Source organism: Peromyscus eremicus, chromosome 1 (assembly GCF_949786415.1).
Source record: "Peromyscus eremicus chromosome 1, PerEre_H2_v1, whole genome shotgun sequence".
NCBI lineage: Eukaryota > Metazoa > Chordata > Mammalia > Rodentia > Cricetidae > Peromyscus > Peromyscus eremicus.
The window spans coordinates 149255958-149395276 of NC_081416.1; the positions used below are offsets into that span (position 1 = coordinate 149255958).

Below are 139319 nucleotides of genomic sequence, written 5' to 3' on the forward strand. Positions count from 1 at the left end.
TTGGAAGAGAAAATTAGCCCATGCCCAAGCCCTGCACCATGTCAGCTTCACAGAAGCTTCTGGCTCAGTCACCTCCAGACTGGCATTGTGGTCCCTGACAACACCTGGGCATCGCTGTGATTCAGCAGGTTCCCTCAGCAGAGAAAAATGGGCCTTGCTGGAGAGAAAAGTTACGCAATGAAAGTTGGATGGGCCCGGGTAAAGAAAGGGCATACATTCATTCATTTCTTCAGCAAGTGCTCATCAAGTTGGTGATGAATTAGTGAGCAGTGTACTAGCCAAGATTTCTGGCGATGTCCTAGAATGTCAGGGTGCTTCAGAAGTTAACATTTGGTGGGCTCCATCCTCTTCTGCGAGTCACTGTGGAGTACGGCCCTTGGGAAAGGAGGAAAAGAGGAGAAGGGGAGGGAGAGGAGATGGAGAAGATAAGTAAATGGATGGTAGCAGTAAGAAAGACACAGGCTATGCCTGGAATAACACAGCCTGTTTCTAGAGATGGTGGAAGACTAATCACACCAGGGAGGACTTCAGAGAAGCGGTGTCTTCTGGACATGATAGGACCTCTGCACTCAAACTCAGCAGCTGTGGCTGCCTGTACAAGATCGAGCCATTCAGCATTCTAACAAGGGGTGGGGGTGGGGACTCATGAGCTCCCAACTGAGGAGCCTTGGGAGAGGGAGAGGGAGTTTTCTTTAAGGGTGTGGCCTCTGGTAGGTTGGCCACTCCAGTGAATGTCCCCACACCCAGAGTATATGGACTCTAGAAACTGGAACCCATGTTATTTTTTTTCAAAGGATCAAAGGTGAAGGGGAGGGACATGGGAGTGGGTAGATCTGAGAGGAGTTAAGGGGAGGAGGGGGAGGAATATGAGCAAAATACATTGTATGAAATTCTCAATAAAAATATTTTAAAAATATAAACGGCGGTGATGTGAGCAAAGTCCTGGTGGTGGAGCAGACAAGGAGGAACCGCCCAATGGAGAGCTTCAGAGATCAGCATGTGTGCATGGTGGGGAGTTGAGCTGAGCTGATGGCGAGCATTATGCAGGCCTAGCTGGCCATGTCCTCAAACATGCCCTGTGCACAGTCCAGCCTTAGACTGCAGCTTGGAAGCATTACCTATCCAGAAGTACTGCTGCCCACCTGTCTGAGGGAATCCCATGGTTAGGTACTAGGAATATTAGAAAGGAGGCAGCCTGAGGAGTGGGAATCGCCCCATCGCCAGGGCAGACAGCCTCCTTTGCTGGCGCGTATCAAACAGTGCACCTGTTTCCATGGTGTGGGATCAAGTTAATGTCTAAACGTTTCACATACCTGAATCCATGTAACCCTTACTATAGCCCTCAGGCTGCCGCAGTCGCGATCATGTTTTACCAGCCAGGAAACTGAGGCTGAGAGAAGGCAGGGATACCTACTCATGATCTTAGACTCCTAGCTAAGGTTGAAATAGGGTTCAAACTCTGTGTAGAGCCTATGTTCTCACTTTCCCACTGAAAGGACCAAGCAGATGCCAAAACAGGCTGCTCAGTCTTCTCTCAGAGATCAGGCCTCAATTTCAGTTTCCTGAGACTTGAGCAAGCAGTTTCTGGGAGGGCCATGAACAAAAGACAGTCCTTGCAGTAGCTCCCTTTCTGCACATACTCTGACTGCTCAAAGTTCAGCCAGATGTTTACTCTCTGGGGCCCCTCACCAACTTAGTTACGTGCAGTACGTGCCTGGCCAGCCAGCCCTCATGGTGGCTCAAGGACAAAGCCTGGGACTTGTGCTGGACTGCCCCCAAAGTAATAAATTGTAACCACCAACCAGTAAATTCAAAGGTTACATACCCTCACCCAATTAAAAGAGAACAGAGATAAAAATAAACCAATCCGAGTTGCACCCGTGCAAAACTCCCCCAACCCCCCTGAAGGGCTTGTGGATTTTGCCTTTAAAAAGCTAGCCACGCAAAGAAAAAGCAAGTTCCTCCTGGCCTCACAACTACGAGTGAGTGCTTTGGATCGTGAGTGCTTTGGATCGAGCTTCCCTGCCCGCGGCTTGTAAACAAACAGAAATAAACCATGCTGTTGCATTCTGAACCTAAGGTCTGTGGTGAAGTCTTTGGGGTCCCTATCTGGGCATAACACCCACTTTAACGCCCCTAGTAGGGGGTGGGGCTTGGCTCCATTTGACTTCAACAGTGCACATCTACCTATCAGGAAAGTTGTTCCCTGAGCCTTCTGTAATAGGGACCTAGAGGTCTGAGCCTAGCCTGCACTAGCCGCCTCCGCCGCCAGAGGGCGCTGCGGCAAGTCGCGCTCAACCTTGCCGTTGCGCATGCGTCCACGCTGCCGCGGTCGGGAGAGGTGCCCGGCTTCTCGCCCCACCCGGTCGGCCCACGTGACCCGGAAGCGCTCTCCCGCCGGCGCACGACCGGCGTCTAGGTTGCTCCGTGACTACCGCGCGCCCGCGCTCGCTCCCGGCTCCGGTGCCGCGCTGTGCGGCCGCGCGCTTGGTCGGCGGCCATGTGTTCGCTGGAGGCGGGGAACGGTGGGTCCCTGGCGTGGGCGGCGGGGCGTGGGCGGGCGGACGGGCGGGCGGGCTCGGGTCCCGGTGCTGACAGTGTGCCCCGCAGGCCAAGGCGCCGAGCTGGGGCCGGAGCCCCCGGAGCTGTCGGACAGCGGAGACGACGCCGGCTGGGAGGACGAGGACGCTGAGCCCGCGCACGGCCGGCAGCACACGCCCTGCCTGTTCTGTGACAGGTTCGTGCCCGCGTGGGAAGCGCGCCGTGGAGCTAGCGAGCACGTGGCCGGCCGGAGGCCGTGGTCCACGCGTGGCCGCTGATTGACAGGGGCCGCTCACGTGGCCCGGGGGGCGGAGCGGAAGCCGCTCTGGGTTTGTCTCTGCAGCCTAGTCAACCACCCCCCACCCCAACACACACACCACCCCACCCCCGCTTCCCGACCCAGATCCTAAACCGGGTCTGGCATACCATCACCCTGGAGGCTGAGGCAGGAGAATGGTCACGAATCCCAGGCCAACCTGAGCTACTTAGCTAGACCTCCCTCTCAAACCAAAACACCAGAACTCCACACTTGAATCTTAAATCATGAAGACACAGTATGGGTAGTTTTAATCTGTTTTACTTGGTAACAGATTTTCGGAGTGTGTAGTGTGGAAGAGCGCTTCTGTTTCTACCATCCTATAATGATTGAGGGAGAAATTGCTGCCTTTTGTTCTTAGGGGAAATGAAGCTACACAGCCACCAACTTGTTCAAGGTCACGAAGCTGCGTTTTGTATTCGCAGAACACACCTTCTTTTCACTTAAAATCCTGCATCTTAGTTTCAAGAAAGTGACTTTGGGTGTGTGGGCATGAAAAGGGGGGTGTTTGATCAGTGCTGCTGGGCTCCCAGCATCGGGGGCGTGGAGCAGACTGGTGACATATTAGTGTTCCTAGGTGGCACCTCATTGGAGAGGAGGAATAGCTGCACACTCATATTTATTGAGCATCCGTGGTGCAGTGCCCTGTGATAGGTTGTGAGGACGATTCAAATGACCTATCTTGGCAAACACGGGTTGAGAGTTACCTGTGTGCTAGGCGTACAGAAGGGTGCAGAGTCTGTCTGTATATTCTTGTCGTTCCTGCCCTTCCGTGTTGGAGGTTACATACAAAGAGGTGTGATTCTTCACCTTGCAGTGCAGGTGCTGTGGGACATCCAAGGTCGCTTGAATTCTCTGCCCGCTGGACAGCTGTGTGCTGTGTGTCTAAAAGCATGTGCTGTGCCGGTTCACGGGGAGGAGAAAGAGAATCAAGTAGGGAACTTCAGTGACTTGAGAAACACAAAATGCATCAGAGAAAGCTGTGTTACCCAGAAGCCTTTGGGAGGTTTTAGGGTGGTCGGCATTTTGACTTCCCCGCAGACTGTCTCATGAGGCTATTGCTTGTCTCTTCAGGTTGTTTGCATCCGCTGAGGAAACATTTTCACACTGTAAGTTGGAGCATCAATTTAATATTGATAGTATGGTCCATAAACATGGTGAGTATCTCTTAGAATAAAGACAGTTTTACTTGGGAAGTTTAGGCTCAAATTTTTACCATTTTCCAGACCCTTCATTTTCTTTGTGTGTGCTTCCCCAAAGTGGATGTCAGGTGACTTCCTGAGTTGTGCTCCACTTCCTGGAATTGAGGCAGGGTCTCTCACTTGAACCCTGAGCTTGCTGACGTGGCTGGTCCGGCTAGCCAGCTTGTTCGAATGATCCCTGGTCTCTGCCTCCCAAGCACTGACATTATAAGAGGCCACCACTCTGCCTGGTGTTTTGTGTGGTGCTGGGAATTCGAACTCACGTCCTCTTGCTTGTCATGTAAGTGGGCTTACCCATTTAGCTACACAAGTCTAACAGCCTGAGTTTGCTCCCTAGAACTAACACAAAGGTGGAGGAAGACAGCCAGTACACCTGTCACCCCCTCCCTGACACTCATACCATACCCCCACATCGTACATTACAATAATAAACAAAAAATGCAAGGAAAGCACTTTAAAACTTGGTAAATACGGCTGTTCCTCAGATAAGATATTTACAAGTATCAAAATTATAATTTCTAATTCTTAATACAAATTTCCAAATACAAGTGGTACTTTAGAGGTCAGAATTATCTCATTGGAGGAGCATTTAGTATCAGTTAAAACAAGTATATTGTATTAAAATCAGTGAATTGTTTTTTCTTCTCCTGTTTAGGACTTGAATTTTATGGATACATTAAACTAATAAATTTTATTAGACTTAAGGTAAGTTGGAAATGTAATACTTTTAGGAATTTATGAAGTTCACAGAGGCTGCCATGCCCCTGGGCTGATTATTAATGGATGATGAGTGGTTGTTTCAGATTTGGCATTTTTCATATTGTGAGAGTTGTGGACATGAGGGAAGAGTGCGGGGTGAAGCTCCAGGTGGGGGTGACCCCTGCTTACTGCTGTCATGCTTAACTGTATTGAGTCAGTACTGTGCAAAAAGCAATTGTCAGGTAAAAGGAAAACTCAGTTTTTCTGTGAAATCAAGTAATTTCTAGTCTGATTCCAGGTACTTTGGATGTACTTTTTTGTTTTATTTTTTTCACAGCTTATTCTCTTCTTTAAAATTTCTATTTTATTTTATGTGTATGAATGTTTTTGCCTGCATTCCTGGTACCTGCAGAAGCCAGAAGAGGAGGACGTTGGATTCTCCGGAACTTGAGTTACAGACGGCTGTGAGCCACCGTGTGGGTGCTGGGATTTGAACCCAGCTCCTCTGCAAGAACAGCCACTGCTTTTAACCTCTGAGCCATCTCTCCATCCTACATTGTTTAATTTTTTTTCAAACATTTTGTTCTTTGACTTATTTAAATGAATGTTTGAGCTGGGGTCACTTTGCCTGCATCAGACAATATAAGAATACGCTCCAGCCATTTAAAGTGGCTGGTAAACACAGATGTACCAGTCTTGTGCAGAATTGAGTGTTTTTTTTTTGTTTTTTTGTTTTTTTTTTTTTTGCTTCAGTTCCCCGCTCTTTTTTAGGGAGCTTTGTCGTTACATGCAATGAATACAGTGTGCTTTCACTTCATACCCAGAATCCTACGGTCGAATATATGAATTCCATATACAATCCTGTGCCTTGGGAGAAAGATGAGTACCTGAAGCCAGTATTGGAAGATGACCTTTTGCTTCAGTTTGGTAAGGTGAACCTTCTTTATATACTTTAGCCAGCCTCAGGCCATTTGTTACACTAGATGAAAGCAAAGTGCTTTGTGAAAATGGACCTTAATTGTCACCCCCATCCCTGCCACCACCACCCCTCAAGTGATTTTTTCTTCTTTCCATTGTTTTACCTGGTCGATTAAACTGGATAATTTTTTTTTTTTTTTAAACAAATCCACTTTTATTTATTTACTTTCATTAGTTTAAATCCGGGAAGGATACAGCATCACACGGATTCTGTGTCCAATGGCCTTTGCAGGAAGCTTGCTTCCGAATTTGGCACGAACCACGCCACTGTTTCCATGGGCCCGAGTTGCTTTTCCCCAGATCACTTTGGTTTGTTTGCTTTGCCTCCAGGTGTCACTGTGTTGTTTTTTGCTTTATACACATGAGCACATCTCTTGCCCAAGTAGAATTCAGTTTCATCGCAAGCATAAACACCTTCAATTTTAAGAAGAGCTGTGTGCTCTCTCTAGTTCCGGAGACCTCGCTTATAGCCAGCAAAAATGCCCTTGCACCAAAGCCTTCCAGACATACTTGCCTTTTAGAAGTCCTATTCCCAGCAGGCCCCAGGAATCTGCCCGCAAAGTTCCGCGGCGGGGACCTCCATCACCTTCACCGGTGCCAAGATGGCGGAAAGAAAAAATGGATAATTCTTAAAGTAACCAGTTTGGAAGTTTTAAGTTAGCTGCTGTTTGGGGAGGCATATACTGTGCCAGCCTGCTCTCTCTCTTCCTGGCCTGCACTTCCTGGTTTTGTTCAGTGTATCCACACTGTGTATGCCACTCACTCTTTAGTTGTAGATATAGGATTGACTATTGTAGTACCACAGTGCTCATGTTCAAGGAATCCTTTCAGGAGACTATATTCATACACTTTCTACTTGTTATATTTGTTATTAATTGTTAATTTATTTCTGTGTCTTATTTATTGACTAAACTTTATGGTGGATATGCAGTATGATAAGGAAAACATAGTTCATAGAAGGTTCAGTTCCAGGCATCCACTGTAGATCCACCCTCCATGGATAATGGATTCATTTCAAAGGACCTCAGCAGGCTGTCAGTTTTCACAGGTCTGGGGATGTAGCTGAGCCAATGAGTGCTTGCCTGTCATATCCTGGGTTTGACCGCAAAGCACTCCCAGCCTCAACAAGACTGCATTCTTCCTCCCGATCATTGTGTTACTGATTTACTCTCTTGTTCCACATAGACACACACAGAAGTTTTTATTGCAGCATTGTAGCTTATTTCAGAATATGGAAAGAAACTAAATGCCCCCTCAAAAGAGAGTGGCCGAGTAACTTGTGGGCAGCCACACTTGGAGCAATATATCCTTAAAAGAGAACAGGCATCCCTATGAAATTTATAGAGTTCTGCACCCCACAGAGCTCAGTGCTTCATGCAGTAGGGCCACGCCTTCCAGGGCTGCCACTGTTTACTGCTTCTCTTTCCCTCCAGTTTGTAAGATTAGCATCACTGAACGGTGCTGCATATTAATGTTAAATTATGGCTTTTTTTATTGTAGCTGAAGTAAAACCAAGTTTGCCAAACAGCTTGAATTTGGAAATAGAATACAAAGTAAGGATTTGTATTAGTTTTGTAGTTGATGGTCAAGAGATGCAATTGGAGGAGGAAGAGCTTATTCTGGCTGACCATTTAAGAGGACCATTCCACACTGCAGGGAAGGCATTGTGGAAGCAGCTGGTCACGTTGGGTCTACGTCAGAAAATCTAGAGTGGATAGGATGTGGGGTTTAGGTTGGGGTTGGAGAGATGGCACAGGAGTTAAGAACGTACACTGCCCCTTTGGTTCCCAGCATCCACATGGAAGGTTACAACCTAGTATAACTTCAGTTCCAAGGGATATGACACCCTCTTCTGGAGGCTTCTGTGAGCACCTGCATGTGTATATATATACAGACTAGCAGGTAAACATACACATAAATACAAATAAATAAAACTTAAAAGCTTATTGTCCTCTCCCAATAACCCACTTCCTGTAGTGAGTTCTACCTCCTAAAGGTTCTACAACTTTCTGAACATGACCACCTGGGGACTGAGTGTTCCAAACACATGAGATGACTGTTCTCTGAATTGAGGTCAGTGGTGCGGCATTGTGTGTGTGTGTGGAGGGGGGAGGGGGTTCAGCTTGGACTCTAGACTCCTGGAGCAGCAGTGTGTCCTGGTTAGCTTAGCTGCTGGGTCCCAACACTGAAGAAATGTCTTCATAAGTATCACAGCAGAACCCCGAGTTGAGGTGGAGTACTGTCCTCAGTCCTGCATGGAGGACAGTGTCAGCAGTGTTTGTTGCTATAGGTAGACCTGAAAGTTAATGAAGTCTCCTGCTGGTTCTGGGGTTTCTTAAGCCTCACTGGCTCCATCTCTACAGGGTTATTTCTACACTAGATGTTAATGATGGAATTAAGAGTAAATCAGGATTTTGTTTGTTTTGCTTTGGTTTTTCAAGACAAGGTTTCTTTGTGTAGCCCTGGCTGTCCTGGAACTCACTCTGTAGAACAGGCTAGGCTCAAACTCACAGATCCACCTGCCTCTGCCTCCAGAGTGCTGGGATTAAAGGCAGCACCACCACTTCCCGACAAGATATTTTTTTTTTTTTTTGCCTAAGATTTTGGTTGCTTCATAATATCAGTAATAAAATATTAGTGTCTTGCCTGGGATGGGAAGGATTTGGATATATAGCAGTCCTTATCTGTACTCCATCCTTAAAGAATGACCTATCTTCCTCATTTGATGAAGGTGTGATTGAATGTCATCTTCGGGGATGCACAGTTGTGATCCTGTGAACATAGACGTTATGAAATGGCTGTTGCAGTCAAGCAAATTAGCATCCAGCATTGTACCCACCATTTTTATGTATGATGGGAACACTTAAGCTGTGCTGTATTGGCACATTTCACAGGTACACCAAGACTTCAGCTGTAGTCACATGGGTGAGATGTCCTGAATGTATTCATCTGAAGTGAAATCTCACAGTCCTAGCCCATGGTGGCCCAGCTCTCTCCTCTGCCTCAGTAGGCTGTGTTTTAAATGCACTTCTGAGTGAGATTTTGTGTTTGCCCTTTGGTATCGGCATGTTTTCCTTCACACACCGCCCTCTAGGCTAATTTTTGTTGCACCCAGCAGGATTACCTGTGTCTGCATGTGCTATCTGCCGTACTGAGGCGAAGGACACAGGCTGAGAGGTGGCTTTGTTAGGGTCAAGAACCTGGGCTGGTAAGGCAGGTGTTGAGTTTTCTCTTCTCCAATGAATAACTGTATGACTTTTGAGTGGTCACTAAGCTTTTTCGAAATTTATTTTCTCTGTATCTGAAGTAGGAATAACTGTTTGCATTTCAGATTGTTTGAGAGTGAGATGTGATGTAATGTGTGCACATTTGAAAGCTTACTGGTGAACACTGGAGTCTCCCGCCTGTGTTTGGTTCAGTGTATCCATGCATACACATGTTCAGTTTAGCTAGCTAATGAAAAGCAGACTATCATACTCCATGAGGTCAAATCAGAGCTTGGATGACAAGGGTGTGAAAACTGCTTTTAATCATTTTTCTCACTTGACTGTGGTAGGCACTTAGGCCTGTTTGTCCCCACTGCTGCTGTGAGGTGGCCTGATAATGATGTCCGTTTACCTTTTAGATGTAGAAGATCTTTATGAGCCAGTGTCGACTCCCTTCTCATACCCCAATGGACTCAGTGAAAGTACATCCATTGTGGAGAAATTGAAGCACATGGAGGCGCGGGCGCTGTCTGCTGAGGCTGCATTGGCTCGGGCGCGCGAGGATCTGCAGAAGATGAAGTAACTCCCTGTCCAACCAAATGCTGCTTTAGATGTAGGGTAGTTACCTGCAAGAACACTTGGGGTGCTAGACACTCAGTGCATATACTTACTTTAGGAGCATTAAAGACTCGCAGCGTTTCATGGCGTGTGAATATAGATCACTGTAGCATTGCATTTTTATGTACTTGTACATACCTCATAATTATTTTGCATGTGTGGCTGTTCTAATTTCCTCTTGAATATGCTTTTAATATTTCCTGCCTTTCAAGTCTTTTGTTTGTTTGTTTCTAGTTGGTTTCGCCTCTTTGATTATCATATCCTAGTTTTTCAGAAATGGAAGAATTATTATTATTATTATTATATTTAGGTATTGGGAAAATACAGTGTTGAAATGTTGTTTTTAAAAAACCAAAATGTGACAGTAGTATAGAATTTAACCAAAGAACCAGATAGACGGGGGCAGTTTTTCCTCGCCGAGTTGGCATTCTCCAGGAGTCCTGCATCTCTTGGGGGAACTTGTTAGTCTAGAGGTGGGCACAGGCCTTCACGTGTGCATCCATAGCTTGTCCACCTCCCAGCTTCTCCCTTCTGGATCTGTAAGCTGGTCGCTAGTACCTGAGTTCCTATTTGATGACTGGCCAGAATGTCTGGGGCAGGGAGAGCAGAGTCCCTTCAAGTTCCTAGTCCTTGTTTCTGACTGTCATGCTTGGGAACGTAGTCAGCCGGCACCAGCTCAACCTTCTGCCCTTTTGTCCTCCTCACTCTGTGTAGTTTGTAGCTCACTAAGACGTCACCACCTGAATGAGATCAGTGTATTGACAGGTTACCCAGATATTGCTTCAGATCCAGCAGGGGGCGCTGTTGGGGCTTCAGCTAGAAAAGGATTTAAGATGCTGGGCACACTGTCCTCCTCCCCCTCCCCCTCCTCCCCCTCCAGCCTTGCCTTTTCTCATGGTCCAGTAAACCTGTCTCAGGGGTATATTTCAAATTGATTACAGACAATTTGCTCAGGACTTTGTGATGAACGTAGATGTCAGAACCTGCTCCTCCACGACTGCCGTTGCAGACCTGCAGGAGGATGAGGATGGTGTCTACTTCAGCTCCTACGGGCATTATGGGATACATGAAGAAATGCTAAAGGTTGGACAGAGTTCATGTGTGTCAGATCCTCCAAGGGAGAACCCTATGAACAGGCCTTAATACCCGAGCGAGTGTGCATGTGTGTGTGTGTGTGTGTGTGTGTGTGTGTGTGTGTGTGTGTGTATGTATGTATCTCTGGTGCTTAGATAACTGTTCCTCAGATGAAAAGATTACAGAGGTGTCAAGTCCCAGTGAATCCTATTTAAATTAATATTCATCTTTTCTTTATGAAGCCACTTTTTGCTTGAAATTGAACATTGGAAAAAAAACCTGCTTGATGGTTCTGGTCTTCCCAGGAATATCTACTGTGTGAAGTAGGAATTAAATGACATGTTTGTTTTTTAACATGGAAAAGAAACAATTTTAGTTTTTAAAATAGCAATGCTGACTTGGTTTGGGCAAGTAATTATCTTAAATTTATAATAGTTCTCACAGTATTCATGGTGTGACTGACTTATAACACACAAAATCATTGATAATATAGAAATGTTTCCTAATGTGGTCAGACCTGGTATTTGAATCTCTTCAGTTTTAATAGTCATAGTGGTAATGTCCATATAAGATAGAAGTAGTTTCCAACTTTATATACTGACAGTACATTTTATCCAATATTGTAGATTACAATAGTAAGTTTTAACTCAGCAAAACTGAATCTACCTGACTAGCATAAAATGGAACAAATTTTGGATTGTAAAATTTTTAGATGTTTATCTCTAGGAATTTTAGATGTTACATTCTCTTTTCCTAAAATCAGTCAATAAAAAATTCTTCCTACAGCCTCCCTCTAGATTATTCTATTTAAAGTTGACCCAAGGACTTTAAAGCAGTGTCATGCAATTACTAATGCCATATATCAGTTGCTGTCACCTGGGTAATGATGGCATAGCATTGCAGACAGTAGATATCTTATAAATGAGTGAATTTATGTAAAGTAAATTGGCATGCTGTTATTTTTATCTAAGTTGTTCTGTTACCAGTAAAGACTCAGGAGTCAGATATTGGGGTTAAAAACCTGATAGATCAAAGAAGTGGAGGGGGGGGGGGCGGGAGCAGCAGCAGCAGCGACCAGCTGACCTTCCCTTTTTTCCCCAGAGACCTAGCAAGTGCACCTCTCTCCTCTCTCCAGACCAAAAAGGACTGTACATCTCTAAGCCTCTCCCTACTCCTTCATGTGTCTTTTCTGTCCGTCTCCCTGGGTCCTCTGTATTCTCTATGACTAATTCTTGTCAACTAGTTGCTGGCTCTGACCTGATCCAAGGTTAATTTTATTAACACAGTCTTAAAGTTGCACAGTGTGGTCAGATATCCCAAAACAGCATGCTTCATATTCGGGGTAGACTATTTTCTGTAAAGATGATAAGCTGTCATTTAAGCGCAATTGGTTGTTTTAGATCTGTCCACTTAGTGCTTCATGCCCTTTGTGTCTTTAGTGTGGAACTTGTGTCGCCTTTTCCAGACAGGTCATGGTCACTGCAAGTCCTGTGGATGGAAGTGTTTCCACTGCAGTGATCAGAGGAGGCTGCTTTGCATGAAACAGAGCTCTGCCTAGGACTCATGTGCCTGCGTGTCAGCAGTTAGAGACTGTGACATGTGACCAATGCCAGACTCCTGGATGAACTCGGAGACTCCAGCTGGAAGGTTCTTTACTTTTAGAGAACCACTTAGGTGCTGTCTCTGCCTCAGTTTAACTTCCTGTGGTACAGAATTACTCTTGGAGATGTTGATGGGTTTGATATTGGCTAAGTTAAGGAGTAGCATGCCCTGGACCAGGTTGTATTTCCTGATTTTCACCAGAACAGCTCTCAGCACAAATAAACTGTTCCATGGTGTCTTGCTACGGAAAACCTACCTAGTTCCGACAAGTCATTTCAGAGTGGAAGCACTTAGTGTAAGGCATTTAAAGACTGACTGGCGGGTTTTCTTGTTTGGTCGCAGACATTTTATCGTAATTGCAATCTCATTTCTAGGCTTTGGATGGATGTAGTTGTTCAAAGTTTAAAGACAGAGTTGACAGAGGTGTGGGTTAAATGAACTTCAGAGAGCCCTTGCTACTTTGGGCCTTTGAAGAAGGGCTGTTGACTGTAATGCAGATCTCAGCTGCACCCCAGTCTGCCTGTGTTTGCTGTGGCAGTCGCTGTCTGGGTATGCAGGTGTTCTGTCACATGCTGTTGAGATAGTGAAATGTGGGTGCTTATTATGTTGTCTCCTTGCACCTGCAGCTGACTGGGGCTTTGTGTTCCCTTCCTACGCCAGGGCACCTTGATGGGTTGTGTATGGATGTAAAATTGTCTCCATGGCTTCTCTGCCTGAGGCTCAGCTGCAGTGGTTTGTTTAGAGGGATGGAGCTGAGCTCCAGTCACCTCCACACAGCCTCCTGTGTATCAGAGCTCTGATTTTGTCCTTTGCATCTGGTTGATGAGAAAGACGCCTTCCAAGTTTTATTCTGTACTCTTGTTAGTCTTTTGTTAGAGTAAGTCTTCAGAACTTTTGTTCTATTTTGAGGATTTTCTTTGTTGTTTGTTTGAGACAGGGTCTCCTGTAGCTTAGGCTGGCCTGAGACTCTGTGTGTAGCCAAGGATGACCTTGAACTCTTGACCTTTCAGCCCCCACTGCCACATGCTGCAGGGTCACAGGCCTACACTGCCATCCTGGTGTGGAAGCAGTTTTTAAGGGGAGTTCTTTAGTAGCTTTCCTATTCAGGATTGTGGGCTTTTTTTTTTAGCAAAACATCAGTTATTGAGCCGAGACTGTGTGTGATGAGCTTAGGAACAGGGCAGATGATGGGAGAGACCACGGGAGGAACATAGCCAGGTAGCAGTGCGGTTAGGACAGCAGCTGGGATGCTGTGGATTTAGTTGGAGTGTGGAGAGGCAGGGTGATGGGCAAGATCCTTGCAAGCTGCTGCCCCTGTGACTGATGCACACTTTGAGTTAGTTCTGTTGTGTCAGCAGAAAATGTACAAATGGTGTGCATTTAAAGGGGCATTTTATTTTTATGTTTTCTTTATTCTTGAAAAAAGCATAATCCTACCCACCCTTTCCCCCTCCTCCCCAATTTGCCCCACACCCAGCACTAATTGGACCAAGTGGACTGTCCCTCTTCCCCTCAACAAAAAGAGAAAATTAATTTTAAAATAGGTCTGTTTGAAGGATTTTGGAGGAATTGTCTTTGTGATGTAAATTTCCTGTTTATTTTGTGAGGAAATGAGAAGACAGGTCACTGTGGTGTAAATTATTTAGGGAAAGATAACAAGGTCGAGTGGGCTCAGGACAGATTTGGTTATTTGTCTGAATCCTTAAAAGTGACACACACAGGTAACAGAGGGTCGACTATTTTTATTTATTTACTTAATTTACCTATTTATTTATTTATTTATTTGAGACAAGGTTTCTCTGTGTAGCCCTGGCTGTCATGGAACTTGCTCTATAGACCAGGCTGGCCTCAAACTCACAGAGATCCGCCTGCCTCTGCTTCCTGAATGCTGGGATTAAGGTGTGCACCACTGCTGCCCAACAGACTGTTGTTATTTTTTATGTGAAACCCAAAGCTGGGATTTCTCCCTTGGTGACACCTATCTTCACCATACTCATTTTTCCTTGCTGGCTGTAGAGCTCTTCCTCTCCTCATCTGCAGGCCGTGTGTGTCTGACGTGGGGATGCAGCCAGGTCACCAGCCAGCAGGAATGTGAGGATGCTGCAGGCCTGCATGGTAACAGCTTATGAGGAACTCCTGAGCATGGAGTCTGGTAATGGATACTGCAGGCTTCACATGAGTTCCTTCTAGGCCTACAGGCTTTGAAGCATTATTTCCTACTGCAGACATTTCTAGAAACAAAATAGTACTATAAATCAGATGCTGATGTGGCTTTCTTAGAAAAACTTCATCAGTGAGAATTCATGATCCCTGTACCTCACCTTTTCATGTATCTATTTTATTTTTTCTGTTCCTGATTTTCACGTAGCTTCAGTGCCGGGAGCCAGGCTCAGCTTAAAGGGTGCCTTCTCTTACTATTTATTACCACTTAAGTCTGACAGTGACCGTGTGTGAAAAGAGAAAGACATGCACATTTCAAACTAATGGCTAGATCTAACTTTCACTGATACTTTTCATATAAAAATTTTTATATGTTGCTATTTTTCTTCTTTATTGTTTTCTTTTAGAAAGAAAAAAAAATTAAATAGCTCAGTTTTCCAGGCAGAACGTAGCTGTGGAAGCTAGCAGTGTGTAATACAGTAGCCATAAGTTCATAGAAGAATTCATCTGCTCAGACTGTCCCTGTAAACACAGTGCTTTGCTCTCTACTCTAGGACAAAGTCCGCACAGAAAGCTACAGAGATTTCATATACCAAAACCCACACATCTTCAAAGATAAGGTGAGTGAGTGTCTTGAACCGTCCGTCCTGGATGATTGACTCAGGCTTTGCTTCCCAGGGGCCTTTGATGCACTGCTGTGTGGTGCCGTAGTCTGACGTCTAAGATGCTGATGGGGCTGCCATTCAGGGGGTCTTTTGTAAAGCTGAAAGTCTTTCATTACAAAAATAGAACCTAGTCAAACTTCACCTATCCAATAATCTATAGGTTATAGTTTTTGGTTTATGGTGATTGTGTGCTTGGAATGTATCAGATAAACTCCATGGCAAAGCACACTTTTAATTATTATTCTATTGTGTTGTATAGTTAAAAATTCATAATGTTGACTAGAGTGAAATATAAGAGCTAGAATTTTTTTTCTGTAAGGTTTAGTCCTTTGTGAGTTAAATGCTTTATGGGACATCTTGTAATCATTTTTAATACTGTCTAACTTATTTAAAGACGTTAGTACATTTTACTTATTTATTCTTCTCTCTCTCTTCTTTACATGTATGTATTGTGTATGGTGGAGTGGGCATATGCGTACCACAGAGTGCGTGTGGCAGACAGAGGATGGTTCTGTGCTTCTACAATACAGGTTCCAGGTTGTCAGACTTGGCAGCAAGTGCCCTTATCTACTGAGCCATCTCGCCAGTCCTGGTGTGTGTGTGTGTGTGTGTGTGTGTGTGTGTGTGTGTGTGTGTGTGTGTGTGTGTGTATGAGTGTATGAGCACAGATGGAGTTCAGGGACAACTTGCCAGAATCCATTCTCCTTTCTTTGTAGCCTTGGAGCCTGTCCTGGACTAGCTCTGTAGCCCAGGCTGGCCTTGAACTCACAGAGATCCACCTGCCTCTGCCTCCCAAGTGCTGGGATTAAAGCACTCCGCCTGGCTCTCCTTTCTCTATGTGGTTCCCAGGGATCAGACCCAAGCTTACCTGATGAGCCATCTTGACAGCCATGTTGTTTATAAAATGATGATCATATACTTTATGTGTGTGTCTCTCTCTCTGTGTCTTGGTGTGCATTTGTCTCTCTTTCTGTGTGTGTGTGTGTGTGTGTGTGTGTGTGTGTGTGTGTGTGTGTGTATGTGTGTAGTAATCCTTCCTCACAAGTTCTCACATTTTCTTCTCTCCACTCTGTCCTTTCCTTCCCTTTCTACATTGGCATGTTGCCTAAAGCATCATGTTTCTGTTTGTCTTTGTTAGAAGTCACCCCAATTTGGTCAGGAGTTACCAGTTCTGCCATCGGAATACCTTTCTTGGAGTTCCCTCCATGATTCTTCTTTCAGAGGTGTTTTTAGTTCTTTAAGCTCCTGTAGATTATTTCCTGGGCTTTTGTCTTGGAGGAGCAGAGAGTGGAGACCTTCGTTGGAAGAGCCGCTTCTGTTCACACACTGGGGCGTGTCTGGAATGGCTTTCTATATTTTTCTATTTCTATTTTTCTTTTTTTTTTCTGTGTACATGTGTATACCTTCTTGTCTGTATGTGTGCCATGTGCATGCAGGTGCCTGTAGATGGGATCGGCCCATGAACATGTCACTTTATAGTTCTAGTTTGGTTATTTGCAGGTTGTTATTTATTTTTACTTTATTCTTAACCTAGTAAGCTGTGTAGAAGTGAAGCGGTCCTTGTCTGGCCAGGCAGGAGCCAGCTGTAGGATCCGGGCACGTGGGGAATTGCTGTGTGCCTCACCTGCAGACTGAGTTTTCAGGTCCTTCCTCATTGATGATTGCTGTTGTCAGAGCGCCCTCCTGTCTTTGAGGCATCTTCTCATTGCTTTGTGATGTGAGTGCTGTAGGAACTGAAGCGGTGATTTAGAAGTTGTTCTCTCATGCACTGTGGAGTAGAAGGGATCAAATACTAGTTACTAGAGGATTTAGTCTTTTGAAATAAGTTATTTGTTACTAGGAAGAGTTCTTACTAAGTTCATGAACCTGCACACAGTGACTTTTGCTCATAGTTTCTTTGTTGCAATGCTGTGTGTGTGTGTGTGTGTGTGTGTGTGTGTGTGTGTATGTTTGTGTGTATGCTTGTGTGTGTGTATGTATGAGTGTGCATGTTTGTGTGTGTTTATGTATGTTTGTGTGTGTGTATTTGTGTGTGTGTGTGTGTGTGTATGTTTGTGGGTGTGTGTGTCTGTGCTGGGGATATGGATCAGTGCTAAAGCACTCGATGCACAAGCGAGTTCACATTCCCATCATCCATGTAGTTACCAAGTGCTGAGATCCAGGTGCAGTGGAGGCACAGATGGGTTTCCTGCAGCAAGCTGGCTAGTTAGAAAAGCTGAGTCATTGGCCCTGGGCTCAAGTGGTGGAGAGTGGTAGAATAAGGCACCCCAAGTCAGTCTCTGGCCTCTATGTACAAACATACATACATGTAAATGTACATCTGAACACACGTGCACGTACATATGCACACACACACAGAACAACAATCAAACAAAACATGGTACTTTTGCCTCATCAACAAACCATGGCAAACTGTGGAGTCGGTTTATGATATTCCACTTCTCTTATTGAGAGAGCCTGTCCAGGGAAGGAAACGGCAGGCTATGTGAGCACCTCCTTGCTGCTTTGCCCAAGGTCTTAGCCATTAACTTTATCAGTGTGATGAATTTTGCTTGGCGTTTGTTGTTTCTCAAAAGTCACTGTAACGTGAACTATTTTAGCTTCTTAAAGCACATTAAGGACACACGTTTTTGTGATTAGGGACATTAAATAGCCTACAGCTTTTTATCTCCTCTTGCACTGTGGCTGTGGCTATGGCTGTAGAGGATGCAGTACCATGTATTTAAGTGCATCTGACAATGCATAGGTCACTGTGTAACACTATGGAACTAGATGTCATTTGTCTGCTTTACCTGTGGTTTGTCTTAAGTTTACTTTCAAACAGGGAGGTTAATTGATGTCTTCAAACAACAGAACTGAAAAAAAAAAAAAAACCACCCTAGGCTTTGTGTTCTAGTGTAGTGCTTACAAGCCTTATTCTTTGCACTGAGAAGCAGTGTGTCAGTGTAAAAGAGATGGTAGTTAGGGTGGGACTTGTTAGTTACCTTGTGGCTATTAACACACATACGTATGTGGTTGTTGCTGTGTGGCATGGTCATGTAAGTTTTTATATGTCGTTGTTTTAAAAGTCCATGAAGTTCATTTTTTCCTGCATTTTATTACTATGTTTCCCCTTTTATGTATTTATATGTCATTGTTTTTTTTTTTTGGTTTTTTCGAGACAGGGTTTCTCTTGTGTAGCTTTGCGCCTTTCCTGGAACTCGCTTTGGAGACCAGGCTGGCCTCGAACTCACAGAGATCCACCTGGCTCTGCCTCCCGAGTGCTGGGATTAAAGGCGTGCGCCACCACCGCCCGGCTATATGTCATTGTTTTAAAAGTCCATGAAGTATATTTTTTCCTGCATTTTATTACAATGTTTCCTCTTTTATGTATTAAGTAAACTTCATGTTACAACACTGGCTTCTATATCATACTGTACAGTGCATAGTAGAGATATGTTTCTCAAAGTATTGTTATAGGACGGGGATGGCTGAGTGGTTATACATGCAAGCATGAGGACCCAGTGAGTTTGTATCTCCATAGCCCATATAGAGCTAGATGCAGTTGCAGGTCTGTAACCCAAGAGCCCCTTGGGCAAAGGGAGGCAGTGCCAGGAGACTCCCAGGAGCTCTGGACAGCTTGCCTGGGACACACAGCAGGAGATAACAGAGATGTTGTTCCAAACTAGCAGAAGGCAAGGATGGCACCCGAGGTTGTCCTCTGACCTCCACAGCATCCTGTGGCACCACATCTTCACAAACACACAGGGCACGGTTGTTGTGTTTTTAAGGTGGCTGTAATTAAAAGTGGTCTTTTTCTTCTTTTCCGTTCCCTCCCTATCTTCTCTCCTTTCTTAATATTGTTTCAATTCTCAAAATTCCTGTGGAGACCATATGGTAGCTCAATTAATTTAACTTTGGGTGACATTTAATCATCCTCTCCCATGCTCATAATTAATTTGTTTGGAGTCCATTGAAGAGATTCCCAGTCAGGTGCCTTTTTTATGCTGCTGGCTTCTGCCTACAGTTAAGGTTTGTTAATTCGCTTTATTTATTTATTTTAGAAAAAAGGAAATCAACTTCCTTTATCATTTTATATAGTAGCTCCAACTTATTTTGTTATTTTTACTACTTTTTCTGAGTCTGTCAAGTTTTGCCTGTCTGATCATTCATTTATCAGCTAGATGTAATTAACTACTAAAGTTCAACGGAGAGTATAATTAGGCCCTGGAAGCAACTTGACCTCTATTAGAAGCCAGTCACATGATTCACCAGCTGTGGGGTCCTGGACCTGCTTCTTCCTCTTTGGAATTTACTTTGATCGTTTGAAAAATGAGGATTAAATAAGAGTGAGAGGGTGTGTGTGTGTGTGTGTGTGTGTGTGTGTGTGTGTGTGTGTGAGATCTGTGTGGTATGTCCCTGTTAGCACAGGCCCCAAGGCCAGTAGAGGGCATTAAGTATCTTCCTGTATCACGTCCCCCTCACCCCAGTCCCCTGAGTCACATTCCCTGGGGCTCCCATTTTATTGGCTAGGATGGAAGCCAGCAAGCCCCAGAAATCCTCCAGTCTTTATCCCACTCAGAGATGTGGTTGCAGGCATGCCTGCAATACTGGGCTTGTTGGATGGGTGCTGGAATCTGAACTCCAGTCCTCAGGATTGCCTAGCAAGCACTCTTAACCACCGAACTCTCTCTCCAGCCTGAAAACACATTCTTAATTGAACTATGCTTGTATATCCTAAATCTTTTTGTGCAGTTATTCTTTATAGAAATTATCCCTTATTAATATTTCTTCTTCCATTTTCCAGTGTGATTAAATAATAGACCAATTTTTCCTCTTAGTCATTTTAAGTGTACAGTTGAGTGGTATTCGGTACAGTCCAAATGCTGTGGCCCATCACACCATCCATCTCTAGAGCTGTGTTCATCTTACAAAGCTGAAACTCTACATTGGTGACTCCCCACTTCCCCTCCCTTTGGCTTCTGTACATCACTATTTTTCTTACTTACTGCTGTGACTATTCTAAGCGTCTTATGTAAGTAGAAGCATGTGCTCTCTGTCTCACATAACAGTGGCTCCCAAGACTTCATATTGGAGCATATCTCAGAATTCCCTTCCTTTTTAAGGCTGGGTAAACTGATGACACTTAAATATGCCCTGGTATCCATCCATCAGTCTGTGGGTGGTCAGTTTACTTCCATACTGCACTCTGTTGTGGATATTGTTGCTGTTAATGTGGATGTTGAGATGCCCTCTGAGAGCCTACCCTCTTTGTTTGGAGATGTGCCCAGAAGTGGAATTGTCTTGAAGGCTGCCACATAGTTTTTTAAAGTGGGTTTTCTCTCTTCCATTCCCAGCCATGCACAAGGCTTCTGAGTTCTTGCTAACTTTAGTTTGTTTTCTGTCTTGTAGCTAACGTGTCTGAGAGGTTCTTATAATTCAGATGTGCATTTCCCGAATGACTAGCAGTGTGGACTATCTTTCCCTGATACATTATAATTGTTTATATATCCAGTGTCCTTAGACACCTTTGCCAGTGCAGCATATGATCAAGCTTCTCAGGCCCTTTCCAACCTTTTATTTCTAATTTACAAATTGTATTTTAATGAGCATTTTGGGAGATGCTATGGATTCTGTCCTCACCACAAAAATGAACTTTTTGGGGAGCTTTTGCCACACTGTCATGCTGCGTGTAGCCACCATGTACATTTGTACCATGTGTTCTACTGCTTTCTCTCTGTTTTGGTGTATTTTATTTGGAACTTGACAGAATTATTTTGTTTTCAATGATATTAAAAGAAAATTCTTAGAGATTGCTCATGTTGCCTCATGGGAGGAAGAGGTCCAGAGGGTCATTGGGCTCTCACTGAGATTCCAGCCTCCCCTTCCTGCATCATCTTGCCATGGTCTGGGGAGGTGCTAGAGTATGTAGAGGGAAGATTAGCTGAAGGGGGACTCCATCTGTGCAGCTGTGGGGAAATTGTAAGTAAGTCCCATGAACTGGCTTTCCAAGTTGGATTTCTGAGCCATGGTTTGTCAAGGAGGGGTTAGATATCATTTCTATCCCTCAGAGAAAGTGTTCCACAGCAGCTGAGTCACATTATAAATAATCTCTTAACTTCTAAAGAATCGCTTGTTTTATTTCTGTTGCAAGAAATTCAACCCTGTGCTGGGTGTGTGCACAACTCTCCCACTGAACTACATCCCCATTCCTCAGAACACTGATGTAAGGTTACATTGGAAAGAAGAAAGTTAGCAACTCAATAGAAAGAATGAGAAACAATATTCTTATATAGTTCACATATAAATACAGAGGATACTATTTGTGCTTGTCCTATTGGTACACGCCCTGGGTGTTTGTTCCAGTCTTACCTCATAGTAGACTGGCCCTGTGGATGTCGCCTTGGTTATGTGTAGGCATGGTTTTTTGTCATGACCACCGACTCCCCAAATAACTACACAGAGACTTATTATTAATTATAGTTGCTCAGCCAATAGCTTAGGCTTGTTACTAACTAGCTCTTAAAACTTAACCCATATTTCTTATCTACACTCTACCATTTTTTAGCATGTTCATCTGCTTTCTCTGTGTTTGGCTGGTGTCTCTGCTCTCTTTTTGTCCATAAGTCCCGCCTAACTTCTACCTGCCTAGCTATTGGCCACTTAGCCTTTTGTGAAATGGATCAGAAGGTGCCTTGGCAAAGACACATTTTTCACAGGGTACAAAAAGATTATTCCACAGCAGTTATGTACCTAGATCTTTGCATAACACAGTCCTGTTAAGACTTGGTTCTCTAACCATATGAATCAGAGGTGTTCTCCAACCTATTTAAAACTTAAAAGGAGTATATTCCTTTCTCCATGCTCTAATATTTTTCCAGTTTGTATTACATCACTGCTTGGCATTATTTTATATTCTTTTATTCATATTGTTCATTTCTCTAAAACAACTGTATTAAGACAAAGACTTGGGGAGCTAGGCATCGTTGTACACTCCTATAATCCCAGCATTTAGGAGACTGAGGCAGGAGAATTGCAAGTTCAAGGTCAGGCTGGGCTACAGTGACATCCAGTCTCAAAACTACAAAGATAGGGTTTTGGCTTGTTTGGTGAACTCCTCACCAAGATCAGAACCTGGCGCTTAAAGTAGATGGGCCCTGGAATGGTACTTATTTGGGACAAATTATAGCATTGTGGACGTGTCACTGACAATGAAAGATCTAAAGCCTGGCAGTTTACTCCAGGTATTTCTTAGGTTAGCATAGAAGGCATTAGGTACTGCTGTGACATTCTCAAGCAAAGTGTTGGGCAGATTCCCTCCCTACTCATGTCCCTAGCCCTTCCTTCTGGTTACCTCCCTCATGTCCAGTGTGTCCTTTTGCCTTTGTAACTGTTTCTAAATTGTATGGGATCTACTTTAATTCCTTTGCTCAAACTTGAAAAGCTTGTTTCTACCCAAATTTAGAACCACTGAGCCTCAGTTAGACTCTAGCAATTAGCAGGGTAAAGCACCTTTACGTTGGCAATGGAGTTACTCAGTTTGTGCAAAATGTCTTTTAATTTAGCACTGTTGGCCTAATTGTAGAAGACTGTGGCCAACTGCACCATTATTGCTTTAAAATAACCCATAATATGTTGTTTCTGCACATAGATTACCATGTTTGATCAATAAAGTTAAACTTTTTAATCAAAAGATAATCCTATCCCAAATGCTCTCACATTTTGTGCAGTTGGAAATAGAGGCCGTCCTCAATGTAGCTATTTTATTTTCCAGGTTGTTCTGGACGTTGGGTGTGGAACTGGAATTCTCTCCATGTTTGCTGCCAAAGCTGGGGCAAAGAAAGTGATTGCAGTTGACCAATCTGAAATCCTCTACCAGGCTATGGATATCATAAGGTAGGTGTGCATTTAACACTCAATTTATAATTAATTTTGGACTTGAAAATTTACACATTTCCTAATTTTTAGTAAATGTCTAGTAAAAGATAGTCAAGATACTTGTCTTTTTGCAGAAATCCACCAGCACAATAAAATCTTAAGTTGTGTTGAGCTGGAGCTACATGCCAAATCATCCTGACAGTTGTTATGGAATTGTTTTTATGCTATTTTGACCCAGAGGATACTGATTATAATATAAAACCAGAAACTATCATAGGATGATATTAACACAAGACACCCCAGAGCAAATCTGTCAGTGATACTTTCTTTAGGACTCAGCAGTTATATTAAAGTTATTTATATGATGCACAGTTAAGTAGTCACTGTCACTCTAGGGGTCATCTAGCAGGTATCTCAGTTGCTTGTACAAACAAACATGAGAGACACCATCCCAAGGAAAAGCTATTTTAGAACAATTAACAAAAACTCACTGTTGGTAGTATGTAACGGCAACGCAGGGGTAGTATGTAACGGCAACGCCCCCGTTACCGATACACGTCACCATGTCCGAGCGAGGGGCTGCAGATTAAAAAATAGAGGCAAGAGACAGCGAGTCATTCGCCACGGCATTCAGCCGAATGCCAGCCGCATGTCGTTTATTGAAAGAGGGAGGAAACCTTAAATGTAGGCTTACAGCACAATGGTGGATCCCTGGAGGGCAGAAGTTCGCCACATTCTTGCATCTAAGCTGTTTACACCAAACGCAGGATACAGGAACAAAGACCCTCGGGTAGAATGTTAGGTGAGAAGGAAACCGGCAGGGAATCTGAATAGGGAGGACATCTGGTCAAGGTCGGCAAGCAAGGCCGCAGCCTCTCACAGTGGGGGGCCAGGGCCCACAGTAGTAAGATTATAGGAAGGTACTTTTGCCAGAAGTTCAATGTGCAAGACCCTGCTTCTTTATGCGCTAGTTTGATCCTGCAGGACTGGACCACCTGTGCTTTCAATTGAATTTTGTGTTTTATTAAAGTGATGGAAAAGGATAGTTTGCTTCAGTTCCCAAGAGTTTTAGATACATGTTTGTACATGATCATGTTCACATTCATTGTATCTGAACTGTAGAACTCAAGTGTATAGTGTTCAAGTTTACAAACACGTTTAAAACTTTTTTTTTTAGTTTAAAGGAAAATTGGATGTGTTTGGCCTGTGTGTATGTATATATGTGTCCCGTGCACATGCCTGGTGCCTGCAGAAGCCAGAACAGGACATTGAAGCCTCTGAAACTGTAGTTCTGGGACAGTTGTGAACCACCGCGTGCATGCTGAGAACTGAGCCCAGGGCCTCTGGAAGAGCAGCCAGTGCTCTTACCTGCTGAGCCATTGCTCCAGCCCGAATTTATGTGTACGTGTTCAGGTTTCAGTTCCATGATGAGCTCTGTTCTGCAGGAAAGCTTAATTCATAACAACACAAATCCAGCTGACCTGTTTCAGAGGTCGTGGCTCAAGATCAGCTGGATTTGTGTTGTTATGCTGGAGTTGAGGCAGAATACTGCTGTGGGATAATGCTAAAACCTTCTGACTACAGAATACTGTGTTAGAAGGGTGTGGAGGAAAACTCACTTGATGGTATGGGTCAGGGGAAACCCAGGGGGCAAGGTCTCATCTTCAAGGTATGGTTCTTTCTTCCAGCTAGTCCCCGCTCCTTAGTCCCATGTCCCTGTGACATCATGAGGTGGACTTACCTACCCACTGATGAAGGCTGTGCCTTCATTACCCATGCACTTCCCCAAAGCCCCACCAGCTGGTAACACAGCCTTGGCACCACTGCAGGAAGGAAGGTGTCTGTGGTACACAGGGCAGCTGCTTTTTAGTCTCTTTTCCTTTGTGGTCATCTTAACACTTTGTCATGACCTGTCACTCATGGAGGGTGACAGTGACATCTCAAGCAAGCAGTAGATTTTAGAGTGTGGTGCCCCGCACATGCTTTTCTTGCATCTGTGTGGTGGGAGCAGGGAGGTAGGTGGACATCCAGGCCGAGGAAGTAACTTCCTGTCACAGTTCTTAGTGCTGTGGCAGGCCACTGCCTCTGGCTGCTTGTTCAGTGAATACCTTGTCACTTTAGGTTTTTTGTGTTTTTTTAAGGATGGATATTTTCAGAGGCAATAGTTGTATCCTAATACTGATGTTTCTATAGTCTTTATCTCACTGTGCTAGGTGGTCTTGCTTAAGTTACAATGTGGACATTTGCCACAGAGGAAATCAGGCATGTTTTGCTAAAACTTACATTTTAATTTTCTTCCAACTGTTAGATAGGTGTGTAGCCTAATCCACTGTTTCAGCCATACATGATACATGGATCATGATGCCCAGCTGCAGCAGTTCTGACTATGTTCTTGTCTATCACAGCCCATCCTGTTACTTATCCTGTTATTTATTTTTGTGGGAGAATTTTAACATTATCTAATACACCATATCAGTAAGTGGATTATCAATCATGTATTGAATCTTAGTTCAAATTAATTACTAGTAACTTATCAACAGTGCTCAAACTATATGTTCTCCCACTTACTAATAAACTACTAACATTTCTTTAGTTCTTTCTATTGAATTTAGAGTGAGATACACTTTAGTTATTTAATTTGAGTCAGTGTGTTAAAGTTTAAAAATAGTTTGACTACCTGTTCTGAGGTTGCCTGTATGAAAAATATACTTAGGATTTCTGAGGTGTTAGTATAGCAAATAAAACTAAAACATGGAAGAGAAAGGAATTACTTTCCTGCTATTATGTTTTTAACTGTGCAGAGAGTAATCATTTCAGAAACATAAACTTACATGAGGATAGCAAAGCTATTCAACCGCCAGACAGTTACATACCGCGTTCACTCTCAGATCTCTGCTGGTTGTATTTTGCCATTTCTCTGGTTTCTCCCTGACTCAGCCATGGATGGCTAGCTCATCATTCAGACTTTGACGCAGCTAGAGAGTTTTCATGGGAAAGCTGATCTATCTCATGTTCACAGTGTGGTACTTTCAGCCCCGGTGTGAAATGGAAGGCGCAGTCTTTCATGTTGCCTCTGTCTAGTGTATTAAACAAGATAAGAAAAGCCTGGTGAGGTGTGTAGCTCAGCGGCCGAGCATCTGCCTAGCATATGTGAGGCCTGGGCTTGACCCTAACACCACAAACAGAGTAAAGAGAATAACTGAGGCCTGTTTTGACCTGCTGTCCTGTTTATATAAGTGTCCTCTAGACTCTCATCTTTTCTTCCCTAACACCTGCAAAACAAAATGATGGTGGACACTTAGCAACACTTTGAATAGAACTGACATAGGCTTCCTGAAATGCCAGCTCCTCTGCTTCGGCAGGGACATGAGGGGCTCCAGTGGACACCTGTCTGGTGAGTGAGTAGATTAATGAATTTTCAACACCTAGGACATCACAGGTTCAAAGCCAGTTAAGTCGCCCTCCTCGGGTCTGGAGCCTCCTGTCTGCTTGAATCTGATGGTTGTTTTCAGTGCTGCTTTTTACTGCAGTAGAGGTTGAGTTATTGTATTGTGACTTGTGCCGACGGATGCACTGGGAGTGGAAAACTCAAGCAGTGGCCTTGTCCTGGTCCACTTCTGAGGTGTGTGTTGTGAAGAATGGCTTTATCCAGTCTGCTGTGCACTTACTTGAGTGCTGGGTTCTGCATAGGTTTGCCTGATTTGGTTTTTCTCTCCCACCAAATAACCAGAGTATTTTGTTTTCTGATATCCTCTTATAAAAACCTCTGTTTTTATTATTACATTTTAAATTGTCATTTCAATATGTTTGGGCAACAAAAGATGAAGAAATAATGTGGTTTTGGTTCACTGAACTGAAAGCTCATCAGTGCTATACCTATTAGAGTATTCTCACCTCCTATCACTCACTTTCAACTTTTGTTGACACACCTGTGTACTTTTCTGTGCATTTTAGGACCATCTCTCACCACTTTTAAATGTTATTCATTTGATTGTGAATTCTCCTGATGCTCTGCTTTTTACTTGTGTATTTTCTTATGTTTCTTAAAACCATGTCTGTATATCAAAATCACTGGGCAAAAGTGGATAGCAAACTTAATGCTACACTGCTTATTCTAAAGATACATACATGGTTCTTCATTGTCTTAAGGAAATATGACTCCGTCAGCCTTACCTTTCATTCTTGGTGTGACCCCTGCCTCTTCCATGTGGTACACTACTAGCTCTTTTCTCCCTGGGGCCTCTCCCAGCACCAGCTCCACCATGGAGATCCATGGCACCCTGTGCTGCTCATCATCCTCTTCCCGCTCTGACCTTCTCCATAGGGCACTGGTGTATGTCAGCTCTCTTGACACCTCCTCCAGTATCTTAATGAAGTAGATGAGGTTGCTGCTCTGCAGACAGGAAATAAGTGGAGAGGGGTTTGCTCTAGTGTAGTTTCCATGCTGGAACAAATCGATAATTCCGTGCTTATTGGATTAGTTGAGAGCTGCTTAAAGGGTTTCTTATTATAGAGAAATATTCCCACAAGTTGAAGCTTTACTAGTTTTACAGCAGATTTTGCTAAAGTGATTCATTTAGAACACTTTTAGGCTCAAAGTAAGACTGGGGTGCACTTGGGTTTCTAAGTTCAGTCTGTAGATTTTTCCTTAATGGGAGAAGTCAGCTGGTGCTGAAAACTGTGTGGAGCAATCTAAATCCACCTGGGGGTCCTGGGAACATTGGAACTTTGTCTCTTCTGTGTAGCCTTGAATTATCTTCTCTGCATCCATATCTGAGCAGGTGATTGCTGGTGCTAGCAGCATTGTGAGTTGTGGCAAGATCGTAAATTGCCCAAGCAGACAGTTGTTCACAGAGCAGGCCTTGTCTCCACACAGCCTTCCTGAGATGTGGCTGCATGGGTGGGTGGGTGGATGGGGTGCTGCTCCTTTCAGAAGCATGAAGTATTTATAATTGCTAGAGCCTTAGTGTTGTAGAAAATAGCAAGCAGCTATATATAGTGTTTTCAAAGTATTCCTTGGAGAAATTCAAAACTAAGCAATTTTTCCTTTTTTGTTTTTTTCATGAAATACAACATAGATATGAACAAATACAGAAACATAAGTGAGCAGGAAAATGCATAAGTATTCAAATATCTCAGAGGAAAATAAACATACAGTAACCATCACCCAGGATGAGAGTCTGAGTCTGCCTTATCCTCTGCCCTTCCCCCATGAGACAGGCTTCCATGACTGCCCTGCTACAGTTACCTTCCACATGTGCCCTCACACGTGTCAGTGGGATATGAATCTACAAACAGAACGAGAGTCATCTGGATAGACATACCTGCTGACTTCCTGGGCACTGCTGGCCATCCTCTAAAGTCTGTTTTGGCATCAGTCATACTTACACGTTCTCATTTGAATTATCTGCAGCGTTGTTAATAAGTCTTTGTAGGGCCCACGTAATTCTCCTTGACACCCCCCTTCCCGTGTGTGTTGGTTTTTTTGAGACAGGATTTCTCTGTGTAGTCTGGCTGTCCTGGGACATGCTGTGTAGCTCAGGCTGGCCTTGAACTCACAGAGATCTGCCTACTTTTACCTCATGAGTGCTGGGGTTAAAGGCGTGTGCCACCACCGCCCAGCAATACCCTTGCTTCCTTTTTTTTGGTGTTTTTTTTTTAAGTCATCTAAACAGCCCCTCTTGGTAAGCTATTTATTGCTTTGCTCATCCTTTCTTTTCTTCCATAGAATTTTTTTAAGGTAGCCATGATATTACAGTTTGAATTTAACTGTAAGTGAGCAGGGGCCTCCAGAGAACCTAACTCATAAGTGGAAAGCTCTCTTATCCTCACACCTACCCACAGGCCTACTAAAGAAGCCAGTCAGGGAAGTATGTGTGTGTTTCCTATGATTCCCTTAGTATGAGTCTGCAGACTAGAAATTTCCTAAGTGGTGAAAGAAAGAAAGCTGCCAGGAGTTCAAGACCAGGCTCAGTTACATAGTGAGTTCAAGATGGTCTGAGAATTAGCAAGCATAGTCCTTCACATATTGTTGATCATGGTCACCCAAGTATAAGTGTTTCAGCAAAATACACTTTAAAATGAATGCTTTAACGTACAGTAATGCCTTGATGTTAGGGCGAGTCTCTTCAGCACAGGAAAAACTTCCATGTAATTAAAATGCATGTTCTCTAATTGAGAACGTGGTTTAATTAGATAGCAACTTAATCTACAGCTTGCTTCCTGAGATGGTCATTTTAATTCTATCATCTTAAATTGCAGAAAAGGAGGGATTGAAAAATACATGCTCGTCATCAAGCATATAGTAGTACGAGTACCTTTGGGCAAGGTTACAAGACATTTTCTTTTTCTTCTGGTGGCTTTGTGTTTTGTTTGTTTGGTTGATTTTCTTTGTTTGTTGTTTTGTAGCCTAAGTCAATCCTGAACTTGTGGCAATTCTCCTATCTCAGCCTCATGAGTATTGTGATAACAAACACCTAACACTATGCCTGGTCTGAAAATAGTATGTGATTGGGATAGGTCCTCAGTTCCTCTGCACAGTAATGACTTTGCTGTTCTGTGCCATGTTTGAGGTGTGTCCATGGTGTTCACCAATTTGTGGTCCCACAGGAGCCTGTGCAGTGCAGTGAACAGGCCAGGTGCTATCGCTGTCTCTTACCATGAGTTCCACTAGGCAGGGAGGTTAGCAGGTTCTCTGAGAGTGGGCAGCTAGAGTAGGGGAGGGCGTTGTGGGCCCCTGCTTCCAGCTTTCTTATTGCTGTCACTCACTAGTTCTGGGAACCTTGCCTTTGTTGTCCTTGTTGCTGTTTCCACTCTTGCTATTTGTTTCTAAAGATACTCTGGAGCAGAGTGTTCTTCATAAATGCAGATTTCTTTTCAGGCTGAAGTATTGTTGTTAGTTCATTGTTACTGCCTTGTTAACCAGAGATGTTTTGGGGCACTCATCACTAACACAATACCCAGGCAAAGGGACTTTAAGCAGGCTCTTTGTTCAACAAACAGTGTGAGCATTCTGGAAAAAAAATATCATGTCATTTAATCAGCTTCTAGAGTCTGTTTAACAAACTAGAACAATAGGGTCAGCAAGAACTTCCTGAATAGAATTTTCATGGCATGGGAGCTAGTCCCTGATGTCAGCAGACAGGACTACATGAAATTAAACAGCCTTTGCATAGCAAAGGAGACCATCAGCCAAGCACACAGACAGCCCACAGCATGGAAGACAAGCTTTGCTAGCTGTGCTTCAGGCAGGGGCTAATGTCTAGAATTTACAAAGAAATGCAGAAACTAAACACCAAAGCAATAAAACTTCCAGCCAACAAATGGGCTGATGAAACAGTTCTCAAAAGGAGAAACACAACTGACCAGTGATTACTTTAAAAACTGTCCATATCCCCAGGCATCAAAGAAACGCAAATTAAAACTAGTTTTCGATACCACCTCACCCTAGTCTAGCTGTCATTAAGAAATCTGACAACAAATACTGGAGAGGATGTGGGGAAAGATAAGCCCTTATTTGTTGCTGGTGGGGGTACAAATTAGTACAGCCATTAAGAAAATCAGTTTGGAGAGACCTCAAAAACCTAAAGCTAGAACTATGTATGACCTAGCCATTCACATCCAAGCACTTGCCTACCACAGAGATATTTGCACATCCATTTTTATTGCTGCTCTGGTCAACTGTCTGCAAGGAGATGGAACCAGCCTAGATGCCCATCAGCAGATGAATGGAGAATGAAATGTGGTACATGTACAGAATGGAATATTATTCAGCTTAAAAATTAAATCATGAAATGTACAGGAAAATGCATGAGAAATATATTAAGCTAGGTGACACAAATTCATGAAAAACCTCATGTTCTATTTCATATGCAGATCCTAGCCTATAATGTGTAGTGTATATATGTAAACAGGTGTAAGTGTGGTATAGTATACCACTTAGAAAGGAAACCAAGAGAAGCTAATGTTAGGTGATGAGGAGAGAGAATGCAGGCAAGAGGGCATGAGTCCTGGAAAAGGACATTCAGATGATTTTTTTTCCTAGTTTGAACTCCATAGTTGTTGGTTTTTTTTTTTTTCCTCTCTTTCTATGGTATGAATGCATACAAATTTAATTGATTGTAGATGTGTAAAACCTTAAGTGATGCTTCATGGCTTCAGAATGGCCATTCTAACTGCAGAAGTTCGCTGAGATCCATAGTTTAGGACTGGACAAGTGTTGGAGTGGCTACAGTAATCTAGCTGTGCAGTGTGTTATCTGAGTTAAGTAAAATATGGTGGTTTTTTTTTTATACAGTTTGTAAATAAACAAAATATTTAACAGGCTGATCTAATTCATTATAACTTTCAGACTAAATAAACTTGAAGATACCATTATACTAATTAAAGGAAAGATTGAAGAAGTGAGTCTTCCTGTAGAAAAGGTGGATGTTATTATATCAGAGTGGATGGTAAGTAAAGTTTAAAAAATTTTCTTTTAAATGAACTTGGTAGCAGTTTTATTCATTATATTTGGTAAATGATGATGGTGGCAGCTGTTTAATGGTGCTGACTTTGTGGCCTCTGTAGATGTTGCCAATGTCTAGGTTTGTAGAGACAACTCCAAGGGCTAAGAAGGATAGGCTAGGGCTGTGCCTTCCAAGTGTCTCCATCCTGCTCTCTGGCCTCTCTGGCCCTCTGTGCTGTGCCATCAGTGGCCTTTCACACACTGTGGAGTTCACTGACTTGTGTTATGTAGCGTTATAGATTGTGTTAAAAGCTTGAGTCAAGGCAGAATATTTAAGTATATAATTAAGTGATGGTATTTACCAATGGATTAGAATTATTGATGCAACTTGATGAAATCTTTTCAGTGACAGATTTCCTGTATGGAAATTTGAAGATTTTTTTTTAAAAAGTTCTGTATGTTAAACTATATTTTCATGTAATAAATTTATTAAAAACAATTTAAGCTGCAGTTTCCTATAATTCTTTTATGGACATAGTGACAATCCAGCAATATAGCAGTAACTTTTGGGAGCTTTCAGAGTGTGAGGGTTTAATAGTTGGTGTCTAGTTCAGAGCGAATATCACCTGGGTGTGGACAGCATAGCCTTAAAGTTTATGTTTCAGTTCCTTCTTTCTTGCAGGTAGGTTTTCAGGACTTGGTTCAGCCTGGTGTATCATTCCAAGAGGCGGGCCCTGCAGCCCTATGGTCTCTCATGCTGCTGGGTGTTGTGTTTCGGGTCAGCTGGCCTGCCAGTGAAGCCCTTGCAGCTGGCACTATAAGGATGGGCACGCTTTCCTGATCTCCTCTGCTTTAAGGGAGAGAAACTCATATATGCATTATTATTGGGAAATTTTTAAGTAATATAAAATTGAGTGTTAAGCAAATACCATTTTATTTACCACAGTGTTTTCTGAGGTAATTACTCTCACCTAGCTGTAGCAGTGGCTCAAGATGAGGAAAGATAAAAACCAATTTCCTTCAGTGGACACTGCTTTTTTTTCTTTACATTTCTTACTCCTCTGTTTCTTCATTTGTGGAAGTGTTTTACCTTGGACGTCTGCTGACGGTTTCTGCTTGGCTGTCTGCTCCTTAAAGACGTGTGCAGTTTGTTCCTGTGTAAACTCTTTCTCCATTTTATTTTATACTATTTGTATAAATGTTATTGCGATAATATAATTATATCATTACCCCATTTCCTTACCTCCCCAGCCCCTTCGGGGGGTGTGTGTGTGTGTGTGTGTGTGTGTGTGTGTGTGTGTGTGTCTTCCTAGATACATATATATGCTCAGTCCATGTAATGGTACTTGTGTGCATATGTTTTCAGGGCTGACCTCGTGGTTACCTTTTGCACTTCAATTGAAGCTTCTGTCACAGCTGTCACAGCTTATGTTGTTATAGACCATTGTTATTAAGCCTTTTCTCCAGAGGATGAACAACAACTCACTTGGTACTGGCAGATTCCATTACAAGTCTTGGTGTAGATAAATAATGATGGACTCTCTTTGCAAGAGAACTTGTCCTGACAGAAGTTCACTGGCCCCGACGCAGCTGTATTTGTGAATTTCTGTATAAGTACGAAGGCAGATGGTCTATGGCAGGTTGAGGATGTTGCTGGGAGTCAGACTGCCTGAGCTCAGCCTCATTTCATTACCTCTGGGGCTTGTGCTGGAACCTCTCTCTGCCTCGGTTTCCTGCTCTGTAAAATGCAGAAACAGTAGCACTCATTTCATGGGCTTTTGTGAGGATCAGATGAGCTGCTGCTTACAGATGTCTCAAGATGGTTCTGGTGTATCCTAACATCTCAGGAAACAGCTGTTCAGTTTCGGACAGTAGCACAAGTGAGTGAATGAGTCACTAGACTGGGTTGTGAAGCATAGAATGGCTGAGTAACTGCCCAGATGGCTCTCCTGGACAGCAGGCCTGGCCCTGCAGAGACGGTGCCAGGATTCATCCTGTTCTCCCTTCTTTTGGACATGACATTTAGGGTCATTCTGGGTTTGTCTGTTCTTAGCAACCCCTTTCAGTTCTGGAGAACAGCTGTGACCTTGATTCCCTGGATGAGGAGGACAGTGGCACCTACTCCGTGTTTCCCATCTTCACAGCTGATAAGTCATCCTGTGGACGTTATGATGGGATTTTAGTGTTTGTTTCTTAACCACTGTTCACTGTCAGAATGCTGGCACCAACTCTCCTTTGACTGTGGCCTCTCCATCCTTCACTTCCCATTCATCTCTTCAGCATGACTGCAGTCCCGAGTTCTCGTTCATGTGCTCTTAAGTCCTGTATCCCTGATTTAATGGCTGTGAGTGTCTGCTCTGGCCTTAGCTGCTAGACAGTTTCCTGGACCATGCTGTTTCCCACAGAACCTTTTCCATGTCTTGGAGAGAATTGGTTTCAGGCTGATTTCTTTCCCCTGCAGGTGTTTTGTTTTCATGTAGGAATGACTGAAGATTCCTTAGATACGTGTCTGGATGTGGAGAGCCTGGGTCTAGTGTCCCTGGAGGCCATGTTCTTCTGGCTGCAGTTGTCTGATTCTTCATTTAGGATATGTCTTCGATGCATCTCCTCTGTCACAGCCTCTGCTTCAGGACCTCGTGTGTTGAGTGTCTGGTCTCCCGAGAAGATGTTTTTTTCCGTCTCTAGTCCTTGCCCTGTGTTAGATTTTCCTCCAGTCCTTCCTGATCATTGGTGCTTTTGTCTTATGTAGTGATTGCTAAGTCTTTCCTTGGTTCACTTTCCTGGTTTTCAGCATCTCATCTTGTTTTACTTTCTCGTCTTTGAATTCCGTTCCTGTTTTATGCTGAGTAATGTCCAAGTGTTCCATAAGTTGTGCTCGTTACCAGGCTGAAATCTATATCTTTTGCTCATTATCCTCTCACATTTATTGTGTGGAATGATGGAAAGGAACTGCCATGGAGTGTTGTGTATCTGTTTTGCTTCGCTTTGGTTTTTTCCTCCTTCTGCAAATGCATGGGCTCTGTGCAGATTTGCCTAACATTAACATTCACAGAATGTTTTGTCACATAGAGGTAGGTAATAAATGGCTGTTCAGGGCCTGATACTTATTGTGTACCCTTATAAACTTACCTGGGGATCAGAGGAGAGTCCACAACCAGGAGAGAAGAAGTGAAAAATCCAGCCATCTGGATCCAGCTGGTTAGGGACTCTGGCCCACATGGGATGGAGACTCTGGTCCTGTGCAACTCAGGACTGAGCTGGGGCCTGCAAGATCACAGGCAAGGGGCTTTTTCATGAATTTGTGCCACACATGTTGGGCTCCAAATGTAGCACGACTCTTAAAAGATCTTATAATAAAAAATCCAGTGCCAGATATTGGGGTGAAAGCTGAAAGATCAGAGAAGCAGAACAGCCAGCCACTAGCTTACCTCTACGAAATCCTCAGCCTCAAGAGAGCAAGTTCCTGTTTTCTCGCACCTTATATACCTTTCTGTGTCCTGCCATATTACTTCCTGGGATTAAAGGTGTGTGTCACCACTGCCTGGTTCTGTTTCTCTCATGTAGCCCAGTGTGGTCTTCAACTCACAGAGATCCAGATGGATCTCTGCCTCCCGAGTGATAGGATTAAAGGTGTGTGCCACCATTGCCTGACCTCTAGCTCTAATTTAGTGGCTGGCTCTGTCCTCTGATCCCCAGGTAAGCTTTTTTGGGGTATACAATATATCACCACAGATACTGGCCTAAGATAACTTGGCTCTGGACCTGCAGCATTCCAACCTTCCACATTCTTGGAGTTCAGTCAGTCAGCCTTTATAGATACATCTTCTTGGGAACTTTCACTCACACAGAGGAACAAAGCCCCTTGTCAACTTGAAATACAGGAAGTACACAAGGAATTTACCTTATTGACTTTGGCAGGATTTTAGATTACTGGCTTTGGCTCAGTTCTTTGAGCCACATCAAGCATTAAATTAGGACTTTATTCCCTGAGGCTGATTTGTGCTTGAAAGTCCTTCAAAGTGGGGTAGAGTGAGTAGGAAACAGTACCAAGCTGTTTGGGTGGGTTACGGAATTCATTGTGTTTGGCCAGCCTTGTTATATGGGGCAGTGTCTTGCAATCTCACCTGAGCTGCACCTCTTGCTGCTTCACCAGGTTTAGCAAATACCATTGGGAGAGAAGCTTACCATGCATCTAACAAGATGGTCTTTTCTTATTATACATTTGCTGTATTTGGAAGATTGAGGTCTTGTTATTTTAATTCTCCAATCATACTGCTAGTTATCATTTCCTATAGCCTTGACATCGTGTGTGTGTGTGTGTGTGTGTGTGTGTGTGTGTGTGTGTGTTACGGAGTCACTCTTAGTGTTTATGGTACTATAGCAAAGTACTTAAGGCTGGGTAATTTGTAGATATAGACAATAAAAATTTCCAAAAATTCACAGTTTGCAAAGCTGTAAGTCCAAAGTCAAGGTTCTGACAGGTTCTGTGTCTGGTCAAGGTCTGGTGTCAGCTGCCAAGACAGTATGTTTTTGTTGTGTACCCTAGAGGGCTGGACACTGTCTTCACATACACAAGGATAGAAGGGGGCAAGCCTACTACCTCAAATGTGAGCAGCTTCTCCCTCACAGCTCAATTCCCATGTAAAAGTCTCTAGTTCTATTCTTTTGAGACAGGGTCTTCCAGGCTGACGTCACATATAGCCCTGGCTAGCCCTGAACTCACTGTGTTCCTGCTTCAGTCTCCTCAGTGTGGGATTATAGGCATGCTCCACCATGGCTAGCTTTCCTTCCATCTCCCGTGTTTCTAGTCAACTTTTAGTTAGCATACAATATAAAGTGCTTTATTATAACATTTTCACATATGTATGTCATTGTATGTTGCTCATAATCCCCCACTGGCCTGCCTTCCCCTTCCCTGCTCTCCCTACATGGCTTGCCTCCTCTACATGTCATTCTTTCATGTCATTCTTATATGTAAATGTGTGTGTATAAATCAAGTTGACTCACAAGAGAAAACATGATTCTTCCCATTCTTCCCCTGTTGCCCCCTTAGTCCCCCTTTTTTAGACTCCTTTATGTTCCCTTATCTATTTTCTTGTCCTATATATGAATTTTTTTAAATACAAAGTCTGCATATGAGAGAAAAATAGGTTTGCCTTCCTTATTTTCCGTTATACCAGTACATTGTTGGTTCAGTTTTAATACATGAATTTGGGGAGACACATTGAGATCATAGCACACTCAGTTGTGTATCTCTTTAATATGACTGTCTTTGCTAAAGGTGCCAGCTAATACTTTGGTTGTTCTCATAAGTGTGGACTTCCCGTTTATAATTAATGATTCCCCTGATTTGATGCGGGGACTCTTGCTTTAGAAATGCATTACATTCTTCAGCCGTGAGAGCTGAGTCTGGAGTAAGGGTGTGTGTGTTCTGATCTTGAGATGCTGTTGTTCCCTTTTGAATTGTCCTAAAACACTGCCACAGTGCAAGAGTGAGGGTCTTACACTGATCAGATCAGGGTGCCATCTAGTGGAAGAAAGGTTTTAAACGTCAGCATTTTCCAGTCTGAGAAGAGCAAGTAGAGGAAGGGGCTCTTGCTCTCCACATGTCCATGGCACTAGAGAGTAAGCAGTGTGTGGTCAGGGGTTGGTGGGAGGACCGTGGTGTTGCAGGGCAGTGGCTGGCACATAGATGCCTAGCAGGAGCAGCCTCTGCTGAGGTTCATGTTCACTCTTCTTCACACAGAAGGCAGTTGTCAGATGAGATACTAGCAAACAGCTCCGTTGACCAATGTTTGTTTTACACATATGCAGTTGTACCATCTTTTGACTACACACTAATGTAAAAGTACTAGAAAATGTATGCTTCATCTTTCCTGTCTCTTAGGACTCATCCCCCTCTTCCACTAGAATCTGTGATTGCCCTCTTGAAGTGTGTGCGTCTCCATCCCCAGCATGCTCATTCCTTGACATCCTATGTGTGGCAGAATAAAGTGCAGGGCACCGTGTGTTCCAGCCCCACACTTACGTTCATGGACACTTACATTACTGGACGTTTTCAGTATTTATATTAGGATGTCATGTATATTTCTGCCATTTCCCATTTTATTTCACTTTTGTTCTTGTGGCAATTGAACCCAGAGTCTTGTGTATATACTAGGCAAGTCCTTGACCTCTGAACCACACCCCCAGTCCTTCCCTTTAGCCTGTTTCTGTATTTAAGTGGATTTCTTATATAACAAATACAGATGGTCCCTAACGTAAGATATCCCAGGTTACAATTTGTCAGCTTTATGTTTAAAATCCTCTGGTGTTTGCCCAGCAGTGGCATAGCTGGGTCCTACTGTGGATATGGTTCAGTTTTTTGAGGCTCTCTGCACTGATTTTCATAACAGCTGCACTAGATTACACTCCTATTGTTTGAATAAGTGTGCCCTGTGTCTCTGTGCCTTTTGATGAGGTCTGAGTTTTGATGTCAAAGTCCTTGGTCTTTTCTCGCAAGAAGGTGAAAATATTTTTCATAAACTTTATCCCTTTCCCTCTTACACTTGGTCTTGAATCCACTCTTGGGCTTTCTACAAGGCAGTTTGATGATACTGACCGCAGTGTTGACTGTGCTCGAACAGAAATTTTGGTAGACATGTTAGATGTTGTAGGTGTGTTATAGGTTAGATCTTACAGTCTTGTTATTGAGTACAAGCAATCTTTTTTTTTTCCCTATAAATTATTTTAGATGACTGTTTGTTGACAGTCTTTCTCCAGAGTAACTTTATTTTTAACTATCTCTTAACTTGGTTTTTCCCTAAGGGTGTTTTAGTCATTTGGTTATTTGAAATTAGGAAAGAGGCTGGTACTCAAAGTATCTGCCTTTATTTAGTCGCCAATGAACCTGTACCAGGAAGATATGAGCATGTTCGGAGCAGGCTTCTGTTTTCACGAATGTGAGTCTACATCCCTGTGTTCCATGTGTTCTTTCGTGGCTCTTAAGATTTGAAGGACAAATGCAGTATTTAATTTTATAAAGTAAATGTCAGTCTTGAAAGAAGAATGCCCCATGAGCATCATAGGAGGCAATATCAGGTATAATCCTTCCAGATGGTGCCCTACAGGTGAGGCAGCAGCCTGTGAAATTGTACTCTGAATTGCACCACAGATGATTGGGGCGTTAGGTGCAAAGCTTTCTGCTATCAGTAATAAATGACTTGATTCAGAACCAAGGACAGTTCCCAGCAAGTTAAAGGCTGTTTAGTCATATTGGAAGTCTAGTAGAATGAAGTCAGCAAACTGGAAAGTTAAGAAGGACACTAGCTGTTAACAGTTCATACACCGTCTTCACCTACTTTTTTTTTTATTTTTCTCTCATATATTACATCCTGACTTCAGTTTCTCCTTCCTCCTCTCATCCCAGCCCCAAGCCTCTCCCTTCGCCCCCATGTCCACTCTGTTTACCTTCAGAAAAGGGCAGGCCTCCCAGGGATATCCACCAAACACAGCATAACAAGCTACAATAAGACTAGGCACAAACCCTCATATTAAGGCTGGATGAGGCAACTTAGTAGGAGGGAAAAGGTCCCAAACGCAGGCGAAAGAGTCAGAGAAAGCCCCATCTCACTGTTAGGAGTCCCACAGGAACAACCATAATACATATACAGAGGACCTAGCTCAGACCCAAACAGGCTCCCTGATTGTTGATTCAGTCTCTGTGAGCCCCTGTGAGCCCTGGTTAGTCACCCACTTACTTTTAATGAGATGTATTAATTAATTTTTCTCAGTGTCATGTGTTAATTCTACATATAATCTACATGTCATGTAATCTTTCACGCTAGTGTTTCAGTTGCTCACTAAGATGCCACTCTGAAGTATTCTGATTCACATGGTTTAAAATTCTGATCCCATTGAACATGTTCTGTGGGAACTTTTTCATTTCAGAATCCCTGAATCCTGCAGTACCCATGTCATCCTAATACAAATATGTAATCTTCCAGTCAAGCAAATCAAATAGAAATTCAGACCGTGGCTTCTGTCATCAGACCAGGTTCATCACATTCTGCTTTAGTTCAGTCACTGTTTGTGTGACTGGATTTTTTTTTAGGCTTAAGCTTATTTCTAAGCCTTGGTTTCTTCATGAGGTGATGGCAGTGACAAGTGTATTCTGTGAGATAATTAAATGACATTCTCTATAAAGCACAGTCAGCACCATTCTTAGTACTCAGCAGTTTTAGTTTTAACAAAGAAACTATCACTTTAAATAACTAACTTTATTTTGTACCATTTTTAAAGCAAGTCTCCTTCATTTTATCAGTGTGGATACACACTTGTTACATGTTGTTGCTCATTCAGAACTTGCTGTTCCAGACAGTGTGGGCCATGTGCTTGAACTTCTTGGAGTTTACGTTGTAGGGCCATTTATGATTGGCTGAGACAAAATAGTCAAGGAAATAGATGTGGATGAACGACAAAGAAGAGAGCATACTTAGTGACATTGGAAAAATCTAATTAAATGGATTAACAATTGAGCAATTACCTGAATAGCAGGAAAACCAGTTACCAGTGAACTTGTCAAGCTGAGTCTTCAGTAGTGTACCAAAGCTCCCAGCTGTGACGTGTATGATTTGTTGTTTGAGGGGATGTTTTCCCATTGACTGGCTGGTGCCTCTGTTTTTTGTTTGGTTATTGTTGTTGTTTTTTTTTGTGTGTCGGGGGGTGGTGGTGGTGTCTCTATGTATTCCTGGCTGTCCTGGAACTCATTGTGTATACCAAGATGGTCTCAAACTTACAGAGATCCTCCTGAGTGCTGGAATTAAAGGTGCATTCCACCATACCCAGCCAACTCCCCTGTTCTGTAACTTAGGGTTTACCAAGGACTTTGATATAATAGAAGCTTATGTGGGGGCAGAATCTTGCATTAGAATGGAAACCCTGATCAGAGAGAGCCATGAAGAGAGGAGCGGAGGAGGAAATGGGAAGAACTGACTTACTGTAGCTGTCTCTCTCTGTCCCTGCATCCCTTATCAAAGCCTATCACCACTGAGTCTGTGTCAGACATGTTGGTCTCCATGAGTGCCAGGTACTATGCCTAGTCCTGCATATGAACTGATGGAATTCTTCGTTGCTTTTGGCAATCTCTGACCAGTAACATCTGGGTGGAAACTGGGGAGCAGAGATCCAGCATCTATGGAGGGTGTTTATGCATGAGTAGTTACATCCCTTGGTTACTCTACGGGAGATCCTCAGAGTTGAAATTGGAACTGATTTGGATAGCTTGAGCAAATCATTTTTATTGTGCTTAAAATTGTATTTCTTAGTTATAAATTATAAAGACATTTTGAGAGGTTTTATATTTTCTCGTTTAGTTTAATTAAATGAATAATTCAAAAAAACGTATTGAGGGTATTAGCTGGTTTTATGTCAACTTGACACAGTCCTTTTACAAGAAGGCACCTAGACTGAGAAAATGATCCCACCAAATTGGCCTGTGGGCAAGCCTGTGAGGCATTTTCTTAGTTTATAATTGATTTGGAAGGACCAATCCATTGTGAGTAGTGTTACCCATAGGCAGGCTTTGTGTATGAATTTTTTGCCTGAATGTATGTCTCGACTTCTGTTGACCTGTGCAGATCTTGTCTGCTGAACCTGGCATCTGAGGACCTGAAAGAATGGGGTGGGCTACAGTCTAATGCTGTAGATAACCTCACTTCAGTTTCAGTATACTTTTATACACGAATGTAACAAAAAAAGCAGTGATCCAAGGAAGGTTGTTTGAGTTTAGAAAAATATGTAATCAATGTCAGTAAGCACATAATAAACATGAACAGAGCAGCTCTTTCCCAGAGCTTTCTCAGCACAGACCAATTTAAGCACAGTTGTCTGGTACATAGTATAGATTATATGTAGGAAAGCAGGAAAGCAAAGCAGAGGCTGTATCCAGATTCAGCATATAATGACCAGGTTGGGTTCTATAGCTATGATCTGACATCCAACAAAAATAAACATGTCTTATGAGTTGAATGTAAATGTCACAGGAGACATGAAATCACATCCAAGAACAGTCCAGGGAACACAATGCACCTGAGATAAAAGGCCCTCTGCCTCTTTTCCTGGAGCCTCTCACAGTTCCCCAAGGCTCTGTTCACCATGGGTCATTCTTTTGATCATGTTCTGACCATATGTCTGTGCCTCACATGCGTGACTGGTGCCAGAAGAGGGCATTGGATCCCCCTGAAACTGAAGTTACAGATGGTTGTGAGCAACCATGTAGGTGCTGGGAACCAAGCCCAGTACTCTGGAAGAACAGCCAGTGCTCTTAACTGCTAAGTCATCTTTCCAAGCTCTAGGCCTTCAGTTTTTTGTTTTTTTTTTTAATTTTCTTTCTTTTTTAATTTTTAAAATTATTTTGATTTTGGTTTTTCAAGACATTGTTTCTCTGCATAGGCCTGGCTGTCCTGTAACTTACTCTGTAGACCAGACTGACCTTGAACTAAGAGGCCCACCTGCCTCTGCCTTCCTAGTGCTGGGATTAAAGGCATTTGCCACCCATGCCCGACTTCAGGTGATCTTTCTATTCCTGGGCTAACCCACTTTTAATAATTCCTTGACACAAATTATGATTCACTTTACTCAATGCAAAGATGCCCATTTACAAGCATTTCTGTGTGTAGATCTGTATGAACTGGTAAATATTCATTGGTGGAATTCTACACATCCCCTGTTCCTGAGACACACAGGGCATATTAAAAGATGCTATTGTGTAATGTTTAGCATATGATGGACATACTTGTTCAGGAATTTCACCTGAGCCTTAGTTTCCATGGTGTAAACACATCTGCAACTCAGCATGGGTGCCTGGACAGTTACTTATCAGTGAGTTTGTCGGGAGGAGGTTGATCCAAGGCAGAGGCAGTCATCAGACCTGTTTCTGTGAGTTCAGGTGGGTCACTCACCTGTGAGAACAGTTCCGGGTTTGCTGCCTTTTTGTTCCATTTGTTCACGTGTTTATCCCACCAGAAAATAATATGTGCACAGAACCAAGGAACAGCTGAGAAAACAGCTTCAGCTGGAGCGCTGATGTGAAGGTGTAGCTCACACTCTCCCTGATACTGAGGGATATGGCTGTCTGCATAGTACATACTGTGCAGTGTGTTAATAGAATATGGCCTTTTTAGGACCCCCAAGAGTGTCTCCTTTCCCTGTGTATTCCATTACCCTTTCCCTGGGAAGGATTCACCGCCATTCCCTGGTTACACTAGGGTCCTGCTCCTTGAGCTAGTGCATGGCAGGTAGCAGACAAACTCCAGTGGAAAAGTGTGACACTTGCTCAGAGTATGGGCATCAGCCCTATTTTCTCCAGAACTTTTAGTGTGTGAGTGTGCCCTGTGAACCTCTTGGATGAATGAATGTTCCTCCTGCTTCTTGATTTTTTAAAAAAATTCTGGGCAGTACATAGCTACAATCTGTTTAGACATATCTACCCCTCTGACATCCTTCCCAGTCTCTGGCTCCCCCTCCTCCCTTTTTAGTGACCCACTGAGTCCAGTTAGTGCTGTCTATATGCACACCAAAGAATGCTCTCTAGACAGTGCTTTGGGAGATGGCACTTTATGCCCAGGTTCTCTGCCTTAGTCACTGGTCAGGTGGCACTTCCGTGGTGGGCTGTCATGTGCATGGCAGGATGTGTAACATGTCGTGGCTCTGCTCAGTGGACACCAATGGTGTTTCCACCCTCACCCACGATGTGATACTGAAGGTGTCCAGTGTGACAGATCCCCACAGAAGACAAAATCTATCAGGACCATTACTCCCAATTAATCTTGCAACATTCCATGGAGTTGCAGGGCTGATAAAAAGTTTCTGCCTGAAGTTTCCCTTCCACTGGGGAAGAAACAGTAGACTGAAAAGTGATTGCAGATGCAGATTTTGTACGTGCTCCTGATCGAACCCGCTATGTCTACCTCACACCCAGGCCTGGCCTTCCAGTGCTTACTGTATAAAAAATACAATGACTGGCAGAGTTGCATGACAAGGAAGAAAGTACTTGGTGACAGGGCCATCGGGGGCCACTGGGTCTCTTGCAACTGTGCCCATTCCTGATGCTCATTGTTTCCTTTCTGCACAGGGCTATTTTCTTCTTTTCGAGTCGATGTTGGATTCTGTCCTTTATGCAAAGAGCAAATACTTGGCAAAAGGAGGATCAGGTAAGTAGGACATTTCAGTTTTAATCTGATTTCAGTGTGGTGCAACCAAATGAACTTCTGAATTTCAAGCACACTGTGCATACCTGAGAGAGTTTCAGTAGAAATGAGAGATGTTCCCGTTGGAAGGAGCCTTGGTTACTTAAGATATGGGGACTCCAAGGCCATGGTTTCTTAGGACATCTTTTACTAGGTTTTTATTGTTTGTTAGCTTGCTTGTTTAATAGAAAAATAAGGACTAGGTGTGGGAAGCTTTTAGTATGCAAATGGGTCAGAAGCATCTTTGCATTTTTAATCCTTATGTCATTTGGTTCCTGTTTTTCACACTTAATCTTAGCCAGAGACCAATAGCATGTTTCATACTAGGTTGGAGACTATTGGGCTTTAATAGCAAATTTCCCTTACCTCACTAACTTAAAAGCTCCTTCACTCTGTAGTTTAGTTCTGGTGGCTAGAAAGGTGAATCTATGCTAAGCAGATCCATCTCAACTTTGTTCCATGTCTGTGGGAAAGTAGTGTTCTGGTTGCATCCTCGGGCAGAAGTGCACTTCCCAGCCTTGTGCTTGGATGCCTGGTGTCCATAAGAACAGGGAGTATGCTCTTGCTCAGGCCTCCTGCCCACAGTACCCTGCAGCTGTATAGACTGTTACAGCACAGTTGAAAGTCCTCAGGCCAAACCAGGAGAGCCAGGACAGGTCCTCCAGACAGTGGAGCACTCTAGTAGCACTGTGTGTATTCCTTCCTTCTCAAGGGGCACTTGTCATATGGTCCCTGCATTCACTTTAAAGTAGTTCTTGATCTCTGCTATGAACCTGGCTAGAATTTTAGATGTCTTACCCTGAAACAATCTCTGCATCTTTGATTATTGTGGGCTTTTTAGTGACTGAAGGAAATAATATCACTGGATGATTCTCTAGTGGTCGTCACTATCACCCTTGCTTTTGTCATATATAATCTTTACCACAGCCCTTTGAGATTTGGGGAACAGTATCAAAGGTGTCCAGGAAGACGACACCATTTAGGCAGCCAAGCCTGCATTTCTTTTTCTTGTTTTTAAACTCATATCTGCCTGACCTAATCAATGTTCATGTTCTTTTCACTAAACCTTGATTTCCCTATTAAAATGCATTTAAAGCAGCTGACTCTTGCTGTGGGGTTCTAGGGAACCCCACCCCCTCCCTCTTCATACCTCCCCAGTGGTGTCCATTGATCTCACTGAAGAACTGACAGCAGCTAATGCATTTAAATCGAGTGCTCAGTGAGATGCATTAGGCCCACAGCCATGGGACTGTGGCAGCTGGAGGGATAAACGGGAGGTTAATGATTCTAGCTCAGTCCATATTTTCATAGAACTGATTAACATTAGGATCATCTGGGGGCATAGTCAGAAGAATCGGCATTTAGCCGCCTGAGCAGTGCTGTGGAATGCTATTTGTTAATATAATTAGGAGAAAAATAAGTAAAATATAAGCAACATGAAATGAACAAATATTGCCATCAAATGCTCGTGTGTATTGTGAAGTGTTACTTTATGTTTTTCTTAAGGGAATCCTTACGAAGCAATCGTAATGGAAGAACTTTAGAAAGAATGATTGCATTGTGGAATGGGGTGTCAGTATTATGGGTCCATGATGTGAGTGTAAGTTCATCTGTCTCCTCCTCTCTCCCATGAAGAAGACCTAAATCAATGTAAAGAAGTACTAAGTTCTTGGTTAAAGAGAATTCATTCCGGAAGATGTCAGTTCGCCCAAACTTACTGCAGACTATGATGAAATCCAAAACTACTAACAATTGTTAAAATTATAGATGAGAATTATGTATATTTTCCCCTTTTTTGATGTTAAAAATTATATAGTAGCATTTCTAAGTTTGTACTGCTGTCCCAACCAACAGGTTTGTCTTTAATTTAAGCCGATTATGAAATTGGTGTGGAAAAGTAAACAGGAATGGCAAGAAACCACCAAATTAGCAAGACCCTGGGGTAGTAGAGACAGGAGGAACAGCCCTGCCATATATGAAAGTGTACCCTGAAGTCTAGACAATAAAAGCAGCTGTTGCTGCTTCCTATGTGGAAGACAAGCTGAAGAAAATTGAAAATCTGGTTAGAACCACATATGTGACTAGTACCTCTTACAATGTGGGAAATTGTTTTTAATAGAAAATTAAAATAAAATTTATTTGAAAATAAAACAAAGCCAAGCATGGTGGCTTACACCTGTAATCCCAGCACTTGTGAGATGGAAGCAGGAAGATCAGGAGTTCAAGGCCAGCTTCAGCTGTTCATTGAGTTGGAGGCTGTCCTGGGCAACATAAACCCTTGCCTTAAAGGAAAAAAAAGATCAAATAAAGTAAGGTTCAGCTGGGCTCAGTGGTACATTCTTGTAGTTCCAGCACTTAGGAGGCTGAGGCATGAAGAATGCTCAGGCCCAGAAGCTCAAGACTAGCCTGGGCAACATAGTAAACCCTTCAGACAATCCTTCTTCAAACAGCTTAATCCAGACAGTAGTTGACCGTTGTAATTTTCCAGTGAGTCAGATAGAATGCAGACACATTAAGCTTGAGGGAAGAGTTTTCTAAGAACTTAAATTTGGAAGCCCTGATAGATGCTTTATGAAGTTGACTGTAAATTGTCACGTGACAGACTCTACTAAAGCAGAGTCACAAGGACTGAAGTGGGGAATCCACCCAGCTCCTACCGGAAGTGTAGTTTCTAACATTGGTGGAGCCTCCAGTAAGTAGTCAGCAAAGCCAGAGGAGCACTGGACAGAGTTGAATGACAGCTCCCAGAAAGGGATGGGGACAGCTGAAAGGTGCCGCCTCTGTCCTGTTGCACGCATGTCTCAGTGGAGGACACACTACTTGAGGTCACACAGGATCTTTTAACTTCCTCCTGGAAGTTTTAGTGTTTTGATTGAGTTCATGATTCACTTCAGGATCAGAACAAGAGAGACAGAAAGCAGGGGGTGGAAAGGGGAAGGGTGAGAGGAAATGGGAACATGAAGGCCAGATCTCGATGTGGAGCATCTTCGCAGTTTCTCTCCCATGCTTTTTGAGACAGGGTTTCTCATTCCTTTCACCTCCACATTGCTTTAAAAAGACTTGAAATTAAAATGATGTCTAATGAATAGGAAAGTTAGAAAATAACCAGCCTCTTTGCATTGAGCCCCCTGTGAGTTTACAATGCTGTCCTTGCAGGGGCAAAGCTCTGTACTGTTTTTCAGTTGCCTGCCTGTGGCATAGAACATAGAAATGCTTTGCTTTATTAAGCTTATGTCCTATAGTATTGCTGAGCTTGGTGGTTATTTCTAAAAGGATTTCCTGTGTAAACAATCCAGTCGTTTGCAAAGAGTTTTAATGCTACCCTTCTGTACCTATGCTTCATTTTCTTACCTATAACCCTGATTAAAAACAAGAAATGGAATGTCCTTTCAAATACAAATGACAAATAAATAACCACAACTTGAAGAATGAGATGTTTACCTGCTTTCAAAGATCTTCCGTAAAATGTCTACTAATTACAGCAGGGCAAAGCCAGTCAGTTCCAGTGTGAAAGCCCAGCCACCACTGAGAAATCAAAGCTGACATGCTCAGGAGCGGAAGAGATTGAAATTGCATCTGCTAATAACATGGAGAAGTAATTCACTCAAAATCAGCAAGAGTTTCTAAAATCATTTTTTGCAGGATAAAGTTGAGAAGCTATTGATCTTCCTCTATCAGGAAGGAATTGTTTTTGCTGTTTGTCATTATACTGTCTTGGACTGTGAAAGCAGGTCCCCTCATGCTAAGATCCCAGCTGCATTTTGGGCTCTTTCAGGCTTTTATTCACTTCCAAGTAGGAGGGCTAGCAGCCTGTTCCAGCTCACCGCCTCTGATTCATTTTACAAGGACCAACACAGTCAGGAGGGGCTTTTCGTTAAAACAGAGATGCTCGGGCTTCGAGGAGGAGGCTTTTGAACACAATCAGAGGCAGAGTTTTTTTTTTTTTCAGTGCTTCTTCTCTTTATAGCAAATGTGGTGAGAGGACTTGTTGCAGAAAACAGAAATCCACCCCAGTCAGTGGAAAAAGGATTTACTAAAGGGCAGGAATGCTACAAAGTGTGAAAACTGGGAAATGATGCAGCCAGAAACTGTTGCTTTGCAAGGCCTGTGGGCTTCAGAATGGAGGCTCCTACCTGTGACTGACACATTATGCTGTGTAGGTGCCCTGGAGATGACACTGTCTCTGTACCCCTTTACCAGAGCCTCCCTCCCCTACCAGCCTGGCCTCCTTTAGACTGAAGAAAGCGCTTCTGCCATGTAGGAACACAGCCAGCAGCCTTAGCCCTGCCCTGGACCTGTGCACACCAGAAGCTACCTCCCGAGCATCCTTCCCTTGATGCCTCCTGTTCTCGTAGCCTCTGGGCTGTTTGCTCTTCCCCTCTCTCTCTGTCCTGTCACCAGCCACTCAGCAGAGTGAGCAAGCCCATACATCTTTGCTTTGCTCACTTAGCTTTATTAATAGTTACAATGTACTTGCTCCTTCTCCTTTGCCTTCTACCAAGTGCTCATTTGCTTTAGAAGGGTGGAGTTCTAGCATTTGAAGAGCAAGGCAGTGGGCGGGCATACAGTGGGAAGTCCGTGGTGTCTGTGGGCAGACCTCAAGACTTGCGTGTCAGCTGCCTGGTTGTCTTCTTAGCTAATGAAGACTGCTTCTCCTGGCGTCACTTACCTCCGTCCCTTCAGTCTCCTGTTTTGTAAAAGCCCAGCTATAGACAGTCCTCACTAAGTCTGGTTTTTCATTATGTATTACATCTCCTGTATTCTTGCTGGAAACAAGAGCAGCATTGGCTTGTGCCTTAGTGGTGAAATGGGTTTGAACATGGCACCTTTGTCCAGCACATTGAGTGTCATACTTGTACATAGATGACATCACACAGAAGCCATGGAGGTTGATTTCTGGGACTCAGTGTTTCCTGTGCTGTTTCTGTATTTTACAGTTTTTTGCCACCTTTGTTATTTTGTTTTTTTTTTCCCTAGAAATATCTTGATAATGTTGTTTACTTTTTTCAGTGCATAGTTTTTCAAAGCATATTCCATCTACATATTAAGTCTACCTAACTTTAATGGAGCTGGTCACTATTTATAAGGTACTATGGAGGAATAGGTCTAGTTCCCAAATGAATATTTAATTTCTAAGTTACTCGTGCTCTGTGAATTGGTGAGTATTTGCAGTGCTTTGACTCCTGTGTGCCAGTGTTTTGTGGGAATTGTATTCTCATATGCCTCAGTCTCAGCCTTTAGGGCCCAGAAGTTTGTGAGGTCTTCCCTAGGGATGAAGGAGTTCCCATCTTGGTCTGCTCACCTCGTGAGCCGTCCCAGTGAAAGATGAATTCTGGGCAGTGAATCGAGAAGGACACAGATGTCAGAGCCATGGATTTATAAATGGTCTGGTAACTGGCTGCTTTTGTCCAATCAGCACTTGGCCGATTTCACCTACAAGCAAGCATAATTATTCAATTATAGCTTCTATCTGACAAAAAAAAGTGACAAATGTGTGAGACTGTGAAGGTAAAGGGTTAGTGGAGTTCTGGCAGGTGGCCCAAGATTTAGGCAGCTGTGCCAAGGTGGATGCTGAACCCCATTGACCTCTAGCACTGATTACAAACCTTTATGAATATTCATGTCTTTCTGAGAGATGAAAAATCATTTCTGAGTTCAAAAATAAAAACCGGGAATTTTATATCTTTGAAATATAATTAGCTTAAAAACTATGCCTCAACACTTGGAGAAGAAGAACCATTCTGCTCTTGATTTTTTTTCTCTAAACCTGGCTTGCAGTCAGCCACAGTTTTCCTTACGAAGGGGCCATCTTTGTTCTCCATGGTGTCCTAGCACACCACACAGCTTGTAGGGTGGCAGATCAGCGGCTTTTGGCCGGGGTCCAGGTTGCATTGTCAGTGTGATCGGCCACATCCCTGCCCTCTCTCCAGCTCTGGCACAGTAGCACAGTGCAGCTGTGGATGATGGGTAAGCAGGCTAGTGCAGAGGGCTTACAGTGGGTTTACAGACCCGTGCAGCAGACTGGATTGATGCATGGCCTGTGGTTTGCCAAACTCAATGATGGCATTAAAAACAAACACCAGACTCAGTGAGGATTTTTAATCATGTTCTGAACTGCCCGTGAACTGCAGTACGTCATATGACTGACTGTCCCTGTCCTATACAATGCTGCAGTACATTTAGTTCCCGTGAACTACAGGAGCAGTGGTACTCCTAATAGTAACAGTAAACCACTGTGGTAAATCTTACCATCATTGTCTTCCCTCTTTTCTCTGGCAGGGTCTCTGAGTCTGAACCACTGCCTGTCTTATGGACAAGGCTTTATTGAACACAGCCGTTCTGCTTTCATAGTAACCTCAGAAAGTGGTCATTTCAACAAAAAACAAATGACTTCCAAAACCCAAAGTGTTGACTTTACAAAAGATGTCTGCTGGCCTAACTGCCTTACTGTGTTCCTCAGGCCATATGCAGAAAGCTGCAGCTGTGGCACAGATATTATAAAGGGTAGAGGAAGCTACTGAGATACCCAGTACTGCCCCACTGTGCTGCCTCAAGATCAGTTCTTGTCTTTGTGTCGCATGTTAAGGATGTGGCTCAGAGAACTGACTGTAGTGCCTATGGCGGGTCTGTTGTTAGTCAGCATCCCAGGAACAAATTTGCATTCCTCAGACTAGAACCAGCCAGAGAGCTTGGCATGCTACTGGAGGAGGAGAGCATGACCCTGAGCCCTGGGCACTGGGTAGCCAGCACACTCTTGTACATGGCTCTTAGGGATGACTGCAGAGGCTGAACTGTGAGGCAGCATTAGGGCCCGTGTCCTGCTTTGATGCAGATCTTATCCTGGCCTTTATTTTAAAGGTAACTTAGAGCTTTGACTAATACAGTTTCTAAAGGTGAAATAGAGGGTGATCTGAGTCTGAAGATTGGCTGATGACCAGGGACCATTTCTGTGGTTATTTTTTGGTTGTCATTTGATATGGGAACATATAACTGACTCTTTTTTTTTTTTTTTTTTGATTCATGAATTCTCTAAAAATTGATGCTTGAGATATTCACAGGAAAAGTTCATTTCCACGTTAGTCACCAGAAAGGAGCTATGTGCTGTGTCATAACAACCTTTACTGTCCCACAGCATTTTTTTCTATTTCTTCTAAACCATTTCCCACCACCCCTCAGTGCCCTCTTGGCTCTCTTCCTTCTCTGTCCCCTCTCAGCCCCTTTTGCTACTTCTCCTGTACCATAAATTCTGGTGCTGGTACATAGCTGGTGCTGGGTCTTAGAGGCTTCTGCTGTGTATGTTTCTGTTTACATGTTCATAGTCTTCAGTTTGTATCTTAGACCCGGATAATTCCACACCTTAGATTTCATTCATTGACGTTTTCATCAGTGCCGGAAGCAATGCACTCATTCCTCCTGGATCTGTTCCTATCGATGCCCTTTTACAGTTGACAGTCTGCTCAGCTGCTAAAGCCGAGCACTGTTCCCGATTCCTCCTCATCTCGGCCGGTCTTTCCCGAGTTCTACCTCCCATCTGTCTGTCAGATCCATTTCTTCTTCATGCTGTAGCCACTGGCCTGGTTTTCACCACCTACTCATTACATGTTTCTGAACTTGTCTGTTTTCCTCCTAGTCATTCTTCACATAGCACTTCAAATGGTTGTTCTAAACCAGATCAGATCACTGAAATCTGATCACAGTGCTACCCTAGGTAAAATTTTCACTGAGTTACCATTCTTAAAATAAAGTCCAGTTCACTGCAGTGGTTTACAGAGACCCCATTGAGCCTTGTGTCTTTCTGCCTGTCTAGTTAGAATACAAGTGCCACTCCTTAGTGGTGACTGCTACACACTCTCACTCTGCTAGAACACTCTTTCTCTCCCCACTTTTGAGCTGGTTTTTATCCTTAGATGGTAGCCTGCTTCCCCTGCTGCAGCCTCTTCTGATTTGGCTGCTTTTGCTGAGTGATCCACAATGCTTTGTGCTTTCTCTTTTGACGACAGCCTGGGCTACAGGAGATCCGGTTTCAAAATAAATAGATAAATACAAGTTTCTCTCTGAGGTTAGAAATTTGTATCCACAGTCTTTATTTAGACTGTCATATACTTAACAATCATTTTATATTAAATAAGAGTACAGTATGAGCTGGCCTCTACCTGCCAGGAAAACTCCAGTGTGATATCCACCCCACCATGGCGCTAAATACTTTGCCAGATAGTTTGTCTCTTTATGTGTACTTTGGAGGAAGATACGAAATAACAGTTTTTCAAGTTGTCATATTTTAAGTTTTAATATTAATTTTTTTTTTTTTTTTTTTTTTGAGACAGGGTTTCTCTGTGTAGCTTTGAGCCTTTCCTGAAACTCACTCTGTAGACCAGGCTGGCCTCAAACTCACAGAGATCCGCCTGCCTCTGCCTCCCAAGTGCTGGGATTAAAGGCGTGTGCCAGCATTGCCCGGCAGGATGCTGATTTTACCATCATGATTATAGGCACTCGGGGTACTTGGTTGTCTCCTCGTCTCTGTCTTCATCCATCTCTCCTTGCTAGTGATCTGTGCAGATAGGTTTGGTATTTATATTTAGCCATTTAAAACCTTCCTCTAAGTGAAGAGAAGATGCTACATATAGGAGCATTTTTTTTTTTTTATTCCAGTCTACCCTGACATTTGCACCATCAGCCTAGTGGCCGTGAGTGATGTGAGCAAGCATGCTGATAGAATTGCCTTCTGGGATGATGTCTATGGCTTCAACATGTCCTGCATGAAGAGGGCGGTTATTCCAGAAGCTGTTGTGGAAGTTGTAGATCACCAGACTCTTATTTCAGACCCTTGTGGTATCAAGGTAGGTGTGTACATTCCCTCTGTGTCTGTGAGGCTTGATGCTAGGACTCCTTGCACATGTCACAATCCATACATGTGCAGAATATCCTTAGGCAAGATGAGGAAGTGTCTGCATGTGGCCTGCACGCATCCTGTCATACACTTTAAATTACCACTTACTTCACTTATACTTACTGCAAAGTGAGTGCTGTATAAGTAGTAGGCCATCTTGTTTAGGGCATTTGAGAAGGTCGATGCCTGCACATGCTCAGTACGGGTGAAAACAAGGTAATACTTTCAGTCCACAGTTGCCTGAATCCAAGGATATGGCTGCTTACTGACTTTCCATGTGGGCTTCCTCTGATTTTAGTTTAGTCTAAAATGGGATCAAACTTGCTTCTGGGCCATCATTGCTTAGAATCACTTCTCATTATTCCATTTATCAGCCTTCAGATCCAAGTCCTGGAGCTGGTTGAGTCACTTATACGTAGTTTGACCTCCTGAAGGCAGAGGCCTGCTTCTGCAGTGCTGGCATCTGCCTTGGGACCACCTGACATCACACTGGCTCCCACAGAGCATTATTCCTATCTTATGCGTCACAGTTTAACTTTTTACTCAGACTTCTTCTAGCTTCGTTAGATTAATTACCATGCACTTACCTGAAACTGCAGGGCGACTGTGTGGAAAAGTCCTTATGAAGTCCTTTTGTGTTTTATTTTTGTCCATGTTAACCTATGGGTTTGCTGTGACTCTCGATTTTACATGAGTTCACCATGGCTTGGCAGTGAGGAGTCACATTGAGTTTCTTAGCACATTGGTTGTCTAAGTAGATAATGGAGCGTGTGAAGATTTCAGCTGTGGGTTTAGGGCAGTGTCTCCTTCCGGTAAATGACTTTTGTAATATGTAACTATTCTCTGCACAAAGGAGACTCCTCAGCAAGCAAGCTTGATTAACTGTGGGGATGCTGGGTGCCCTGGTGCACTGATGGCCACTACAGGCCTGCTCCATGCTCTGCTGCCCTGGTACCCTGGTAGGAAGGTGTGTGGAGCTGTTTGAGTCAGAGCAGAGGGGAACAGTTACTGCCACCTTGGCCGTGTTGCAGATTAGGGGAGCTTGGGAGAGGGAGTGCTGAGTGCTCTCCTGCTGCCCTTTTGCTTGGTCTTCAAACTACTGTGAATAGTTGATGTAGCTGGTTTAGGACTGAATCTCCAGGGTATTTAGTAGATGCTCTGTGACATCACACTTGCCTGTTCAGCATCATTTGTGTTCCCCCATTCTTCCTATACCTAAAAGCCCTCACACTGTAACTTGCTTTAAAACTTTTTTTCAACTATCTTAAAGAGAGTGATGTCCCCAGGCTGTGGTTATAAATTCTATTACTTGTCAACCCTTCCCAAAGTGACCTGGAGAGCTTGAGCCAGGGCAGAAGACAAAGGAATGGGCTGTTTCTTTCCGAGATGAATCCTAATTTCTGCTGTTTGAATTATTATGGCTTTTCCTACTACCTAACAAGCATATTTAAATACATTGAGAGAAGAATTTTCCTGGCAATCTTTCCCTTCACCAGCATGTGTTTTCAACTTGCCCTTTCTTCTAGAAGATTAATTTCATAACCTGGAGCATAGCAGATATGGGTGGTGTGCAAGATGATCTCAGTGGAGAAAAGAACACTAGGTTTTAAATTTGAAGTCTTCAGTGTATCAGCAAGACTAGCAGACAGATCAGTGTGTGACTTTGTAGATATTATTGCTTACAGGAAGTCAAAGTAGAAGATACCAACTTGATTTAAAGAAACATTAACTAACTGTTAATATTCCTTAGTTTGGAAAGAATCCTCAGAATGGCTTGTGATTAGAAGTTAGGAAACACTGATTTGCAGTTGTTGTGTATTAGCTAGGCTTTGTTATTCATGTTTACTGATCTTTTTCTTTCTCCTTTCTGATGGGAAGCATATAGATTGCCACACTACATCTATCTCAGACTTGGAGTTTTCTTCAGATTTTACCCTGAAAATCACAAAGACAACCATGTGCACGGTAAGCCACCCTTTCCTACTTCCACAGATCTCACTGGCAGTGCAGTTGATTGGCAGAGTAATGAATTAATTAACAGGCTTGTGATAAATGAAAACGGCTATTGCCATTGACAGTCTGTCTTTGCCTTTGCTATCACTGGACAGATCTGCTTAATAGATGAGTAGACTTCAGAAAGTCCCTGCAGCTGGGCGTGGTGATGAGTGCCCGTAATCTCAGCCCTCAGAAGATGAAGGATGGCCGCAGCTATAACACCCTGTCTCCGACAGTTAGTTTAGTTAGTAGACTGTAGTAGGCAATCTTAGTTTTTATTTTCTTTCCTTTTTTGGTTATTATCTATCATACTCAATGAAGAACATTCAACTTTATCTTCAAAAACAAAAGTTCTTATCCTGTGCCTCCCTGTAGGTCCCCACACATAATTTAGATGTGTTTAAGGACTCAACTCTGGCACAGGAGAAAAGATACGGCCTTTGAAATGGTAGGCAGATCCAAATACACATTTGTGGGTCTGTCTCCCTACAGAGACAGAGTCTCACTGTGTAGCCTAATTCTATCTGCATGGACAACATGCTTGCGTAGAGGAATCCAGGCCACATTAAGCCCAAACTGTCAGGGAATTGTGGTAAGTTTTAGCTGAGAAGCAGATATTCCCATGTAGTACTGAATGTTAACATTTGTGAGAGTTTTCTTTCACATAATTTTAAAGTAAAGTACATCTTCCTCTGATGACAGGAAGAGTGCACATGTGCACTGGGTAGCATTCTGTCACTCAGTTTTCATAATCATTTAGATTGACTTGGTCTGGGAGGTTGCATTGTACTGATGAGGAGTAGAAACTCTTGTCATGTTTTACTCATGTACCAAATGCCCTACATTTTCCCTGACCCCTAAAAAGCCTTGTTAGTGGGATTGTATGAGTCACCAAAGAACACAAGGAAGCCTGAACAAATAAGACAGTACAGATGTGCAATCAGCCAGTCTACACACCTGAAATAAGTGTGAAATGTGTTCCATTATCGACATGGGAGCCAGTAGTCTAGCAGCTGTTGATGGAGAAGAGGATGGATATGTTTGAATCCTCGTGCAGTCCAAACAGAGACAGAGTTAGATTTAGCTGAGGAAGTAGGCCATGCATCCCTCCTTTGCAGCAAATACAAAGTAAATCCTGGGCTAGAGAGAGATGGCTTAGGTGGTAAAGGGTTCAGTCCTCAGGTCTTACATAAAAGTGAAAGGTGAGAATGTGAGAATTGATTTCACAAGTTGTCCCCTGACCTGCACACATATAATAATAAGGAAGTCTTATAAAGAAAAAAGAACAGTAGATCTTTGAGTTTTTAAACCCTGTCTCTTGGAGAGGACTGATGTTTGGTGAAGCATCTGCATTTCCACCAAACCCCTTCCTTCCCGTGCTTACTTGACCAGGAGTCTGACATGAGTAGGATGCTTCCATCTAATGCTTCTAATAAGCTTCGTCATCTGAAGCCTGGCTCACCCCTTTGGCTCTGCTTCACCTCTCTTTGGTCTGGAGCAGTTGTGCAAATATGGTCTCTGAGGCTGCTCCTGAATAGATAGCCTCTCTGTTCATGAAGAATAATCCAGCATAGACATATTTCAGGATAGGTGTCTGAGTAGAACTGCTCTCCTGCTATTTTGGGCAGAGCTAGTGAAGGGCAGTGCTACTGATGGGCAGAGCCAGTGACAGGCAGACGTGGTGACAAGCAGAGCAGGTGGCGGGCAGTACCAGTGATGGGCAGACCTAGTGATGGTGGAGGTGGAGGGCTGAGGGGCAGCCTGGGGAGTGAGAGGAATTTGTTGTGTGAAAGTAGAGGGAACAAAGTCTGTGGATTTGTACTCGGAAGAGTAAGCTTCAGAAAAGCTAAATGCCTTTCTCATTGTGAAACTAGAATACATAGTGACAAGATGAACAATTTCTAAGGAGTTAAGCATGTTTAAATATATGCATAGCCAATTTTCTCCTGATAAGAGTCCAAATTTGTGGCCTAATTAAAAAACTAGAGAAAATGGAAGTTTTCAAAATAACAAGAACACCCTTTGCAAAGATTTAATTTCCACAGCATGTGTGCTGCGGGCTGATAGGCTTCTGTAGAGCCTCTCAAGGTGGTTAGACCCTTCTATGCATAAACACTTTTTCTGTACACAACTGTACAACCCCCCTCGCTTGCCCACACATGTACACACAGCATGGACATTTCGAAGCAATTTTAATTTGTAAGAGTTTGTTGACTCTAAAACTAAAACAAATAGCTTCATCTTGTGAATTCTAGGTTTGTTGTTGTTGTTGTTTGTTTTTTATTCTCTATGGATGATGGGTGTATATGTGCATGCCAGAGAAGAACATTGGGTGTCTTCCTCAGCCTCCTGCCTCCCTGTTGCCTGGAGACAAAGTGTCTCACTATTAGCAGAAACTCAAATTGTAAGCTAGGGTGAAGCCAAGAGAGAGGGAGGCACTTGCCTCTGCCCCGAAGTTCTACTGCAGAAGGCACACAGCCATGTTCGGGTCTCTTCTTGATGCTAGGGCTTCCTTCCCCTCAGGTCTCAGTTGCACAGGAAGTGCTCTTCCCTGCTGAGCAGCTCCTCAGCCCCATCTGGATCTCTCCTTTGTCTTTGCTTTTGTTCTGTAACTGTATGGTTTCTTACTGTGCCAAGCACCTTTACAGAGCGGCTTCTGAACCCCTCTCCAGGAGAGGAAGTCATCTCTGCTGGGCATGGTCGAGTGTGCCTCTGAGACCAGCCCCCCTGTGCCATGAGATCTGTCTCAAAAACAAACAAACAATAAACTTTTTGGGGGACGGGGAGTTTTTTCAAGAACTCACGCTGTAGATCAGGCTGGCCTTGAACTCAGAGAGCCACCTGTCTGTGCCTCCCTACTACTGGGATCAAAGGCCTGTGCCACCACCGCCACTGGCCAAAAGGAAAAAATAAATTTTTTTAAAGCACCAGTTTTAGAAGTTTTTTTCCCCCTCTCTTTAACTACATTTACAATCATTTTTAAGGTCTGTATTTGCTGCCTCCCTGAGCCAACCCTAACTATGTTTCTCTTGCTTAACTTCTTCTAATTATGAGTTTTCCAATTTATTTTCATACTACATATAATTACCAACTGATTAGAAAAGATTACTTACTGCTCTTACAGAGGACTCAAGTTCTGTTCCCAGCACTTAAATGGCAGCTCACAACTACGTGTAACTCCAGTTCCAGGAGATTCAACACCCTCTTCTGGTACCCACACACATCTGTACATCCCCCCCACACAGACACATACACATACAGAAAAGCCATGGTAGTCATTATGTAATAGGATAATTCAGACTAACGTTCGTAGTATTCCTGTCGAAGGTCATTCTGGAGGCGGTAGTTGGGGAGAGGACTGAGTGCCATGGTGCTTGCTCTCCAGTGTCTCGAGAATGGAATCAGGCTGGCCTCTGTCCAGCTTCCTGGGGAATTCAGCAAAATAAGGCCAGGTTCATAGTTTGCTGCAGGAAGAGAACAGTGCCCTGACAAGCACCCTCAGAGGGAAGCAGAGTCAGTGTGTGCAGAGCGTTCGTTCCACTGGTGAGGTCAGATCGAGAGGAAGTCCCCATCAGGTCCTGGACTGTTGAAGAGTTGATAGGCAGCTAAGTGGTGGGTTTCAAGTTGTTCCACGAACACTTAATGCTATTTGAGTTACCTGTTTCTTACTCTGCTCTTGCTCACTCAGTCACTTTTTCTTGAGTCAAGTTCTCACGAAGAGCCCAAGCTGGCCTTGAGCTTACAGTTGTCCTGTGTCATCTTCTCAAGTACCAGGACTACAGGAGTTTGTGAGCACACAAAGCAGCCTTCTGTTCTGGAGAAGGTTTTCACTGCCTTAGTTGACCAGCCTGTCGCTCATAAATAGGCTCTTCCGAGGCACCTAAAACAAATGTCTGTCTTGGAAGAGCGTGTGGGACACGGAGAGCCTCCTGTCGGTGACACACTGTTACGGTGACAGTGAACTGTGGGACACACCCACACAACTTCACCCTGCAGTCACCTGACAGTGACAACAAGAACTCTGCCCTTGGGCTTCTCTCCATTGCCCCAGAGCCCCAGGCCCGGGCTCATGTCTCACTGTGCCCCAGCATTTGTCCTCAGCTCCAGAAGCCTCTGTTGGTCCGAGTCTATGTGATATAGAAACACCCCTTTTTAGCATTCAAGGCTCCTTCCTAGTTTTTCCATTAGTTTGTTTGAGACGTATCTAATATGCCACATAAATTCATTTTTTAACACGTGTTTTGTGTTCATTAAATGGCCAAACTAAAACATCCTTACACGGTTGGTGTCTTACTCCAAGAGCCAGAGTTAAAGTTCAAGGTTATCATTACTGGCATCAGCCACTGCTTCCCACTGTAAATGGCTTGTGCTTTGCCTTCTCATAGCAGCGCTGAGGGGTTCACAGGCTTGTGGCCCCAGAGGCTTGGGCCCAGCAGGTAAGGGAGGCTGCCTAGAGGAAATGCTGCCCTGGACTCTCCTGTCTGTGATCTTCATGAAAGCTGACTGGTCTGTGTGGCTAGACAGTATCCTGAGGCCTAAAGAGAAAGTGTCTGCCTAAGAAATCTGGGCCTTCCTATCTAGGGTTTTGAAGAGGTAAAAGTAAATGAAAGAACATGAAGCAGGAGCTGAAAGTCATATTGCCTCTCAGTTTAGTTCTGCCTCACGTCATGATGTGCCTGATGAGTAGCGGAAGCGATTTTGAGAGCACAGGTCTTGACCTTGTACAGAGTCAAGACAGGCCTTCAAGCTATTCAGTCTTTAAGGCAAATGGCACTGCTATGAGAATAAACTTTAGAATGTTTACAATCGAACCTCAGTGATTCCTTAGTCATAGTACTTTATTTTGTTTTATTTTTTAATCAAGCTTTACATTTTTCTAATGGCTTAAGAAAGGAGCCCGTTTCTTTGCAACTGTTCTTCAAATCTTCTTTTAGAGCTCTTTGACAGATCTGATGGTGGTAACCAGCTCATTCCAAACTCATTCCCGGGTAGTAAATCAGCACTTGGCACTCCTTGGTGCAGTTTGACCTAATTTTGACCTTGCAAAGCTAATCAGCTAAACAAACTAATTATTAAAACACATCTGTGCTGCTTAGAAATGGTCAGATTTGTCTTGAACTTGCGTCATAGATTTCAGTGAGACAGCTGGCAGATGTTGTAATAGGCTGCCTTCAGGAAGGTTTATGTTGTGGGGGAGAGTGGTTCTCACTGACTTCTCTGTAGCTGGTGTTAGGTCTCCCTGTCAGGATGATCATGCCATCTCGACCTGAGCCTGACCCGTCTCTGCTGCTCTGTGTCCCAGGCATCACCAGGTACTAACTGGCCTGTGCTCAGAGCTGGAGGCATTGGGGTATGTGTAGTAAGCTGACAGGTAGTTCTGTGTCCACAGTCAGTACTGGGAGACTCAGATATCCACTTTACACCATGGATATTAGCTAGCACCAAAGAGTGACTGAGAAGTTGGTAGACCGTGATAAGAGCACTCTCATTACTTAATAAAGCCTGTTTAGAGAGGCATGTTGTGGGGTACTTGCTTCAGAATAGTTAAGCACAAAGAGAGAAGAGTTAAGGTGGAAGTAACTTGCCAGATACTGTTGGTATTGGGTAGTGGGCGCTGGAAGGCTCTATACAGTATTTGTGTTTGAAAGTCTGTAGCAGGGTACATTCTCAAGTGTCACTGAGCTGTGCCTGGCAGCATCTGAGAAACATGGGATGGCAAAGCAAAGGCAGGGGCAGCTATTTGGTTTTTCATTGGTTTTTATCATATTTATCTCTAGTTTTACAAGAGGTCCGAGAACAACTGTAGAAGTTGACTCTCTTTCCACCATGAGGTTTCTGGGGATTGGAGTCAGGTCATCAGACTTGACGAAAAGTACCATTGCCCTCTGAGCTACTTCACCATCCCAAAGAGGTCTGTTTCTATAAACTCAGCAACCTTCTCAGCCACAGAAGTTGCATAGGTCACAACAGAAGTGCGTTCATATGCGTGTGTGAGAATATTTATTCCAGCCTTCTTGTTGCCCCAAACTGCAGAGAATCCAAGCACTTAACAGAGCAAACAGGGTATTTAAATGTGGTATTTAACATTGACAGGAATTAACAGGGTAAATCAATGTGATGAGAAATAGCAATGAAGAAAGCATGCGTGGCCGCAATATGCATGAGTCTTGTGAGTGTAAAGTTCACCTCAGAACCAAGGGAACACAGAGGAGAAAGTTTCATTATATGAAGTTTAGGCTAAATTAACATGATTTTTAACACCAGGGGACGTGGTGGAAGGGGAAGGGGAGAGAAGTTCCCAGTCAGGGAGTGGGTCATTTGATCAGCGCATGCTATATGCATATACAGAAGTAGCTTCTGCTCAGCCCCATTGGTATGAACAGGTAACGTGTTCATCTTTAGGAAAGAAGTCTAGCTTGGCTAGAACATGTAGACCGTAGCGTTTGCAGAGGTGGAGAGCCTTCCCGATCATCTGCTGCCTTGTGCTTTCCTCTTAACACAACGAGAAGTGAGTAAGATGCTTTGTCAGCCCAGTGATGTGGTGAGAGCAGCACTTGGAAAAGAGCTTTGCTGGATAGAGAGCTAAATGGACCAGAGTGGGTGCAGATGCTTGGTAGGTAGGCTAGCCCAGTATAGCCAAGAAATGACCATGATTGATGTGGGCGCTTGAGAAAGGTGATGATGGGAAAGTGAACACAGATGGGAACTAACTAGAGATGAAACCAAGAGAATGAAATCAGTAAAGGGGATGAGAGAGGGTGACATAAATCCACAGGACCAGAAGTCATAAAGTCACAGAGACGGATCCTCGGGTGAAGCGTGAAGTACTGCAGCACTGAGACACGGAGAGAGAATAGACTGAGGCAGGGATCCGATGCTCAGCTGCTGATAGGTGGTGCCCTTTGCCTGGGTAAGTGCTCTTGGGTGGCCTGCCAAGTAGGGCTTGCATCTCTTCTGGTCCCAATAACCATTTTGCGTCATGACATTTTGAAAATGTTTCTCAAATGATATTGACACTGTTTGACAAAGCTTATAAAAATTGCTGTTAACAAGTGTGGTTTTGTTCTGTTGTGTTGTTTTTTGTTTGTTTTTTGCTTTTTCGAGACAAGGTTTCTCTGTGTAGCTCTAGCCGTCCTGGAATTCATTTTGTAGACCAGGCTGGTTTCAAACTCTGCTTCCTGTGCTGGGATTAAAGATGTGGGCTACCACCGCTGGCTAACAAGTGATTTTAACCTATGCTGTTTTCTAAGTTTGGGGATTCTGAAAGCTTCTTATTGGCAAGTCTAGTAAGGCAGCATCATGTACAAATATAATGCAACAGGTTGACCAACTGAACATTCATAGAAGCAGTGTCCCCAGGAGCAGGAACTACCCCAGTGTAGATGATTCTACTGTCCCAAGCAAGCCTGGCTAGTGGCCATTTTCCATTCCTTATCCCCTCATATGCTTCTCTATCAGAGCATCTTGCTAAACTGCATGTGCTTGTGGTCTTCAGAAGGAGCCAGGAGAGTGGTGTCATTTGTGATCCCAACACTCTAGCAGCTACTGAGTACCCAACGTGATATGTGTTCTTTGATTAGAATGTTGAGAATGGCCCTCAGTGTTTAAATTGCTGTTCATACATCGTCAGAGAGAATGTGATGGTCTACAAAACAGGTAGCTCTGGAGCTGAGAGTGACTTGTCTATGGAGTCGGTAGTTCTGAAAGTCAGGCTATGGGTGGAGCCTCAGATTTGCAGACTTGAAAAACTGGTAACCCTTGACTCCAGAAGCTCCAGACAGAATTGTACTGTAGAGGCATCATAACATCATTTGTTCTGAAACAACCTGTGTGGAACCAGAGATTCATAAGCTTTGCTGGACTACTAGGACACTAGTAGGAGGTAGGACAGGGGTGTCTAGGTGGGGCAGTGTCATGCTGGGACTCAGCAGTGTCCGAGTAGTTACACAGCCTCAAGCACAGTGTAAGAGTAGAATATTTATTAAATAAGGAACAGTAGGTTCTGTCTTAATGCTGTCAAAAGGCCTGTCCCCTGCCCTGCCTCCCAGGCCATCTATGGGCATTGTTGGGTTGTGATGATAAGGGAGTTGACTAGGTATTTCCCTGGAGTGATGACCTCTGAGGAAATCTTACCCGTTTAGGTCTTTTTGACAGAAATCACTATGAATACTGGCCCTCAAATAGGAAAAGGCTAACATACCCAGTGTTTCCAGACCTCTCATGTATGCGGGCATTGAAAGGAGCATCAGTCTTCATGGAAAGACGAGTCAAGAATTGAAAACTAAATTTCTGTTGCATAAACTAGAAAAGTCACTGTGTCGTTTATAATGTTCACAGAAGTGAGTCAGTCCATCTTTTTCTTCTCAACAGCGAAGGAACAGGGACACTTGGGTCCTTGTTCAGCTTTAGACCCATTTAGGGCCCATTTGGAGGTAACACCACTAAAACCCCTTCCTAGGCATTATTTTGTTATAATACATGCACACACGTTCTACTGTGCTTGGCACATGAATATGTATATGTACTAATCTGTCCAAGACTCACAAAAAGAAAATCCAAAAAGGGGGCTAGGTATGTAGCTCAGTTGGTAGAGTGCCTGCCTAGCATATGAGGAGGCCAGGATTCGATCCCTGGGACTGCATGAACCAGCCTGTTTTCCCAGCACTTTGGAGGTGGAGACAGAAGAATCAGAAGTCCTCCTCAACTGCACAGTGAGTCTGAGGCCATCCTAGGGTATGTGGGACCCTGTCAGAGAGAGGGAGGGAAGGAAGACACAAGGAAGTTAGACAGACGTGTGGCGGCTGCTGCCCTGCAGGCACTGCCACTCAGGAAGCGGCTGACGGCTTCGTGTTGCCCCTTTGGGAGCTTCCCATCCTAGCAAATTGAACAGCGTGCTTGTCTTCCTAAGAATTTGCAGTGGGAATCCTGAATGACTGACATCCAGAACAGGGCAGCGCAGAGACCAGAGAACTGCCATGACTACATGACCCAGGGGATCTAGAACCCAGCAGTGTCATACAATGACTCTGGGTTGCTAGTTCCCGGGGCATTTCAAAAATAAATTCAAAAATCTTTCCACAAGATTATTGTTATAAGCCTAAAATTGTTTCTACTGGCAATTTAAAAAATTCAGTGTATAGGACATAATCAAAGGCTATCAGTGATTTTGAGAGAAGACAACATGGAACAAGAACCAGATGAAACAGGAGGGGATCAGATCAGGTCTAGCTGCTGTAGCTATTAGTTAGTCCAAAATAGACATCCAATCAACTAGACTTGATATGTTCGGGAGGAAAGGACTTAAAACATTTTGAAAAATAAGGTACCCAATGTGAAAAAGAAGCAAACATTCTGAAACTCAATATGAGTACAGATTAGCAGCAGATCTTCATAGTGTTAAAAGAGTCTGTGAGCTGGGCTTCACACCAAAATAACTCAGGAGATGCAAGGACAAGGATGAGACATGTCCTCACTACCATTCCTATTGCTGTGATGAAATAACCCTGACAGACAGATACCCAAGGAGAGAGGATTTGTTGTGGCTCTCAGTTTATGGTACCATTAACAGCAGTTATTCTCAGGAACTAAAATGCAGAAGGATGAATAACAAATTGAGATACATTCAGGAAAATGCTGGAGAAAGCTAGGGTTAGGGCACACCTATAATCTTCATGGATCTGGAGATCAAGGCTATTCTTGGCTACATAGAGAGTTCAGGGCTACTCTGAGCTAGAGGGGACTCTTGTCTCAAGATACGAAGATTGAAAAATGAAGAAATGATGAACTGCAGATAAAACCTGCAGCATTGTGCTTAGGGACGGAGACCGGGTACAGCATGGCGTGTTGTGTGAATCCTTCATGTGGATGATTCAGAACAGGCAAATGTAGACATGGACTGGTGTAGTATGTACTAGGGCTGTGATGCTACATAGCTCTGGCTGCATTGAAGAACATGACTTCATGATTATTTAAATGGGTAGCTTTTATGGTATGTGAATTCTGTCTCAATTAAAAGGGAAGAAGAAACCCTAGACCCATTCTGAAAAAAAATTCATAATCCAAGGAGAGAATTTTAAAAACAGTTTAGTGGTAGTAGGTTTTCTGACTCCTGGTAATAGGTTTCTCTGCTGACACAGTAAGCCAGATCAAGCTGAATTGAAAACGTATAATAATAGGTTTATTTGAGCAAAGTAACTCCTGGGCAGGTTCTCCAGTCTCAGAGATGAGGCCCGAGAAGCTGTGCCCACAAACAAAAGCAGGGAGACTTTATAGGTTGTGGGCGAGGCATGATGATGTGTCCTCCACAAGCTTGGGTTTGTGCCCAACTATGGTCAAAAGATGAGCATTTTAGGCATGACTTGGGCAGCTGGCAACTTTAGGGGAGGAAGCTGCAGTTGCTTTTTGGCACCTTTCCTTTGTCCTTAGACTCTCTGAATGGGTGGGGTTTGGAGAGACAGAGACAGAGGAATGGGGCTTTCCGGATCATGCAGGAGTGAGCTGGAGGTTCCAGCCAAACAAGTGGGGCCTGGTGGGACATGGGGTCTGTGCCTAAAGCCAGCAAGTAGACTTCTCAATGGCAATGATAGAACCCAGAAAGAATATCCCAGCACTTGGGAAGCTGAGGCAGGAGGATTTTGACTTTCAGGTCAGCCTGGGTTACAAAGCCTAGCCTAAAAAAAGGGGGGGGGGGGTTAAAAGGCACTCCAACAAATATTATACCACTGTATAATACTAAAAGAGAGTAAACCAACCCTAAGCTCTGCTCCAGTAAAGTTTCAAGGATTAAACAAAGTGCCGTATGCCTCTAATCTTGTATGCCTCTAGCCTCTAATCTTTTTTTTTTTTTTTTTTTTTTTTTTTTGGTTTTGGTTTTTATAAAACAGTTTCTCTGTGTAGCTTTGGCTGTCCTAGAACTCCCTCTGTAGACCAGGCTGACCTTGAACTCACAGAGATTCCCTCTGCCTCCCAAGTGCTTGGATTAAAGGTGTGCACTACCACACCCAGCTGCTTTCTGTTTCTTAATTTGAGTTTGAATTTCACAACTAAAGTTGGTTTGAAAGCTCACTGAATTTTGCACTCAAGTGCATTTTTCTACATGCACATAATCCATTGAGAGAATAGTGACTTAAGCCTTTTAGCACAGAACTTGGGAGATGGGAGGATCAGCAGTGGAGTGAGTTTGAGGCCAGCCTGGCCTATATGAGACCCTGTTTCCAAAGAGCCAAGTAGGAGTAATACTATTAACATTTTAAAGGTAAAAATACTAACTACATAAAATAATAGCTTATACATGACAGATGAAATGTACAATAGATGTGTTAAGGTAACAATGTACAAAATGGCAGATGCTTGTTTTAGGTGAGGACAGTTGTACATGTCTTTAGACATAGCTACTCAGGAGTCTGAACCAGAGCCCACTTTAGGTAATATAACGTGATTCTTAATTTTTTTTTTTAAAGCAAACTCTACTGTAGACTCTGAAAAGATGATTCAGTTTGCTCCTAAAATCATGTTAATAAGCAACGTGAAATAATAAAAGGATGTGATCTAAACCTGAAAAGCCGATATCTGGGGATAAGTTAGCATTGTGGTGAGATTTTGCAGAAACAGGTCTTTTTAGGCATTTTGTGTGTTTTGTTGTCTCCCATGTTGTTCAGTCTTTTTCCAAACACCACGCAGGCTGGCATTGCCCCTCGGGAGTTGCACGGCACTTAGCATGCATTGTCCCCTAGAGGGATCACAACAGCAAACAGAAACGCAAATTCACTCTTGGGGTAAAACAGAAATTAATTGAAGAAGACAGAGTCTATAATTTAAGGCATAGTTAGCCTTGGGAGGAAGCTGTAGCTTTCACATTGGCTGATCTCTGTGCCAGTCATCACAGCACTGCGGTCTGCTCAGCAGCCGTGTCGACGTTGTGGTTGTGTTTTCGTGCGTTTCTGTATTATGATATAAGCCCTGAACCTTCCCCTGCTTGCTTCAGACCCTTCCATTTGTTGGCGTTTAAAGTCAGTGTTGAGATTTTGAAAGAAATACTCCACAGCAGATGAATTGTGCTTTTGCTGCAGAGATCCTGCCACATGGATTACAAGCTCTGTTTCTCCATGCTTGAATAAACTCCATCAAAAGCACATTATCCTCCACGGCTGTGGCCAGCTGCCTAATTGTATCTGCTGTAACCACGCGCTGGTGGAACATGATACCAAAGAGGAACAGAAATGATGAATTACCCCCTGCAGGTGATAGTGATCATGATGATTTTTAATTTCCTTCCTCCTCATACAGTCCAGAGTCTAGACAGATTTCATTTCATTGGCTGCCATCATCATCTTCCATGCACACATGGGTGTCCCCTTTGTAAGAAGACCCATCGCACTGACACACATGAAAAAGTCATTTGTTTGATCTACCTCATTATTCTCCAAATGCATGGGTGCAGAATGAACTGCTTACTTTTATGCATACAAAGTAAAACAAGCAAAAATGTGGCTTAAAAGAGACTTAAAATGATTCTGTTTATAACTGCTTAGTGTTATTTTCTTCTGTGACACCCACAAGAGACATGAGCAGTTTCCTCTGGAACAGTGTTCTCCACAATAAAGCTACATACTGACTACTTCCTCATGTGCCTCAAATGTCAGAATTAAAAGATTCTCAGCAATGTCCAGAGTGGTCACCTGTCCTAGAAATCACTGTCCACCAATCTCTCCTTTCATACTCTCCTCTGTCATCATTATCCATCTCACTTTTTACCATGGCGTTGATGGCTGCCCATTCCCCCTCTTGGCCTCAGAGCCTTGAAGCTAAAGCCTGTGACTGATAAAGCTGAGTGTACTGTGTGTGTGTGTCTGGGGGGGGGGGGGGTTAGTATTTAATTATCACTCTGACTTTGTAGATTAACCAGCTACTTTTGATACCTCTTTCTCCCAAGCAGTCCCTACTGCTGCTGACGAGGTATCTAAGGGAAGCTAACAGAAATGTGCTCTGGGCCTACCTTCTGGGCCACCTGCTCTCCCTCAGCTCAGCTCCAGTCATTCACTGCTGTTACCTAGGTGTCTCCATTTCCAGATTTTTGTGTTGGAGTGACTTCAGGGGGAGCATATAGGTCATTGAAACTATCACCTGGAGCCAGGTGTGCCGGTGCTTGTCTTTAATCCCAGCACTCAGGAGGCAGAGGCAGGCCTAGGCTACACAGAGAAACACTGTGTCAAAAAACAAACAAAAACGAAAGTAGGAAGTTAGTGCTTGGAGGACCTAAGACAGCCTGCCACAGTGATAGCAACAGGATGGTGGGACTGTAATTGAAAAGCAGTAGCACCTTATGTTCTCTGGATGGAATAGTTTTGTTCTCAAACCAGCTGACGTTTGATTGAAAACAGCACTCTGCCCAGTGGCTCTGTAGAAGTACGAGCTCCAGCCGTAGTTCAGCTGGCTTCCACAACTGCATTTGAGATTGAGTCTTCTTCCTGTTCTAAGAACCGCTTATCTCATAGCCCCCTGAGTGCCTGAAATCATGGACAGTACCCACACCAATGTATCTCATGTACTAGCCAACACATACATGAATGTCTCCAGTAAAGTTTACCATACATCCAAAGCACAGTGCACAGTGAAAGGGTAACAGTATTAAAAGAGAACAATTATAACATAATACTATAGTAAATTACTTTAAATTTGTGACTGTTTCTAGAATTGATTTACTGTTTTTAGAATACAGTTGTCCTTGAGTAACTGAAATTAAAATAAATCGAGCAAGCACAGATAAGGACAGATTACTAACTAGCCACACGAAGGGAGAAGGAGAAGACTGAGGCATGGTAAAGCTTGCTCTATCTAAGAACAAAATATAGTCCCAGCACTTGGACTGAGTCAGGAGGAGCATGTGTTTAGGGCCAACCTGGGCTACACAGTGAGACCTTGTCTCAAACGAGTCCAGAAACTGCCCCTTTGGCTTTCCAGAGCCAGTGTGTTCTGTATTTTTGGTCCTGGGAAAGCACACTGAAGAGCAGGCTGTCTGCAGATACTGCTCAACGTTTCCTAAGTCCCCTCGGTTTTCTGGGGTCTGGGTCTCCAGATGCCATTGTGACGACAGGCCTGACTGAGGAAGCAGAGGCAGATGCATGTCCAGAGAGGGGTGTAGGTCAGGAGGGTTCCAGATGCTGGTCACCAAAACAAAAGAAGCACTGAAACCTTTCTTCCTTCCTTCTTTTCTTCCTTTCTTCCTTTCTTCCTCCCTTCCTTCCTTCCTTCCTTCCTTCCTTCCTTCCTTCCTTCCTTCCTTCCAGTTCATCAATATTTCTTTCACTGTTTGTGGTGTGAGTGGGCAGATCAGCTTCATCTTTGATTTTTTTTTTAGCTGAAATTCATAGGTAGTTGTTTGGGGTTAGAAGACAGCTCTAAGGTATCTTTGTACTTTGAACTCCCTCTTCAGACTGGTGTTCTGTCATCATTCTGACTGTCCTGCCAGGTGATTGATTGATACTCTACTTTTTATAAAAAGCAGAATTAGAGAAGTAGTTCTCTCTCTCTCTCTCTCTCTCTCTCTCTCTCTCTCTCTCTCTCTCTCTCTCTCTGTGTGTATGTTTTAATGCATCTCAGATTTGAGAAATGTCTTTCATATCGTCTACACTTTCTCTTGTCTCTTTCTGCTCTCTCTTCATTGGAAAGTGTTGTTATTATGGTGTTGTTAATTAGGGAAGAGGTGACTCCTCCCAGGTCAGTCAGTTCTTATTGCATGTGAAACAGTTTTGGCCCAGTCTTTGGGGGAGCTGAGATAGGGATGGTGGTTGAAGTGTATGTCTGTGTAATGTTATAGGTAAAAAGAAGTAGTAGTCACAGTTACCTATTCCCCATAAGCTGTTGTTTCTGTTAGAAATATCAATGCAGACAGATACAGCAAACACAAATAATTCAAAGTTGTCACCTGCCCTCCCTTGGTGAGTGTCTTCACAGGTGCATTGTGGTCACACATGCACACACCAGGTTTGCCTGCCACTTAATAGTGTGCTCTGACTGTTTCACCATTCCGCAGTCACCTACAGAAAACCATTTCACTGCCTACACACTGAATACCAAATGTCTGAGTTTCCACCAACCTTCCTATTGTCAGACACCTGCTAGATGTCCTATGATTTCATTTCTGAACTACTTGGTTTATTTAGTGCAGATTCCATGCGTTAAGGTCTCGGCCTGAATAGCCCCACATTTCATTCACCAGGGGTAGATTGCCACATCACCTACACTTCTATCGAGCTGGGCTGCAGATCCCTACCCTCCTTGGTTTTAAGCAGTTTGCTTTTTCCAGTGTCTTATGATAGACACAAGAGCAGGTCTGGAAGTTCCCAGCACTGGAGTTGCCCTTGCCACAAAGGCACTGTGAGCCACTGTTCTAGCACATAAATGCATCCACCAGTCTGAATGTTCCCTGAATCTCCTTCTTAGGGGTTTTTAATGAAGATTCTATTGTGTGGGCATGGTTGATTAAATCTTTAGCCATTAGTACTTGACTCAGTTCCTGGTCCTCGCTCTCTTCCCAGAGGAAGATTGTACCCGGTCATTCTCCTTCTTTTCTAAATAAGCCAGTCTTAAAAACACACAACAACAAAACAGAAACAAAAAGACATAGTAATAAAACATTAGATTCTTACCAGTTTTCTTTATTTCTATTCATTTCTGTGGTGAATCATCAATGTACAAAGTACAGTGATTTAGTTATCCTAACTTCATAAGGCTAGCTGTGTTTAAAAGGCAGAGAACTTAAAATGTGTTTAATAATGTTTGAGAGCTACATAAAATGATGCTGGGTGAGAAGTCTAGAAATTTGAGCCATGCCTCAGCCCTGCTCTTAAGCAGACTGCAGCCTGATAGGGCAGAGTGTGATCAGTGTGGTGAGTGGTGTACTCAAGTTGTGTCTACTCAGCACCATCCAGCAAATCTTTATTGCATGCAGTGGGACAGGCACCAGGAATGTAGTGGTGAACAAGGCAAGCACCCAAGAGTATACTTACAAAAGCAGCTCCCTCATCTGTAAAGGTGCTGTGTAGGTATTTGAGACACAGGGATGTGTTATAGAAGCTCACGATAGCCTCATGGCTCTCTAGGATAGTCTGTGTTGAGAACCTCTGCTTGTGATTCTGTTTGGCAGAAGTATCAACAGCATTTCCATTCCCTCTTGGTGTCTAAAATGTAATGAACTTCAAGGTTAAGTATTGGATTTGCTTCGGACTCAATGTGAATTAGCCCTCCAAGATCAATAAAACTTCACATTCTTTGCAAAAGAAGCAGAGCACACAAATTGGCCTGATGGTGAATTTTCAATAATCAATGCCTTGTTTTTAACACTTTGTGAGCTTAATTTAATGCTAGCTTTGAAAACAGATTAAGTCCACCTAATCCATTATGAAAGAAAAGGGAATGGTAACATTTAAGTTTTAAACAAACAAAGGTAGAATTGGGCTACAGAGATGCCTTGGTGGTCAATAGCTCATGCTGGTCTTGCCCAGGACCCAGGTTCAGTTCCCAACACCCACATTCCAAAGCTCACAACCCCTGTAACTCCAGTTTGGGGGACCTTTGCCCTCTTCTGGTTGCCACAGATGTCAGATACACATTGAAATGACTAAGTAAGGCCATTCTGGTCTGACTCCATTTTGTGTTTGCTTTGACAGTTCTCAGCCCTCTACCTCCTGCCCCCCACCATTCCTCCTTCTGCCTTGGCCACACATTTGAAATTGCTATGGCCTTGATGGTCCAAGTATATTAGCCAAAATAATTGGCAAGTTATGTCTAAAGTAACTACTATCCTCTGCCAGGAATGAACATTTCAAGGTTACTCTGACCCTTGTTGAATTCTGATGTACCGTTGTGGTTTTTGCCTGTAAAATGCTGTATCCCTGAGCATGAGCACCAACTTTTCAGAGGCTCAAGCCCACCTTAATCTGGCCATCAGTGAGAAACTTAAACTTTCAATTTTGGATTATTCATCATATTTATCAATAATTATCTCATGTGAATCATTACCATATGGTGCCCATACCTACAAGTAAGCATACATACACATAAAATAAAAATAAATCTTTTTTCAAATGTGAAATATATATTAATCTGAATGTGCTAATTTTTTTCTGGAGACTTCCTTGTATTGTCCTAATAACCTTTAGAGTTAATTTTAATGTTTTTCCTCATATATATGTTTTCCACATATATTTTGTCAAAACCATATATGTTTATAATATTTTTGTAAGAGCAATATTATTTGAGTACTGTGATTTATGCTCATTATATTTTTATAATAAGTAGTTACATTTAAAAATTACATCTACTAATCCCATCACAAAGCTATTATAATTTGCTTTAAAGTTTGGTGAACTAGATGAAAAGAAATTAAGTGAGTTGCGTAAGAGAGCTTTTCTTGTAACCCAAACCAAACTGTAGCCATGATCTCATAGACCATGTTTTTGTGGATCACAGTCTGGGTTGAGCTCTGGCATTCTGGCCTTTCCTAACCTGCCCTCCGCTGCAGATGTCTGAAGTCTGAGGAGAGCTGGAGGGTGCAGGGTGGCTGCCCTTGCTGTCTGCCAGCTTTTCACCTGAAGTCTCTTCAGGCAGCCTAGCTGGGCCTCTCTTCCTAGCCTCTTACGTTAGGCAGTCTTGCTTGACTATTTCTCTGAGAAGCCATTTATTGATTGTTTGATTAGCCTTGTTACCCTTATTATCACACTGTTCTATGGGGAAAAGCTAATTATAGTCTTCATTTTATTTACATCTTTTCCTGGAAAGATAGTGACAAATAAATAAGTTTGTGAGGTGTCTAGTCTTTGAGATGGTTTCTAATTTGTCAAGTCTTAAAAGGCTGAATAGTTAATGATTGCATCATGTAATTAGTTTAATAATCAATCATATTCTTTTTTAAAATCACAGGCAGTTGCTGGGTACTTTGATATATATTTTGAGAAGAATTGCCACAACAGGGTAAGTATCATGAGTTATTCATAAGGATTAATTATGTGGAATACTCTGTTTGATTTGTGCCCCAAGGTGTTTGATCAGAAGCATTTTGCTGTTGTAAGCAGTCACAGCTTGTATTTGATGTAGTAGATTAATGTACCATGATATTAAAAATCATGTACTTCATCAGATACTTCTGAACTTTACCAATGCAGGTCGTGTTCTCTACGGGCCCTCAGAGCACCAAAACACACTGGAAACAGACAGTGTTTCTGCTGGAAAAACCATTTCCAGTTAAAGCAGGTGAGTAACATTGCCTTCATTCTGGGGGAATGGTGGTCACTCATTAGAAGAACATAACAGATGCTGAGGTGGGAAGTCTTAGAGCTGCCCACCTATGTGTGGTTAAAGTACTTTAGTATTGATTTACATTGATTCTAAATGTATTTTAAGGAGTGAAGAGATGGCTCAGTTGTGAATAGCATTTGCTGCTCTTCCAGTGGACCCAGCTTCATATTCTAGCACCCATATCTGGTGACTCACAACCACCTATAACTCCAACACCAGGGAATCCAGTGTTCTCTTCCAGCCTCGGCAGATACCCACACATACATAGTATACCAGTACACACACACTCAATAAATAAATAAGTTTAAAAAATCTGTATTTTAAGAAAAGTTTCCAATTTTAAGTCTCCGGTTTGTTGCGTGTTTGTTTTTTTGTTTTGCTCTGTGTTTAGGAGCTAGGGATTAAACCTATAGTTTCACACATGCTAGGCAAGCATTCAGCCATTAAGTAACATGGTCAACCCTTAAGTCTAATTTTTACCTTCTAAAATAAAGAATATTATGTACCTCAAAGCTAGCAGATAATTCAGAAAAAAAATTAAAATTTATTTTATGCATGTGATACTTTGTTTGCATGTATATATGGGTACTGCATACATACATATGCCTGTGGAGATAAGAAGAGGCCTTTGGAGCCCCTGGAACTGGAGTTACAGGTGGTTGGGAGCCACCCTATGGTGCTGGGACCCAGGTCCTCTGCAAGAACAGCAAATGCTCTTAACTGCTGAGCCATCTCTCTAGCCTCCAGAAAGTGTTTCTTTAGGCAGTAACTAGTAAGTGATAGCATGCATATATGACTAAAAGAAAATGTTTTATTTCCTAAGTGATTAAGCCACTATCAGCAATAGAATGTTTAAGACTCACTCAGTGGTTACTGGACTGGGGCAGCTTTGTATAGAGAATTTCAGTAGAGGAAGGAAGGAAGTGTCTACGCTGAAGCTGCTTGCTTCAACTTTCTCCATATGCGTATGCAAATAGTTACACTCATAAAACTGCATGTAAGTGGGGTATTGGAAGAGTCTTTCACTGCCTCGGTTTCTCTCATTTGGTTTGTGAATGATATTTACACACAGCATTATTTATCTGACCCACATTTGTTACTTTTTTTTTTTTTTTTTTTTTTTTGATTTTTCGAGACAGGGTTTCTCAGTGTAGTTTTGGTGCCTTAACTGGAGACCAGGCTGGCCTTGAACTCACAGAGATCCGCCTGCCTCTGCCTCCGAGTGCTGGCATTAAAGGTGTGCTGACCTTTGTTACTATTTTTGAGGCAAGCTCTCATTCTGGAGCCCAGGCTGGCCTCAAGCTCAGAGCAATCCTTCTGTCTCAGCTCCCTGCATGCTGGCTGTTCTACCTCTTCTTCCATGTAGCTGCCAGATTTACTTACTCCTCTTTTCTCTGCCATCATTCAGCTTTTCTCATTTCTACAAAGAACTGTAAAGATTTCTGTGACCATGTGCTGAGAGACTGTTGAAAACACACCCAGGGAAGGTGTGGGGAGGAGACATCGAGACTTGGTAGTGTCCAGCAGCAGGAGCATGAGTTCTGTTGTGATAGATGGGAATGGCTCCAGACAGTTGTTCAGACTTAGCAGGCTGCAAAGGGGTTCAATGTCAGAGATACTTACTGCTACTTTTAAAACTGAAGAATCTGTGTTCCAGTGTTAGGATTTGATGAAGCCAAGCAGGGACTGCATGCTGCCATTATGCTAAGCTCTGTATCCTATTTCCTGACCCTCTGAGATGGCTTTGATTTCATGGTTGCTGCATAAATAGAGTGTAGGTACAGATGCGGCCATTGGAGGAAAGCTGTATGTCCTGGCCCCTCTCACTTCAGGTTTCAGTGCTGTCTGGGGGAATGAGACCTTGATAGTCTCCGAAGCATACATAGCCCAGCTGACCTAAGACTAACAGAGACGAGGACTTTGGATGCAGCTTGCTTTCATTTTTGCAGCTCCTGTTAGCCTTGCATGAAAACTTGAAAGTCTTTCTTGTGGTAAGCTTGTCATCTTAACTCTAGGATGTTAAAAGCAGGCCCACCCACCTCTTGTGTTTTAGACTTGAGGGAGATGGAAGATAGCCCTTAAGCTTGCTTCTCCGGTCTCCTTCCTAATTTCAAAGAAATACTTGATAACTGGTAAGAATCTGAAATTCTACCTACTCTTGTAGTTACCCTTCAGATGACTGGTGCATGCTTCACCTCCAGGCTTTTCCTAGTGTTAGGAAGCATGTGTGTGATGCTAAGGCTGCCCTCTAGCCTCACCAACTTAACACCCTTTAATGAATAGAGGCTAGAAGTTTGTTGGAGGGCAGAGGTCTAAAGAGGACAAGCAGATGAGACAAGAACTCTAATGCTGCATAGAAGGCTGATGAGAGAGCACATCGGATATGAGCACAAGGGCAGACAGACAAACCCAAACACTGCAGTCCACCAGGACTCCGGCGGTTCTCAGAGGTTGCCCAAATGCTGCTTTTACCAACTGTATTCCTTCAGTAGGGACTCAAGAAAGCCCATCCCTTTGTGGTGGGAATGTGTCATTCCCGTTACCGGCATGCACCCAGCAAAGCTTTGAAATGAGCCTCAGGGAACTAAAGTGCAAGAAGCACCGTGACCATAAAGGAAATGATGAAACCTGCTACTCCCCGTGAAGTCCTTGATAGCAGCATTTGGTCAGACACCAAATGCAGGAAAATGGGAGCTCATAAAGACCCAGCAATGACAGGATTAGCAGAGAAGCACATTGAAATAAGTCTCTTTTCTACATGAAATGAGTGTGTGAGAAGACATTACACCCGAATGTCACTCTCTAGGTGGACAGAGGTATCTTAGTGGAAGACTAAGTGAGATTAGTAGCAGGACAGGTCATTAAACTTGATAGTCCATGAAAGTGCTCTGAAAATGACCTGGGTACTGGCAAATGCCTAAGGTAGAGGTGTGAGTGATTAGGGTCATCCCCTACTTCATAGTCAGTTCAAAGCCAGCCTGAGCTATCTGAGACCCTGCCTTGAAAAAAGCATCTCTCAGGTAGATAAATAGATGGATAATAGAGAGATAGATGCTTGAGTGATAAAGATAATAGATTGATAGATATAGATGATTGGTAGATGTCAAAATGAGGGGGAGATTTAACAACAAGCATTGAGTTTCTCACTGTGTAGGGAAATTCTAAATGCCCTGCCCTCAGTATAGTATACACTTAATGGATTGTAGATGCCATCTGTTTTTGTCAACAAAAACTTGTATTACATTTTATTTATTTGTATATATAGGTGCACATGTGGAAGTCAGAGGATAGCTTAGGGAGTTGGTTCCCTCTGTCCACAATGTGGGTCCCAGGGATTGAATTCAAGTCCTCACTCAGGCTTGGTGGCAATGCCTTTACCTGCTGAACCAACACCAGACCTAGACACATAAATTTAAAGGCTTTAACTATAAAGCACATGGTCAGTAGATCATCTTTTGAGACTTTTTGGAGTGGCAGGCTTATGAAAGGGAATGTTGGCAAGACTCTGAACTGTAAGTGCCATCTAAATTTTAAACTCCCTGGTTGGACAGTTTCATCCAGATAAAATTCAGACTTTCCCAAAGCTGTTTATAAAGAATTTTTGTCTTTCATCCTTTCCGGCTGCACTCTTTCAGGGCCCCCAGACTAACTGACTCATGTTCCAGCTACATTTTCTGGTTGGGGGTTTTCTGGTGCTTGGGAATCAAACCCAGGGCTTCACAGATGCCTTGGCAAACACTCTACCACTGAGCTGCATCTCTGCAACTCCTAGATTGGTCATTTCTTATTAGCTCATCGTCCTATTTTCTTAAGAACTTCCTTGGATTTAGTCAAGATAGTCTTCTACATAGCAGCAGCTGTGACTTTTCTGTGTGAGTTTCACTTCAGCTCTGCTCACTTTGGAGAGTCTTACTGGTTGTCCTCAATCAATGGCTCCCTACTCTCTTCTCCAGGTCAACTTGTACATACATCTGCTGCTGCATCCCTTAGGCTGTGCTGAGTTCTATTGGCATGAGTCCTTAGCCTTTCGATTTTATCTGTTAGTGTTAGGCATATCAATATTGCTGTGTTGAGGGACTACAGTAAGAGAATAATCACTCGCTTAAGTCTAGTTCTTCTGACACTTAGAGTGGCACAATGCCAGGGCACTTAACTCGCTGCTATGTGGCCATCTTGCCAGCTCCATTGTGCTTGGGGTCCTTACTGTGTTGCTGGACTTGAACAGGTTGTTTGGATTTTATCTTGCATGGCTGAAAAGAATTTTCTGTGTGTGGTTTTATGCATGGCAGGTTTTTAGGTAGAGTTCAAGCCAAGAGTCTTTTATTTTGGAAATTTTACACCATAAGAATTTTGGTATCCATGATGTAACATGCAAGCTATTTGTTTGAAGCAGGGTCTCAAGTAGCCCAATCTGGCCTTGAACTCACTGTGTACTTGAGGATAACTGAACTTCTGATCCTTTTGCCTCCTCTTGAATGCTGACATTATAGGTGTGCACCACCATACACTCATGTAACACGTTGTAAGTATAGCCATGCAGTTATTCTTCCTAGATGGTTTATGTGTGCATATATCTGTGTCTGTGCTTTTATCTTCAACAATGGCCAGTGTTGTTTGGTAAACTAGATTCACTCCCTGTGAGGTAGACTGAATACCTAGAAAGCAGGCAGATAGATGGCTGGACCCCATAGTTTACACTAGGGAAGCAGAGGCAGGTAGATCTCTTGAGTTCAAAGCTAGCGTGATCTACATAGAGAGTTCCAGGCCAATCAGGGCTATACAGTGAGACTCTGTCTCCAATTTTAAAAGAAAAAAGAAATAAAAAGAAAAGGAAAATAACAAGGGGGAAAAATGTGAATAAAGAATTTCTCCAATTAAAAGCATGTCTGAAATAAGAATTCAGCCAGAATCCATTTGGATTGGAGCAAAACTCACTAGGTTTTTGTTTGTTTTATTTGCAGACTAGTTCTAAAAATAATTGTAAAGAAATGGCTGACTTCAGAATTTGGGGGTGCTCCAGCTTGATGGGGGGGCCTGTCTCCAGAATGGAGGGTTTAGTTGCAGAAGACTTCCTATTAATGTATGGTGTTTCTTTGCATCTGAAAATAATACGTGCTTTTTTACACAGCTTGCACAAAAATTTTGTATTAAAAAATCCTGATCTGTTCCATGTTTATATTTGAAAATATGATTGTGATCAGGCTGTTTACACACACAGTGCATTTGCTTGATATTCACACATACAGTGAGCTTACTCAGGTTGTTTACACAAGCTTGCTCAAGCTTTTTCTCTATATACAGCAAGAGCTTGCCTACACACTCCTAGCAGCATCGGTTATTTATATCTGCCTGACACTGACTAATGACTCTTATCTAGCCTGCAGTGACAGCCACTGCCTTGGCACTTTAGTTAGGTATGGACAGTTGAAGGGGGCTCAGCAGTATGAATTATGTGTTTACCACTGTAACCCTTCACACCATTTAATTAACTTCAGTAAGTGTATTGCACCCTAATCTTTGAAATTATTGCTGTGGAAGAGAGGTCTTTTGTTTTATCTTCAAACATGGGAACAGCAGCAATATCCACTTCATATTTAAGGCAGTTCATGTTTAATGTTCCTACCAGTGCTGTGACTTCTTGCCACGGTTTGTTTCAAATACAGTCGGTTATTTTAGCAATTCTGTTGGGTGCATAATTTTATCTGTACTTTCTTTGTTGTCTTTGTGTCTCTGAGACAGCCTCACTCTGTGGTCCAGTATCTCCTGCTTCAGCCTCCTGAGTGTTGGGATTATGGCTGGGTCACTGCCCAGACTTGTGTTTGTATATGTAATTTGCATTTGTCTGATTACTAATGACATCATCATTTTTCATCTGTTATTGGAATCTGTGTGTCTTTTGTAGGGATTTTTGAGACAGTCTATGTATCCTTGCCTGGCTTGACCAGGCTGGCTTTGAACTTGCTATCCTCCTCCTGCTGCCTTTGCCTCTGAAGTTCTGGGCAGTAGTCATGCGCTACCACATCCTGCCCTTTTGCCCAGTTTTCAGGTGTGTTATTTGTTGTCATTTAGTTGTGAGAATTAATTGTTTGCATAAATGGAAACAAGGTCTTTATCAGACAGGGGCATTGAGAATATCTTCATCCCAATTCCTGCCATGTCTTTCCAAAGAATAGAACATGAGTTTTACTAGGTCAGTCACTGATAGCATGTGCCTTTTGTGCTGATTCTAAAACTTCAGCTGATTCCAACAAGGATGTCGTGTTTCTTCTGGAACGTTCAGGCTTACTCTCAACATTTAGGTCTATAATCTATTTCGTGTTCATTTTAAGAATTAGTGATTCATCTTCTCAGTTGTTCCATCTTCATTTCTTGACAGAACTGTCCTTTTCCCATTTAATTACCTTGGCTCCTTTGTCAAAAATTAATGGGCCATATGCATATGGGCCTCTTTCTGACCGCACACTTTGTTCTCTTGATCTATGTGTCTGTCCTTAAGCCAGGAGGACACCATCTTTATAACTGTTGAGTCCTCTTGCTTCTTCACACTATTTAGGCTCTTTCAGATTCCGTTGACATAAACTTTAAAGGCATCTGAATTTCTGCCTTAAGCCCTTGCACTGGGGTGCTGATGAGGATGCACTGAGTTCACAGACAGTGGTCCACACATCATATTTGATGTTGATACATGGCATAAGTTCCATCTCTCTGTTATATACCAAAACAAGTTCATTTAATTCAGTAAGTGGCATCTCCTTCCCAGTTTCACAGTCAGTAAACGATAAATTCAGACCAAGTTTGTTGGTATAAAATAAAAGTTTAAAACTACAAAAGGATATGGCTCAATTGGTAAAGTGCCCGCCCTTCAAGCATGGGGACTAGAGTTCAAATCCCCAGCACCCATATAAAGAGCCACATGTTCCATAATCCCAGTGCTGAAGAAGCCAAGACAGCTTGATCCCTGAAGCTCACTGGCTAGTCTAACCCAGTTGTGAGCTCTAGGTGTAGTGAGAGGCATCCTCTCTCCAAGAAATAGTAAAGTTGGGCCAGGAGTGATGGCACATACTTTTAATCCTAACATTTGGAAGGGGACCAGAAAAAGGTGGTCTCTATGACTTCAAGGTCACTGAAGGATACATAGTATAAAACCCTGTCTCAGAAAACAAAAAATAACATAAAGTAGACCCAGCTAAGGAGCTATTGGCAACTCACAGTTTCTGGGAGAGAAGCAGTCAGTTTTCTTTGTAGCCCCTGGTAAGTCCGTATAAGGCCACACAGACATCTAAGAATATATAAGCAGCACATATTAGACTTGGTGGAGTTTTTTTGTTTTTTTTTTTTTTTTGTTGTTGTTGTTTTTTGTTTTTAAAGCTGTGCACTATGGAGCATGGCTTTAATCCCAGCACTTGGGAGGCAGAGTCAGGGGAATCACTGAGTTCGAGGCCAGCCTGGTCTACAGAGTGAGTTCCAGGAGCAGTCTTAAAAATAACAACAAAAGCTGGGCGGTGGTGGCGCACGCCTTTAATCCCAGCACTCGGGAGGCAGAGCCAGGCGGATCTCTGTGAGTTCAAGGCCAGCCTGGGCTACCAAGTGAGTTCCAGGAAAGGCGCAAAGCTACACAGAGAAACCCTGTCTCAAAAAAAAAAAAAAAAAAAAAAAAAACAACAACAACAAAAAAGACACAAAGCTAGGTGGGAAGGGAAGGAGAATGGATCTGGGAGGAGCTGGTGGAATAAGGGTGAGTATGATCAAAACATACTGTATGCAACTCCTAAGAATTAATAAGAAATTAAATTAAAAAATTTTAAATGGGAAGCAGTTGAGGAAGACACCCAACCAAGGTTGACCTCTGGTCTCCATACACACAAGTACATTATGAAATATATATGTATAATGGATTTTCAAGACAGGGTTTCTCTGTGTAGCCCTGGCTGTTCTGGAATTTGCTTTTTAGACCAGGCTGGCCTCAGACTCACAGAGATCTGCCTGCCTCTGCCTCCTAAGTGCTGGATTAAAGGCATATGCGTGACTGAATATATATATTTTTAAAGGATTGGTAAGAAAAATCATTATTATGTATTTTAAATTGCAGTTATCTTAAGATTTAGTAAAAATATTAATGCCATTGTTTCTTCTCTTAAGTTAATGCCATAATAGATAAGTATATTATAATTTATTAGAATTGCATAATTTAGACACTAATGCCATTACAGGAAGATGTGGCTGGGTAGTGAAACTGAGGGTGTTTGATGTCCTTGTTAGCATATTTATTTGGCTGTAACAACTGTTTTCAGATAGATGGGAGACATAGCTATACAGCAGAAGGACACAGACTTGAGAATCAAATGACCTCTTTTATTAAATCCTGGTGCTTGGGGCAGGGTAGGCAGCTCAGTGGTAAGCACTGGCTTAGCACGTGCAAAGCTCAGGGTTAGTCTTAGCACCAGAAATACAAACAACAACTTTTTCCCACTCGGACCATTTGACTAGGAACTAGGAATGGTGGTCCTGCTGCTGTTGGTGAGCATGCCGACTTGAGATAGTTTATCTCATTTTCTTACTGAGACAGAGAAAAGACTAGGTGTGTTAGCTCACACCTGCATGGCCAGCCTTGGCTGCATAGTGAGATCCCCGTCAGCCCTGGGCTATAGAGTGAGATCCTGTCTCAAATAATAATCACAACCTAGAGGAATATTCTAGCTATCAGAGCCACAGGCACACAGAACTTTTTTTGTTTTTTGTTTTAGTTTTGGTTTTGGTTTTTCAAGACAGGGTTTCTCTGTGCAGCTTTGCGCCTTTCCTGGAACTCACTTTGTAGACCAGGCTGGCCTCGAACTCACAAAGATCCGCCTGCCTCTGCCTCCCAAGTGCTGGGATTAAAGGCGTGCACCACCACCACCGCCCGGCTCAGGCACACATAACTTACACATCAACATATAAGTCACTTTTAGATTTTGCTGAATGGATTGTGTCCTGGCCACACTGTTTCTTCCATTGCTCTACCCGTGAGTCTTGCCTCATTGCAAAGACAAGTGGAGTATGTGAGTAATGAAATCATCATATCCCAACAATTGCTGTCTATTTTAGTCCATATTGGAGTGGGGGAAATTAGTGCCGGACTTTCGTTTTTAAATGTGGCATATGTCATATGTTCAGTATTCAGACAGTTACACACACACACACACACACACACACACACACACACACACACACACCTATCATCATTCTTCCCCCTATATTGTGCCCATCCGCAGTGTGAAGCTGTGCCTAGGGCTGTGGTGTGGTCTTACTAAAGCAGGGAATGCTAAGGATACCACCGTCAGCCTTGCTTTGTTGCTTTGAGTGACTCTGCAAAGAGATGGGGAAAGTTAAATGAGAAGGTTTCGTACTAGAAGGCACACAGCCATTCCTTTTAGTCTTTAGGAAAACCTGGCTTTGCCCTGTAACAGGTGTCGTTTGGTGGAACTGGTTTGTGTTCACTGTTGGACCTATGTTGGTTCTTCCTATTTGCATTGGCAGGACACGGAAGGCCAGCAGCCATGTCTTGTGGATGTTATGTTCACAACAGCCTGTTCTCACTCTGTGCTTTGCCTTTCTTTGTAGGTGAAGCCTTGAAAGGAAAGATCACAGTTCACAAGAATAAGAAGGATCCTCGTTCCCTCATTGTGACCCTGACCTTGAACAACTCAACTCAGACTTATGGTCTCCAGTGACTGTCATGGTCTCCAGCTGCCCCAAAGCCTGAAGCACACATGACCCGCATCTTTAAAGTGGGGTCGGATGGTCAGTGGGACGGGCAGGCTCCCAGGGCTGCAGCTCCTGGGTAGTAAGCGTAGATAGAGTAGGGAGCTCAGTGGAGTATGGTGCCCTCCCACCTCTGCTGTGGGGATCCTAGCCGCAGAAGCTTGCTTGGAAGATTAGCTGAAGGTAGTCCCTCTTCTGCTAAACTGAGAGTCATTTAAATTGGCTTACTTTTGGAACAGTAATAGTCCTGGATTTATATATATATATAAGTTTCTTACTGTAAATTTTGTTTTTAATAACGAGCAGCACAGAGCAGTGTTTTGTTGTAGATTTCCTTTCTGGAGGAACAGTTTTTAGTTACACTCTTGGCTGCAATATCAGGGTATCTCAAGACTAGGGGGCCAGTGGCCCGGAGAGCAGCGGCTCCTGCAGATCCTGCAGATCCTGCAGATCCTCTTTGCAGAAGCTGAGCCAGTTCTCTCCGGCCACCTGCAGCTCTCAGCTGTCTCTCCTCAGCATTCTCTAGCCATAGATAGCACTGCTGGAGGGGCTGACTTCAGTACTTAGCCTAGGTGCCGTAGACTCCTCTTAAGGCTGAGGTAGATGTATGCCTCTCAAAAATGCTGCCTTTCAGACCAGGTTTGTGTGCCAAGGTCACACATCTCCTAAGATTATTAAATCATGTTATTCGGGTCGAAAGAACAAAAATATTCAATAAAATATATAACTATTGGAAAATTGGAAGCGTCTTTACACTGATTCCTGTTGTGAGGTCATAAGCATTTAACAAGTCAAGGAAGGAGTCAATTTCAAGAAAATAGTGACTTCAGCAGGCCAGCCAGGCATGATCTTTGTCTAAACTAGACATCAGCAGGAACTCAGGCTAGTCCTGAAGTAGGTGGGTTCCCATGAAGCTGCAGATCTCAGTGTAGTCGTAGTCTCTGTCCTTAGCCCAACTGCCCTTCACGAGATGCCGGTTACGTTAGTACAATTCAGGTGTTCAGGTCAGGACCTCAGTAAGTGGAGGTGACAGTATTGTCACCAGGACCACAGTGAATGACCTGGCTCCTACCCAGCTCAAGAAGGGTAAGAAGATTACAAAAGAAAAGAACTGGACTGTCAGCGGAGAGGAGATTGCCCATCAGGTTTTTTTTTGTTGTATTTTGTTTTGCAGTATTAGAATTTTGCCCTGGACCTCACCCATAATAGGGAAACACTGAGCAATGCCCCAGCCTTCTCTTCCTTTTTTTTTCTCTTTCCTTTCAGTGAATAAATATTTTCTACTATTTAAAAAAGTATTTCTCAAAAATCATCCCTCTTGCCAAGCATGGTGGTGCACACCTTTAATCCCAGCTCTCGGGAGGCAGAGGCAGGTGGATCTCTGTGAGTTCGAGGTCAGCCTGGTTCCATAGTGAGGATGACTTCAAGCAGGGGTTTTGTGGCAAAAACAGGGAAGGGAGGGGATTTGATTAGGGACAGAACAGGGGAGTTCGCTGTTTTCCTTAGACAAGCTTGTTTCGGAACTGGAGTCTTGTCTCTGCAACCACTGGGTGTCTGGGGTTGGGCAGCCACTTTTCCACATAGCTAGTTTCTGGGAGCTTTGTGCTTAGTTATGTCCTTGGCTTTTGGGGTGTATTGGGGAGTGTTCCTTAGGGGAAGGTTGTCTGGTTTTTTGTTTTGTTTTTTATTTGAATCTCATGTAGCCCAAGCTGACTTTCAACTTGCTTCGTAGCCAAGGATGATATTGGACTTTGAACCTCTTACATTCACCTCCTAAGTAATCTGTTTCTTTTCTTTTTCTCTTTCTTTCTCTTTTTTTTTTTTTTTTTTCTTCGAGGGTGGTGGTGGTGGTGGTTTGAGACAAGGTTTCTCTGTGTAGTTTTGGTGTCTGTCCTGGATCTCTCTCTTTAGACCAGGCTGGCCTCGAACTCACAGAGATCCGCCTGCCTCTGCCTCCCGAGTGCTGGCATTAAAGGCGTGCGCCACCACCGCCCGGCGTGTTTCTTTTCTTACCACCTTCTTGGAATTAACCGATGTGCCCCACTTGTACCTGCCCCTTAGGGTGGAAGAACCGGGATCTCATGTGAAGTTCGGTCTCAGGGCTCCGTACCGCCTCTTTCTGCCGGAAGTGGTGGTACACTACTGCTAAGAGCTTTTAGCCAGAGAAATAGCAAGGCATGTGAGCCATCCCACACTATCACGGAGACCAGGAGGTCATTTGTAAAGACTGAAACTGTAGCTCACAGAGCCGCAGATTTCACCTGGACCTGCTTTCTTCTCATAGGGAGACCAGTTTGTGATGAGAGGTAAGGTCAAGGATTGCCTAGTGCACACTAAGTGCCACCATTTTGGTTAGTGCTCTGAGGACTGCCGCCTTCTTTATTTGAATTTCCTACAGATGCTCTTGCACCGCCATGTCAGATGTGGCTCCCACAGCTAATGGTACTTCCCTGCTCCCAACTACAGTAGGGTTCCCCAGCTCCTCTCAGGCGCCATAGTTGGTTGTGGGCTTTCCACTCTCCTGAGAATAACAGGGTAGCTCAACGATAGTGTTTAGAGACCATGTTTCCTCAGCTGAGACTGAGGTAAAATCTGGGTGAAGTAGAAAAACTACTTAGGAAAGGAATAAATGTATTTTAGTGACAGCCGTGAGTAAACAGCTCCCTCCTAGGACTCATGACTGGTCACGGCAGAGAAGGCAGGCACAGCAGGACAGGGGTTACAAGGACTTTGCTTTGGAAAATCAAAAACATGGAGCGAGTGAAGCAATTGGAGGTCCATCTGTGCGGATGGAGGGTTGAGTAGAAGGTAATTTTTCCATTTGTCTGTGTTAACCATGTCTAAACAGTTACAGTTACTGCTCAGTTTAAAGAAATTTAGGAAACTGCAACTTTGTAGCTCCTTATCCCTCCAGTTAGAACGCTCCAGCAGACTGGGTAGGCAAGAGCCAAGCACAGTACTCATTGGTAATCCTCATACTCAGAAACTAAGGCAGGAGGATTGCAAGTTTAAGGCCAGCCTGGGCTATGTGACGGTACGGTTTGATGTGCTTCCCAAGGCTGGTGCTGGTCTCTGGTCCCAGCTGGTAGTGCTACTTTTCAGAGTTGTGGGGACTGGAGGTGACTGGACCTGGAAGTAGGTCTCTGAGGCCAGGTCCTTGCAGAGAGCTTATCCAGCCTCCTTCCTTGGGGCCAGGTCCTTGCAGAGAGCTTATCCAGCCTCCTTCCTTGGGGCCAGGTCCTTGCAGAGAGCTTATCCAGCCTCCTTCCTTGGTTGGAGCCAGGTCCTTGCAGAGAGCTTATCCAGCCTCCTTCCTTGGTTGGGGCCAGGTCCTTGCATAGACTCCCTACAAGCACACAGGGCCAAGTGAGTACGTGCTGATCCTTTGAAACAGTGAACCAAAAAAAACAATTTCCAGGCCAAGCGTAGTGGCTCACGCCTTTAATTTCAGCACTCAGGTGGGAGCAGAGGCAGGCAGATCTCTGAATTCCAAACCAGCTTGGTCTCCATAGTAAGTTCCAGGCCAGCCAGGGCTGCCAAGAGACCCTGTCTCAAAAGAGAAAAACACCAGCAGCAAAATGTAATTCCTCCGATTTTGATCGGAAGAATGAGAAAAGTTACTACACATAACCAGACCATCTCAACAAACCAAACAGAAATGTGTCACCAGAAGTATTAAAAGTTGTGGTTATCACAGCGCTACCATAAACTCTGAAGTGACTCAGCAAATGAATGGCTTCAGAGTCTTAAGGAACTTTCAGGAGTCTGGCTGACCTCCAGATCTCTAAGAGGGGCTGGGGAACTTATGTCATGTCAGCAGTGTTGCCCATCCTGCTAGGCTGTTTCCTGACACCTCCGACCCTGAGGCAGGATATTTAGTGCGCCCTTGCCCACCTGCCAGCAGGGCATTGTTGCCTTGAAGGCTCATCTGGTTTTTAACCTTGTCATGATTTCAAGTGTCTCCTTCCTAAAGTGAAACTTTCCAAGCAGAATGATAAATAAGCAGTTTCAAAATATCTTTACAACTCACTTGACCTTCCTAATACATTTTTCATATATTGTCTGAGCATCTTGGCTGATAGAAAGTAATTCATATTCCTCTAGGTCCAGATTGTAGCTGAATAATACATAAAAACGTTGTCACTGAATTCATGTGATTATTGAGAGTTAACAGTGAAGAAAGGAAGGCAACTAAGTCCCAGTGTGTTCTCTGCATGGAATATGCAGTCAGTAAAAACCAGGTCTCCATGACAATGTGAACCTTGCCGTGGGAATGTTGAACCAAAAGGTAACTTTGGATGAGCCCAATTCATTTATTTCTTCATTCAAGATTTTTATTTATTCATTGTATGTATGGGTATTTTCCTGTATGTATTTCTGTGTACCACGTGAATATGTGGTACCTGGGGGGCTAGAAGGAGGGCACCAGATCCCCTGGAAATGGAGTTATAGATGTTTGTGAGCCACCATGTTTTTGCTAGAAAAATGAACCTGAGTCCCCTGGCAGAGCAGTCAGTGCTCTTAACTGCTGGCCCATCTCTCCAGCCCCTAGCCCAAATTTTTAAAAGGCTACCTATGCCAGAACATTAAAAAAGAAAACATTACTTGTTCAAGTGTTTGCATCATGCTTGATTCTTCATAGCCTCACTTTCTGTGGAGTAATAGAAATTTGATCAATTTTTAAAATTCTCAAAATAAACTGAGTAGCTGTTGTGTGGACTTTTCCAGGGGCAGAAGAGAAACATTAATCACTCCAGCTCAGGCTCCAACAGCAGACCAAAAAGCAAGTCCACCACTGAATCAAGACTGGTGAAATGATGAGTTTCATTTGGGTTACCTGCAGGAGCATGGGCGACTTAGAAGTGGCTACAATCCCTAACAAAATCTCTTCCCTCTGCCACCAATAACTACCTGTATGTCCTGTGGGTGGAGAGGCCCAACGGTGTCGGTTGATGGGTCTGGGCTGTGCACGTGATCACTGAAGCCGAGAGTTCATGAGGGTAGAATTCCAAAATGGTAGCATTTGAGATCATGTTGCCTAGTGTTGATAGTAGCAGTGAATCCAAACATACCAGTCACCCATCAGCTGGAATGTGGAGGTCCAAGAACTCACCTAGAAAGATCACTGATTCTCAAAATTTACTAAACACACTCCCTAAACCTTGCAGGCCATGCAGAAGAACAGAGCTATTGCTGACAGTGAGAGGATAATTGCCCTTTATCCTGTTCACAGCTGCACTGATGGCACAGGGCAACCGTGGGGAAGTCACAGGCCCCCAGAGAAAGGCTGTTTACATTTTGTGATCTCTTTAACTATATATGAAGTATTGTATGAAGTATTGACATCTTTTTTATCACTTTTGTGTGATGGAGTGGGGAGATGAATGCCACACACAGCACACGTGGAAATCGGAGGACAATTTCTACCTGGTCTCTGTATATATTCTGAGCTGGGCATGGTGGCACATGCCTATAATCCTAGGGTTTAGGATCCAGAGGCTGGTGGATCTCTGTGAGTTCAAGGCCAGCCTGCTACAGAGTTCCAGCCTAACCAGCGCAGCCCAGTTGAGACCCTGTCGAAAAAACCAACACACACACACACACACACACTGGGCATGGTACTAACACAGTGCCTTTGCCACATGCCATAGTACAGTATTCGTCTCCAGGGAAACCACCTGTACCATGGCATTGTGAACCCGTCTATCTTTGGAATACATCATCATTTTTACTTGAGAGAATGACTCACAAGCTGTGACAAGTAAAACAGAAGGAAGAGTTCCTTACTAACGAATAGTAAGACTCAAGAAGCTAAAATTAGAATTTTGGAAAATAAGTATCCCTCCTGCGAGCTCCAGGCGTCCCCGTGATTGTCTTGTGCAGGTAACCACAGCTGTAGTGAGTGCCACGGCGCAGTGGCTGTGGTGTCCAGAAGACACTGCTGGGCAGCACTTGGGGTCCCTGCTAGGCCACTCACTTCCAGGCCCATCCTCTGCTCTTCCCATGGTTCTGATAGCTGTCCGCTGTTATCTTACCAGTCTCTCTCACTTCCTCCAATAGAGTAAGAGCCCCAGGAAGGGGCGGGGGTCCGTTTTGAGATTTAGTGGTAATATTGACATGATTTTAGTACTGAATAATAAACTATACCAGCACTGAAAGGTCTACATAGCTCAGTGAACTACTAACACACACACACACACACTGGTAATGTTACAAATGCCTTTTCAAAGGGCACAGTAAACCTTGAAGTTTCATGTTACAAGCCAGACGTTTGTTGGTGCAGTTTAAGATTCCACACTGTGAGTGACCTGTAAGATACTGTTGTGTGTTAGCTTTAATGAGGCCATTTTTCATAGACCCAACCAGAACGGCTTGCCCTTAACTGTTCTGTGAGATTTGTAGCCAAGACAGGCACTTCTCACTGGATGGTGGGTTTGAAAAGTAAAGCTGCTTTCATAACTATTCTTTCTGTTCCTATCTATGTGCTTATCATTTTAATTAGTAAGCACAAAATGTTCTATCAGCAAACAAAACGACTCACACCACAAGGGCCTGAGCTTGCAATCAGGCTGGAGGGTCCTGTAGTCTGATATGCACCTGTAATACAAGACTGGCAACAGCGGATCCTGCCAGAGGAAGCTGGTTGCCCAGATACGAAGCTTTCCTTAAAAGATCTGATTATTTCTAATTAAAACGTTTAAAAAGCTGGATGTGTTGGCCAATACCTGTAACCCCAGGAGGCTGAAGAGGACAGATAGAGAAGTTGAGGCCAGCCTGTGTTCTATAGCAAGATCTTGTCTTCAAATAACAACACTGATTTGTTCACTTAAAATTAGCAGGTAAATAAAAGGGTGCAATCATGAATGACTCAGCAAAATCTCCACGTACTGCATAGACAGTTCTAATAATTAGAAACATTTCAATACAGTTCTGAGCAGGTCATGGGAATTGTTTGAAGTGGTTATCTCCCCATCTCTGTTCAGAGTTTTCAAAAGAACAAACGGCTTGTGTAGGCTGGGAGTGTGTTAAACATGAGGTCTTCATTAGCATGCGTCTCCATGTAGCCCTGCTGAGATCTCTAATAGGATTCTTCCCACGAACCTTCGCTGTGGGCTCCTCTGCAGTTCTCCAGGCTGTGGCTTAATGATCCTGCTTTTCCTTAAATAGACACAGGTGTGGCTGAGGCATTCAGAATTCTGCGGTATGTCCTGCCGTTTTGTTAGACTTTGACGGCATCTGGAATATGCTGAGCCAGGAAGGTCACAGTAGCCACCTAGCCTGGGAAGCGTGGGCAGGGCTGATCCATTCTCACCACCTGGAAGCCTAGTAAAGTGGAAAGGGTGAGAACATTCTGGAAACTAGGAAACCCCAAACTGCTTCTTACTAAGTGAGATCTTGAGACAATTCTAGTGCTTAGGAACTAAGGAATTTAAGTATGGTGTCATTTAAATTTATGTATATTTGCTTTTGTTTTCCTTTTATTGACTGAGGCAGAGGCTTGCTATGTAGCCAAGCCTAGCCTCAATTCAAATCAGTCCTCTGGTTCAGCCTCCTGGTTGCAGGTGCACAGCTCCATGCCTTGCTTTGTTTTATTTTGCTTTTTATGTTGGTTTTTATTTTGAGACAGGGTTTCACTGTGTAGCCCAGGCTAGTCTTGCAGTGATCCTCCTGCCTCAGCCTCCCACATGCTAGGATTGTAAGTCACCATCCTTAATTCATATAGAAAATGTTTTAACCAATAGTTAAGACATAGCAAGTGCAAGGCCCTTGGTTTGACTCCCAGTACCGTAAAATAATAATCAGTTATGGAGTGAGCATAGTAATGAATACTAGGAAGGACAGGGTAGAATAAATACATTTAATTCTCTTCTATCATAAGAAAAATAGTCATAGGTCCCATTTAAAATGATGTGTCAGAGAAAGGGGCTATTTAGGAGGTGTAAGAAATGAACACAGAAAGGTTAAACACATTATTTGTAAGGTTGGTTCTGGGAGAGGAGTGGGGTTGGAGAGGACTGAGGCACAGGCATTTTTGTGAGGAAGGCTTCAGGCTATAGTCTAGGTTGACCTGGAACTCACTGTGTAGCTCAAGCTAGTGTCAAACTCCCAGCATTTGTTCTGCCTCAGCCTCCGGAGTGCAGGGTTACAGACGTGAGCCACCATACCCCATGAGGGTGTCTGTGTGATGATCAGTTTTTGTTTTGTGTTCTTGCTGATTAGAACCAGCCTGTGTACTTCATAGGTAATAACAGCAAAGCATTTCAAACGGAACCATAGCTAGCTAGACCTGACCTGCCTATCAGTAAGCTGGGCTAGATGGACAAGGGGAGCCTGATGGGACACATGTGACTCTGGTCTGGTAGAGTCCCAGCTTTGGCTGTTGGCCTTGTTGAGACAAGAATGATGGCAGGGAAGCGCAGCCTCCAGCTGTTTGAGTGTGTGGCCTTTCTTTGAAGATTTGTGTGCCATACCAGAACTCTGACAGAACCTTATAAAGTGGGGCTTTATAGCGGACATTTTATCCTCTGGATGGCCTGGGAAATGGCTCTGTTCTGGCTAAGTTACCGGTGGAGGACTATGGGCACCTGTCTCTGCTGCAGCCCTGTGTTCCCGAGAGCCTCTTGGCCACTGCCTGTACAGTACATCCTAGGAGGCCACCCCTGTTTGTTTTCTCAGACGGGATCTCACTTGGTAGCTGTGGCTGTTCTGGAACTCATTTTGTTGACCATGCTGGCCTTGAACTTGTGGCAGTCCCACCTCATCCTCCTGAGTCCTGGGAATACTGGTGTGTGCCACCATGCCTGGCTAATATTTTATTTCTGTGGGTTTGGTTTTGTTCTGAGATTATGGGTGTGCCATTATACCCAGATTCTAAGTTGTTTCTTTAAAACCCATAGTTGAGACCCTTCCTAAGAAGTGCTGAGTATAGGGATCTGTTCCTGTCATCCCTTGTTCCTGTTGTCATGTGATAGCGGTCAGCGTCTTGCAGCTTCGGTATTCCTCAGGATCCAGTCAGGGAAGCACTGCCTTTGGAGAAAGACCGGTGAGGTCATTAAAACCACCTGCCCTGGAGCTAGAGCAGCCGAGGCTCATCCTGGCTGCGTGCTTTCCCACTGGTGTCTCCTTCCTGCCTCAGTTTACTCTGAGCTAGAAATAGGTAGAGTCTGTCCCTGCAAGGTGAGCCCCGTGTGTGTGTGTGTGTGTGTGTGTGTGTGTGTGTGTGTGTGTGTGTGTGTGGTGCTGCAGTGCAGAGCACTAGGAAAGTGCCGTGAACACAGTGGCCGTTGACATTTCCCCATCATCAGCCTCTGGCATGGCCATGAGAGTCTCCCCCCACTCCGTTTCCTATCAGACTGCACCAGGAAGGTGACGGGATGGAAGGAGCTCCTGATGGCCCCCTGAGCTAAAGCATTCCCAGCCACACCAGAAAGGTTGAAAATTTGCCGTTTTCTTCCCAGAACCTGCCAGCAGGGAAAACTGGTTTCTGACGTATGTGCATTTAAATTAAAGTTCCTTAAATAGAACCCATTTAGCTGTCCCATGGCTATAGAGGACTTCCTGTGGCATCGGGAATGACAGAGCTTTTGAGGCCAGCCTCTTCTGTCTGCATCAGCAGCATCAGGAGCAGGATTCGTCACCCTTCACACAAGACTGGCCTGGGTCCTGACCTGCCCCAGCCACCTCGTAGCCTGGCTCTCCCCAGTCCAGTGAAGGGCATGAACCCCTCAATGCTTTGCTTCCTGCCGACTTAGCCAGCTTGTAGCAGAGGAGATGAGACAGCAGCATGTAGAATCACAGGAGAGTTGGGGAGGAGAGACCAGCTGCATCCTACCTTTGTGAAAGTTGGATTTTATTAGGGAGAACAAGGGTGAGCTTAGAAGGCAGGAATGAAGAAAGGCATCATAAGAAGTACAAAAGGAAATAAACGATACTTTGATCTTGGACTGGACTACAAGAGAACGTCTCAAAAATACAATAAAATAAGTTTCAATTTCACTAGACATTGAAAACATTTAACAAACATCAAGATGTGTTTGCTAGTCAGGATGAGCAAAGATGGCTTTAACTCATAAAACCTAATGTTGGCAGAAGTGCGAGGAATCCATCCAGCGTGGTCTTGCATAGTGGTTAGGATTCTGCCATCTTCTTGGAGCAGTGATAGACAGGACGTGTCACTGTTGGAGATGCATGTGCTGTTTGCCATGGATGGCTGACTTGAGAAATATCTCTGAGAAGGTGATCAGTCAAGTTAGCCAAGGTGTGTGTCCAAAGAGCTTCAAATAGCTGATAATAGTGAAATATTGGATGGAAACCAATAGTAGAGTCAAAATTAATCCCAATAATAAAAGTTTAAAAAAGAAATCCCAACTGATGATTCATGTGGTAGAATGAGCTATTGGTCTCAGGATTTGAAATGGAGTTTTACTATGTTGTTCAGGCTAGTGTCGAGCTCATCAGCTACAGTATCCTCCATTTCACCCTCTGAGTATCTGGGACCCCAGGGGACCCCACCTTGTGGCTTGCTCTCAGTACCTCACCCCTGTCTAGTCACATGTGATTCTCACAGGCAGAATCAGTCAGCTTCTGCATCCCTTGACCTTGGACTTGGCTTGTGATGTCCCTTGGCAGGTTGTTATGGAAGTCTGGCCACAGTTACTAGTAGGTAAGTAACATCCCTAGTTAGACCCTCACCTGAAACTCTAGTTCCCCCCCAAACACACACACACACACACACACACACACACACACACACACAGCTGCAGGTAACCTGCCCCAGCTGCAGGAGACCAGATCCCACTTTTTCTCCAGGCTACTCTTAAGGAGGGAGGGATAAGAGATTTAGATAGAAATATAGAGGGAAGAGAGAGAGAGAGATAAAAACACAGGATAGCCTCGGGAGGCCCTGGATCCTAATCCACCAGCCCTTTCTGTCACTTCTAAAGGGCTTTTTAAAGGAATGCCAAGGGGTGGAGCAAAAGACCTCCCCCTAGCACAGCCAAGTGCAGACCCTTCCAAACACCTGGTAACTGCTCATGTGGTCAATCCATCCCCTTATACAGCCCCGCTGGGTAAAGCATGCTCAGATCTCACTAGGAAACGTCTGTGGCCTCCCACACCCAGCTGCCTGTGGTCACGGCATTGCTAGAGTGCTTAGGTGGTGGAAGGTTCACTGCAGATGGGGATTTCATTGGGGCAGCCTTCATACCCCACCACCAGTGCTGGAGTGGACTGCTGGAGCAGCGGCCTGACTCATCATGCTCCTGTAAATAAGCCCAGGGACCCACTGGTTCCCTGAGCTGGGCTTGGTTATTTTGCCCTGTTTTCAGTGCCCTCTTACCTGGGGGGAACGTGGGTCTGTTCACATTGTCTCAGGAAATGTCACATAATACAAACGCTGTTAGACCGACATGACACAGGCCATAAAAAATCTTAACTTTGACAGTTGCGGGTCGGTCCGGGCGTGTGACGTGCAGCAGCCATGGCCTGCCATCTGGAGCTCAACAGCGGCGCCAAGATGCCCACCCTGGGCCTGGGCACCTGGAAGTCCCCTCCTGGCCAGGTGACTGAGGCTGTGAAGGTTGCCATTGACTTTGGGTACCGCCACATTGACTGTGCCCAAGTGTACCAGAATGAGAAGGAGGTGGGAGTGGCCCTCCAGGAGAAGCTCAAGGAGCAGGTGGTGAAGCGCCAGGAGCTCTTCATCGTCAGCAAGCTGTGGTGCACGTTCCACGACAAGAGCATGGTGAAAGGAGACTGCCAGAAGACGCTCAGCGACCTGCAGCTGGACTACCTGGACCTCTACCTTATTCACTGGCCAACAGGCTTCAAGCCTGGGCCTGATTATTTCCCACTGGATGCATCAGGAAATGTGATTCCCAGTGACACCGATTTTGTGGACACTTGGACGGCCATGGAGCAGCTGGTGGATGAAGGTTTGGTGAAATCGATTGGTGTCTCCAACTTCAACCCTCTTCAGATTGAGAGGATCTTAAACAAACCTGGCTTAAAATACAAGCCTGCAGTTAACCAGATCGAGTGCCACCTGTACCTAACTCAGGAGAAGCTGATTGAGTACTGCCACTCCAAAGGCATCGTGGTGACTGCGTACAGTCCCCTTGGCTCTCCTGACAGGCCCTGGGCCAAGCCAGAAGACCCTTCTCTCCTGGAGGATCCCCGGATTAAGGCAATTGCATCCAAGTACAATAAAACTACAGCCCAGGTGCTGATCCGGTTCCCCATACAGAGGAACTTGGTGGTGATCCCCAAGTCTGTGACACCAGCACGAATTACTGAGAACTTGAAGGTCTTTGACTTCGAGCTGAGCAAGGAAGATATGACCACTCTACTCAGCTACAACAGGAACTGGAGGGTGTGTGCCTTGATGAGCTGTGCTAAACACAAGGATTACCCCTTCCACGCGGAAGTCTGAAGCTGTGGATGCCTGCTCTACCCCAAGTGACTCGTGCCTGTTCTTCTTGCTTCATCTGTCCTGAGATGTGTCGTGTGGCCTGTGTCCCTCTGCACTGGTGGAGCCTTGCCCATCAGACCACGAGGGTCTCAGGAGAGCAGTGTCAGTAGCTGAGGGGTTTTCTTCAGCCTTTCTTGGCCTTTCTTCTTACCCACCTGGAGAACACTTAACACAGTACCTTTCCAACCAAAGAGAAGCAAGATTGTAGTTCAAGTAGTGCCACTAACAGTTCAGTTTTTAGTGCTTAGAACTGTAGTCCTTTGGGTCACACTTCTCTTTGCCTCAAATAAAAATTGCTTTTGTGAAAAAAAAAAAAAAAAAATCTTAACTTTGCATTCCTACTGTATTTCCTGTAAGAAGGACATGCTCCTGTGCTTCCTTACTCCAGGAAGTGTCAGCTACCCAGGCAAGACTCAAGCTAGCCGCTGTTGTCGAGCTGAGCACATGTCCAGATGGGGCTATTCCAGCTCAACCAAACCCCAGCCAGCTTACAGTCTGAGTTTGCTCAAGTGTTTGTACAGTTAAGTAAGTTGTGCAGCAGTAGTTAATGATACAGTCCACCAGTTGCAAATGTCTTATGCCATACTAAGCAACTGTTTCAATGGTCAACATGACTTCAGAACACAAGCTTTCTAGGTAGAATTACATATAACAACATGGGCACTCAGACATACGGAGAAGTGAACTGTTGTGGGTACTTACACAAAATGAGAACCAGGGAAATACTGGGTTCTTGAGCTGGAGTCTTTGGTTTTATTTTGTTTCAGTTTTCAAAGATCATGGGTCTATTTCATTCATATCTACTAAGAAAACAGAGTAGCCTGTCTGGAATGAAGAGGTGTTCTGCTAGAGACTACAGGAGCCCAGAGGACAGGCAGTCAGGAAGAGGGCTGGAGCACAGGTCCGATATGTAAGGAAGCAGACAGTGATGGGGGCAGGGAAGAATGCTTGCCGAGGGCACCAGCTCTAGATCTTCCCGATACATATACAACACTATTGTTTTAACGGGCCTCCTTTTGAAGGGAAGAAAATCTCCAAGATTCAGTGAGGACATTTTGCTGTGACAAGACTTCAGAGGGCGTCCTCTTGCCAGTGTGCACATCCATTCCCATTGCATGGCTTTGAGCAGAGGTAGTGACATATGGGGCTGACAGGAAGCACCAGATTTGGGGTTGTAGCATCTGAACTCTCGTACAGGAGGGACTTGGATGAAGGTCAAGCAGAGAGCATATAGCACAAGGGATGGATTGCAGAATCAGCCAGAAACAGAGGTCACGTGCTCCATCAGCCCTGGTAGCTGAGTCATCGTGTTCCAGCTGCAGTATGTTTCTAACCTGACTTTGTCCTGCCATGAAAACCAAGAGGCACCTGCTTCTCTGTTGTGAGAGTCCCTTCAGTACCCGGAGTCATCAGTCAATAACTGCTAAGATTTAATACCCATGAGATCACTTTGAAAATTAAATGCTAACCGGATACTAAGAGCTGCAACCTGGGTTTGGGGGAAGTTGAAGGGGAGTCTGCAATCTTCAATCACACACCCTATTCTTTGAGAGCAGGAAAGGAGTCAACAGGAGAGACACACCCAAGGAACAGACACACTCTACAGGACAGTGACGGGCTGGAGCCCAGAGATGATTAAGTGTGACAAGTTTAGAAGGTCGTCAGGGTTTCATAACAGGAAAAATATTGATGAGTGTGATGAAGACCACTTCATTAAGAATTCATCAGAAGTGTTGACAAGTTGGAGGGGCAAAGTACAGCTTCTGACAATGTTTTCTAGGCTACTCATAGAAACCCCCCAGGCTTTGTGTGAAATGCTTTACACAGGTTCAGTGTTAATGTCGAGTGTTCAGCCTTCCCATCTGTATTTGAGAAATAAAAAGTGAGAAACAGAAACTCTTGCTGTAGTTTAGGCATGGCCCTGCAGTCAGCTGTGTGCAAGCCAGTGTCAGAGCAGTGACAGCAGTGTGAATGGAGTCAGCTGAGTGCCCGGCCTCCTCGACTCCAGGGAGCAGAGCCTGCCAGGACACTAGACCTGGATGTCGCTGTAATTTAGGGCATAGGAATTTTGCTTCATGTGGGCAGAGAGAAGTGGAAGCTGCCAGACATCACTTGCTTATATATTTTCATATGCTAAAAAATAAAATAAACCCTTATCTGCTATAGAGATGGCTCAGCAGTTAAGAGCACTTATTGCTCTTGCAGAGGAACTGGTTGATTCCCAGCACCCATATGGTAGTTCACAACCAACCATAACTCCAATTTCAGGGGACCTCATCAGATCTCTTCTAACCTCTGAGGGCACCAAGCATGCACAAGGTGCACATATACACTTATATCAAGCAAAACACATAGAATTAAAATGAATCAATAATTTTTTAAAATTTTATTTTTTATTTACTTGGTTTTAAATTTTAGTTTGTTATTATTTGTGTGTGTGTGTGTGTGTGTGTGTGTGTGTGTGTGTGTGTGTGTGTACACACGAATGTACTCATAATGTAGGGGGCACATGTACTGTGACGTGTGTGGAGGTCAGAGCACAATTTCTTAGAGTCCATTCTGTATGCCCACCTTTATGTAGGGGCTCAGGATCAAACTCAGGTCTCTAGGCTTGCACAACAAGTACCTTTACCCACTCAGCCATCTTGCTGATCTGTTTACTCAGAGTTTTGAGACATGCCCACAATATAGTTCTGGCCAGTCTAGAACTTTCTACATAAACTGGATTGGATTTTAACTTGCCATGACCCTTCTACTTCTGCCTCTTCCAAAAACATTTCATATTTTTTAAAGGTTATCCATGCAATAAGTGAGTAGCTTGCCCTTCTCCCAAATTAAAACAGTACCAGGAAGGTGAAGCCTCTTCAATGCCAGTCCCTGGCCCTACATTGTTGATTCAGTGTTTGTGGTTCCAGGCTATCTTCTAGTGAGGTTTCCATGACAACTGATGATCATCCTGTGGGATGGCATCAGACTCTGTCATTCCACAGCTTGCTTTGCTGTTTCCTACTCCTGGGTGTGCCTTACAGAATTGTCTGTTGGGTCCTAGTTCTACCGTGTCCTTCCTAGTTCTTTTGCACATCATTGTGGAATAAATTACAAGGTTTGCTTACAGGCAGAGGCTCTCCTCTTTCCCTGTTTACTTTTTAGTGGTGATGAACACGGGCTTATAGGTACCTTCTTCTGGAGCCTCTTGTCTTCATGTCCCATCCAAGTGCCCACAGCCCATCACACAGATCAACACATTGAGTGACAACCAGTCCATCACAGACAGCTAGCTTTTCAGTGCCGGCACCCTCACACTTTCTATTTCCTGTCCCAGACCATCTCTGACCCCTAAGAACCTGTTAGAGATATAGGGCAGTTGACACCCTTGGGACCACAGTTAACAGATGGGAAACTTGGCTGTTATCCTCTCCTGTATTTCTTCAGATTCTCAGGCTGGCTCACCTTCATGCAAGTTAGCCTTTGTATATGTTGCTCTGGCACATTTCTGGTTGCCGCTGTCTGATAAGCCATTCCAGATCCTGGCGGAGAGGCCACATCCTCCCTGAAGGCACCATCTCCTGTGGAATTGGGTTACGCTGTCTTCCTAGAGCACCCAGAAGAACAACACAGCAATACTAGTGCATAGAGGGAAGGGCCCCTGCCCTCTTCTGTCTCCTTGAAGCAGGCTGCTCATGCCCCAAGGACTCACATAGCCTCTCACGAGACCACTCTGCCAACCTCCGAGGGCTCAGACCTGTGGAACCAAGGCCAGGGACAGAGTTGAGCAGACATCTTGGTGACAACCAAATGTCACTTCTCATTATTATGATGATTCACATGTCACACACATCCCAATCCATTCTAGGCTTCATTAGCTGAGTCTCCCTGGTATGCATGAATGATAAAAGGTCCCATGAATGTTACAGAAACCCATATCTGCGTCAGAAAGAATCATTTCCCCTGGCCTGAGCTGGCAATTTTCACTCATTCTTCAGAACTTAGCCCTACAGCCCTTGAGGCCCCCCAGGCAGATTGGGAGCCCCTTTGATATCTTGAAGGTGCCCATGTAGGACACTAACTCCTTGTCTTCTATGCCATAACCATTCACAGTGCTGACACTCCCATGAGACCAGTTGAATGTTGAGAACAAGCTGCCTGGCTTGTCTTTAAATTACCAACTCATAGCCTGGCCTGTCTAGGCAGTTAGAAGATGCCTCTCAAGGGAATAAATGAAGGAATGAGACATCGAGCTCTTCCCTGAAGCAGAACCATCACTGCTGGATGGACTCTCATCCAACTGGCTCAGGCTCAGAATGGCACCTTCAGTCACAGGCTGACCTCACTCAAAGGAGGATCTGAGCCAGGTACGGAAGTGGCGGGGGGGCTACCAGAGGCGAGGGAGGGGTGGGAAATAGGGGAGTCTACTAGTTTACTTTTCTTTTGCTATGATAAAACACTTGACTAAAAGCAATTTGGGAAGGAAAAGCATTGTTTGGCTTACAGGCATCTTTCATTGAGGAAAGTCAGGGCAGAAACCAAAGCAGAGACCATAGAAAAATGATACATTCTTGCTTGCTCCCCATGGCTTGCTCAGTCTGCTTTCTTGTACCAACCAAGCCTACCTGCCCAGGGGCAGTACCACCCACAATGGGCTGGACCCTCCCAACTCAATCACTTAGAAAATGCCCCACAGGCTTGCCTGCAGACCAGTCTGCTGGAGACATTTTTCCAGTCAAGGGTCCCTCTTCCAATGTGACTCTAGTCTGTGTCTAGTTAACAAAAAACTAACCAGCCAGCACAGGGAGAAATGCAGCGTGTGTCCCAAGTGACAAGAGTAACCAAGTCTGGACATTTTGCACAGACTAGGAGTATAGTCTAAAATAATGAAGTCTACTCAAAATAGCTAGAAGATAAGTCTGTAAGTAAGTTGAAGTGACATACTAATTACATGTAGCAGAACATCACAGCACACCCCGTAAGTTCCTATCAGTATGAAAATGGAAGTTCCTGTTGGACGTTGCCCTTCTCACTTGAACAGACACTTCATAAAAACATTCTACTTACTGCTGTGTTTATCTCTGGAAGAGTGGTTTTCAACCTTCCTAACGCTGTGACCCTTTAATACAGTTCCTCACGTCATGGTGACTCCCCAATCATAAAATTATTTTCATTGCTACTTCATAACTAATTTTGCTAACTGTCGTGAATTGTATTGTACATATATGTGTTTCCCAAGGCAATCCCTGTAGAAGGTGTTGCAACTCACAGGTTGAGAACTATCTGGTGTATAGATGTAATTCTGAACGGTTTTATTAAATAAGAAACACAGAGCCAAATGCAGAATTAAAAGCCCAAGAGGTCAGAGCTGTAGCTAAGAGCTGAGACTAAAACCGCCTTCTTATCACACGCTGCCACTACCGTCCTAAGAAAAAAACTACTTCCTGTGTGTCTGTCTTTTTATTGCCTTTCTGTTCTGCCTTCTCATTGGTTGTAAACCCAACCACATGACCTCCTCGTCATTGCCTGTCTATACAGACCTCCAGGTCTCTGTGGTTGGTATTGAGATTAAAGGCGTGTGTCTCCATGCTGGCTGTGTCCTTGAATACACAGAGATCTGCCTGTCATCTGATCAGGATTAAGGGTGTGTGCTACCACTGTCAGACTTCTGCTATGGCTTGCTATTAGCTCTGACCCCCAGGCACTTTTATTTATTAACATACAAATAAAATCACATTTCAGCACAAATAAAATATCACCATACTGGTGGGCAGTAGCTCTTCATCAGTGTCCAGGGAAAAATTCAATGAGATACATGTGTATTCCATGCATCTCCTCCCTGGAGACATTAACTGGCTTGATTTTCCCCAAGACATGACGCTAATCTCCATCCCCTCTCCCAACAGAGCAGGACAAGGAACTGTATTATTGCAGACACAAGCTTGTGCCTCCATAGTAGCACAACAGAGGCAGATGAGTGGCCTCCCAGAGGGATGGGCAGGTGGGATGTGACCACTGAATTGAAACTGCCAGGCAGAATGTAAAGGGACTTTTCTTTCTATCAATTGCATTTGTAAAAGGTGGTCCATGATCCCCAAGAAGGATGAAAGGCAAAATCCACTACAAACCCCACAGCCCTGAGCTGCTGCTGCATGCAGGAGTGTCGTCTGCACACACATGTATGTCTGCATTAGGTTATGTTCAGCTAGAGATGACGGTGACTAGAATGGTGATGGTGTAACTGTGGCAAGTTTGTTTCTATAAGATCCAGGTGGCAAGCTGGATCATGTGTCAGTCACCCATGCTCACTCTTATCTGTTATCTATAAGTTGTGACCCCACCTCATAGTCTTCAGGACGGCAGCTGCATTCTAGGAAACAGGAAGAGGCAAACTAAAAGTGAGAAGGAAGGTATGATGTTCTCAAGGAAGCATCCATTTGGTCTTTTCACTGAAGCTTCATTGGCCTGAACTAGGTGATGCGGTGTGTCCAACTGCAAGGGACTTGGGAAATGTCAGGTTCTGGCAGCTATGTGCCCAGCTAAAGCCCCCTTTGCCATGAAAGAAGGGAGGGGGCTGGAGAGATGGCTCAGAGGTTAAGCACACTGACTGCTCTTCCAGAGGTCCTGAGTTCAATTCCCAGCAACCACATGGTGGCTCCCAACCATCTAGAATGAGATCTGGTGCCCTCTTCTGGCCTGCAGGCATACATGCAGGCAGAACATTGTATACATAATAAATAAATCTTAAAAAAGTAGAAGGAGAAGGAGGAGAAGAAGAAGAAAGAAGGGAGGAATGGCTGGCTATGGGTAGCTAGAGCCTCTGTCACATTGTTGATGTAATATCATGTAACGGTAGCACTGGCGCCATGTGATAAAAGGATGACGACATCAGCTCTGGACGTGTCTGTGGTAGAAATCTGCCTAGCACCTGTCCATTGATACTCTTGTCTATAAGCCACGCTCAGAAGAAAACAAGCTGCCTCATAGGATTTCTGCAGGGATCCAGTGAGCTGACATACATGAAGGGAGTCAGGATGATGCCTGACAGCAGATACTACGATCTTGGGAGAGTGACCTGGGATGTTTGTAGCTTTCCCATATTTTGCATGATCTGTCTATCTATCTATCTATCTATCTATCTATCTATCTATCTATCTATCATACATACATACATACATACATACATACATACATACATATACATACATAGCCTAGAAATATATAATCTTAAAAAATAATTCAGGAGACAGAATTCCAGAATTTGAATCCCAGCATTAAAAAAAAATTAAAAATTAAAAAGTACATTTATTTATTTGGGGAGCATTTGCATATGCCATGACACACATGTAGAGGCAGAGACAACTTACAGAATTGGTTCTATCCTTCATTGTATGGGTACCAGGGCTCAAACTTGGGCCATCAGGCTTGGCAACAAGTACCTTGACCTGCTGAGCCGTATCAGAGGCACCAAATTTTAGCCTTTTTTTTTTCTTTCATAAATTCATCAATTTGGTGTGTTCAGGGTTCCATGTAATCCTCGGTAGCTCTACAGATCTTTTTGTGTGTGCCCATATGGTCCTGGAGATTAAAAGGGGGCCTTGTGAATCTAAGCAAGTGCGCTATCACTGAGCTACATTCCCAGCCATCTTTACGTTTCATTTTGAGATGGTCCCTTACTCCAGTGACCAAGCTGGCCTTAAACTCATACAAAACTCAAGCAAGCCAACATGCTGTCTTCTTGCCTCAACTTCCCAAGAAGCTGGGCCTACAAGGCTTGTGTACCATACCAGGATGTAGATAACTGTAGATTTTTTCTTTTAAGTGTGAGGCTGGAGAGAGTTCAAAATTTACTGTCTTCCATCACCATCTTACATCCTTCCCACTTTTTGCCATTGTCAAAATATAATTTTGCACTTCAGGCTTGCCACCGTAGGTCAGTTCCTAGAAGTGAGCATGCCCGGCCAAACTCACACAAACTTCACATCAACATCACCAAACTTGAGGAAACAGCTTCCACCACAGGGAAGCATTCCACTTAACCAGAAGTTTTTGAACAACTGCTCTTGGCTCAACCATATGCTGGATGCTGAGGAGAATCCAAAGAGGATGAAATACATGCTCTGTGGCACGGAAGAAAATGACTGCCGGGGTTTGTGACGAGCTTTGAGACACTGAGTGCCAATGACCAAGGCTTGGTGTAGGATGGGCATCTGGGAAGGTCACTGTAAGAAGGTGGTGATTCACCTGAATTCATGATCCAAAGCAGGTGGGCAGAGGGAGGACCACAGGGGAAAAGTGTGTCTAGGGAGAGGGAGTGTGTGAGAGAATGCAGGGTATGAGATCAAGGGCACACATCTGGGGCAGTGCACTTAGGTCCAAACCAAGGCTATGCCACTTTGGTGCCTGAGAATGACCTCTCTGAGCCTCGGCTTACTCACCTTGGTAATGAGGCTTACACCAAGCTCATGGCAGGTATTCACTGCAGCTAACACCAGCTCTTCCATTTTCCGGAAGTCACTGGTCAGCAACATAGCACCTTCATGCCTATATGCCTCCTTCTCCACATCCAATATTTCTGAAGACTCCAAGGAGACCATGCTGAGCAAGAACCCTGGGTCAGACTTCAGAGAGCTGACTGCTGCTAGTAGGAAAGATTTTCAATTAAAATCCTACAGGTAAAGGCATTGAATTAGCCACAAGCCTATTGGTGTACTATGGAGGAACGGGGTGACCTGCAAGGGCCTGTCAGGGGCACAAACAGAGGAGGCCTGGGAAACAGCATCACTGGACACCAGCTGCAGGCTGAGAAACATCCCAAGCCTTTCCCCCTCAGTTCTCATTGCTGTGAGGAAATACTTGACCAGAGGACCTTAAGGAAGAGTTTGTTTGGCTCAGAATCCATCATAGTGGCAGGAATGCAAGGCAGCTGGTCCCTTGTTGGCAGCCGGGAAGCAGAAAGAGGTGAAAGCTGCTGCTCAGCTGGCTCTCTCCTCTATTCATCCCAGGACCTCACCCCATGGAATGGTGCTGCACATAATTAGGGTAGGTCTCCCTGCCTCAGCACAGCCTAGAAATTCCCTCACAGACATGCCCATGTGCTAGGAGATACTAGATCTGTCAGCTTGGCAGTCAGTGGTGTTAACCATTATACCCACCTTATCTTCTCCTGTCCAACACTCTGTGAGTTGAACATGCTAGATAATGAGGAGACAGAGATTCCAAGAGCTCAACTACCAAATGGTCAGGCCTCTGAGTGCAAAGTCCTGATTGTTTACTCCGTGTTGCTCAAACCACTGGAAAGGCCTGGAGCTTGCTACCTGGGTCCTTGAGACTCTCAGGGAGGTGTTCCCCCATGCAGGGATGTGGTTTCAGGCAGCAGAGAGCTGGAAATTGTGGAAACATCCCTTCAGTCAAGTGTGCAGATCATTAAGCTGCAGGAGCTCTTAATATCTTCAGCATTTCGCAGCAGCCCTGAGCTCCCCGAATACAGAGAGCACCTGCACCCATCCTTAAAAAGGTGAATGAAATCACTAGCTCACCACAGCACCTAAGCGTCTTCCTATTTGCCTTCAATTACCTCGGTCCCCAGTTACATCATTGCTAGTGAGATGATTAACAAAACCATGGTAATGTCAGCAGCAGTGAATTAAATGGGAATAAAGGGAGCTCCGTTTCTGTTCAATTTCCCACTTGGGGATGGCCTCTAACTGTGTTCTTTAGCTTCCTATTGGGCTTCCCACATGGAAGTAAATGTGCCTGGTCGAAACCTGGACAAGCATGTGTCGAGCACTGGAATCCAAGGGTGAGTTCCCAAGGCTGGTGTCATTGAAGATGGATGTGCTTCATCAGACGTTCTGATGAATCATGTAAATAGAGGCAGACACCTTCCAGGACTGACTTCTGCCACAGATGATGACATCCCCCTTGCCTAGCCAAACCAAGTGGAAAATTGGATTTGAAGAACAGAGCTTCCATCAGAACCCAGACACTTTGTGGTGTTTGGGTACCAACTACCACAGATCAGCACAGCCCCACAAGGGATGTCTCCAACCCATGTGACAAGGAGTGGACAAAGCAGCCAGGGTCCAGTTCATGTCATGGACAGGTTCTTATTATGCCAGAGACCCTTTATCAGGGTTTCTGTGACAATCATTACTTTTTCTAATAGGACACCTTACAAGGAGAATGAGAGAACCCTGCCTTTAAAACTTAGCATTGCCTCTGATCACCTGGGATTTCAGGTGTGTTACTTAAAAAGCTTACTGAGCACCAATTTCCACATCTTTCAAATATGGGTGTTGATGGTAGTGCTCCTAAGACAGCTGTGGAGGTGGGGAGGAAATCCTTAGGAAAGCTGCCAGTGCCTTATCAGACTGATCTCTTAGGAAATGGGAACTGTGCATATTACTGGATGTGAATTAAAGTTGATTATCATATTTCAGGGTAAATGTAAATTAGGTGCTGTCATTCTGGTTGGGTGCTTAGACTCCAATTTATGTGTGTGTGTGTATGTGTGTGTACATGTGTATATGCACCCATGAAAAGCCCTATCCTAAAGAGATGAGCTTGAATCATACCACCACTGGAAAGAGAGACTAGTGCCTCATTTCACACACCTGTGCTATGCCTAGGAGGCCTCTGCCTCGCATCAGAAAGCTGGGCCCCACTGTTTTTTTTCTATTGATTAAATTTGTTGTTAGACAATCATACTACCATCCACTTTCACTTCCACCTCCTTTCTACCCTTGTCTACCTTCCCATCTCCCCACAAATCTCTCTCATGTCTATTATTTTTCTTTTGTGGCCCACCAACATTAACTAAGGCCACCTGTGTGACCGTGAGTTTGGAGCAGTCAGAGCTGGGGATGGGGGGCTCAGTAGAGGGTGCACAGCTAAAGGGATGGAGTTAATGATTCCTGTAATTGTTTGAGTCTAGAACGTGGCATTTCCCAGCCCTCCATCTTAGCTTCTACTCTTACATACTACCCACTGTCTCCTTCCCAGTGTTCCCTGAGCCTAGATAACACCCTTGTTTTTTGAGACAGGTCTCACCCTGTTCCTGAAGCTGGAGTTTTCGCTAGGCTAGCTAGGTAGCAAGTGATCCCACTGTCTTTGACCCTTCAGTGCTGGAGTTTCAGACATGCACTACCCTGCCTGGCTTCCATGTGTTGGAATTCAGACTAATGTCCTCATTTGTACATTTGTTTTGTTTTGTTTTGTTTTAAAAAGTGACTTGAGGCCTTCTTTGTCTTCAAATATTGATTTGAGGTTATGCAAAGTCAGGTTTGTTTTTAGAAATTCCTTATGTTACTTATTAGTGATTTGGTTTAGTTCCATTCCTATCTTCGCTAGGTTTCAACTTTCTTGCTGTTTTATGAGATAGTCTGAGCCTAAATATGACCCTAGAACACTCTGAAGACGGAAACAGATTTTCTTCCTAATCATTTACTAGGCAATGTGTTCTTTGACACAAAAAAACAAATGCACAAGTGTGGTGATATTTTATTTGTGCTTTAATAAATAAAGCTTGCCTGGAGACCAGAGGAAAAGGCCAGCCATTATAAGTAAATACAAAAGTCAGGCAATGGTAGCACACGCCTTTAATCCTATCACTTGGGAGGCAGGCATCTGTCTGGATATATATGAGTTCAAGGCCACATGGGGAACAGAGCCAGGCGTGGTGGCACACACCTTAAATTCCAACAATTCCAACACTAGTTAACCATGGAGGTCTGGAGGTCTGTACAGACAGACAGGAAGTGACAGAGCTGGGCAGGAAGAGGAAGTGATGTAGCTGGACAGAGAGCAGATCAGAGGGCAGAACAGCAAGGCTTATAGGCATGGGTAGACAGGAAGTCTTGCCTTTGGAAGCTGTGGAATTGGTGAGGTGAGGTTAACATGTGGCTGTTCCTATTCCTCTGATCTTTCTCGGGTTTCTTCACCTCTATATCTGGCTCTGTGTTTTCTATTAATAAGACCATTTAGAAATTCATCTACACACAAGTAATAAAAGAAAAATAGACACATTGGACTTTGCCAGAATTTAAACTTGATGCTCTAAAGGACACCATTAAGAAAGGTAAAGGGGTCCTGGAGAGATAGCTCAGGAGCTAAGTACACTTGTTCTTGCAGAGGACCTGGCTTGATTCCTGGTTTAGTTCCATGGCAGTTCACGACCATCCAGGGAACCCTGATGCCCTTTTCTGACCTCTGCATGGTGCATGTGCACACGTGCAGGCAAGACACCCACACACAGGATAAATACCTCTAATAAACATAGCTTTAAAAGCCAGTTAAATGACAGCTGGACATGGAGTCACATCCCTGTCATCCCAGGGATATGGAGGAGGCTGAGGCCAGAAGATTTGGGCAAGTTCAAATCCAACCTGGCCCATATAGTGAGACTACATGTGTCAGAAAAAAAAATGAAATAAATAAAAGAGCATGATGATGTATTCCTATATTCTCTGTACTTGGGAGATAGAGACAGAAGGATTAGGAGTTCAAGGCCAATCTAGAAAATATGAGAACTTGCTTCAGAAAACAGCAGTTAAAGGACACTGTCCTTAATGGTAGGAAATACTTACAAATCCAGACAGATTTCAAGGGACTTGAATTTGGAGTAAATAATACTGTCACTTTAAAACAAAAAGATAAGCCAAGTCTAAACACGGACAAAAGATTTGACAAATTACTTCTCTGAAGAAGATGGGCACGAGGCCAGAAAGATTGTAGGTGTCATGAGCCAGCACAGAGGCAGAGCCAAGCTGCCGAGGTCACACTTCACTGTCCCAGGGTGACTCTGTAACAAGTGGGGAGGATGTGGGGAAACTTGAGACTTCCCCCATGTTGCTAGGGCATGTGTGAATCTGCCAGGATGAAATATATTTCTTTAAATTCTGAACTAAAAAAAAAAATCAACAAAGTAATAAAAGATAAAGGGGGTCTGGATGGGGGTCTCCCCATTTCCCCTTCCCCTTCCCCCCTACAGTGAAAGTGCCACCACCCATCTGCTTCTTGCTCTGTGGCCCACGCTAGAACTGCACGCAGATGCCACACAGGACCTTTAAACTGAATTTGTTGTAATATGTTTTTTTCAGCAGTAACAAAACCTCTACCAGTCTCTTGTGAAAGCCGTTGGACTCACGGATCAGCTCCATGTACACAACTGGAGAGCCGAGTGCTCTGTGACCGCTAAGATTGGGTGGGGCCCTGTTCTACCAACTTCCCATGAATCTCGCTTAACCCTCATTGCAGACCTATAGGGTTTCAAGCGAGAAACTGAGGCTCAGAGGGCTACAGAGACAGGAGGTAGCAGGGTCTGCAATTGGGGGCAGTCTTCCTGAGAGGCTGGTCCACACAGCTACCTGGATGCAGGGAGAGTATGCTTAGTCAGCAGTGAGCAAATAACAGTGATAGAAATAACCTCATTGCGTCTTATTCTGCTTTTTTAAGAGCAGGGGTGTGATGAATTCAGCTTTCCCTGATGCTCAGGCAGGCACTGCCATTTACTTGCAAGGCACATGTTCCTGGCTTCCTGGGGCGAGATGCCTTCCTCTTATCTAAGCCAGGCCGGCTGGGTTTTTTTCTCTGTTTGTAACTGTCTGAAATCCAGCGTTCTCCCAGCGGGCTGCTGGAGCTCTCTCTGCACGGCTCTACACCTGAGATATTTGCTGCAAGAAGAGCCCATTAGCCAAATGCCTAAGGCCTGCTGCTTGTTTTCCTGCTTGCTTGCTTTGTTTTCCTTCGGACATAATGCTTTGTTTGCAACACAGTAATTGTTCCACGGCCAGTGATTCCTCCATCATAAACAGGAATGAGAATCCAAATGTGCAGGCAGGGGGAGATGACAAATGTCACTGGAGGCTGGTTCTGATGTCAAAGCTACACTGCAACACTTCCTCTGCAAACCTTGCCCATATTGCCCACACTGCCTGCCCAGTCCTGCTGTTACTCTTTTTTTTTTTTTTTTTTTTTTTTGGTTTTTTGAGACAGGGTTTCTCTGTGTAGCTTTGCGCCTTTCCTGGGACTCACTTGGTAGCCCAGGCTGGCCTCGAACTCACAGAGATCCACCTGGCTCTGCCTCCCGAGTGCTGGGATTAAAGGCGTGCGCCACCACCGCCCGGCCCTGCTGTTACTCTTAAGTGGGGGCCCAGGTGCAAGCCTGAACCCAACCGAGGCTGATAAGCCCAAACATGTGCTTTTAATTTGGGGACCTCTGTCTAGCCTTGCAACTTACCACAAAGGCACAGCCGGTCAATGCCCAGCCCTGAGCAAGGGCTGTCCAGTTTCACAGGGGACTTGAGTCTCTGGGTGAATGCTCAGCCTGCTACAGGAAACCCTGAGCTGTTTGGCCACCTGGGGCTCCATGCAAGCAATCAAGCTTTGGTATAGTCACGCTGATGTGGTTACAAAAACCCTTCAGAGGATAGCCAAAACGGAAGCCTGGATCTCCAGGCCTTTCCAGATGAGGCCTGGGAATACCTCAACAAGCAAGAAGACAGTGGCCCAGAGTGCGGTTTTGCTTCCCAGAGGCCTCAGGAAAGAGTGTCAAGGAGCCCCCCAGCCCCATCATGGTCCATAGCCAGCCCTGGCATTTGGAAGATGAGCCTTGAGGAAGCGTAGTCATATCCAGGTAGGGATGTAGCTCAATTGGTAGAGCGCTTGCCCAGCACAAAGGCCTTGGTTTGATCCCTAAAGCCACATAGACTGTAATCTACCCATGGAAGAATACAGGCAGGAAGAGGGAAGGTCAAGGTTATCAGTGGGTTCTAGGTCAGTCTGAGCTCCGAGACCCTGTCTGAAAATACCAAAAACAAGAAGAAGAAGAAGAAGAAGAAGAAGAAGAAGAAGAAGAAGAAGAAGAAGAAGAAAAGAGAACTGATCAGCAAGAACCCCCTGCTTCTCACCTCCCACAGTCATGTTCCTCCTTCTCAGCCCACTTTCCCTGTACTCTGTCCATTTCCTCCATCTTCCCTCATGGTGTATCCCTTCCCTCCCCTCCTCCCCCTTCCCTCCCCTCCTCCCCTTTCCCTCCCCTCCTCCCCCTTCCCTCCCCTCCTCCCTTTTCCCTCCCCTCCTCCCCCTTCCCTCCCCTCCTCCCCTTTCCCTCCCCTCCTCCCCCTTCCCTCCCCTCCTCCCCCTTCCCTCCCCTCCTCCCCTCTCCCTGCACCTTCTCTCCCACTCTCTGTGGTTTGGTCTTTGCCTTCCATCTTGTCTTTTTTCCCTCTGTGGGTGCACACTCTCCTCAGTCCTCCTGTCAGCGGAGGCCCCTCTTGGCTACCTCACCCTGGTATACCACCCTGGGGAGGGAAGGTGCCAATGGCCCCTTTGAAGGACACTTGTTTTGTCGATAGCTTCAATTACATGCATTCAGTCTGAGAAAAAAAAAAATGAAACAAAACAGAACCAGAAGGAAAGCCAGTTCAGAGTCTGAATGGCCAGGTAATCACCCCTGTCGTGTCACAGCCTCTGTCTGGGCTCTGATCCCTGCCCTTCCAGCTTCCACTGCCTGGTGGGGGGTCTCACAAGGGTGCCAAGTGTGGCCTGAGGCTTCACTGCACAGGTATAAATTCAAAGGCCGTGGATAGAGGGTCTCGGGGTCATACCACCACCTTCCTGCCTGGCTAGACCTCCCTCCCAGAATTCCATCCACTGTTCTGATGAATGTGCTTCTCCTCAGTGGACCAGGTAGCCTGACAGTAAGACATTTGTGTAGAGCGGGGCTAGGGGCCAACAGCTGTCCCCGGTCCCTTCAGGGAAGGTGAAAAACATGTGAATGAATCATAATGGGGAGATCCCTGGGCTCCATGGGATGGGGGAGGGGGGGAAACCATGTAATCACTGGAAGTGGGGACAGGCAGGGAGGCCTCCCAATCCAGCATGCCAGCTCATTAGCAGGTAAATGCTGCCTTTCACAGATCAGAGAGAGGCAAGACTGGATGTGGTGATATTTTGTTTGTGCTCTAACAAATAAAGCTTGCCTGGAAATCAGAGTGCGGAGCTAGCCACTAGTTAACCATAGAGGCCAGGCAGTGGTGGCACATACCTTTGAACCCAGGACTTGGGATCTCATGCCTTTGATCTCAGCACATGGGAGGTGGAGACAGGAATGTAAGGTGAGTGGAGACAGGGTCTCGGCCTTTTCAGGTTGAGGAGTTGTAGAGGTAAGAGGTGACTGTGACTGCTTTACTTCTCTGATCTTTCAGCATTTACCCCATATCTGGCTCCGAGTTTTTATTATTAAGACCAATTAGAATCTGTGCAACAGCCGGGCCACAGCTGATGGCTTGGGCAAGGTGAGAAGTGGATCTCTGCTCCTTTCTGCTTTCCAGAGACTTCCCAATGTCTGAGTGAAGAGGCATCTAAGCATTCCAGCTCCCCCCAGCCATGACTGCATGGATGCTTTGGTTCCCTGGAATATTCTCTTCTGCATTTGGAGAATGTGGGGCTGGACTCCACAAGTCTCTCAAGGCCCACCCTACTGGTCCCTTTGCTAGCTGGTTATGATCTACCCCCAGGCTGCGTGATGGACTTGGAGGATCTTCCTGTGTTCTTATGATAGCTCTCTGGGTTTGCTCACCCACCCCAGCCCGCATCTCTCTAGTTCTGGCCACAATCTGACAACCAAAGTGACCATCATGAGATCATCACTCTGATGTGTTGTAGGCTTCACATCTGGATTACCCAGTGCTATTAAGTAACCTTCTCTAAGCACAGGCCTTAAAAACCCAGGCATCAGGGTCCTAAAGTCAAAGTCCTTTCTGGTGTATATCAAGACACTTCTTCCTTCTTTTAGTAAAGATTGATTTATTCCATGTGTATATGTGTGTGCCTGCATGTATGTATATCATCACATGTGTGCAGGTTCCTGAGGCCAGAAGAGTGTTAGATCCCTTGGAAATAGAGTTACAAGCACTTGTGAGCCAAAGCCACCTCATGTAGGTGGTGTGAACCAAACTTTTGCAAGATCAGCAAGCTCTTAACTGCTAAGCCATTTCTCCAGCTCTGAGACCTTTCTATCATAAAAGTTTATCATATCCTTTCTCCCATCCCGAAAGGGGAATTCATAAATAGAAGCCATCTTTGCACACAAATTTAAATAGCATCTTGATGTCCTTGTTTAAGAAACATAAAAATAATGCCATTTGTTTTAAAGACACATTTCAATAGGCGAGTGTTTGGGGACCACTTATACATTTTCTCAGAATCACATATGTTCTTAGAGAATTATACAGATAGTGTCCCTATACATGGAATGACACCCACATCACACACAGGGTTCTGTCTATGGCTGTGTTCTGACAGCTCTGTGAGCAGAAGGACACCAGATGCCACACTGGCGTCTCAGGTACCAGGAGCTTTGCACTCCCCTAAAGATGAATTCCAAGTCTAAACTCTCATTAGAAAGAGGAGGAGGAGGAAGAGAAAGAAGAGGAAGAGGAAGAGGTGGCAAAGCAACCCAGCAATTCCACCCCTAAGGATATGCCCAAGAGAAGTTAAAGCCAATGAAATTCATACCAAAACTCTACAAACTCTACTGGAATACTTCCAGCAGCACCAGAACCCCGACTAGAAACTGTCCACTATTGACTACTGAACAGGAAAATAAAATGCAGCATCCCACCGTGAAAAAGTGTGAGCCAATGAAAAGTAAGAAATGATAGCAGTATGAGATGGGTTGGCCTAAAAACCAGTATGTTAAATGAAAGAAGGGATGATGTCATTCTGTTTAAGTAAATCTTTCATAAAAGACAAATCTAGGGGCCAGAAAGATGGCTCAGCAGGTAAGAGCACTGGATGTTCATACATAGGATCTGGATTCCACTCCCAGCACCTAAATGGAAGCTCACAAACATCCCTAACTCCAGTTCCAATGCCCTCTTCTGGCTCCCATGTGCATAGCACACACGCAGTGCACACACACACACAGGCTGGCAAAACACTCATGCATGTAAAAATAAAAACATTTTTTAAAGAGACAAATCTAGGGAGAGAGTAAGCTGGGGATAGGTCTGTGCTTGAGGATCATGAGCAAGACTTTGGCTCAGTCATGGGGAAGAGAAATAGTCATTGCTTGTAGTTGGAGTGGGAGGAACAGTTGATGGCAGGCAAGCCCGAAGGGCCTCCCTAGAGTGACAGGAGTGTTGGGAAGCGGCCTGAGTGTCAGTTGCCCAGCTCTATCACATTCACCAAAGCCAGAGAATCAGTTAAATACTTAGTTGGATTGACAAGCCTTTGTTTGGGGGATTAGACACGGGTTAACTTGGCGGTCACTTCTGACTGAACAAGCCTGTGGGGTTTGCACAGTCATTGTAATGTCGCTGTGTCTCAGATGTGTCATCTCTGAGACAGGAGTGAGTAACAACGCCAAGCAGGCTGGGGTTGAGGGTGAGTCATGCAATTGCCCTTGTTAAGGCTGGGTGCCTGGCACATGGTAGGAACAAAACTCAGAAATTCTAACATCCTCTTCCCTGGGCACCAAAGAGACAAGGAGATGTGAAGTAATGGCCATCGCTGGGTCCTGTTGAGATTAGTCCCAGGAGACCCCAGAAGGGGGCAGCCAGGAGCTGGCCTTCAACGGATAAAGGCGAATAACTTCCTGGGAGAGAGTGATTCAAGAACATGAGTGGAAAAGAGATGAAGCACCTCAGCCAGATGTGATGGTGCATGCCCGGGACCCCAGAACTCAAGATGCTGAGACAAGAGTATTGAAGGGCAAGACCATCTTCAGCTACATAGTGAGTTTGAGGCCAGCCCAGGCTACCTGAGACCTAGCCAAGGAAAAAGACGAGGGAGGGGAGGAAAGAGGAGGAGGAGGAGGAGGAGGAGGAGGAGGAGGAGGAGGAGGAGGAGGGTAGAGTCCTTAAAAAATAGTTTCCAGAGCTAGGAAATTATGAACAAGATTTTTTCCTCTTTAAGTGTTTATGAGAAAGATCACAGAGTGTGGCTGGTTCTTTAATTAGGAACTATCCTGTGCCCTTAGGACAGCTAGCCACCCCACCCCCTGCCCACTAAATCTCAGAAGCAGCCATGAATCTGCAATAATGAAAATGACCCTGTAGAGTTCAAGTCACTCAGAGGAAGTGACCTCTTCCGTTCTGAGCTCTTCGCTGTAGTCTAACATCACACTGAGGGGACCCAGGCCACCCAGGGGCTGAGACCTGCCCAGTGATGCATCAAGTGCTTAGCCAGATTGAGTGCAGACATCCTGATGGAGTGCAGACATCATGGCCCAGGAGAGACCTTCTACTCTTGATATTTCTCTTTCTATACTTCTCCAGCATTCTGATACCAAGAGCGTGCTCAGTGTCATCCAGAGCTCTGGAAGTGACTTCTGGTGAGGAGGATGGAGATTGTTGGTGTTGGAAGTCATGGAAGTCACTGTTGGAAAGTGAGGCAACAGGGAATGACTGCTGCTGTGAGTCTCAGTTTTGAAGGTGGGATGTCTGAGTCCGGGGGTGTCAAACACCCACCATTCAGGCTACAGTTCCATTCTCTCTTTCCATAAGAAATGCAGGTGGATCAGTAATTCAAAGCTATCCTTGGCTACACAGTAGTTTAAGCCAGGCTGGGCTACAAGAGATCCTATCTCAAAAAGACAAATATAAATAAAAAATATATAGCATATAGGGGCTGGAGAGATAGCTCAGAGGTTAAGAGCACTGCTTGTTCTTCCAAAGGTCCTGAGTTCAATTCCCAGCAACCACATGGTGGCTCACAACCATCTGTAATGAGATCTGGTGCCCTCTTCTGGCCTGCAAGCATACATGCAGGCAGAACACTGTATACGTAATAAATAAATTAATCTAAAAAATATATATATATAGCATATAATATAAATATATAATAAATACATAATATAAATATATAATACACAATAAGGGTCTGCCTTGTTTTAATAACAGCTCTATAGACTTCTACAGTATGGATGATTTCTTAAACTTTTTAATTACATGTATTGATGTGTGTGAGTGCACACAGAGGTCAGTGGCAACTTGCAGTGGTCAGTTCTCCCTTCCTACCATGTGGATCTTGGGGATCCGACTTAGGTCTTCGGGCTTGGGGGCAAATGGCTTTACCTGTTGAACCATCTGGCTGGTCCTTGATACAGTTTAGTTACAAGGTGGTTTATGGGTTCACAGTCCTGCTATAACAAATTCATGACCCAACACTGAGTATTACAGTAAAGGTGTCTTGGAACACCCAGAATGTGCTTTGGTTTTTCTTATTGTGATCCAATGGCATGGCTCTCTAGGACTAGAGAGGATAGCATCGGAGGCCATTTCCTAACAAGGGCCATTCTTTTTTCTAGACATACTACTCTCGACTCATTCCTCATGTCCTCCCAAATCGTGTCCTGAGCAGAGACCCTCACCAGCTAGACTGAGGCAGCTTTGCTCTGCTTTTCAAGATGCCCAGCTGGCAAATGCCTTGTTTCCTGGTAACTTGAAGTGACCATCAAGTGCCTTGATTTGAACAGTAGTCTTTTCTGGAGGGAAAGAAGGAAAAGGCAATGCACAGACAGATGGATCTAAATTGAACACATTCTCAGTGCTTAATTTCCCTAATGCGGAGCACAAACAGCCTTCTGGGAATACTTCCCCAGCAGTGCCTGCAGTCTTAACCACTCACAGCCGTTAACCATATTGAGTCTCGGGGGTTCCACTCCCCAGCACCCCCCAGGAACCCAGCCAGAGCCACCATTTACTCTGGTAAGTGTCCTGTAAGGAGCACCAACCAATCTTCCTAGTACAAGCCGACCACAACACCGTGCTCAGCAGAGTCTTGGTGTATAGCTCTGATGAGAATAAGAAAGAGCCAGCACAGCCCTTTAGAGGCATGTGCTCCCTTTCCAATTAAGATGTCCATCCTTTGCTGTCTCTTTCTGTTAGTCAGCCTATTTGTTAACAATCATGGGGTCAAAAAATATCAATATGAAGGTGGACTTCTCAGGCATCATTCTCTTTTCTCAACCTATATCCAATTAAATCTCCTCTGTGATTTTTGTTCTGCTTTGTTTGAGACAGGGTCTTAGTGTGCACACTGGGCTGGTCTTGAACTGGTAATCCTTCTGCCTCAGCCTCCCAAGCTCTGGATGATAGGCTTGTGCTACTATAACTGACCATGATAGTACATTTGGTCTTGTACAAATCTTGACATTGGCATACAGGCAAAACACACATAAAATGAATAAGTCTAATTTAAAAGAAAAATTTTTAAAAGAATAGAAGTATCAGAACCAGGGCTGGGGATGTAGCTCAGCTGGTTGAGTGTTTGCCTACTGGCTGGCAGCCCTGGCTTCAGTGCCCCAGTACCAGTTAAACAGCATTGGGTGTGGTAGCACACACCCATAATCCCGAAATTCAGGACATGAAGGGAAAAGGATCAGAAGCTCAAGGTCATCCTTGGCTACTTATTGAACTTTTGGCTAGCCTGGGCTACTTGAGACCCCAGCCATAAAGAAAGAAGAAAATAAAGTAGGAAGAGGAGCAGAAGAAGGAGAAGGGAAAGGAAGGGAGGAGAAAGAAAGAAGAGAGAAAAGAAAGAAAGAAACAGGCCAGGTTGAGAATTAAATCCCCCTCACACTCTGATCTGTTAAAAACAATGGCAACAACAAAACCAGCAACACCAAAAACTGGTGCATGGCTGGCAAGATTGGTCAGTGGATAAAGGCACATGCTTTGAAAGCCCAGTGACCTGAGTTCGATCCCCCAAATCCACTTAAAGGTGGAAGAAGAGAAATAACTCACGGAGTTATCCTCTGACCTGCACGTGCACACACACACACACACACACACACACACACACACACACACACACTACAAACTGTAAGGCTTTGGGTGAAGGAGAATGCCAGGAACGAATTATATACCAACCTGGTAGACTACATGAAGCTGGCAACCATCTTGTATTTATGTTCTTTGCGGAATGACTTTTTAATTCTTCCATCAGGAGAGGGAATCTGGGTCCCCAAGATGGCTGAGCAGGTAAAGGCACCTACTGCCAAGCTTGGTGACCTGAGTTCAATCCCTACAACCCATGTGGTGGAAGGAGAGAACCAACTCCCACAAGTTGCCTTCTTATGACTACATGTGGGCTGCACTTGCCCCTCACAAGCATCTATATGCATGCACACACACACAAAATAGAGAATAACGTTTTATTTTAAAGGCATGAAATCTGCTTTCAAACCCCTTGCTTCTAGACTGGTGTGTGCCTTCTTTGGCCAGTAGAATGTGATTGGAAGGAAGTAGTTGCAACTCTAGTTTCAGTCCTGGATTTTGGATATTTTCTCCTTCTCTTCTCCGTGTCACCACCATAAAGTCTGAGATGACTCACCAGAAGGTACAAAAACATGAGAAATGGTGGTGGCTAGGAGCTAAGAGCTGACTGCTCCTCTACTCTCGAGAACCACATAACTAAGGTCAGTTTACTGAAGACAGCTGTAGAAATCTAGCGCAAACCAGGAGGACCACCTAACTGAGCTCAGCCCAGTCAGCCAACCTGAAGAACTGTGAGCTGAATAGCTGACTGTTATTTCTAAGCCCCAAATCTTAGGGTGATCTGTTCAATAGAAACAGCTACACAAACACAAGAGCCCAGAGAGCAGCCTGTACACAGGGGAGCAGGAAGCTGAAGACTGCAAGACAAGACAGTATTCTGAAGTATAGTGAAGGAATATTTACGTGTTTAGTGAAGAACTGTACAGTGCTTTGCTTTGGTTCATGGAAAGGTTGGCAGTTTGCTATCAGTGAGCTGGAACAGGGTTGGGGATAAAGTCCGGTGGGAAAGAGCTTGTCCTGTTGGGCACAAGACACTGGCTTCAATCTCTACACACACACACACACACACACACACACACACACACACACACACACACACACTTGTATGAGAATAGACCTGTAACCCTCTGGTTCTAAATGTCTCATTTAATAGCATTCACACGACCACCATAAAACAAATGCTGGATAGCATTTCAACCCCATTTCTGATACCTACTGATACCAACAAGCTCAGAGGAGGGAACTCCTGTTCATTTGTAGGGGAAAGTGAAGTGACACCAGGAAGAAACCCAAGTTCTACCTTCCTTAGAGGTTAAGAAATAATAGAATAATTGTATTTGTTAGATGCGTGAAGACAAACGTCAGAAGAAACAACTCAGAGACTAGGTAGACAACTCAATGAAGCTGCATACACTGTTGGAGGTATTGAGACAGAGGACAGTGGATTTTTACCACAAGTCAATGGAATTTCTTTATAAACAGTTCTTGACTTACAAATTCAATGTGCAGTGGTGGGATATACCATGCACTCAGAATAAGCATGCTGCAAGCTTGGGAATTTTGGTTTCATTCCAGGGTTAGTAACAAGGGGCACATTTTTCTCCTGGTGCCAGGCAGCTTCAAGCCATCGCACTCATTCAGCCATATGAGTGGGAGAGTGTCGGCAGCAGTAAGTTTGCTGCCTTAATTTTAAATGCCCTTTTTTGTCCTGTCCCAGTTAAGTTGTTTGTGTGAAAATGTGCAGTTGGGTTCCAGAGTGGATTTTCCTGTTTGGAAAACAGTGTCCGGCTTGCCTACGGATACAGAGTAACCATTCCTTGACTCCTGCTGTTAGAGGGGTATATAAACCCATGCTGGTACACATAAATAAAGAGAGCTGCTTCCCTGACGAACTGAAACTGGGTGTCTAGAGTGCTGTTTAACCTCGGCGTCCCTCACCAGATTTCGTGCTCCAGCTGCGTGGGCCGCAGCAAGTGGAGGTCACCACTGAGACCTGAAAAGAGGGGTAAGCGAATGAGGCTCACCCTAAAAGGAGGGGTGGAGGATTGAAACATTGGTACGTACCATGAGTAATTCTGCAAAAGCTCAGTTGGCCACTGAGGAACGGGAATTAAGTAAGCAAGGAACAGGAATTAAGTCTAGCACTGCCCTCACATTTGTGGACACCATAGCTGAAGCAAGTCCTTGGTTTCTGACGGGAGGAGGTCTGAATATTCCAGATTGGGAAAGATGCTCTTCTGACTGATAAAGTGAAAGTGAAAGAGCAACTTTCAGAGTGCCAGCAAGCATTTGCTGACGCTCAGGAGGCGGAGATGAATCTTTGAAAGGGGAAAAGGAGCCGGGCGGTGGTGGCGCATGCCTTTAATCCCAGCACTCGGGAGGCAGAGGCAGGCGGATCTCTGTGAGTTCGAGGCCAGCCTGGGCTACCAAGTGAGTTCCAGGAAAGGCGCAAAGCTACACAGAGAAACCCTGTCTCGAAAAACCAAAAAAAAAAAAAAAAAAAAAAAAAAAAAGAAAGGGGAAAAGGAAGAGGTCGAGGTCCCCTGTAAAGAGCGTATTATAAGGATATTTGTGAAAGATTTAACGGATGAGGAAGAAGACGATGATCTTGCCTCTGTCTCAGATTTAGTAGAGGAAGAAGAGCAGCTAGAAAAAGAGATAGAGGAACTACAACAGAAATTGCGCCGTGCAAAAGTGAAAGCACAGTCAGCACCTTCTGCTCCTCTATTGTCTCGACCCCCGTCAAGAAATCCTCATTGGATAGAGGAGGAAAAAGAGTCAGAGGACAGATATAGGAAAAAAAAAGGGGGAGGTGGTGGTGGTGTGCATGAAACATATCCAGTCATTGAAACTCAGAATCAAGCTGGACAGGTGGTCCGGGAACATGTTCCTTTAACTTTAAAAGATGATGCCTCAGGGAGAAGCTGAGCCGTTATGGAGTTTAGTAAGAAATCCACCTGTGTTACTGCCTGTGAGTATTGATAGCTCTGTTTTTCCTGCTGTATTTTCTTCTAATTGGACAATTGGTACTGCTGCCAGCAATGTAAAACTCCAAGAAGGTTTTGTAAGTATTACTTTGCAGTTAAAAAAATGCTCTTTGTTTTGAGAAAAATAGTACAGCTGGCAAGAATAATACCAATGATATCTCCTTGAATCTGAAAGGCAGCTTTCATGATTGCCTAGTCCTGAGTAATACTTGTTTGGCAGACTTTGTAGGTAGTTCCGGCATGTCCCATGCTGTGGGTCTCCAAGTGCTCCTTTCCCTTTTGTTGTTTGGAATGGTGATGTGAGAGGGGAGGGACTACTAAACTGTTCAGTTCTGAATTGTAGCTTGAATAATTGCTGGGGTGCAAATTGGTCCCATGCAGTGATTGTGAGAATACCTGCATTTGCAGTGATGCCTCTGCAGAGTCCTTCTGATCAGTTTCCGCTGCAGCTGAAGAGGACAGGAAGAGACTTTGGCATTACTGCCACAATTGTTACAGCTGTGGCTGCATCTGCTGTTGCTGCTACAGCTGCTGGGCTTGCATTATCTCCGACTGTTCAACAGGCTGCCATTATCAACACATTATCTGAGAGGGTGGCTGGTGCCTTGGACATTCAGCAAACATTGAATGGACAATTACACTTTGGAATTCTGATGCTTAATCAGCAAGCAGCACTGTTACAAGAACAAATAGATATGTTGTGGATACGCCAACATGTGTTATGTGCTTATGGAATGTCAGAAGTTTGTATAATGGAACATTTTTGAACTGTACAATTCAGTTAGCACATGCCATTGTAAGGATTAACGAAACTAGAGTTGTTCCTGTAAATGAGCAGACCTGGTGGTCATTAATGTCTAAAGCTGCTGGGTGGATTACTAGATGGGCAGGGTCTGTTTCCCTCTTACTAATCTGTGCAGGTGGTATGAGAATTGGGTTATTTCTGCTATGCCGATGGCAACGCCAGTTCACTCGACACGGACAGGTAACCAAGCAAGCCCTTCTGGCCATGTCACCCTCTGAATCTGCACAAGTGTGGTTACAAATGTCGGACAGATAGTACCCAGAGACGGGCAACTCCTGTGGTCCTCATGTGACCTAAGGCAGGGGGCATAAGGGCAGCCCCCTATGATGGGTAAGTTTGGGGATTGCAACAGGTGACCTAAGGCAGGGGCTATCTGATCTTCCACAGGCTGTTCTAGCCGATGTGTTCCTTTGAAAATAAAAAGGGAGGACATGTCGGCAGCAGTAAGTTTGCTGCCTTAATTTTATTTTTTATTTATTTATTTTTTTTAAACCTTTTTTTTTTTTAAATAATTTATATTTATTTTATGTGCACTGGTGTATGCATGCATGCCTGTGTGAGGGTGTCAGATCTTGGAGTTACAGACAGTTGTGAGCTGCCATGTGGGTGCTGGGAATTGAACCCGGGTCCTCTGGTAGAGCAGTTGGTGCTCTTAACCACTGAGCCATCACTCCAGCCCCGCTGCCTTAATTTTAAATGCCCTTTTTTTTCTCCTGTCCCAGTTAAGTTTGTGTGAAAAATGTGCAGTTGGGTTCCGGAGGGTGCTGGGGATCAGTTCCCCTGTGGCTTTTCCTGTTTGGAAAACAGTGTCCGGCTTGCCTACAGATACAGAGTAACCATTCTTGACTCCTGCTGTTAGAGGGGTATATAAACCCATGTTGGTACAAATAAAGAGAGCTGCTTCCCTGACGAACTGAAACTGGGTGTCTAGAGTGCTGTTTAACCTCGGTGTCCCTCACCAGATTTCGTTCTCCAGCTGCGCGGGCCGCAGCAGGAGATAGACAGCAGACCATCCACAGTGTGCTATATTGCTAAGCTGGTATATTTGATCACTGACCTGTGTTAAATGCACTTGACTCCAATATTTTCAAATTATGACAGATTCATTGGGGGTATGAGTCCATTCTGGGTTGAGGTATGTGCATGCATACATACACATGTATAACAGGCATACATAAAATTCAAATTTAAAAGCAGATTTGATGGTCCCCCCCCCCCCCCCCCCCCGCCCCATCATATTTGTCAATTTAGCATCACGAGCCTGAGCTGGCTGTGAACTCAGTCTCCCATCCAGCCTGTGAACACAAGACTGTAGGCCTGCAATGCCTCTCATGGCTCAGCAGCCACGCTGATGTGTTCACTAGTGGAAACCCAGATACTATTTATCAATAATGGTCTTCAGTTCCTGGACCCTCGCTTCTGAATCCATGATCATCATCGAGATTTGATCTCCTACAATGGCAGTCTCCTTCTCTCCATCCCCATCCTCTGTGGGGCAACCCAGACACCATCATTCCCCTCTTCCCCTCCACAGCATCCCTCCAGCTACTTGCCCGCCTCTCATCCTTCTTGTCTTCAAGTAGTCTTAATGGAGGTGTCAGGATGACTTTTCTGACCAGTCATCACGGACCTTTGACCTGTCTGAATTCCCTGTGGAGTCCCCTTCATCTTCGGGGTCCATGGAAACTCCTTAGGATGCCATGCAGGGTTGTTCAGGCTCTGTTTGCTGCCAGTCTCGTCCCTCACGCTTGTCTCCCGTACTGGGCTTCTTCCGGCCCCTTCATCTTGCTATGTTCTGGTTAGTTGTCAGGTTCTTACACGTGTGATTAGGTAGAACTTCAGTCTGGTGTGGCAGAGGTCATTGGTTGCCTACTCAAAAATCCACTTTTTTTCCTCCCCAACAAAATCCTGGAGACCTTTTGGTCTCAAGGAAGGAAGTGGGTGGTCTGGAGGAAGGCATATAGCCCAGTGTGGGCTAACGGTTTATAAAGAAAACCCCGTGAGATGCCTCTCCTTCCTCCTAAGAAGAAGGCATATGAGCAAAACCTTTTCGCCCCAGGTTCCCTTTCATCTGCAGGAACTGGTTGTGTATAGAATTCAGGAAAAGGAAAAGGCTGATACTCAGAGCTGTGATTTCCTGGATCCTACCTAGGACCACTGCTATCGTTAGGGTCCAAGAGAAGACCCCAAGAAAGACCAACAGCCACGTATGCAATTTAGCAAGAGTGTTTATTTTCAACATGTTGAGGTGTCAAATAGTGACCCCCAAAGAAGGTCACAAGTTCCTTTTAAGCAGAGTTAGGGAAATTCCAGGGAGGAGGGATTAATCTGGTGCTGATTGGTGGAGGAAAGATTAGTCTGGGGGCTGATTGGTGGGAGGCTGTAGTGGTTAGAGACTGATTGGTGGAGGTAAGATTAGTCTGGGAACTCATTGGTGAGAGACTGTAGTGGTTAGGGGCCTATTGGTGGTGGTGGGGGTCTAGTATCTAGGGGCTTGTTGACAAGAGGGTAGGAAAAGCTATCTTTAGCAGAAGTCTGGGGTATCTGCTGAGCCAGTAGAAGGGGCTTGGGATGCCTGCTGAGCCAGCAGGAGGCTGGGGGGCGCCTGTTGATTGTTTGCTGTGGTGGTATTTTGTTCCCCGAAATACTGTGCACACTAATAAATTTATCTGGGGTCAGAGACAGAACAGCCACAATATTAAACATGAGGATAGGCAGTGGTAGCACACGCCTTTAATCCTAGCATTCCAGAGGCCGAAATCCATCTGTTCAAGGATACAGCCAAGCATGGTCACTCACGCCTTTAATCCCAAAAAGCGAGCCTTTAATCCCAGGGAGTGATGGCAGAAAGCAGAAAGGTATGTAAGGCGTGAGGACCAGAAACCAGAAGCATTTGGCCGGTTAAGCTTTCAGGCTTTCGAGCAGCACAGTTCAGCTGAGAGCCATTCGGATATGAGGACACAGAGGCTTCCAGTCTGAGGAAACAAGATCAGCTGAGAGGTTGGCCAGGTGAGGAAGCTGTGGCTTGTTCTGTCTCTCTGATCTTCCAGTGTTCACCCCAATACCTGGCTCCGGATTTGATTTAATTAGTAAGACCTTCTAAGATTCATGCTACAGGTTGCCCCTAAGTTGTGATTTTCCTGAGAACTGCTTGCTCAGCTCCAGCCTGTTCTAGTGAACTGAAGCTAAGGCCTGGTCCATGTCAGGGCAGCCAGGGGAGCCTGTCATGGCCCTGGTTTGACCACCCAGTCCTCTCACTAGAAATCACTTACCAACAATAACTCTGTACAGTAGTTCACTGAATGGCAGGCTTCTCTGATTAGCAGCTGGACACAGCTGTTCCTCCAAGGCTAAGCCCTGTCTGTCTTGCAAGGTTTAGCAGAATCTCTTCCTTTAAGTATATAGGCCAGATTAAAGAATTGGGTCCCTTTACTCCATATGCCCAGAGCTCCTTCAATCACAGCAGAGGGGCTAAAAGCATCATCCCTGAGGGCAGTCATGCCAGTTCATAGCCCAGCTCTGCTGGACTACCTACAATCTCTCTCTCTCTCTCTCTCTCTCTCTCTCTCTCTCTCTCTCTCTCTCTCTCTCTCTCTGTGTGTGTGTGTGTGTGATGCTTGTGTATGTAGGGGGTGATGCACATGCACAAAGAAGCCAGAAGAGGACATCAGGTGTCTTACTCTATCACGCTCCTTTGAGACTTTGAGACAGATTCTCTGAATCACTGGCAAACCTAGTGATTCTCTTGTCTCTGGCCGCCCGCACTGTGAGATCACAGGCCTGCTCAGGACCACATGCAGCTTTTGAAGGTGCTGGTGTGAACTTAGGTCCTCATGCTTTTAAGCAGGAAGTTCTCTCACCCACTGAATCCCTCATTCATGTTTGAAACAACAATAAGAGTATTACCAACCTTCTCTACCTTAAATGAGTTAATGCATGTTAGTGTACTTTGTACCTGACTCCTGACAATCATTCAATTACTGTTAGCTGTTAACACTAGCTTCATTATATTCTTATCACAATAGCCTAATAGTTCCCCCTGGTAGATCATAAACTTAATGAAGGCAGCCACTGCATCTGTCTAGTTTATTGCTCTGTCCTGTGGAATACCTGGCCCAGATACTACCCAGGAAATGTTTGTTGAATAAATAAACACTTTATCAACAGTATGAGGCAGATATGCAAAGTCAAACATTATCCCAACTGGAATGGATTTCAAGAGTTAAAAGAGTTAAAAGAGTTAAAAACCTACAACTTGGTGAGTTCTAGAAGGCTACTATAGAAAAAAAATCCCACTGTTGGCTCATAAAATCCCATGTGCTCATAAAAATCCAAGGCTAGAAACCTTCATTTGATCAAGAAAAAAGAAATCACCAGATCAGTCAGGAGATATTCAATGCCAAGTCAACGCCAATGGTCCACAGACCTCAGCCTTGTCCAAATCTGGCCTTGTGGAGTCTGATCAGAGACAAGACAAGTGGGAGACAATGAGTCAGAGGATGCCAGACCCAGGTCAGGGGCCCCTAGCATCTCCCTTGTTACATTTTTCTGTACGAGGCTTTTCCTTGCCATTCAGTCAGCAGAACTTCTACCCCCTGGCCCTCATCATTCACTTGTTTGGACCCTCATGGCATAGTTATCCCTTGTAGCATCTGTGGATGTGGAGGTGGGAGAGAAGCCTGCCCAAGGATGATTGCGGCTAAGTATTTTCTGGTGAGTTGTGCCGTTTCATTCCGTCATGTCTGACAGGTGGGATGGGGGAGAAGGCGCCTGCATTTTTAGTCTCCTGCCATCGATCCTCTGGATAATTTACTTCCTTATCTCTTCCCTTGCCTTCACCTTGAGCAATTATGGCGCCTCTCTCTGCAGACGCTTAGTAATTGGAAAACTGGTTTACAAATCTGGTAACTTTTTCTTCCCTAAAGTTTTTTTTCCCTTATCACACAGAAAGGAGAGACAAAGATATGAGAAAGAATAAGAAGCATTCATTTCAGTGAGTTTTAAAGGATGAGAGTTGAATTTAACAACCCCACTTGTTACCTTTCAGACAGAATTTCAAGGTCACAGGAATTTGATCTTGGATAGTACAGGCCTGATTTTCCATTAATTTAATGATTTTCCTTTAAGATACACTTTTAAAGAGGGCTGAGGCCATAGCTCAGTCATTAAAATACTTACCTTGCAAACTTTAGGACCTAAGTCTGATCCCTGGAACTGATGTAAGAAAGCCAGATGTGCTAGTTATGGGGCTGCATGCCCTTAATTCCAACACTTGGGCAGGGAGGCAGAAGCAGGTGGATCTTCAAGTTTAAGGCCAGCCTGTTCTACATAGTGTGTTCCAGGACAGCCAGTGCTACATAGTAAAGACCTGTCTCAGAGACAAAAGAAAAATTCCGATGTGGTAGTGGTAGTGTGAGTTTATAATCCCCATGCTGGGGAGGCAGAGACAGGGGCTTGAATGTCAGCCAGCTTGGTACTTGAACTCCAGTGAGAAACCCTGAATCAAAACAAACAGAAAAGATGGTACCTGAGAATGACAAGGTTGTTCCTGATCTCTTTATGCATAAGCATATATGCACCACACACACACACACACACACACACATGCACTCACCCACAAGCATGCGCACACACTGTTTTTTTTTTTTAAGTGCTTGCAACATTTGTGCTGATTTGACAATATGTTTGTGAGTGTTCGGTACAGAGATTGCCTTAGGACAAGGAGAAATAATAGTAGCAATTACAGCAGTAAGCTTGAGGATGAGGACGGCTTACATTCACCAAGGGCTGTGCCAGGCACACTACTCCCTTCTCTTTCAATTGCCCTATGATGGAGATTTGTACTTTAGTTTATACAGGGTTTGTCCCCCGCCCCCTCAAAAGCATACGATGGAGTCCGGTCATTGCTGTGAACTGTTCACAAGAGTGGAGACCATGGTCTTAAGAGGTTGGGCCTTTGAGGGGTGATATGGAGCCAATAAGATCATAAGGATCCCCTATAATGGGATCTTTACAGAAGAGTCTGTAAGAAGAGGGAGACAGAACAGAGGACTCAGCTACATGGATGCTTCCTGTCTCTTCCTACCTGTTGTTTGTCCCACAAAGACACCAGATGCAGCCCTTAGACCTCAGACCTCACAAACCATGATCCAAATTCAACTTTGTTTCTTGAGGCTTTGCCTGGTCTGTGGCCTTGTATTGTTGGCAAAAAAAAAAAAAAAAAAAAAAAAAAATGGCCTAAGATAGCTTTGTAATTATCTCACTTCCAAAAAAGAAGACTAACACTTAGAGAAACTGTAAATGACTTGCTTCCAATCAGGTAGTTCTGAAGTCAAGGAAATCCAGTCCACAGCCCAGTCTTTTTTCTTTAATTAGAAAAATTATTTTATATGTATGAGTGCTTTGCCTGCATGTGTGTGTGTCCAGTGCCAAGAGAAGCCAGAAGAGGAGTGATGAATCTCCTGGGACTGTAGTTTCAGACGGTTGTGAGCTGCCATGTGGGTGATGGGAACTGAACCCAGGTCCTCTGCAAGGGCAGCCAGTGCTCTTAACTTCTGAGACATCTTTCTAGCCCCCCTCTCCACAATGCCCAGTCTTAACCTCTTTGGTGACCCACAGAGCGTATATGACCTGCATGCATACTACCTTTACCAGTCACCTGGGCCAGGTACAAAGCTGTCCCCGGCTCCCTCAGGGTTCTTCCCTCCTAACTGCCCATGTTTTGGGAAGTTGGTTTTGAGGGAGCCACATGGAGACTAGGTAGAGTCCAGCCAACACTTGCACCTTCCTGACACAGAGTATTTTTGTTTCATTGGGGGGGGGGGGCGCAGGTTGAGACAGGACCTCTCTCTGTAGCCCAGGCTGACCCTGAAGATTACAGGTATGTGCCACCACATTCATCATGGAAGTCTTTTCAGACAGCATCAGCCAGTGGCTATTCTTCCCAGCACTTGTTTGGGGATACATCACACATCTTCTACCCTTCTGGACGCTGTTGACATCCCAGTTTGTGGGCTTTTTTTCAGAGCTAGAAGGGTACCCTGAGGATCATTTGCCAGCTGTTCTTATTTTACCCATTTTGGTCACTGTTTTATTTATACAATCTACCCTGGTTTCCTTGTGCACGTCATGTCTGGGCTCCTGGGCATCATCTAGCTTTTCCTAAGTCAGGTTTCAGGAAGGGCCCCAGTCTCAGCAATAAGAACAGCAAAAACAAACTGCTTGTTTAGAGTTGAGTGTGACTCTACTCTGCGTGCTCTCTGCTTGAGGATGTGGGGGGAAAGGCAGCTCTATCTGGGGTATATTGGTCTCTTGATGGAAAAGAGAGCCATACAATGCTTTTTGTTGTTTGGGGACAGAATCTCCCTATGTATCTTACGTTGGCCTCAAAGTCACCACCCTTCCCCTTCAGCCCCCTGAGTGTTGAGATTTCATGTGTGAACTACCACCACCCCAGCTCTCATAGAGTTCCTTGAAATGTGGCTAAGCTGCTGTAAGAAACCTGTCACTTGGGCAGGGCACGGTGTCACACTCCTTTAATCCCAGCACTTGGGTAGCAGAAGCAGGCAGATCTCTCTGTAAGTTCTCTGCTGTGGCCTCCATGGGTGTTCTTCACAGTTGAGAACATTCTATCGGCTTCATCGTTCAATGCAGGACCTTAATTACTTCCCTGAATCCTTGAAAATAATGTTATCATTTTCCTTTTTGGAGCGTCTCAAGCTTAAGTTACTTGATTTCCCTATTTAATTTCTAAGTTAGCTTACTGTAGATGATATATCTTTGTGCACAAAGCTGTGCCTGTGTCTGGAATATGTAAAAATACCGCATGCTAACACTAACTGATGGCACCAGAGGGTCTTCTATTTGTTAAGGGAGATAATTAGATGACAAACTCTTATTTTTCAGATGAAAACCTAGTAGTTGAGAAATAAATACATTGAAATGTCATTTTCATGATAAAAGGCAGGCTACCAACAACAGAGAACTGCATTTCAACAGTGTCACACTTCTGCCAGCCTTTGCCTGAGGGTTGCGAGGCTGGGTGATGTTCATACCAGCTCACTCTGAGAATGTCTTTTTGGTCCCCACCTGGCATAGTAATCAAGTTCCAAAGTCTTATCAAGCAGGTATACCTCGGACCCTACACTTAAATGTAGTCCCTTATTCTGTCAGCTATCAATAGTATCTGGTGCACAAGCTTGTGTGTGATGGACACACTTTCTCATAAAGACCCTCCCAAAGGGCTAGCCAGAAGGTGGCAGCAGCCAGTGGATGGCTTAGGAGAGAGGCTCCTGGGCTCCAGTGTCCTCAGCTGGAAATGGTGAGGCACACAGTCTGCTTGCTAGTAGGACATCCAATGAGAGCAGCATAGGCTGTGGAATTACACATCTTCTGTGTCTCTGATATCTGTGTGGCCCCAGGTACCTCTCTAAACCTCTCTAACACTGTTTCTTGGTCTGAAACATAACACCTACCTTCAGACTGTGGATCAAAGGCACTGAGCACAGTGTCTGGATCCCAGCAGCCAGTCCCATCTGGGGCTGCTATAGTGAGCAATGCTCTGCCCTGCATTCGAGAGCCAAGCAGTGGTGGCAACGCATCACACACTCAGCCTTCACTGGGAACAGACACTGCTCACCTCACAGAGGTGACCGTGACAGGCCGGGTTGATAGAACTGGCTTTCAAGGAGAATGGCTGGAAGGTCTGCCAATCAAGCAAGGTGACAAAGAGTCCTTCAGTGTCACAGACACTGCTTCAACTTGGCAAATGTCTGCTTGCTCCACAGTGGCAGGCTTGGCGGGATTTTTGCAAGGCAAGTCCACTCTATGTGTCAGTAGAATCCGAGCTGCTGTAACGAAGATGCCAGCTAACACTGGAGAGCCTTTTCTCTTTGTGTCCCACACTTTATTAGTGTGTTCATCCATGAGGATGGGAGCCCACACCTTGGAGTGGCCTGACTTATAGGATGTCAGAGTTTGAGGGAATGAGACAGAAAGACTGACAGAGATCAAGACCCAGAGAGAAGATGGTGCTGTGGGCAGCCTGGCAACTGTCTCCTGTGACATTTTAACCATGGTCTATCCATCCCCTGGTTCCCTGAGTTGGGGTTCTGCTCCTTATAATTGCGAGTCCTGATGAGATAAAGTCCTTTTTTAAAATTTTCCTTCTAAACCATAAGACTAAGACTTACTAGGGCTGGAGAGATGGCTTAGCAGTTTAGAGCACTAGCTGCTGCTGTGGGATGGTCTGTATGTCAAGTGTGTTGCTGATTGGTCAATAAATAAATCACTGATTGGCCAGTGGCCAGGCAGGAAGTATAGGCGGGACAAGGAGAAGAATTCTGGGAAGTGGAAGGCTGAGTCAGAGAGACACTGCCAGCCGCCACGATGAGAAACAGCTTGTGAAGATGCCGGTAAGCCACGAGTCACGTGGCAAGGTATAGATTTATAGAAGTGGATTAATTTAAGCTGTAAGAACAGTTAGCAAGAAGCCTGCCACGGCCATACAGTTTGTAAGCAATATAAGTCTCTGTGTTTACTTGGTCGGGTCTGAGTGGCTGTGGGACTGGCAGGTGAGAGAGATTTGCCCTGACCATGGGCCAGGCAGGAAAACTCTAGCTACAAGCTGCTTTTCTAGAGGATTCAGTTTCAATCCCCAGCACTCACATGGTGGCTCACAATCATCTGTAACTCCAGTTCCAGAGAATCCAATGCTCTTTTCTGGCCTCTGTGGGCACCAGGCACACTTGTGGTGCACAGACATTCATAAAGGCAAAGCACTCATATGAAGAGTAAAAAAATAAATTAAACAACATCATAGAGCAGAGTGTGGAGGGATGCACTTTTAATCCCAGTTCAAGGGTGTCTCTCTGTGAGTTCAAGCCCAGCCAGGGCTACATAGTAAGATCCTGTCTCTAAAATGAAAGGAAGGAAGGAAGGAAGGAAGAGAGAGAGAGAGAGAGAGAGAGAGAGAGAGAGAGAGAGAGAGAGAGAAAGAAAGAAAGAAAGAAAGAAAGGACACAGTAGTACAATAATGCCACAGATCACAATAGAAATCTCCGGAAACCAGCAAAGCATCCTAGAAACACAGTGTAGATGCACTCCTTGAAAGCCTGGTCTCACAAATAACATCCTGAATGTCTTTGCTGGCATCAGGTTGAACAGCCCACATGGGGCACAGTCCACCTTTCTCTCTCAGTATCAGTGAAAGCAGGCCTCCAAGGAACAACAGGAGCATTGAACCATGCCCATCACAGACGCTAACGTTCCCCAAATGCTCCCTCAGGGGTCAGTGACAGAGGGTCTTTTCTTTGTTGGCTCCACCAATCACCCCGACCCTAGGATGGTTTGCATGGAGCCCTTCATTCTGCCCCCCGAGCTGTGCCCAGGTTAATGACCTGGAAAAGCACGTCATCATGCAAACATTTGCAGAAAGCAGAGGGAGCCCTGACCCAGGCATCTTTCCTGCAGAGGAAATGCTCACGAACCCTGCATGTTCTGACGACATTTACATCATTTCTCAAAACTGTGTAATTAAATCCTGTGTAAACAGATGGGCTCATTTGTTTGATCCTAATAGCTGTAAAATGTGGATATTGTGTGTACTGACAATTATGAATATTTATCTTTACCAAGAAATATTCTTTAATTTAAAAAATCCTTTATACTAAAGAGAAATTTTTTGTTTGTTCTTTATAGAATCACACAATGCCTTTTTTGTCAGCCAGAGGCAGCCACAGATTGCTGGGCATCCCTGGGAAGAAGCCACAGAGCACTGTCCCCCTGTGCCAAGAGTGCATCTTCACACACAGGTCCATGTCAGGGTCTACAAATGAACTAACAAAACTGGATTCCCAGATAGGTGCGTTTCATGTTTAGGAGCCCAACGCAAGAATCTAAAGTGGAGATGTGGGCAAAGATGCACATAGATGGTGCAGAGTGCTGGGTTAATGGTTCCTGGAGTGGGGAGAATCATATTCCTCATTGGTGTAGCCACTAGTAAGTGGTCCTTAATCAAGCAGGTAACCCCACCACCCCATGCTCATGCAAGAACTCTAATGAAGTACAACAAGACTCACACACATCAAGACTTGAAGGTGAGAGGGAGGGTTATGGGAAGAAGGACTTCAGTGGGAAGAGATTAGAGGTGACAATGGGGAAATGTGACCCAAGTACATTGTGTGTGTGTGTGTGTGTGTGTGTGTGTGTGTGTGTGTGTGTGTATGAGAGAGAGAGAGAGAGAGAGAGAGAGAGAGAGAGAGAGAGAGAGAGAGATGAAAAAATAAATATGTTTCTTAAAATCATGCCTTCTGTGTTTGAAGGGCTTGCAGTTTAGACCAGAATTTCACCACAGAATCTCCTCCAACGACAGTACCACTCAATACTATCCAGTACAAATAGCTGGCGGACACTAGGAATTTATTTACTGTGACTGAAGAATGGAATTTTACATTTAATTTCATTTTAATTAATTTACATGTAAATAGGAAAAGACACTCGAGGGGTGAACAGTTCTGATGTAGTGGATGCTAGAAAGACTCAGAGTGCATGCAAACTCTGCTCATGAAAAGCTAGGGAGGAGAGAAAGCAAGGAGCCTTAGGGAAGAAGACTCCAGAGGTTTCTGTAGTTCCAAAGGCAGAGTTAGAGCAGGAGCTGGCATTTTTGGGCGCACACACACACACACACACACACTACACACACACACATACACACACACACACACATGCATGCACACAGGCAACACTCATGTCCTGTTAAGAAAGATGAGAAGAATAAAGACTTGACCAACAAATCCAGACATACTGGGCTTCACCTAAGAAACTGACTTCTCAGATAACTTCCAAATCCAGTATTGCAAGGAAACTGTTTTATTCTGTCAGTCTCTGTGCTGAAGCCTGCAACATACTCATCAAATTCACTCACCACAGTTAACCAGTCTTGCTGAAAGGACATACAGCTAAAGAGTGGCTGAGCTTGGTCACATGACTTGCATCTACTGTTCGGAGTTCACTACCCAGGCACGGGTCTAGACAAGAATGCCAGTCCTAGGAGACTGTTTAAGAAGATTCAGGATCATTTCCAAGCCCTAGTGGTGACATTAGGGTCAGATTCTTCAAGGCCATTATTTGATTGTATGCTACAGCCTAACAGAACCAATAGGCACGAATTTGGCAATAATGTCCATGGTCCTTTCAACAAAAATTGTAAAGGTGCATGCAGTGGAAAAAACAGAAGGTTCTGATTCACCCTAAGTATTGTGTATCAGTTGGTCTCAGTGCACCTGCAGCAGGGTCCAGGACCACCATCCCATCGTTTCTGTACTTTACTGAAACTTTGCATGACTGCACTTAGTTCCACAAACTACCCAACCAGTAAAGCTTCCCAGCGTTTTTTCCACTGTTTTTGTGGGGATTCCTGCAAGGTTTGCCTAGCAGTGTGTGGCGATATTTTATTTGTGTTTTAATAAAAGCTTGCCTGGAGATCAGAGGAAAGAGCAAGCCATTATAAGTAAACAAAGAAGTCGGCAATGGTAGCACACGTCCTTAATCCTATCACTTAGCAGGCAGGATCTCTGTGAGTTCAAGACCACACTGGAAACAGAGCCAGGTGTGGTGGCACACGCCTTAATTCCAACACTAGTTAACCATGGAGGTCTGGAGGTCTGTACAGACAGACAGAAAGTGACAGAGCTGTGTAGGAAGAAGAAGTGAAGTAGCTGGACAGAGAGAGCAAATCAGATGGCAGAACAGCAAGGCATATAGGATTGGGTAGACAGGAAATGACTCGCATTTGGAAGCTGCAGAGTTGGTGAGGTAAGGTTGGCTGGTGGCTTTCCCCATTTCTCTGATCTCTCTGAGGCTTTCACCCCTATATTTGTCTTTGTGTTTTTTATTTAATAAGACCATTTAGACATTCATCTACAGCAGTGAACTCAAATTTTACCCCCAGCTAACTAGGATAGCAAGAGAAGACTAGATGGGATGAGGGTAGAGCCTTGTTTACCAACATGGCAGGCAACAATGCCAATTAACTTGTACCCAAAGCATTAAAAAAGATTGTCCCCTTTAATACTGAATGTGACTAAGACCCAACCTCTCATGGGAGGCTAGATCTCCTACTTTTAGATTTGGGAATCTGAGCAGATGGATAATCACAAATGACTTACAACTGGAAAATTACTAAACAGTTACCAAATGCACAGAATGAGTAAAAGAAGCTACCAAGAACAAGAAAACAAAGAGCTTAATGTATGGTGTTTACAAAAAAGGCATTCATGTGTGGGAAAGAATAAAAATTAGACATTTTCAATTTGGTATCATTTTAATTATTTCCACCTTTACTGAACACTGAAGATGGGATAGAAAGAATATGACAGCACCACATTTCCCAGGTCTGTGTCCTCGGAAGGTCTTAATTAGACTCCGCTTCCATCCCAGCAGAGCACAGAGAGGGGGCAGGACTCCAGATGCAGGATTAGGACTCAGGAGGTAGCTCAATTGGGAACATGCTACCCAGGCTGAGTTCAGTCTCCAGTACCACATAAACCGGGTGGGCTGGGCACACCTGCAATTCCAGCACTGGGCTGTCGAGTCAGCAAGATCAGAAGTTCAAGGTCCTTCTTGGCTGTGTAGCAGGTTCAAGGCCAGCCTGAGCATCCACTCTGGCTTCAGAATAAAAGGAGTTGACACTTGGCCTTATGTAACCGACTTCCTTGTTTTGAGCTCTACTCCTCAGAGAAAGGCAGTGGCTATGGGTACTGACTAACACGCGCTGGGGGAGAGGTCTGCTTGCTGGGTGTTCTTGCTAATTAGGGTGACAGGTTCTACTGCTGAATTTATTCTCTTTAAAGATGTCTATACAGCATTTTGACGTAACTTTGCCTAAGTGTTATTGTCCAGGTAGGTTTTAGAGTCCAGCCTTCCTGTACTTCTGCTCTTTATGCTCGATGCCCTTCCTTGCCCTGCCTCTGCTCCCGTCACAGCAATGTTCATCGCGTTAGTCAGTGAGCTTCACTCCTAATCGTCTCCTAATATGTGTGCTTCCACAGCTGGCTGCCACATGTGCACACATACACTACTTTAACTTTCATTCACTTTCTTTTTTGGTTTTTCGAGACAGGGTTTCTCTGTGCAGCTTTGCGCCTTTCCTGGAACTCGCTTTGGAGACCAGGCTGGCCTCGAACTCACAGAGATCCACCTGCCTCTGCCTCCCGAGTGCTGGGATTAAAGGTGTGCGCCACCACCGCCCGGCTTCATTCACTTTCTTATTTTATATTTACTTATTGATTTTGTTTTTACATCCCGACCATAGTTTCCCCTCCCCCTTCTTCCAGTCTCACCTCTTCCTGCCTGTCCCCTCCACTCTTCTGTTTCTCTTCAGAAAAGGACAGGCCTCCCATGGATATCAACCAGCCATGGTATATCCAGTTGCAGGAAGACTAGGCACCTCCTCTCCTGTTAAGTCTGAATGAGGCAACGCAGTATCAGGAATAGAGTCCCAAAGGCAAGCAACAGAGCCAGAGATAGCCCCTGCTCCCACTGTTAGGAGTCCCCCAAGAAGACCAAGCTACACAGCTGTAACCTATGTGCAGAGGGTTAGTCCCAGGCAGGCTCCCTGGTTGGCAGTTCAGTCTCTGTGAGCCCCCAGGAGGCCAGGTTAGTCGATTCCGTGGGTTTTCTTGGGTGTCTTTGACCCCTCTGACTCCTACAATCCTTCCTCCCCCTCTTCAATAGGATTCCCTGAGCTCCACCTAATGTTTGGCTGTGAGTCTCCGCATCTGTTTCCATCAGTTGCTGGGTGAAGCCTCCCTCATGGCAGTTGGGCTAGGCATGATCTAAGAGTACAGAAGAATATCATTAGGAATCATTTTATTGACTTTTTTTTTTTTTTTGCCAGTTGTGTTAGCTTCTATCCTAGGTCTCTGGGCTGTCCAGACTGTGGGTCCTGGCCCTCCAGGCAGTTTCATTTACTTAAAAGAAAAAAGTTTATTTATTTATTTATTTTGAGACAGAGTCACATATATCCCAGGCTGGCCTCAAACTTACTGTGTAGCTAAGGATGACCTTGAACTTATGATTCTCCTGCCTCCACGCCCAAGTCTTGATATTACAGGTGTGTACCACCACTCCCACGTTTTATTGTGTGTAGGGGATTGAACTCGGGTCTTTTGGCATAGTGAGCAAGTAATCTACCAACTGAGCTACATCTCTAATTTCCCCAAATAGGATCATTTTATACATATTTTATATATCTGGCTTATCTCAAGATTTTGTGAAAATCTCCAATATCCATCTGACTCTAATTCATTTTTAACAGCTGCAAAATATTGCTTACTAATGATCTAATGTGCATATGCTTTCATTTCCTCTCTTTAGTCTTTCATTTTGTCAATTGTGCCATAATAAAAAAATTTTTTTAACTGTATGTACTATATTGCTAAGCCTGGTGTTGCTAACTCAAAGAATGGTACAGTGATTTTTCAAAGGAAGATGCTAATAGCCTTTGTTTCCATTGTTACAGTGACTCTCAGGATGCTTTTCACACTGGGAAAGTAAGGTGCAGGACTGCAGATGCCCTTGATGGTTCTTTACAGTCTGTTCTGAACTTCCCTGCTTCTGTGGCCCAGCACCTATGCGGTGATGTGGGACTCCTCACTACTGCAGCATCCCGCAGGAGGCTCTGGATCTGGGACCTGCAGTTGGTACACAGAGTCCTCAGTGTAGACTCTGGGGGACGGTCTGGGGAAGGAGGCTTACTTTGATCTGCCTGTGTCCTGACATGGGGGTTGAAATGAGAACTGGCCTGTGAGGCTGATCACTAAGCTCCAAGCTTCTGCACTATATGCTGTATTTTACCTTAACAGAAGCCAAGGTGCTTCTGGACGTACCCATAGCAGCTTCAGTGTTTGGGCACTTTTTCTAGGGTAATTCTAAGATTTTAAAAATAAAGGTAAACACTTGATATATTTTTGGAAAGTTTACAGCGCTTTGTGTCTATCTATCCATATTGCACCTTCTGAGCCAGGTACAGAGATCTAAACCTATGAGTCTTCAAGCATACTGTCCAGCTAGACAGAATAATAGCACTAGGCAATGCTCAGGCATACCAGGTAGCCAGCTTCAATCCATTCACTTCATGTGTACACTCTCATTTATCCTCAAGCCCCTCCGCACCCCGGGTTAATTCTTGTCTTTATTTAACAAATGGGCAATGTCCTTCAAGGTCACAGAACCAGGAGGTAGTGTGTTCTGTCTGCAGAACTCAGATTCTTAACACGAGGCAACACTGTAAAGGCAGCAGCAGCAGCAGGACAGAATACTGCATGGCTTCTGGAATATCAGCAACGTCACCCGAAACTCACATGGTGCCCTTGCATCCATCATCTGTAGAGGCTGGAAGTGTTGACACACCCATAGAAACACCAACTAAACACAGACAGACAGTTCACACCACATTTCATTTTTTCTGTGTGGTATGGGGTAGGCTGGAATCCACACGGATTCCCGGTTCCAATTCCAGCTCTGCCTGCAGACCCCAGACAAGTTCCCCGGCCTTTCTGATGAATCACACTGCGGGTTCTTCCTTGCACCGAGTCCCCAGGAAGCAGAGCCTGCTGTAAAACACCCTTTCTTTCCCCTCCTCTCTTCCTTCTGGGGAGAAGGAGGGCAGCGACTTGGCTCAGCGTGGCTGTCCTCTGGGTGCTCTCCGCCCGATTTCCAGCTGCACAGGAGCCAGCCTCAGTGCTAGAGCCAGACAGTTCTCTTTCCACCAGGCTGCCCCAGCCGGGTGGTGGACATGGTCTTCGCAAATAGCTATTTATTTGCTTATCTACAGGGAAGGAGGGGAGAGGGGCAAGTGATAGAGGACAAAATCAATTACTATTTTTCATCTTTGACAAAGTAATTAAGGCCATAGCGACTGGCTAATTCCCACCGAATGGCTGCGCACTGATGGATGCGGATTTACAGCCTCCTTGGCTGTGGTGTGCACCGGCCCAGATTATCACTCTGAACAGCCGGCAGAGGAGGCAGGGGGTGGAAGCCTATGTGGGGTGGGTGACAGACTTTTCACCCCGCCCATTTCTGCTTTTTAATTAATTTATTAATTTTATTTAATTCTGCAGCCCCAGCCTTTGAGCTTCACGGGCGCTGACACACAACTGGACTCCAGATGATGCGCCCCAGGGCCAGGCCTCTACTTCACTGGGTTGGGCGGGGGTACAGCTTTTTTGGCTGGTCACTGTCCTTTCAGAGCATTTCCTCCCTCTCGTTGTCAGGTCTCTGAGCCCTTCCTCCGCTCTATCTGCAGCCCCTCCTTTCTGGAATCTTGCGGCTGGAGGAGGGGGCCTTTGTGGAGCCTGAGCTGTAGCGCTCCTGCACGTCACCCGCCTCTGCAGGGCCTGATTAGCCCCATGCTAACCCAAATGCGCACTTGACCAGGCGACACGTCAGGTCTGGAGACTGAGCGGGGGCGCTGGGCATCACTCACGCTCAGCGACAACGTAGCGGGGGGTGGGGGTTGGAGCGGGGTGGCGGGGAGGGAGAAGTCCTTCACGACTCGGCCACCTCGGCGCAGCCCTCCGTACTGGCCAGGCGCATTCAGTCCAGTCCACGTCAAGTGTTTGGCGGGGGCTGCTCGAATGCAAAATTGGAGACTGGCCAGAGGCTTTGAAGTCGTGACTATTTGCTGTCAAAGTGGCCCATGGACCACAGAGTCAGACACAAATCTAACTAGGTGCGGAGCTCACTACCCCATTGAGGCCAAGGCTGCCCTCCACATTTATCCATTTCCCTTCTTGGGAATCTGGAGTCTGTTTCTGAAGAAGAGTAGATACTTTTTGGGGGGGTGGGGCAGCGGGGCGGGGGGAGAGATTCCGGAGTTGTCATCGCCTCCAGAGCCGCCTCCTGCCAGAGTCCCCCAGAGTCCCCCTCAGCCCCTTATTCCTCCTCTGAGACCTTCCCCATTTCTTGGTTGAGTAGGTGTCTGGCGCAGGTGATAGGCTGTGGAGGGGTTAAGTAACCTCTTGGGGGAGGCGGTTCAAAATACATCTTCTGACCTTAGCTTCATAGCGTTAACATTGGGATCATTTCTGAAAGGCTGTTGGCAAACTTAAAAGCGATAATTTCATGGAAGCCTTGCAGATTGGCCCAACAGTGAACGTTCAGTTAAACGTCTATAAAAGGCTGCCTGGAACCTAAAAGGCACTGGAAGGACAGGGCTCCCTGGCTACCTACTCACCCCTTCCCGTACCACCTCCGTCTCCAAATAGTGCAAACCCTGAATCCAGGTGGCTGTCCTGGCAGAGTCAGGCTCACAGAGACATCTACCACTTTTGGCGTCTTGGAAGGGTGAGGGAGGAGACCAGGGCTGTCTCAGCAACGCCCCCGGCGCCCACTGCAATCTGCCTCCGCAGCCTGCGCCCTCGGCCGCCGCGGCTTTGTCCTGGCTCCGCCGGGAGACGGCCCAGTCGAGTGCGACGGCGCGGACCCGGAGGCAGTAGGTCCCCGCTGAGCTCAGCACCGTGCTTTCCAAGCTTCACATTCGGGAGGCCACGGTTCCCTAGCTAGGCTGTCAAGACAAGAGAGGAGGGAGGCATATTGCTGCGAATCCCCTTCTAGTCTCTTAATAACATCTTTGCAAAGGGCTTTCCCTTTTTGTGATTGTAGCTGTTGCCTAATACCCTAGGTAAAGCCCACGGTCCACCTTTACATAACCTTGGCCATTTTAGTCCCTGGCACCCGCCCATTTTAGGGTTGACTGTCTTCTTATGGTGTCCCAGA

The 139319-nt window shown here is 44.5% G+C and overlaps 2 protein-coding genes and 1 pseudogene across 2 annotated transcripts; 2 read left to right on the forward strand and 1 right to left on the reverse strand.

Annotated features, from left to right (window-relative positions):
- The first annotated feature begins 2378 nt into the window (after nt 1–2378).
- Prmt3 (protein arginine methyltransferase 3) lies at nt 2379–82750 on the forward strand. The gene is made up of 16 exons (XM_059274287.1): nt 2379–2525; nt 2611–2737; nt 3932–4014; nt 4715–4764; nt 5583–5685; nt 9362–9521; nt 10502–10643; nt 14951–15016; nt 22815–22936; nt 31269–31368; nt 43477–43555; nt 52241–52428; nt 54357–54443; nt 72393–72443; nt 72635–72722; nt 82368–82750. Exons 1-16 carry the CDS (start codon nt 2501–2503, stop codon nt 82475–82477), a joined length of 1581 nt encoding a protein of 526 aa, XP_059130270.1. The 5' UTR covers nt 2379–2500; the 3' UTR covers nt 82478–82750.
- On the reverse strand, nt 5913–6304 carry LOC131919823 (large ribosomal subunit protein eL33-like; annotated as a pseudogene).
- Nucleotides 82751–93953: 11203 nt separating the features above from the next.
- On the forward strand, nt 93954–95291 carry LOC131902358 (aldo-keto reductase family 1 member B1-like). The gene has a single exon (XM_059253362.1). It carries the CDS (start codon nt 93988–93990, stop codon nt 94936–94938), a length of 951 nt encoding a protein of 316 aa, XP_059109345.1. The 5' UTR covers nt 93954–93987; the 3' UTR covers nt 94939–95291.
- The last annotated feature ends 44028 nt before the right edge of the window (nt 95292–139319 follow it).

Excerpts from the sequence above, each read along its gene's own strand:
- Prmt3 (XM_059274287.1), top strand. The coding sequence starts at position 2,501 with ATGTGTTCGCTGGAGGCGGGGAACG. Across the intron at positions 2,526-2,610 it reads TTCGCTGGAGGCGGGGAACG|GCCAAGGCGCCGAGCTGGGG; the intron begins GTGGGTCCCTGG and ends TGTGCCCCGCAG. Across the intron at positions 4,015-4,714 it reads TAGTATGGTCCATAAACATG|GACTTGAATTTTATGGATAC; the intron begins GTGAGTATCTCT and ends TCTCCTGTTTAG.
- LOC131902358 (XM_059253362.1), top strand. The coding sequence starts at position 93,988 with ATGGCCTGCCATCTGGAGCTCAACAGCGGCGCCAAGATGCCCACCCTG.